The following is a 115,050-nucleotide window of genomic DNA, read 5'->3' on the forward strand; positions in this document are numbered from 1 at the left end:
AGGTTGGAGCTGCAGAGTGCCATTGAGCCCTATGGGAGACTTTTCTTGGGCCAGGTTGGAGCTGCAGAGTGCTATTGAGCCCTATGGGAGACTTTCCTTGGGCCAGGTTGGAGCTGCAGAGTGCCATTGAGTCCTATGGGAGACTTCCAAAATCATGCACTGAAGGATCAGAGTCAGAAAGGTTTTCCCGCCGTTTACGATCGTCGGATACGTAAATTTTGTATTTTCGGACATTACCACGATAATTTCGTACTTCCATTTACGAATTTCGTACTTTAAAAAGTGCGATACGATAAAACCGTAGTTGATACAATTTTTTTGTATCGTGCTTTTTAAAGGTACAGAAATCATACTTTGACAAATCTACCCCTTAGAATCTCTTTAAAAATTAAAATGCTAAATTGTAAGAATTTTTTTTGCAGGGACCTCTGTAGTTCTCTTACTACCCAGATGTAGCACAGGGCAGTTTTCTTAAGAGAACTACAGAGGTCCCTGCAAAAAAATTCTTACAATTTAGCATTTTAATATGACTCAACAGGCTGTGGCATAAAGAGTATCACTGTCACTATGAAAGCCATATGATTTGTCTCTTATTATTAACTAAGGAACATAAAGTATTGTTGACGTGTATGATAGTTTTCATTCATCCAGGTCATGATGTTATGGATTTTGTGACTGTATGCCATGTACACTATTGAAACAAGTCCTACTTGTCCTACAGAATTTAAAAAACAAAAAAACGGGTGTTTAAAGATGTTTTTATTTTAAAATATATTAAGTTTTTTCTTTGCAGCATTTATTTACAAGCTTGATTTTATTTACCATGCATATTTTATTTGCATTTATTATATGTATATTACGTATATGTCTACATATTTTGTGTTTTTATATGTATATTGCTTATCATGAGGGAAGTGTGTGAGTTTTTGTGTGTGCGCATTTTTTTTTATGTTTCGACCCCTGAAAAGGAAGAACTGTTTCTGGCACTACTTTTTTTTTTCTACTTTCTGAGAAATATGAACCTACATCTCCAGTAAGGATGAATGAGAAGCCTCTTCCTGCTGGAAGCAGTGATTGATGTGGTACCTTTTACAAGAAGTGACAGCTTGGTGTCATCTCAGATAACCCATCCTCTAGAAATGTGAGCAAATATACAATGGTGCTTCAAAGCCAACATTACTGAAAGTTATCCCACGCAATTTGCTAGGTGTTGAGTGTCTGAGTTTGTACTCTGAGCTTTATTTGCACCAGTTGACTCTGCTTTATTTTATGATACCAGTTAATGTGAGCTTCTGCAGCTTACCTTGTACAACCGCATTTGCAAACAACTTTGGACACCGTGTTAAATGCAACTAAAAACAGAATTGGAGTTATTTGTAAGTCATTTAAACCCTATATTTAAATGCAAATAGTACAACGACAACATATCAGTTGTTGAAATGTTATTTTCTCAAAAATAGATTATTTCTTGAATTAGATACCCACAAAACATATTTTTAGAAGTTGGGAGAGTGGCAACAAAAGGCTAGAAAAGTGTATCGCTAAAAAAATTGATCCCAGAGAGCCTGGGTCTGTCAGAAGTAACGATGGAGGAGAGTAAACCATCGTATGTATGTATGTATAACTTTATTTATAAAGCACCACAAGGGTACGCAGCGCTGTACAATCTTACAAAATACAAAATTACACACAGGGAGGACAAGTGTTATAATAAATAAATATATATAAATACACAGGGAATAAGTGCCATGTGGTATGAGACAGGTAGGTAGGAGGTCCCTGCCCCGTAGAGCTTACAATCTATGTAATACTGCCCTGGCAAATATTGCATCGGTTTAAGAATAATGTTCCTAAATGTACACTTGCAAAGCATTTGGGGATTTTATCATCTACAGTACATATTATTAAAAGATTCAGAGAATCCAGAAAAACCTCTGTATGCAAAGTACAAGGCCAAAAGTCAATATTTGATGGCTGTGATCTTCGGGCCTTCCGACAGCTCTGTATTAAAACTCAGGAATACTTCTGAAAACTATTGACTGGGTACACAATTTGTTGCTGTATCCACAAATGCAAGTTACAACTCTACCATGCAAAGAATATATTTAAACATGATCACCGTTGCCTTCACTGGGCCCAGTTTATTCAGGAGGGACTGAGGTAAATTGGGAAACTGTCCTGTGGTCTGACAAATCAAAATTTGAAATTATTTTTTTGGAAATCATGGGCGCTACATTCTCTGGGCCAAAGAGGAAAAGGGCCATCTGTCTTGTTATTAGCACACAGGTATTGGTGCACAAGGTATGGGTAGATTGCACATCTGGGAAGGCAGCATTAATGTTAAATAATATATACAGATTTTGGAGCAACATATGCTGCTATCCAGATGACAAAACAATTCCAAGTTGCATTCTGCACACATTACCTGCATGGTTCTGTAGTAAGAGTCCAGTTGCTAGCCTGTCTGCCTGCCATCCAGACCTGTCGCCCATTGAAAGCAAATAAAAGAGGGCAAAGGAGACCCTGAACTGTTAAGCATCTGAAATCCTATATAAGGCAAGAATGGGACAACATTTCACTTTTAAAACTGCAGTAAGTAGCCTCCTTTTTTCCCCAAATCATTACAGAGTGTCGTTAAAAGTAGAGGCGATGCAACAACATGGGAAACATGCCCTGTGCCCATTGTGTTGCTGGAATCCAATTCAATATGAGCAGGCAGGTAGTTGTCATTACACTGAAACACAGACGTTAACTCTCCCTACTCTTTTCTCTAGTGAGACTTAAACAATTTGAACACACCGAAACAGCGAACACAGATAACGTTTGACATGCACAATTCAATGTTTTAGTGCACCCCTGTCGGTTACAGTCCCTATGGTAATACCCACCCAAAATACCCTCCTCACTGCTTTGCAGTTAGAAGTACCCATATATAAGGGCTCTTATATTTCTTTTGTCTGTTCTAAAACTCTGATGGTGGGATGCTGATCATGCAAATTTCTGATATCATGCGAAGAGATTAGGCACATATGCCAAACCTCCACTCACTCATAACCTTCTTATGTAAGAAGAAAGTCGATTGGGGCTACTTGATTTTCCTGCACTAGAATGATCAAAGGGAGAAGACTAGTCATTCCAGTACAAGCAGAGTTCTGTCCCAGACAAATGTGTGTATCTCCAGTAACAATTTTGACAACATTGCTTTTGGTAGGTAACTGATTTTTCACACAGTTCTGTTAGTTTTTTATATTTTGTTAGACTAATAAGAATTTTCATTATAAATAGACAGTTATGTAAAAGCAATTTACTGGTGGGAGGTATTTTCACTTTTACTCGTTACTTTATAAAGCTCTGTGGTGGGATTCATTTTACACTTACTATGAGCAGTAGTAAACTTGTATGTGGTTTCCTGAAAAGAGATTTTCATCTTAGTTCTAAAATCTAAGAAGTCACTGAAGACAAGTAATTTACTATTTATGATGTTAGCTTAATAAAACTTTAGGATAAAGTATAGTAATGAGCAAAGGAATGATATCTGATTGATTGATTAGTTGCCATGTGTTATACACATAACAAAAAACTTACCAGTAATATAACATGAACTAATGTTTTATCTGATTATAGGTACATTTATTTTTGTAGTAAGACGGTAATACCGTGTGTGGCCCCACACATGCACTGCTCTGTTCTGGCCCTTAGAGACCCCTCGGACCTTAACTATACAGATACAGTTTATCACCTCTCTTAGTAGGTTCAGATTTATTGCATTCAGTACAATACAGGTATGTTACCTGTTACCCGGAATGCTCAGGACCTAGGGTTTTCCATATAAGGTATCTTCCTGTAATTTGGATCTCCATACCTGAGGTACTAAGAAGAGGTATTATTTTCTAAAAATCTGAATTATATGTTTAAAATGGAGTCTATGGGAGATGGCCTTTCCATAATATGGAACTTTTTGGATAACCGATTTCCAAATAACAGGTCCCATACTTGTATTAAATTGATTTAAAGGTGTCTATTATTAACACATTACAGAAAACAAAATATTCTTTTTATTAGGATGACTGGGGAAGGTGTTAGTTTGGTGTGAGAAATACGATTGATTGAACACTAGCTGGAAGTGAATTTATCTGGCATCAGAATCCGGTCTGGACTGGGAACAAACATAGGCCCTGACATTCCATATACACAGAGGCCCAAACAGCCCCCACAGCCCAATACATAGTGACTTTCAATGGGCAGCGCCGGATTTATTTTACGGGCACCCAGAGGCCGCCCCCTCCCTCATCAAGCTGAAGTTTTCTGCGCATCTTGTCCCAGTGCTCTGTATGGGAGCAAATTTTAAGTGTGGCCAGATGCCCCAAAATTCATGCTGCCCTAGGCCCAGGCCTTTGTGACCTTGCCACAAATCCAGGCCTGTCTATGGCATCTTACAGCAGCCCCTCTGGCATTTGCAGTACGCACAGATTGCCATATATATATATATTATTTATAAAAATAATTATTAATAATAATAATAATAATATTATATGACTTGCCCCTCTTACAAAGCAGACAAATAATCCACACCAATAACTGTATATTAAAATGAATATATTGAATAGCAAACCAATTGATTGTTACAATTAAAGGATTATTTAAATAATAACAAAACAATATATTTACATTAACAGATTAATAACAAAGTCTACATCATAATAGCTACCAACAAACACAGAACATGGTAGTCTGGTTGCTTTTCGCTAGCCAGTTGATCATGGCTTCCCTCTGATGCAGTTCCAAGATGCTTTCTCTGGATGCTCCTCCCAGGTGCTCCTTCCTTGACTACTGTCCAGTCCACATTTTATACACCTATTCAGCCACTGCCCCCACATACCAACTGATCAGATAGGGTTAATGAAAACGACACCTGGCCATTGTTCAGTAACTGTTGAGAAGGCTTCTCGCATACAGTTTTTATGGCTCCTGTAGCAAACATACTGTCCCACCACAATCCACAGAAAACCCTTTGATATGGAGATTTGGCTTCGGGTGTGACTTGTACAACTGGTCCAAGGGACCAATATTGCCAGCTACAATCTGCCTGTGTATGGCCACCTTAAGGGCTCTGGCACACGGGGAGATTAGTCGCCCGCGGCAAAACTCCCTGTTCGTGGGCGACTAATCTCCCCGAGTTGCCTACCCCTGCCATCCCACCGGCGAACATGTAAGTCGCCGGAGGGATGGCAGACGCGGCGGGGCGATTTCAGGAAATCGCACAAAATTTGCACAAAATCGCGCTGCCGCGTCTGCCATCCCGCCGGCGACTTACATGTTCGCCGGTGGGGTGGCAGGGGTAGGCAACTCGGGGAGATTAGTCGCCCGCGAACAGGGAGTTTTGCCGCGGGCGACTAATCTCCCCGTGTGCCAGAGCCCTAACACATAAATATGTGTAAAGCCACAAACACATATGTATATAATACAAATGATGGCATCCAAGATGAGCATTTTCTTACACAAGCTTACACACATGATTATTTGAGTAGGACCTCCTTACCTACTGTATTGATCAGTTTCTATATTGATTTTGTATATGCAGGTCTATTATCCAGGATGCATGGGACCTAATGTTATACAGTGCTGCACAGTATGTTACATTGTCTGAATAAAAGAATGTATAAAGTATTAAATGTTGTGGATTCATTGTATAGATTTATTATTAAACTGAAAAAACAGATTTGTATATTTTGGATCTATGGGGGATTTTTTAGTGCTAGTCAGCAGCACCACATAATGCCTAATGACCGTGTTCTGTAATAAATATACCCTCTGATTCCCCATCATTCTTCTGTGAAGATGAGGCATGTTGAAGGGAAAGGCCCTCCTGTCTGAGCACAGAATGTGTAGATGTAAGGGTGGCCAGCCTGAGATACGCAAATATACTGCTTACTAATATTGTGCCTAGATATATATCATTCTTTTTTTACTTTAAATACACCAGTAATCCTGTTCATGTCAAGGTATAAATATTATTATTATTATTATTAACATTTATTTATAAAGCATCAACATATTCCGCAGCGCTGTACAATAAGTAGGCATAGGATTCCACAGGTGTGTGATATCTGGAATGTTGGCAAAACTGTAACTTTTTGGAAAAGAAGTATTTTCACAATGTTGAGCGTTAAAGGGGAACTGCAGCCCTATTTGCAACTCAGCAGGTGGGATAGCGCTTGCAGCTGCCACTCCATTGAGCTGAAAGGTAATCACCTGGACACTGCAAGTGCACTTGCTGGTCAGGGGAATAATGCTCAGAAATGCTTAGTGCAACATTTCCAAGCAACAGGTCCAGACAAATGCCATTAAGCCCAGTGGAGAGGCAGTGGCAGTACATTTGCTACCAGTCTGCCGAGCTGGAAATGACATGGATGCAGTAGCCCTGTGTGCCATCGCCCTAAATATGTTGGAACATTGTTATGAAGCCTACGTCTAATGAACCATGGTGTTTACTGTTATGCAACTCTTTGTCTCTAAGTTAAATAAATATCTTTAAAAAAATGACTTCATAAGTGTAATTCACAAACAACAGAAGCATTCATGGTGACCCCAGCTCTGAAGCATTGCCCACTCTTTTATTTTTCTAGGTGTCGGCCTTAGATTGATGCATTGGACTCACAGTCCTGTAATGGACATTCACTCTATTTCTGTCGCCTTAAGTTAAATGGGTTGCTAACCATTAACTTTTAGTATGACATAGACATTGATATTCTGAGACAATTTGCAATTTGGGTGAAATTTCTATTTTATTGTTATATAGTTATTTAGCTTTTTGTTCCACAGATCTTCTGTTTGAAATTTTAACAGCTAATTCGTTGCTAGGGTCTTGTTAAACTTAGCAACCAGGCAGTGGTTTGAATGAGAGACTGGAATATAATTAAGGGACTGAATAGAAAGATAAGGAATAAAAACTAACAATAATTAAAAAAAAAAAAGGGAACTTCATAAAGCAACATTTTTTGCCTGCTAGTGTCAGAGACCCCCATTTGAAACCTGGAATGATGTAAAAGGGAAAAGCAAATAATTAAAAAACAATAAATAAATAATGAAGAGGAGTTGCTAGGAGTAGGACACACTGCATCATACTAAAAGTTATGTTAAAGGTGAACTGCCCCTTTAAAACAGCAGAAAGTGCATCTCCCAGTGTTAACCTGCTTGTCTGGTGAGGTAACCAAACAAGCGAACCTTTGCCCGATTTGGCCACCCATGTACAGAACCAAATTGGACTGATCCTATCATTGGCTTATGAGCCGACATGGGTAGATGCAGATCTCTCAGGAGAGGATCAATTTATTGTTCCAACACAGTCAGGGGGACCAACTGGAGGGGCCCCTTCATGGAGGGCAGAGTCTGGCAGAGCCGAGATGTGAGCGCTTTATCTCATTTAAATGCAGTAAAAAAAAAAAAAAGGCAGCTAAATTAGCATATGATGTTTTTGTTCTGCTCGGCTACAATCTGATCGGGGGAAAGCACGTACTGCCGAGAGCGTGCCTACACAAACCAACATTTTCATAGTCACCACAATTTGAAGTGAATGTAAAAAATAGCTCTACCATTTTGCCAAATGCCACTTAAATGTCAGTTCTTAGTAAAACAAGTTCTGCTCGTCCTCCCCAAAACACCTTACTGTGTGTTTTCCCTTCCGACATGAAATAGGAGACTTATTAGACTGTAGTAACCTGATGAATATAGTCAGCCAGACATTCTGAGCTACTGGAAATGGAAACATAGCAGACTTTTTTTTTTTTTACATAAAATTAAAAATATAGGCTGTTAAGAAATGGAAGCAACCCAAATATATTATATTGAACCTTTATCCACAGCAATGATCTGCCTGACAGAGTGGTGTGAAGGAAGTCTGTCAGAAAGCTGTGCTGGACTTACCTTCCCAGCTCAGTACAACCAGTGACTTGACTTGCGTTGCTGCAGTAGGACTGAAGGTTTACAACATCTAATAGGGTTGGGGTATGAGCCTGAATGAGCAGTGGATCTGTGATAGTACAGCTATGGGTATCCATTATCTGGAAACCAGTTACGCAGAAAGCTCCGAATTACAGGAAGGCCATCTCCTATAGACTCCATTTTCATAAAATTCACATTCCTCTGCTATATTTAAAACGGCACTAAACCCTTTCTGACTTTGACACTTCAGTACATGATGTGGGAAGCTTTCCAAAGGACTCAATGGCACTCTGTAGCTCCAACCTGCCCAAAAGAAAGTCACAATACTGAAGCTTGAATGAATTCTGAAACTTTTGTACTCGTTGCGACAAATATGATTTTATCGCACAAATTGTCACGCAAATTAACAAAAATATGCACAGTTCTAAAACGTACAAATTTTTCTTTAATCGTAACCAATCATACTTTGATAAATGGGCCCCTAAAGGTGGCCACACACGTGGCGATTTTAGAAAGATCGTACAATCTGCCACTAACCGTTCAGGACTGAAACGGCAGATAAGGAGGTAGAAACAATAGGATTTCTTCCTCCTTCTGCCGATTCAGCCCTGACAACAGATTTTGCTCAGGCGCCTTCTATGGCACCCGATCAAAATCTTTTAACCGGCCCGATCGGTGAGTCAACCGATATCGGCAGCTTCCTGCGATACCGGTCAACTCACCGACTTGCCATTAAACATTAAATAAACATTAAATAAACTGAGTAGATTTTTTTGTTACCAATATGGATTCATGCAATTTAGTTACCATCAACGGAGAAAAAGGAAATCAATTGAGAGTTATCTGTTTAAAATGGGAGATGGCCTTCCTATAATTTGGAGCCTTCTGGATATCTGCTATGGTGTGAAAGACATTTTCTCATATGTAAGGATTTTCTGTTTGTTTTCTTGAGACAATATAGTAAAGTCTTATTGTTTTGTGCGTCATTTTTATTTTGCAGAGTGGATAGAAATGAGGACAAGCAGATTAGTGCAAATGAGATGCAGCGGTGGATCATGGAGAAAACCGAAGAGCATTTTCAAGAGGCAGTGAATGAGAATAAGCTTCACTTCCGTGCTGTGGATCCAGATGGTGACGGTAGGGAAGGGAAACTGTGCTGACAAGTGTAGTACAATTCTCCTAGCACTAGTGCTTGCATGAAAGGCCTAAGGAATGACTACACCCACCAATGTGGTCTTCTGAGGAAATAGTGCAAACCATCTGCACTCACTCCCTATTAATGTGAATGGTTGGTTAATGCCCTGACGTGTGGGTGTTCACTTCCTCCCAAATCTGCCTTGCTGTGCCAATAAGCATCATTGGGGGGTTTTATCTCATTTGCTTTGCAATAGCTGATTTGAAGAGGGCCATTAATATTCAGTAAATTGGATGTTCCTAAATGATAGTTAGTGATGCCATCAATTATAATTTGTGCTTAGTGATGTAATTTGCCACAACTTTCTAAAACTTGTGTAGGTTCAGCTGAACCTAAGAAATGGTGAAATTCTACATTTGTTGTATTTTTAAATGGAGGATGGTTAAGATGGCCATACACTGACCTATCCTCCAAAGTCTGCTTATTGGCCAGAGGGCCAAACAGACACATACCATTCAGGTGGCCTTATATGTGTGTGGATCAGAACTGCAGGAAATAAAGCTGTGTCTATACTTCCTCATCTATCCATGCAGCCACCATGTACACCATTGTACTTCAGCATATGGTCTCCCAGAACTGGCATCTGACCTGCCATACTTACCCAAACTGTCAGGTACTGTTGTTGAAACTGCTGATCAGATCTGGGAATTCATTCATTTCCATGTTTTTCTTTTGTTTTACAAATTACAATATTCAAATGATTTTGCTTACAATGTTGGCATTGCTGTGCAGGGCATGTGTCGTGGGATGAATACAAGATAAAGTTTTTAGCCAGTAAGGGATTCAATGAGAAAGAGGTGGCAGAAAAACTGAAGAATAATGAGGATTTGAAGATTGACGAAGAGAGTAAGTTCCTTGCCTTCTCTCAGGGTATTCACTTATGGCTGTGACACAGGGTCCTCTGTCTTTACTTCTTTAACCAGCAATAACACATATGGTGTTTCAGTGGGCGCTTCCAAATAACTCACCACCTCTTTCAAAACCTCCTTTCCATGTTTTCAGATCATAGAATGTGATTTAAATCTCTTAGCTTCCTATCTCTGTCACTGTACTTGTTTCCCCTTTCACAAGAACTACAGAATTAGCAGTAACTCACGTACTCACCATTTATCTACAAATCATCGGTCTTCTTGAAAGATGAATGGATTGCTGATATTTAGAATGAATTTTAGTTTATTAAAGAAATTTGAAATTGTGTAACAATGATTCATTTCATTTCAATAGCACAAGAGGTACTGGATAACTTGAAGGATCGTTGGTTCCAAGCAGACAATCCCCCTGCAGACCAGCTCCTGAATGAAGAGGAGTTTCTGTCCTTCCTGCACCCTGAGCACAGTCAAGGCATGCTTAAATTTATGGTGAAGGAGATTATACGCGACCTAGGTGCCTGTTTTGTTTATTTTTTGATTTTTTTTATTTGAAGATGTTGCGATATTGACATAGCACTGTTTATTCACATTAAACAAGAGAAACATCAGGTCATTACTCCCATGTACTGTACAAAGGATTAAATTGTTTCTTCAGTATTCAGATATAAACTGCTGTTGTCATGCATTTGTTAAAATACATTTTGTCCATAATTTGTATTACTTCAGTAGAGCTAATGCTTTCCTTGTGCATGACTTCATGTTCCGTAGAGATAACTGAATTACACAAGGGAATGTAACACTCTGTTAGTTTTTGTTACCTGTTGGAGGGGAGTACAGATAATGAGTGCAGGATCTGGTTGGATTCCAAAAAAAAAAAGCCAACAAAAGGAATTCTGGGAATGAATTCCAAACTCTTAAAAAAAAATCCCATTTACATGGGTTTATCCTATAGGCTACAGCTCACCCACTGGGTTTGAAGCTGAAGCCAGCATAATAGCTGATCAGATTCCTGAATAAGAATATATCACAGATGTTCCGCCTACTATCTCGCAATCTTTGAATGCAGAATGAAAGAAAGCATATGCATGTCAAGAGGTTAATGTATACATGCCCTACAATAATTGGTCCCTTACAGGATGAGCATGACCATATTGTTATACTTTATAAAATTTAGATATCATAATTATTGATTCATCAAGAAACAGAAGCATATGTAGAAAAACAGGTAGAGGAGTATAAAGATAATATTCTTACCAAACAGTGTTGGGGGTTTCTGTTCCCTTCAGAAGTTACAACTAACACACAGGTTGAGTCATTCTTTGGCCAGGTTAAAGAAAATGAATTTGCTAATGTTATTGCAAGTATATTTATATGCATAAGTGGGTCACTGGCACCTAATGAGTTTTGCACACATGAAAGATTACATGGGTACATTTGGGTACATTCAACAGTAATATATTCATTGTTACTAAGTAACAATGATTATATTACTTCTCTCACTACTTCCTATAGAAAAAATATAGGGTGTTTTCTGGCCACCCCGTCTTTTTCTGCTGGTATAACCCTCCACCTACCCAAATACCTCCTTGCTTCACAAGAACGATAATAAGGTCAGCTTATGCCAAATGTTGTTAGGACTTTTGTCAAGAAGATATATATATATATATTTAACCATAACGTGTATTTTTAACCAAGCATGAACTTTACTTCAGCAACCAGTGACCTTTTTTTTTTTTTTTTTTTTAAATGTTTTCTTTTAGATCAGGATGGTGATAAGAAGCTGACTTTGTCTGAGTTTATCTCTCTTCCTGTGGGTACTGTTGAAAACCAGCAGGCTCAGGATATCGATGATGACTGGGTACGGGATAGGAAAAAGGAATATGAAGAAGTTATTGATGCTAACCATGATGGTATTGTCACAATGGAGGAGCTAGAGGTGAGGAGATTGGATCTGCGGGTGGAACGGGCAGATATTGTTTTATTTAGCCCATGATCAGGCAACTATTTTAAGTGTATGGATAACTTTTGAAACACAATTAGTGAAACATCAGTGGCAGATAATTGTACTTTCAAGGGAAATGATGTTAAGAAAGCCTGTTTCTTAAAGGACATGTAAACCCCACACACAAATTTAATCAGTGAACAGCCTCTTTGAAATCTTTCAATACCTGCTACACTGGTTGTCCAGAGGTTAATAGTAAGGCTGCAACATCCCCTTAATCACTTAGATTTCCTTCTCCTCCTGTAACCCACTTGACTCCCTCCCTCAGGAATTCGCTTTGACTTCTGGCTTGTGGGCATGCTCAGTTGTTAGATTACTAAACACACCCCCAGTCTAGCAGCCAGTGAAGAGATGGCATTGCTGGTTCCCATAGAAACTCAGCTCTAGCTGTCTGCTTCAGTTTTTTTCTCCTAACTTTCTCTCCCGAGCTCAGCTCAAAGCAGAACTTTTATCAAAGGCAGTTGTGCCTGTGTGAGCCTGTATTCTTGATGAAATGTATGCTGAATAAGGGTCTGTGTGTGTGTGTGTGTGTGTATGCTGTTTGCAGATTTAAATATATCTGAAATGGCCACCGGGTGAAAGCTGCTGTTTGCTTTAGGAAAATTTGATGGTGCTGGCAAGTGGAGGGGATATATGCAGTACAAATAATGCCATTTGGGTGGGGGAGACGTGTTCAACTGATATACATTGTAGGCAAATGTAGGCTTTACATGTCCTTTAAAGGAAAAAGAAAGTCAGTCACTTGGGGGTGCCAAAATGTTAGGCACCCCCAAGTGACTTTGACCACCTACCTTTTAACCCGGGCTGGTGCCCCTGTGAGGAGGGAACAGCACCAGCCCGGGGTAGCTGCCGGCGCTTACTTCTTCCTGATTCGCTGCGCGCGCATGCGCAGTACAGTGAAGAGCTGAACTTAAACATTAAAGTCGGCTTTTCACTCTACTGCGCATGCGCCCACCGCTGGCATTTCAGCAACGGAACCTGTCACTCTTAGTAATTGGAAATCTTATTTTATTGTGTTAGTTAAGCAAAATAAACTCTTACATATTTATAAATATTTATATAGTGTAAGTGTGTTTGCCTTCCATGAGCTAGAAATTGTTTGGGTGAAAAAAATAAACTTTTTGTTATTGCCTTAAGCATACAATGTAGAGCCAGAGAAAACACAGGAGGAAAACTGAGATGAAATGACCTTTCAAGCACTATTTTATGCATTGCCTGTATGAGAAGTGTTTGCTTTGTTAATATTTGTTTTATGTATATTGGAGTACTTTAGCTCATGCCAAACTAAAGACAGAGAGGAGCCTGCTTACAGAGTAACGTGTGAGTTTGTTCCAGCCTAGTACTGAAATAGTTACTGAACCAGACCAAACATTTATTACAAGAAGAAATAAAGTTCTGAAGTGTGTCTGATAGATGGCTACGTGAACCAGCTCCATCCTTCAGTTCGTGGAGCAGAAATCTTTAAAAAGAGTTGGGAACTCATGAAATCCATATAAATGAATTAGTAAAAATATGATTTTAAAAATATATCTTGTGCAGTAAGCACAAGAAGAGCCTTATGTGTTTCTTGCTGTAGGCAGAAGTGAAAGGCTTATGAGTTTTGTGATTTTCATGCTGTAGGCACAATTAATGTTATATATTCCCATTTTGTAATGCTGTTTTAGGGGAGGTTTTTTTTGTTTGTTTTTTAAAAAAAAAATTTGCCCAGTTTACCACATAGTTCATAATAAATTCTGTTCTGTTACACTGGAGTCAGTCATTATATATAAGAAGCCAGTAAATGTTTGTCTTCTGTTTTATCTATAGGAATACATGGATCCTATGAATGAATACAACGCTCTCAATGAAGCCAAGCAGATGATTGCAGTCGCTGATGAAAATCAGGATCATCATTTGAGTTTAGAAGAAATTCTGAAGTACAGCGAGTATTTCACAGGCAGCAAACTTATGGATTATGCCCGCAATGTTCATGAAGAATTCTGAGTCTCACGTCCAAAATTTCATCCATACGGCACCTCTCTACATAGTCTACAGCAGTGTCAGTTATTATGAACTGATCTCTCTTGCATTGGAATGAGAAGAGGCGCTTCTACCAGTTACTGCTGCTAATTTACCTGTGTATTCGTAGTGTGCGTTATTGTGTGGGGCTTCTGCCTTCCCCACCAAGAGCTACATTCATTGCAGGATATGTACAGAAATACTTGCTTTTATTCACTTATATACATATATATATTTTTACATCAACCATTAGTGTAATGACCCTGCTATTCAGTCATATCTATAAAGCAGGTCCTTGGTGCAAAAAGACTTAAGCCACAAAGCGCCGTGCATACAATAGGTGTTATTAGCAAGGTTATAGCTGCTTCTTAAGGGGGGAAGGGTTAAACATTGGCATTCTGGCCTCTTGGCATTTATATGCATCTGGGTTTCATGCTGTGGTTGGAGTCATGGTGTCATGCTATATTTTATAGAAGGCCAGTAGAAGATAATGGCATTCATTCATATCAACAAAAGCCGCCTTTAATTTGTGTATAAATCTTTCTTTGTGGTGAGGGGACAACAAAAAAGTTTCCAAGGGAAAAAATTTGTCTATTTCTTGTTTCCTCTTTTGCTTCCTGAATTCTGCAGCAGTGTTACTTTCCAGGCAGTGTACATTTGTTAGGCAGTCCCAGTTTGCATCACTTGGATTATACAGGGTAAACCCCTAAGGGATGTTCCACTACTGACTCTGACTCTCGAGGCTCTGAGCGACCGTATGTCTCTGCTGCAGGGATTCTCTAGCCTGTCTCCTTACTTATCAGAGGCACCACCCAGGCTTCATCTCTTTGAAACCTTACTACCAAAACTAGAATTTCACATACAGGTTTCTGCTATAAAGAGACCAGCTGGACTGCAGTACTTTGAATAGGCAGCTACTGCCATTTAGGGAAAGCACAGAGGCCACTCAGTCTGACAGTAGTGTGATACAATATCTGCCTATCAGGGATGTCCAGTGTCAGTGCAACAGGATAGGAACCCTCAGGAATAAGACTGAGAGCAGGTTGAAAAGATCAGAATAATATCCCCAAATGAACAAGCTGGGCATAAGCTTGGCAACAATTGTTTTTGCTGTTATTTTTTTATAATTGTTGTAATATATAATTTCTATGCATAAATATTATATGTAAGATTATGGATTAACTGGTATAACATGCTTAACTTAAATCCTTACCATGCTTTGTGTCTGGAATCTGCTTGTAAATAAACTTAAATTATACTGAAACTGCATGACTCTGAATTTGATTTTAGAATAGATCACAACTGGAAAACTTACATCAATAATTTTATCCACCATAAGGACAATGGTGCATTTGTAAGTACCGTAGTCTGAATGCCCAACCACAGTTTTTCTTAATTTTATTTTGATAGAGCTTGATTTTAGGAGTCTGCTGCTTGGAAATGTGGCAGTTCATGGACACCAGACGGTTGCTTGCTTTAGCACAGTCAAATGTGGCGATCAGAACGCCAAAAATCTCTATGCTATAATCAGAAGCTCTGTTTATTTGGCTGATGTTGAACACAGAAGTCTGTATGTTCCGTAAATATTCATACGAGGCTAAACTAGGGAATGCAGAAGGATAGACACCTTTATCAAAGCTGGTAAAGATGTCAGTTCATCAGAATAGGTTTGACTGCTTTCAACAGTGAACCATTCATTGTCAATGGGCTATTAATGCTTGGGGGCTGATTTACTTACCCACGAACGGGTCGAATGGAGTCCGATTGCGTTTTTTTCGTAATGATCGGTACTTTGCGATTTTTTCGTATGTTTTGCGATTTTTTCGGATTCTGTACGAATTTTTCGGATCCAATACGATTTTTGTGTAAAAACGCGAGTTTTCCTATCCATTACGAAAGTTGCGTAAAAAGTTGCGCATTTTGCGTAGCGTTAAAACTTACGCGAAAAGTTGCGCATTTTTCGCGTAAGTTTTAACGCTACGCAAAATGCGCAACTTTTTACGCAACTTTCGTAATGGATACGAAAAACTTGCGTTTTTACGCAAAAATCGTATTGGATCCGAAAAATTCGTACAGAATCCGAAAAAATCGCAAAACATACGAAAAAGTCGCAAAATATTCGTTTTCAAGTCGGAACTTTTCCAATTCGGGTCGGATTCGTGGGTTAGTAAATCAGCCCCTTAGTGTAGAGCAGTTTAATAGAAAACTCATTATCCATAAGGCTCTGAATTACAGAAAGACCATCTCCCAGAGAGTCCTTCAGATCGATTTCGCAACTTATCTGCCCGTGTAAGGGGACCATTGACGGGCCTACTCAAATATTGGCCAGGTGTTGATCGGGCAAGTTTGATGTTTTCCATTGGATCGGGGGCCACATTGGTTTATTGATGCAGCCCTCGCTCCAACGGCTCTTATACCTGGCATAATTCAATTGTTCCTTGATCGAATTTGTTTGATATTGCCCACCTTAGGTAGGCAAATTAGGAGAAAGATCTGCTCGTTAAGCGATAAAAGAGCAGATCTTAACATGTATGGCCACCTTAATTCTAACACTGTTCCCAGTGTTAGATCCCAAGCTCTATAATGAGCAAGCTACCCTGCATAAATACATTTAAGTTCTATTTAAGGCATGCCAGTCCTACATTGAGTGTAACTATAAAAACTGATTGTGCCTTGGAACACTATCTAGAAAGTGAAATGATTCAACCAAGAACACATTTGTGAGGTTTAGAAAATAACCCTGTAGCAGGCAGCGTTAGCTGGGTTTCTCTTTCAGGATTTGACCATACCTCCCCGAAACAATATGGTTTAATAAGCAGGCTTAGAGCTAATTCCTGTGGTGCCAGTGCGGCATGTGAGAATGGAAACTAGTAGCATGAAAATGGGAGGCTTTTCAGTTTCCATTTCTAGTTCTAAGGTTGATTCATTTGTCTGGCCACCTAGTCACTTCTGCTTCACTCAGCAATACAGACATGTTCATTATAGATCAAGGGAACAAACGGTTTATTAGAAGAATGAGTTCACTTCAGGAATTGTTTCGCTTATTGAAAAGCATGCTCCTGTACTTTTTTTTTTTTTTTTTTAAACTGCCCCGTTATGATAGCAGAGTGTAGCAGAGGTGCACCCATAAATGGATACTGACATGTTCGGAAAAATTCTACCTGGTGTTCCTAGAACCCAACGTCCTGGATATGACTTTTTTTATACATTCAAACATCCAGGCCTAATTTACTTTATCTAAAGAGGTAGTTAGGTTGATGTCCACATTCCCCCTAGCAACCCAAGTAGGTTGTGCTTTTAAGACTGGTTAGCCATAAAACTATGATCTGACTTCCACAGCAGCTAATGTGAACATAACTAAAAGGACAGCTAAACCCTACAAATGAATATGTCTAAAGTTTCAGCATCTCAATAGCAGCAATGATTCAGGACTTCAAACTTGTCACAGGAGCTTCCTATCTCGGAAAGTGTCCATGAAGCTAAGCTTAGGGGTCATCACAAATTATCAAGCAGAAAATGAGGTTTGTCTGTAATATAAGCAGATGCTACCGGGCTGATTACATTCTGATGCTAATTACACTGGTTTCAGAGCTGCACATGGGGAATCTTTGGGGGCACAGATCTTCCCTGCTAAAGGGCTCTGGTTGCCGATTTAAGCTGATGATTCTGCAGCTTATCTGTCCATGTCCATAGGTCTTTCCAACGGGCCTACCCGACTGGTATCTACCCAAATGTCAGGTTTGATTTTCCCATCAGATCGAGGACTGTATCTGCACATTGATGTGGTCCTCAATCTGACTCCTATATAATGGCAATTATGATCTGATGGTTGGCCCGAGGGCCGAACAATAGGATCAGCCCAATATTGCCTACTTCTTTTTTGAGATATAATATTTAATTTATGTGTTTTTGATTATTGTTGGTCTTGAACACCTTGTTCATGGCATTGCAGTGGGTAGTTTAGCTATCACTGCCTCACCTTGTGCCTCACTCAGACTCCAATAATTGTCAGTTTTCACATTTAATATTTTGCTTTCTTGTCTTCTGTTTTGCTCAATAATTATTTGCATTTACTAAATGTTGATAATAGGGAAATGCTTATGTCCTTGTCTTTCTTTGGGGAACTTCCATTTTTTTTCACCTTACTGGATATTCTGCTGTATTTTGCCCAATTTACGCTGGTATGTAGTTTTTGGGAAACATGTGGCTTTCCACCAACTTTGTGCTCCATTGGGGAAAATCACTTACTCTCTAACCAGTCTATTCACAACTTAATAAACAGTACAGGGTTTCTCTTTCCTTATTCAGTTCAGACATTGTAGTGAGTTTCGACAGTGCGAGTTCAGGCACATTGTTTGGTAAATATGAATAGAAGGAACAAAAAATTAGGTTTCCTCTTTTTTTATTTGACTTGGGTATAGGTATCACTTATTGTAACAAGCATGTGACTGCTTCTGCATGACTTCATATTTTAACTAAATATTTCCCCCTGTTCACTGAATTGGGGGTGTTGTGTGTTTTACCAGTCCCTCGGCCACTGTGTGACTCCCCATTTCAAAAAACATTGTAACTGTGTAATGAACCCTATTACTAGATGTCTACACAGACGAAACAGACGAACATTAGAAACAGTAAAGAAACAGAGAAACAGTATTATCTTCCTTTGCTCTGCACAGCGGAATGCTCTGATTCTAAGGGTTAATAGCTGCTTTTAGTTTAACCTGTACCTTGAAATTGGTCTCTGTGATTTCCTGCAGTTATTAGTCATGCAGCTATCAGCCTGCCAGGCAAAATCACTGGTGGAATTGTGGTGCTCAGTAGTCAGCGAAGTACTATCTGGCGACAAAACACCACGCAGGTTCTTTCCATGTATCAATAAGCTGTGGAAATAACACCGATTTTTCAAACCTATTTCCTCCAATAATAAAGAGCCACAGAATTTTTAACCTGAAATAACAAATTAGCGTTATAAAGCGCCAACATATTCCGCAGCACTGTACAATAAGTGGGTTTCAAACATTGGACATAAAGAGTAAGATATAAAGCAATCAATAACCGATACAGAGGGGATTGATTTACTAATATCTAGTAAGCTACTATTCCCTTCCATCATTAGCCATAAAGCTGGAATAGAATAAGGAGTTAATTCAACATTACGATATGGTAGTAGTTGCTTCTTCAGTAGTTGCTTCATACATGCACAATGGATTATAGGTATAACATTCATTAGTAGCTAGATAAAGAGATGAAAGGATTGTTTCCTGGAGACACAAAATCCTTGGACTTTGTGGACCTTGTGTGTTGAGGATAATATTTTGTTTAATGATGAATTGTAGCTTCTTTAGCTGTCACATACCATGTTTTTGTGTAGCCTTACAAACATGCCCTACCTGTGGCATTATGTAATATACTTTAATGCATAGTATGTAAAATATGTGTGGTTTTGCAACATAAGAAATAAATATAAGGATATAAGCTTGACTGGAGATTTTCTTTACAAAAGCCTGCCAAGTGTTTTAGGGATCTCACATAACTTATTGGATTTAGAAACCCAGCCTGTATCAGTTCACATTACATCCTAGAACAGTGCTGTTCAACTTACAGTACATATAGTATAGCTCTTTATTTCATACAACATGGCTGCAAAAGCTGCATTATATAGAAAAAAATCCTGTCATACAATGTGGTCTGTGGGGGACCTTCTTCTGAATGAGGGGTCATACTAACCCTTCGGACCTCAAGTTGGATGGTGTTGTCCTAGAAAATGCAGGTCCTTCTACAATATGTCATACGTTCACTATTGCTTGGATTGAATAACCTTTCATAAGCACAGCATAAGCACATTACATTATGTGAAGTTCAAGCTCAAATAAACTCTCAGTATAATATAGAGACTGATCCCCTGATGACGGGTCACAGGACCTGAAACGCGTAGGGAGCTGCCACACAGGTTTTCCCAAGCAGCAGGAACAAGTGGACCCACCTTCCTTCACTGTTTGCTGAGGATACAAAAGAAATTGAAATTCCTTTACCGAAAAAGACCAGGAGGACTGCAAAAGTTCAAAAATACTAGTGCTCGGTGGAGGAAAAGGGCTCACATATTGGCTACAATAGCAGGACTCAAGATGAACACTAATAAGTATGCTATGTAACCTGATTGAACAGACTGTTACCTGCACACTGGGAAAGGCTATCCAACTGATATGTTTTTATAGAATTACGCTGGAGAACAGTGTTTTATTAAATAAAAGACTTTTTAAATGTTTTTATAAACCATATTATAGGCGCTCGCCATTTGTTTTCTTTTAATATAGAGACTGATTCTGATACAGTCTTAAATCAGTATACTTTTTTTATTCTAAACAGTGCTGTCTCTACAACAATACTAAATATTAATTTTAAAGGAACAGTAACACCAAAAAAAATGTTTTAAAGTATTTAAAGGGGAACCAAAGCCTCTGCACATTTGTTTTACAAATACCACCCCTGCCTAGGCAAAGAGTCCCCCAAGAGAATAGCTAAATCCATTTTATACATATATACACAGAATGACAATAGCTCTTCACAGGCCCCATTTTTGTTGCTTGTCCTTTCGGTGCTTCTTTTTGCCCACATTTGCCTGTACTTCCTGACAGCCTCTGTGCATGCATGAGAATTAGTAGCATGGTATGAAATATATTAGTAAAGCCTAATCTTGAAACACGAGTACCGATAGTAATAGCGGCTTCTCAATTGGTCTCCATTATTTATTTGTTATTGAATATTAATTATGTGCCTTCTTTTTCAAACCCTTTCCAACTTTCAAATGGGGGTCACTGACCACAGCAGCCAAAAAGCAATTGCTCTGTGAGGCTGCAAATTTATTGTTACTGTTATTTATTTTCCTATTTCGGTCCTCTCCTATAAATATATTAGTCTTTCATTTAAACCATTCTCTGGGTACTAAGGAAATGTAAGCCCTAGCAACCAGATAACTGCTGATATAGCTGCTGAACAAAAAGTGAAATAGTTGAAAAAAAAAAAAACACATAAAAAATATGAAGACCAGTTGCAAATTGTCTCAGAATATTACACTCTACATGATTCTAAAAGTTTACTCGAACAACTTAATAAACAACTTGTTGTTAAAACAAGTGTATGTTATATGTCTGAAATATTTCCTGCCTTGGTTTTGCAGAAATACCTTTGTTGTTAGGGGTTGGGTCAACCACAACATTATGGAGCACATATTTTTAAAGAGTTTCTGATACCTCTCCCTGCAGGATACACTATGTCATTTACAGGTCTTGGGCTGTTTCTGATAATATCATCAAAGCAGTAAGCATAAAACCTTGTTACCAGTGGGTTAAACTAGTGACAAAATATATGGTTAATCACATAGTTATGGTGCAAATACAGGGGCCGGCACTGACTGCCGACAAAGTCGCTGCTGAATAAGTTGTCAGACTATTGGGCCATGTTTGGGGTAATCCCCCCTTCCCAATAAATCTCTTTGTTCAGACATTGATCTGTCAACATAAAAAAGCCACACAGTGAAGAGCCACCCTAAAGCCAATAGGCTTGGACAGCCCCCAACCCCATATTCTATTAAAAAAAGAAAATGAGTTAAGGCCGTAAACTCAATTTAATTACTCTTATTATGCAGAAAAAAGTGCTCAGCATTTTGATAAATTAACCAGCGTTCTTCAGGCACATCTCATAGTAACTAGCTTTTCACTTTCATGTTCTTTAATTTCAGGCTCCCTGTAATACCAGGGTACTGGTCACCCCATCTTTGATTGCTCACTCTGTACTTTATAAACAAGGAAAGAAAAAACTCCAGGGGCAGATTTATTATGCTGTGTAAAATCAGCACAATTTTATTTATATGTTTTGGATGGCAAACTCCTCCATTTATTTTACACAGCTTATGGTATTGTGTTTTATTTACAGTTGTTTTCGAGACCAACATAAAAAAAATACCCCATGTACCCTTCCTTGATTTATGTCATGATCTGCCAGTACTTTTTTTCTTTCTCGTGTCGTCAGTAGATATAAACAATAAAACCTTTTATGGGCTCCAGAATATACAGCTCATTATTTCTACAAATGACTCTATTTTTCTTTTAGGTGAATGGAGTAATGGAAAAAGTGCACGTATGAACCTACGCAACATACGTCTGCTTCCTGTGATTAAAATGGTGACATTCTTTCTTCTTTCCGTGCTTTAAACTGCTTTGTAAGCAGAGAAGAAACTTTGCAGAAAACCATCACAGCCTTCCCAGGTGTTGTGCTCTAGTTGGTGGCCTGTATAGAGAGTGTGCTGAGTACGCACACATCCGGATAGAAGCAACGTACAAGAAGTTCTGTAAAGGCTCTATGAGGAGCCTCTAATGGGTCTTTCCCTAACAGCCTTTGTCAGTACAGTGAGGCTTGTGGTGGCTCCTGTACTTTTATTGTCCAGTTCTACAAACTAGTGGCCAGGTTCTTCACTCCCCACAAGAATAGCTTGTGTTTTATTTCTAGATTATACTAATGAAAAGATACATTTTATATATTTTCTTTCAATGCAATTAAAGCAGAAAACAACAGAACCTGAAAAGGGGCCTTGCACAGTGGTATTCATTTGATGTTTAGAGGTGCTACCAAAACACATAAAGGCACGCCCTATCTGTAACCTCAGAATAAGCTGTGCTCTTCCCTCATTGGTAATGGATATAAAGGCTTATTTAGGAGGCAAATGAAAATGCAAGGTAGAAAGGAGCAAGGAGAAAGAAAGGTAAAAACTAAGTAAGCTTTATCAGAAGTCTATGTAAATACAGCGTTAAGCACTCACAGGAACACTGCACTGATTTCTCTGTCAAAATATTTCTTGTGTCTATAATTCATGTGCCAGAGACACGCAGTTCTCTGTTCTCTCCCTCTCCTGCTCCCCCCTCCCTCAAGAATACTAAGGACTCACTCCTCCCTCTTAGGAATTGGATCTGAGCCAATCAGCAGGAAGCTGACTCATAGTCTAACTAATTGAGTCTCGGTCTCGGTGCGGGAGTGAGGCATTATGGGAACTTTCTTTACACAGCTCAACGTTTTTTCTTCCTGTTTGGCTTCTGATCATCTGAACAGGTGAAATATGGGGAGACTTAAGGGCACTATTGAGAGAACTGAAGGTATTCCTGCAGCTTGAGATTAACTCTTTATTAGCCTTTCCTTCTCCTTTAATATTTTTTTAGTTTTTTTTTTTTGTACCCAAAATGTTATTCCCTAGAATTCCAGAGGAGTTGTGAGTAACCAGTGCCACAATCTGTGTTTAACTTGCTTACAACAAGTAACCTTATTTCCAGTAACATGTGTAGGTGCAACCAGCAAAGGAAGCGCTGGAAGTAACTCTTCCCCAAGACATTTGTTTATCCCAGAGTGAGTACTGACTCAATACTCAAGTACCTATATTATTAATAGCGACCTGAATGGATACAATTTTGCACTTTGTACTGCACCTCGCACTTCTAAATCAGCCCTTCAGTCCATACAATGCAGAGCAATAATGAGTTTGTGGGGTTTTATTTTATCAAAATCTAAAACTGTTTTTTCCATCTCTCCATCTTTCTCTGTGGGGAATATTTATAAAAAAAAAAAAGGGGGTGGTTCACTTTTAAGTCAAGTTTTAGTATGTTATAGAAATGCCAGTTTTTTTTTTTAACTTCAGGCGTTTATTGAGTACAGCATCACAATAACAATATGTACAGCACATAAATAGTAGCATTGTAGTATTAGTTACACATCAAAAGGTTCATATACAATTATTACATAACATAGTAAAGCACATTTTATTCTGGTTTGACTCATTTGGGTCCGAACTGTCTTATCCCTTACATGTTCCAGTGGGGTTAGGACTTAGGTAACCCAGTCTAGCCATTTATTCCATATCTTATGGTATTTCTTTGGGCTGCCCCTTTTACAATAGATAAGGTTTTCTAGATTGGATAGACGCGAGGCTCGGGGGAGTGGCCTGCTTCCATTTTCTTTTTTAGAAATGCCGGTTTTAAGCAACTTTTCAGTTTGTCTTCATTATTTATTTTTTTAGTATAGTTTTTTAATTATTTGCCTTCTTCTCCTGCTGCTTTCAAATGGGGGTCACTGACCCTGGCAGCCAAAAACTATTGCTCTGTGAGGCTACAGTTTTATTGTTATTTTTTATAAATATTTCTATTCAGGTCTTCTTCTGTTCATATATCAGTCTCTCATTAAAACCCCTCCTTGGTTACTAAGGTCATTTGGACCCTAGCATCCAGATAGCTGCTGAAACTCCAAACCGGAGAGCTGCTGAACAAAAACTGAAATAGTTAAACAGTTAATAAAAAAATAAAGACCAATTGCAAATTGTCTCAGAATATTACAATAACCCCTTTAAGAGTTTGTGAAAGTCCACCAGGGTGAGATTCTGCTGCTCTTTATTTATTCTTATCATATTTATATAGACATATTCATACAATGGTAAACTCTCATCCACTGATAAACACTTTCCTAAAGATCCCATAGAAATAAAGGCAATTTCACTCTCGCAGACAGTGGCAAGCTCTAATTTCACTTTTTTATAAATATGCCCCCCACCAACATATTTACATCCTCACTAGTGAACTTGACTTTTCTTGAATTTATAGTTATTGGATTTGCCAAATTCTGAAACCTCCACAAAAGATACAACCAGACTGAGATTGAACCATCATTTGCTTATTAAAATCAGTTGTGAACAAAAAAAAAATATATGAATTCATTTGACCAGAGTTTTAAAGTCACATGACTTTAAAGGGCATGTTTACCAATATTTAGAATAATTAGAAAAAATTCAAATGAATTCATTGTGATGTGCGGGGAAAAACATTATCACAATCCCAATTTATTTATATTTTTTCAATAGTTATAAAGCAGGTTGCTAAACACGGCTGCTGAAAATTGGGTTTAAACAAGAAAATCAACTTGTGTGAATGTTGCATATGCACTTCCCATTGCAGAATTTTAACAGGTTTTTAAGTCGTTCTGATTTTTAATTTTTTTTTATAAATCTTGATAAATAACAGTAGAAAACTGTGAAAATAGTCACAATTTTTTGCCGCAATTAATGCAAATTGTGGCAAAATGTATTAATATTAATAAATCTGCCCCTAAAGGTTTGGATTTGGCTGAACACTTTATCCAGCAAATTCATTTTCTTTTATAAATGGGTAAAATTTGATGTGAACGAACTAACAATTCTTAGGCATAGAAAACCCTTTTCCCCTTTTATTGGACAGAAGTTGAACCATGAAAAAAGTGTTAGATGGATGAAGAAAAGGCGCTATTAAAAGCTTATGAATAAAGCTTCACTTTCAAAGAAAATCAGACGTGTCTCAGGTTTTTTTGATTTTGCACTTAAAAACATTTCCTTTAGGTTTAAAAGCCACCGCAAAAAAGGAGAAAACACCGATTGGTTGGTGACAAGCTTCTCCCCTCCCCTGAGACATAAAATGGAACATTTGAGCATGGTGTAGCAGAAGTGGGTTCTTTCTCCTCCCAGATGAATCAAGGCACCAAGGCTATGGCTGAGCTCTGCCTTCTCGTGGCACTTTGGATTCTTCCCCTACTCACTACCAACCATGCTGTGTGCCCAAGTCACCAGAGCTCATACTTTACAGGAGCAGACAAAGAGATCTGCTGTGACTACTGTGCTGCAGGTAAGAATCTGGAGAGAATTCACACTGAAATATTGTGACATTTGCAGCTTCTGTGGCGTTAAGTTGTTCCTTATTTGCCTTTTTCACTTGCTTCCCCCCACAGCGGAGCTTTCTCTGGCAGATAGGTACACAGAATATAATACATCTGAAATGACTTCTTCAAGCAGCTCAAACTGCACAGAGCATGCCCCATATATTAACTGAGTTCATACCAACATTATTTTTATAACTACATAATAATGTAATTTCCTTAAATTTTAAATAAGATCTGACATAATATTCATTGTTTTAGCAAATTACTCTCAGTTGTTTCTCAACTGATGGTGCTAATAGGTGTCATACATGAACAGGGCTTTCCTACACACAATATATAATTTCACATTTGATTAATAACCCAAAGCTACATGTGCCTAAAGGGTTGTATTGGCTCTAATATATGACAAGGCTTGGTAGAACAGCTATAGAACAGCGCCACCACGTCATCTGGGGGAAAAAAAATCACTTTTAAATGACACTCCTGTAATAATACAGAGACGATGCAGCCCCTTTTATAGCACTGTCATAGTCATACATATAATATCTATATAATAGAGTAAATTGCTAGTGGTAGTAGAGGTGGAAATTGGTGAATAGAGGCCACTCTATACCCTCCAGCCTATGATGAACTGCAACTCCCTACCATTCATTGACATTCGAAGACTGTAGGGTTGCCCTATGACAGCCCTGTTTTATATAAATAATAGGGCCACATTCTGGCTTTTGGTGGTCCTGCCATTGTTGCACACCAGATAAAGAGGAGCCTATAAACACCAGACCACATGCAGCACTTTACTCATACCTGTCAGCTGGCTCAATTCTCATTGATACTGATCCATTTAGTACCTGGGGGATTCCGTGGTTATTACACTGATGCCCCTGTGAGATTCTAGGGTCCTTTTACAGTTTCTTTTTGGGCTTCATTACCCAGACTTAGACAGAACCTTATATTGAATGATATGAATGAGAATTATTTGGTGGTTGGTTACATCTCTATGCACAGTTATTAATGAATGCTACTACCTTTATATTACATATATATGTTAATTGATATTATACCCCATGTTAAGAGGCATACATACATCACTTTTGCATGTATGTATTGCAAACTGTAAACTTAATTTAAACATATCCAATAAGCATATACACGAAAGTCATATTCTGATTCAGTATCAGTGGCAAACAATTCAATTAATTAAGAGTAGCCATATCAGAACTGTAAAAAGTGCTAGAATTTGACCATCCCAAACTGGGACTGAGAGCATGGTTACTAAGCAGCCGTGCAGCAGGAACCTGTGGGGATTTCTGCCATGCATCAGCCATGCATAATATAAATTATATATTTATCTGGTATTCAATGAGTAGTTTATCATAAAACTGACATTTAGTACAAATGTCTTGAGCCTTTCAAAATACTTACAATGTTTGTTTTATAAATTTCAAGTGCTGTCTGGTTGCTAAGGCATAACTGCCAGTGTGGATAAATCAATAGAATCAATATGAGATGGTTTGAATATAATGACAAGCAAGTAAAATACATATAAATATAAAATAGCATTTTGTCTTGCAGGCTAAGAATATAAAACAATTGGCTGCAAATTATTACCAATAGTATACAAAATAAATAACAAAATATCCCAAATAAAAAGTTACTTAGACTAGTTCCATCTATAACATACTAATTTTAACTTAAAAGCACACATCCCCATTAAACTGATAAGCCAGCAAATAAATATGATTTGTGTTCAGGGTCATTATCAAAGCTTAGGGGAAGTAAACAGACCATCTTCCTCCTAATATACTATCTGACAGTGATGTTATGCAGTTAGGAATCAGTCACACATGTTTACTCCACTAAAAAAGCCCCATGGTCAGGAACTGCAACAGTGATGTAAGTGCTAGGGGTGGAGACTCAATGACTGTAGTGGTACCTGGGGGAGACGGAGCTTCGAAGGGATTGGCTTATGAAACGCATGTAGGCATCACGGGTCATGCCCCCAATCATGCACATGGGCTGAAGGGGCCAAGTTCTTAGTATGTAGATGTACAAATACCAGCACTGTTGGCTACTCAGAAATCTTTGTTGTGGTTCAGCAACAACCTCTATCTAACATATGACTGCAATAGTCATCAGAGCAATTTAATCTATTTAAAACACCTGCAAATTGTGTATTTCCCCTTTTCTGCCAGCTCCTATGAGAACATAACAGGTTTTTTTTCTGAAAGCGCTATTTTTCCTTTTGTAGGCGATAACTTCAAATATATAACATTCACAAACAGAAATAGAGAAACCGTTTACTTCCTGAAGCAGCTGAGACTGCACATGAAAGGGGAAGTTTGGCAAAGAGATGGGGAGCTACAATACATGAAATGGAACAGAGAACTTTCAGAGGAAAACGCACAGTAAACATGGGGCTCATTTATAAACACTGGGCAAATTTGCACCTGGGCAGTAACCCATAGCAACCGATCATTGATTAGCCGTTTTGGGCTAGCTGCAGGCAGAACAATGAAAGCAAACACATGACTGGTTGCCATGGGTTACTGCCCAGGTTCTAATTTGCCCAGTGTTTATAAATAAACCAGATACACTTAAGCCCCTGGTTTGAAAATCTATGTCTATTTGACTGGCTCTGCTTTCTATACAAAACTGTTGATGTGTTGCACTAAGTGAAGAGTGACTGCACCAGAGAGAATGTCAGTAATTATGTGCTTTCAGCTTCTAAACTGCCCTTTCTTAGATAATGCCATGATAAATCACCAAACCCCTCTCACCGAGAGACAAGGTGTTATACTTAATAATTATGTAACGTCACTATATGTGGAGTTAACTATAGAGGAACAACGGTACAAGCCTGGGTAAGGCTGCCACTTCATTTCAGAAACAGAGTTAGAATCTTCTTCAGGGTTGTTCGTATGGGAGTTGTAATTACTCACAAAAAACAAATATAGGAAACCTGTATGAATGGTGGAATAGATTTTAAGACCTTATTTCAAAAATTTTGAAAACCTGTGCATTGAAGTAACAACTCTATGATCATCTAGGCATCCTACTAGCTACACCACCGCTGGCTAGATGGTGCTACTTGTTGTTGGGTACAGGTGCATGGCTAATTCCTCTAATATATGGGTGTCTTCTTCAGGTTTTTAAGCATTTTAGGAACTGACCAGAAACAATTCTTAAAGTCGTTTGGGACAGATGTTGAAAACAAATATAGGAAGGTGACAGGGGGAGGTGAATCAATAAGAGTACAGAAACTGTATATAAAAGTCCCACAGATATTTCTATTTGGCGATCCATAGCCATATAAGTTTGTACTGTATTCATGGTTGGATAATACTAGTTAAAGGTTGTATGTGGGCTGACATTGATTGCCTACTCAGTCAGCAACTTATTGGTCTCTGTATGAGATGTAAACAGATATCAAGTTGGTACTGAAATAGAGACCAATGGGGGAAGGCTGGAAAAAAGGGATCTACACTGTGATCCAATCTGTTGCTAGAAGCATTGTAGCCACAAGTTAAAGAATGTTCCAGTACGAACCTGTCAGGTGTTTCTAAGACAAGAACAAGTCTAGCCACACTTTCCCATCACTAATAGAATAACTGTGTATGAGCAAACGCTGCCAGGAATGGGGTTTGTGAGACGTTCTACAACTGAAGGAAACTGTTGTGGTTCTTATAGCACCTGTAGAGCTGCACCCTTGATTAAAACCGAGACTTTCTGGGTGAAAATACCGCAGCCGCTTAGGATTCCCACCATGCTCAGTAGCAAAGAGTTTCAAAGCAACCAAAGCAGGAATAACACCTTAGGTCAAGATTTTCACAATTGTTAAAAAAGCTATTACTTTAATATACTATACCTAGTGAAGTAACAGAAACAGTCTATCAGTGGCCCAGTCACACACAAATACAATGTTATGTACAATGTGCACTTTTTGGGTTTAGATTTCCATGGTTTGTCACCCATATTGTGTTATCTTTCAGTGCACCAGTTAGCCCCCAATGCTCCCCATTTCTGTCAATTGCACAGTTTCATAAGGGGATGCCATTTAGTGCCCAGGAGCAGTAACTAAACAGCAAGTAGGATTTACTGGTCACCTGTGTAAAAGCATATATCTTATTGGTTGCTATGGGTTACTACTCCTGGGCAAACTTAGTGCCTTTTATTACATATGGAGGCTAGTGTCCGTAATGGCCTTAACATCCAATTAGATTGACCTCTATGTAGTTGCATACATGGGCACAAACCACTAGAACGATGCAATTGCTACAGGTCCAGACTGGCTGTATTCCCAGGGATCCCTAGCACTGATGTGTGAAATTCAGAGCAGGGTTAAGGGGCACATTAGTTGCAAGGAGTTTGTATTGGTGCAAGTACTTTTATAAATATTATCATTTTGCATCCATCCATCTAGTGTCACTAAATGAGCCCATGTTATGACAATGTAATATTTTATATTTCCTCTATTGAAAATGTCAGGTGTATAACAGTCTAGTCAATGTGAGTAATTGTTGTGTAGGCAATTGTTCTTTCATACACAGGAAAAATTCCAGTTTCCTCTTTCTGTACAAAGAGTCATCACTGCCTGCAGACTTTCTGTCGATGCTTATTGATGCAGTAGATACGTCATTTTCCCTGCACATGATCAGGATAATGTTAAACATGTCATTAGTTTTGTCTTTGCTAAAAGCAGGGTTTTTTTTCTCCTTTTCCAGGTGAGGAAATGAAAGCACGTTGTACCAGCAATAATCCTAAACCAACATGTGAACCATGCCCGGAAGGATTCTTTAACCAACCAAAAACAATTTACAAATGCAGGGTCTGCAATCCTTGTGATAAAAGTAAGAGATCCTCTGGTGGGGGTGGAGGTGGGGGGTGTAAAGGGCATAAGGGCTCAGCTCTGATTAGTTTTTGAGCGATTATCATCTATGAAGATACCAGCGGTGCTTTCCTTGCCTCCAGTGGAGAAAGATCATCAGCAATAAATATGAGTGGAAAACATTACTTATACCATAGCCTTAAAAGCAGAGACAGCATACCCACCTCACCTGTGCCAAGTAAAACAAACCTGCTTGAAGGCAACTACTCTGTGGCATTTTGTATTTCTTTCAGTGCCCCCCCCCCCCAAAAAAGGGAAAGAATTTAAAAAGAGGGTTCTCCTAGATAGGATTTGGATTTTCCTAGATAGGAAACCTGTTACCAGCTGGGATCATATGCATAAGTTATGTGTTCTTTCATGTTTGTGCATGATTAGAGGCATATTTATTATATCACTGGTGATGTTGCCTATAGCAACCAATGAGGTTGTTGCTTTTGTTTTCTAACTTGTAGGTGAATGTTCAAATGTAATTGCTGATTGGTTGCTATTGGCAACATTATTGGCGACGGAAAAAAATGGGCCTCTTTTTAAAATAATTATTTGGGAATTACAATTTTTATTTTTCAATTATTTTTAATTTTCAAATTTTAATCCAGTTTTTTTGGGGTTAATCACAAAATAATATATATGGACTAAAGTGCGGCATTATAACTGAAATGTAGATATATGTGATTGTGTGAATTGGTAGGCTGACCAGCCAAGTTCTAATGTGCTTTTAATGTGGTAGAGATACTCAGTACTAATAAATTGTGTTTTTGTGTTTTTCTATAATAAATATTCCCATAGTTTGTCATAGGTCATTGTTTACTAAACCAATAATGCTCTTGTTTTAGGTAGCATTGAGTTAAAACCTTGTGACAAATCCTCTGATGCTGTGTGCAAATGCCCAGCCGGAAGTGAACCGAAAAATGACAAGGAGACAGCATGTCTGTGCAATAAAGGGAATCACATAGTAGCAAATCGTAAGTTTATTTTTATAATACCTTTGCTTTTGTGTTATACATCCATACTGTCTCATACTGCAGTTCAGTGATAAAGTAGAACTACTAGAAGGAATTATTAAGGATCATACTTCCGTAAGCGAATCATTTTTATCATGGATGCATGCTTCTGGTTGGTGATCGCTGCCAAAGAGCAGAGGGTTGTAAGACAAGCAGCCTGTCATGGCAGTTACCAGCATGGTTTTATGTGCAATAGATCCTGCCAGTATAATCTAATTGCTTTCTATGAGGAGGTGAGATGAAACCTGGACTCTGGGATGGCAGTGGATGAGATCTACTTAGACTTTGCTAAAGCATTTAATGCAGTACCTCTCAACACTACTGGCAAGGCTTTCCACTAAACTTTCATATTGGAACATTGCTTCTATTCAGTCTTATGAGCATTAAAAAGGTTGGGCAGTTATGCCGGGGGTGCTGCTAAAGGGCAAATATATTGCTGAGGATGTTGCACTAATAAATACTGAAAACAATATATATTTGACATCTCCATCCAAACATATAGTGAATAGAGCGAATCCATTCAAATGTCCATGCTTAATACATTGTAAATGGTTTGACTAAGCCCATGCAGAGCTTTAACTTCTTTCCTTACACATTTCAGAATGTGTGCCCTGCCCACAAGGACACTTCTCACGTGAAGACAACAGCATCTGCCGCCCATGGACTAAGTAAGTGGCAAAAATAATTATTTATATAATAAACTGTTTCTGCTAAAAAAGGCGCGATCTTATTAAACATTAAATACATATTTATTAATTTGTAAATGTATTGAAATGTAAGATTATCTAAATCTTAATTTATTATCTTTATCTTACGTGCCTCATGACGTATAGTTACATAGTTACATAGTTACATAGGGTTGAAAAAAGACCATTGTCCATCAAGTTCAACCCATCCGAGTAAACCCAGCACACAACCTATACTAACCAATCTATACACTCACATACATAAACTATATATATACAACCAGTAATACTAACTGTAGATATTAGTATCACAATAGCCTTGGATATTCTGCTTGTTCAAAAACTCATCCAGGCCCCTCTTAAAGGCATTAACAGAGTCTGCCATTACCACATCACTAGGAAGGGCATTCCACAGCCTCACTGCCCTCACCGTGAAAAACCACCTACGCTGCTTCAAATGGAAGCTCTGTTCCTCTAATCTATAGGGGTGACCTCTGTTGTTCTGATTGTTTTTATGAGAAAAAAGAACATCCCCCAACTGCCTATAATCCCCTCTAATGTACTTGTACAGAGTAATCATGTCCCCTCGCAAGCGCCTCTTTTCCAGAGAAAACAACCCCAACCTCGACAGTCTAACCTCATAGCTTAAATCTTCCATCCCCTTTACCAGTTTAGTTGCACGTCTCTGCACTCTCTCCAGCTCATTAATATCCTTCTTGAGGACTGGAGCCCAAAACTGCACTGCATACTCAAGGTGAGGCCTTACCAGGGACCTATAAAGCGGCAAAAATATGTTCTCATCCCTTGAGTCAATGCCCTTTTTTATACAAGACAGCACTTTATTTGCTGTAGTAGCCACAGAATGACACTGCCTGGAATTAGACAACTTGTGATCTACAAAAACCCCTAGATCCTTCTCCATTAAGGATGCCCCCAACACACTACCATTCAGTAGATAGTTTGCGTTTATATTATTCCTACCAAAGTGCATAACTTTGCACTTGTCAACATTGAACCTCATTTTCCAGTTTGCTGCCCAGTTTTCCAATTTTGTCAAATCGCTCTGCAAAGCGGCAGCATCCTGCATGGAACTTATAGTTTTGCACAATTTAGTGTCATCAGCAAAAATAGAAACAGTACTCTCTATGCCCCCCTCCAGGTCATTAATAAACAAGTTAAAAAGCAAAGGACCAAGGACTGACCCCTGCGGTACTCCACTAACCACACTGGCCCAATTAGAAAATGTTCCATTTACCACCACTCTTTGTACTCTATCCTTCAGCCAGTTTTCTATCCAATTACAAATATTATGTTCTAGGCCAATATTCCTCAATTTGATCATTAACCTTCTGTGAGGTACTGTATCAAACGCTTTAGCAAAATCTAAGTAGATGACATCAACTGCCATTCCAGCATCAAGGTTCCTGCTCACCTCCTCATAAAAGGCAACTAAATTAGTCTGGCAAGATCTGTTACGCATAAAACCATGCTGGCACAAACTAATAGTATTGTGAACTGCAATGTATTCAACTATCCTATCCCTTATTACCCCTTCCAGAAGCTTTCCTACTACTGATATAGAACAGAATATCGTACCACAGTCAGCATGGAGTACATGTTCACTGGCCCATTATATGTTTTTTTATATTTTCTGCCATGCATTGGGTTAAGGAGCAATGGGGAGCATTCAGATGTTCCCCTATAAAACACATGGCTAATATAAGGACATCATCCATTATTTTCCATTATCTTTCAGTCTATAAGCAGAATGATCAGTGGTAACGCTTTGGGTATTGTGTAGGTATCTTTTAGTTCAAGGCCAGTATTCAGGTCTCCATTGCCCACTGCAATTTCATTATACCAGGTCATGCTTAGGAATGAGAAATCACTTTTCATTAGCCAATGGGTCTTAGACTATCCTAATAACCACAGAAGATCATAGGGCACCCTTTACCTTGTCTATGCAGAGGACTGTAAAATCTTATACTGGAATCCCTAAGGCTAGTGCCAACACAGGCCAAGACACAACCCATCTCCTGGCCTCCACTTGCTCAACTGTCTGCACTCATGCACAGATTTTGGTGTGAACATGCAGGCCCATGTGGCACTAGCCTAAGGGTAGATTATTGCATTCAGATGGGAAAAGGTCACTAGAAAGCCTAACTTAAAAAAATTCAGAGGCAATGGGCAATTTGAGAATCCCAGCAAACATTGTTGCATCCCATCTCTTCAGCATCCTTATCTTTATATCAACCTACAATTGCCAAACACTCGGGCGGATTTTTGTTCCTGCCTTTTTACCTAAAAAACAATATTTGCCAATATTCCCTGGGGATTTAATATTACGAATACATTTAAGGCAGACAACACCCTAGTACGTACATGTATACCTTCCTCTTCTTAGTAGATGATTATTTCCTTTGTATTCATCCAAATAAAAGCATCACAGACAGAATGTATTTGTTTTCTTCTGAATATGTTGCTGACTCACAATATCAACTAATAAAATTCTGGGGAATTCAGAATAATTAGATATTTCTCAGTTACTAAGTACATTCCTGAGTCACGATTGTTCCTGGCTGTTGGGAAAGTGTGTTGCTAGTTAACACTTTTATTAAAGCAGATGAATTTGTCAGTTTAAAATGTGTGCAACTGCTTTGATCAAACACCACCATGCTCAGTTCACACACATCTGAATCATTAATGTGGGGTCCAATGACACAGACAAGCTTTACACTGCAACAGAAATCTAAAACCATCTATTTACTTGTGCTGAGCAAATCTCTCCCAAATGCTATTACCATTGAAATCATCCCCCAAATGTCTGCAGGAACCTGTGACAAGTTGACAGTGGTTCTTTTGGGTCTGATTACCCCCCCCCCCCCCCCCCACACACACACACAGGCAGGTATACTCCTACAAATTGTGCCCGATGGCCCCAGCTTGTACATATGAATAATATGCAAGCTGCAGAGCATGCACCCTCTTGCCACCCTCCTACTATGAATAAAGTAATGCTTATATCAGGCAGTGCTGTGTTCTCTGGTGCATAAAGGGCCAGGTCTTTGGGTACCTGTTTTTTGCTCTCTACAACCTGTACAATGTTTAATAAATGACACCGAATGCCTTTATAAGCACAAAGAATGAAAATAAAGAAGAAGATTCTTTTTTGTAATTCCCATTTTCTCTGTGTATTTCCCTTTCTACTGATTAAAGCTGCAGTGCAACGGGTGAAGAACAGCAGGAACCTGGCTCCTCCACTGAAGATGTAAAGTGCTCAAGGCCCAAAATCTTGCCCAGCCAAGTGTTCCGCAGCAGCACGTCAACAAAAGCTCCTGTCTCTGGGAAAGCAACAACCAGTCACCCAAGGGCCACTGAAGGAAATATAGTTTTTAATAATGCAACAACTGTCAACAACAGCTCCACAAACTGGAGTAAGTGGAAGTTTACTGAATTACTTTACTGAAATGAAAGTATACAGGGTGAGGCTCAAAGGCATTCACCCAACACCGATTGGCTGCACTGGGGACTGGATCGATTGTCGAAATCTCCTGTCCATTCCCCAGTGCAGATGCTGACGGCCTTCATGGCCTGCCCACAAATCTTGGCCTGTTTGAGCACACATTGAATATGAACTCAATGGGGGTATTCTTTTTTTATGGGGGAAAAAGTTCACACACTTAAATAGTACCTTAATAGTACCTAATAAACATGCTCATTTACTAACTCAACTGCACAAGTGCAATGTGCAGAACAGCATGCATTTAGTACATTGTGCATTGATGCAGAGGGACCTTCATTGAGGAGATTTTAATCCCAGGGCTCCCTTTTTATATATATATATATATATATACTGCCTATATATATACTGCCTACGTTTCTGCACTAGTTAATCACCCTATATATATACTGCCTACGTTTCTGCACTAGTTAATCACCCACAATTGCTGGCACATGCTACTTAGTCGGGGCCTAAAATAATACTGGAACTCAGGTGTTAAAAAAGGTTGCATTGTGGGAAAAATAATACTGATTTACACCTGTTTTTACACACTGCACTTATTTTATTGAAAGAGTCCTTTAGATTTTGCAAAGTGCATCCAAATGCTTTAGGCACAGGACCTAATTTATTAATGCCCTTTGCAGAAGTGCTTGAGCAGAAAACATTGGCACCCAGGGCTATCACCCATGTTCTGGGCTAAAAATCTGCCATGAGGTGCAGAGTGCAGATTGGCCGGTAAGTTAAGGGGCAGCCTACAGGCCTCCCCACTGCAAAATGAATACAGTGCTGCTGAACATCGCAGTGCTTTTTTCAAGGAGAAAGGGCAGGTATTTGCTCCCAAGTGCTGACGGTGGGAAAGGGTGCAGAGTGCGCAAAACATGCTTTGTGCTTCCCTGCCCCACTGTCTGTAAATGAGCCATCCAATATCAGTGTTTACTGTGTGCCCAGGTTTCATGAGGCTTTAAAGTAATTCATGTGAAATTACATGAATAATTACTGATTATAACTGATGACATCACTCAGCAATGTTAATAAGGATATCATTATTTTATGTGGTTATACTGTATAGTACAGGCATGGCTCCTGTGCATTAGATACCGTGTGCATGTGTAAAATGATTCTAAATGCCCTATTAACTTATTTCTATGTCTCTTATTTATGACACAGAGTTCCTGTCTTTCATCCTCATTGCAGTAATCCTGCTTATGGTCTCCGCCACCATATTTTTAATAATGTTTGTACATATGTGTCAAAGAAAGGAAAAGAGAAATTTCCGCGGTAAGAATAAGTATTGCTAACTGCAGATATATATAAACAGATATAAAGCCATGCAGCATAATGTTCTTGTTTATTAATTACGTATAGAACAGAAAAGGGCGTATGACAAAGTGCTATCAGGTATAATGGATATGGGAATCTGAAGGCTGATGCAAATCTTTTTTATGACTAATTTATTGAAACAATATCTTTGTGATTAACAGGGATATTGCAGTGCCAGTGACTATATTTTAAACATTCTTCAACATCATATTGTCTCCAATACACCACTCACTACCCCACTTCATTCTCCCATCAACCTATTTTCCTCACACCATCCTTCTTCCATCCGCTTGTCATATTCACACCCCTTTTTTCACCCCCTGCCATGCTTTCATCCCTTTTTTATCCTACAGTTTTTCATTCTTAATATTCCTTTGTTCTTAACACATGTGTGGGAAAGTAGGATTTGACAGCAGAAATTTTTATTCAAAAATTTAAAAAAATCTGTGCTATAAATTAGGGCAGTGCTGTCCAACTTCTGTGGTACCGAGGGCCTATATGGTGGAGGGCTGATAAGGGAAGACAGTTTTGACCACTCCCCCTTTTTAAACTTTAAACCACACCCATGTTATCACAAGAGCTTTTAAGACCATACCCACATTAATGGTGGTAGCGCAGCAAAAACCCAAATGGTTGGTGTAGGAATATCACCTTTCATTTATATAACAAACTCTCAGAACAAACCCCTGCCAGGTTCACCTCCCACAGGCAGCATGGGGCAGGCAGAGTATGGCACACAATGACAGCATAGGGCAGGCAGAGTGTGGCACACAATGGATGCATAGGGCAGGCAGAGTGTGGCACACAATGGCAGCATAGGGCAGGCAGAGTGTGGCACACAATGGCAGCATAGGGCAGGCAGAGTGTGGCACACACCAGCAGGGTAGGGCAGGCAGAGTATGGCACACACAGGCAGGGTAGGGTAGGCAGAGTATGGCACACACAGGCAGTATAGGGCAGGCAGAGTTTGGCACACACAGACAGTATAGGGCAGGCAGAGTATGGCACACACCAGCAGGGTAGGGAAGGCAGAGTATAGCACACACAGGCAGGTCAGGGCAGGCGGAGTATGGCACCCACAGGCAGAATAGGGCAGGCAGAGTATGACCCACGCAGGCAGCATAGGGCAGGCTGAGTATGGCACACACAGGCAGCATAGGGCAGGCAAAGTGTGGCACACAATGGCAGCATAGGGCAGGCAGAGTATGGCACACACCAGCAGGGTAGGGCAGGCAGAGTATGGCACACAGGCAGGGTAGGGCAGGCAGGGTATGGCACACACAGGCAGCATAGGGCAGGCAGAGTATGATACACACAGATAGTATAGGGCAGGCAGAGTATGGCACACACCAGCAGGGTAGGGCAGGCAGAGTATGGCAGTCAGAGTATGGCACACACAGGCAACATAGGGCAGGCAGAATATGGCACACACAGGCAGCATAGGGCAGGCAGAGTATGACACACAAAGGCAGCATAGGGCAGGCAGAGTATGACACACACAGGCAGCATAGGGCAGGCAGAGTATGGCACATACAGGCAGCATAGGGCTGGCAGAGTATGGCACACACAGGCAGCATAGGGCAGGCAGAGTATGACACACACACAGGCAGCATAGGGCAGGCAGAGTATGGCACACACAGGCAGCATAGGACAGGCAGAGTAAGGCACACAGATAGGGCAGGCAGAGTATGGCACATACAGGCAGTACATACAGCGGTGCGTACCCTTGTGACGCTTTATAAATAAAGTTATACATACATACATACTGTACATACACAATGCTGGCACTGCTCATTGTTCTGAGGTGCAAACAGATGAACAATCTAGGGGTTACAGTCTGAGCCTGAGGGTGAGAAAAGTATGGATTAAAAGGTGTGAACAGTACAGGGTGTAGTGTAATAAGATGGCATAGACAGTCACTATTTAGTGAACTGGTGGAGGGATGTCTGGGTCTCTATGTACTAGAAAAGCCAGGGCCTATTTTGAATCCCAGTCTAGACCTATTTGACAATATGTACTTTATGAAAACTGGATTTACTAAGTAACATGAGAATAAACAGTATTTTTGCCCAAAAAATAAAATAAATACAGAGAAAAAGTAAAAACAGTATTGTCTAGAAACATTTTCTTTCTCTCCCAACAGGGTGCAGAATTCCAATACAAGAAGTGACAGAATTAAGCAAGCAAATGACAGTGTGAGAGCAGCTTGGGAAACCCGCCCAAGTGTTAAACACACACTATCAATATTTGCTGGCATCCAGCAATTACTTAATAGACCAAAAACCTAGAAACTGCTGTCTCCTTTGCAACATGCACCTATAGAGAAAAGAAGAATCATCTGAACAGACAAGCGAGTGCGTCTAGGTTTCATCATGGGCACAGCTTTTTCTGCTGTCTTTATTCATGGGATTGGAAAGAACTCATCCTTTTTTATAAGTGGGTGTTATTTCCGTTTACAGACAATCCAGATAAGTCTATACATTAATTACTGGGCACTCTCAGACCAGAGTAAGGCGCAGTGCTGGCACATTTCACATTTTATTGGAAGAACCATGGGCATTTGTTTCACAGATTACCATTTTATTGGCCCCTGCTTCCAACATGACTACAGGCTGTGACAATGATCACATTTAAAATGTATGTCAGTGCTCAGATATGTGGCATGTAATAAGCACTAAGGAGGAAAGATATATGTAATATGTTTATTATTCAAAGTGTGCTGTATTTACATGAAATTAGAGTGACTGGAGGTTGCCAGTCTAAGAGAATTAATTTTCTATTGTTTTATGGAAGTACGAAGGCACAGGTTACTGTGTGCATAGAACATTGCCTCTCTCTACATTTACATTTATATTTTGGAATGGGAGTGAACATGCTGCACAGCTCAGCTAAGGCATGCTACAGAGTAATCGGAAGATAGGATGATTTATATTTAATGTGGTTTACTGGCAACTAAAAGGAAAGCCTGTGCTCGTGCTAGTAGGTCCATATTTCCCACCTACCTCGTTGTAAATATGTATCTGCAGAGCTGATCTTTGCATAGAGTAAGTTACACCTTCATGCATTGGTGTTTAATTAAGAAAAAATAAAGGATGATAAACAATGCTCGCAAGGTTTGTATTTCCTTCCAGAATTGTGCCTATACACTGTTTATAAAATAGTGTAACTGTATTCTCTGGAGAAATGGATCTTCATTTAATCCAATTTCGTTTATTTTTTATGTTCATCTCAAAAAATTTCCGGGGTGAATAAAGGTCTTGTGATGGTTATACCAAAGAGATCCCTGGGAGGTTAAATTAAAAAAACAAAACCTAAAACTCTGGAGCCTGTTAAGGAGGTTTCACAGGACTCTTTATGTCAGAGCTGTTGTATGTTGTTATATAGACTTAGCTGGTCACTAAGGAAGGCGGCTTCAAACTCTTGTGATAAGCCCATGGCCATCCTGTTCCTACAAAGCCCATTAAAGAGGACTGTATGCTTTCTCTCCAACTTACAGACAGTCCCTTTTCTGCTGTATGCATAGGATGTAGACTCACAGCCGGAGCCCTGCTGTACTGCATGGCCAGCTGCACCTGCACATTAACCAAATTATTATCTCTACAAGGTCAGCTTTTTTCGTGGTGAAGAATTACAAAAGAACACAGTATATGCAGCTAGGGGTGTCACATGGCCAGTATTTCGCCAGCCCAGTCAGTAAAATACCAGCTAAGTATGGGGCCGGTATTATAAATTTACCAACAATGTACTTGTTTGTAAATTTGCAATAACTCTTCCTCTAGCCCTAGCCTGCCCGCCTCCAATCCTCTCTCCTGTGCATGCTGAGAATATTAAAATCTATCAAAGCCCTGATGCCACTGGAAATTATTGGTTGTGCAGGTAGCGATGGTTATTTTATTAGCCGTTTGCTTGCAGTTCTCTAGATTGAGTGCCATCCAATTTCTTTGGTACAGGGAGCAGGCATTTTTCTGGCCTACATGCTGGAGGGACAATAATGGAAGCCAGTTTTGGCCACTCCTTTTTTTAAACCACACCTGCTTTAGGCTAATGTCCCATGGAGAGATTAGTCGCTGCAATTTTTAAAAAGTGTGTGTTCCAGCGACTAGTCGCTTGTTTTGTCTCTATATAGAGAATATAAAATGCCAGTACCTAAACCAATACTACTTTAAATCGCTTATCACTGCAAATCACTATGAGACCCTTTTTCGAGCAATTTAACAAAGAAAGCATTGTCATTCAAAACTACTGGAATCGCTGAAAGTAAAAACCACTGAGTGGGAAATTGCTGCAATTTCCCCATTGCACTGAATGTAATTTCTAATTGTGGGTGAGGAACATGACACCTGGATTTGTGGGAAACAGAATCGATCTATTGTTGAAACCTCTAGTAATCACATGGATGTGGCCTTATACCACATCCATGTGGTCACAAGAGCTTTTAAGAGTATACCACATTAATGGTTGTAGCACACCAAAACAAAGTGGTGCTCACTGCAGGGATATCCCCCATCACTCATATGGGAAAGCCCTGCTCTGTCAGTGGGAGAGGAGTCTGGTGGGGTTTAACTGGTGTAACCATTTCAATTCACAGCCCAGTTACATGTTTCATCCCAGCAGGTCTCAGTAATACGAATTATACCACAATTTTTAGCACATACATAGGGGTCAAATGCACAGAGCTTGTCAGGTAAATCACTCACCAACCCACCCAAATGGGACTTGAACCCACAATTCCTGGTTTAGGAGGCCACTGGAACTACACAATTGAAACCCTCTATGAAGTATTTATACTATACAACTTACATTGTTAACATTAAATTACCCTTTCAACAAAAAACACTTGGAAATGTAACATTACCCATGTGCTCTGTTAGATTGCATTTATGAATCAAACAAACCCAGTCTGAAGCAATTTGAATTTGGTGTGGCATTATTCATAACATGCTGTATGCATTAAGAATCTGATTCAGGATGACAACATTGTTTAACTCCAATTTTGGTAAACAGTGCTTTTGTAAATTTCCCCCATACTTGCTTTGGCCATCATTTGCAGGTTATTTATGCAACACTTTGGGGCTAGCCAAACCACCAAAGTTTTAGTTTTTTCCTGATCATATCAAGTTATTGACTTTGCCTCCAGACTGTAACCTCTCCAGTCTATAGTTAATGCAGCTTCCAGGTTCATACAACTCAGCAAGTGCTCTGCCAGATCCTGAACTGGTTTCACTAATAGTCATAACTAATGACTATTACCATATATACTCGAGTATAAGCCGAGGTACCTAATTTTACCTAAGAAAACTGGAAAAACTTATTGACTCGAGTATAAGCCTAGGGTGGGAAATTATTTTACTATGGGGTTAGGTTAAATACATAAACAGCATGGAGTTGGAGAGAGAAAAGTTTGCCTCATAGTTTTCATTGTTTAACCTTTTATTATTTATTTTTTTTAACTGTCAGTTTGGGAAGGCTAAGGAAGCTGCCATACTGAGTATCAATCTGCACATCACTACCTCTCGTATAATACATATTCACTGCCAGTCTTACTGTCCACTACCATTTTCCTTTCACTTTATTAGGAAATGCTTGGCAGCCAGGGAACTAGCATTTAATTTGAAAATGCTCTAGAGAATAACAGATTGAAATTTGCAACATCACATAACAAGAAGACATTAACAAAGATTTGGGAAGCCCTGCCATTTGGGAAGTACTTGCCATAATACTGTGCATTCCCCTGTATGTGCTCCAGTCCTGCAGTGTTCACTTTTCTGCGTGCGCTCCCATCATTTAATCATGCGCTTCAATCATACGCTGTGTGTGCTCCCTTGGTATCAGTGCTATGTGTGCATGTGTGCTTCAATCCAATGCGTGTGTTTCAATCTAATAATGGTCCCTTTGTATGCAGCACGGAAGCAAGCAACCACGCATGTCCACGGGGGTGGGGGGGGGGGTGAGCGATATCGGGAGAAAATAGCACAAAAATACCGGCACAACAGGACTTTTTTTAAGCGGGATAAACCCTGCCGATTTTAATAGTAGCAAACCATGTATATCGGTTAGAATCCAGGGTAACATTATAATGATGGGCATAGGTAAAGTCGGTCCAGGGACCGCATCAACGAGCCAATGCGGTCCCTGATCCGACTATATTTTCTAACCTGCCTGATCGAGATTTGGATGATTTCAGGCCAGATAACGGTCGACAGGCCCGTTGGAAGTGTCCATACACAGGCCGCTTAGCTGCCAAATCGGTCCAAGGGACCAATATTGGCAGCTACTATCGGCCCGTATATGGGGACTTTTAGGCTCTATTGCGGACCAAGAGAAGCTTTGTTAGGAAAATGGCAAGATAAGTCTGTCACTCAAAGCAACAGAGTAAAAAGTTAATACAAAGCAGTTTTAGGTTGTGCATAAAGACCAAGCCATAGACTAATGAAACCCTATCTAACTTGAATCTTGTGCAGCCCTAGTGTTGCAAGTGATAAAACCCACCACAGGCCCTTATTATGCATACCCTTTAAAAAAAAAAAAAATAAAATCACTCAGGAGCAAGTCATGCCAAAGTTTTTTGTTCTTTATTCAGTAGAAAATTAAAATTGGATTAGACATTAAAATGAAAATCACTTTCAAAAAGGAAGAAGAGTTACTGTAAACAGATTGATCTTCAAGACCCTAGGAGTGGAAGGAGAAGAAAAAGTGAAAGACTTTAGTATAATGCAGACAACTACACGGAATATAGGTGAAATTACTACAGAGGTTGGTGCCTCATCCCCCATTCGGTCTGAATCAAAGCTCTTCATACACCATCCTAAAAAGGAGATTCTTCAGCTAAAGGCCTTGTGGAGTGCTGGGGTACACATGACTTCATGCCAATACAGATATTATTTGGCCTCTCAGCCACATCTCTGAATTCCACCCTGCTGTGCTCCGCCCTCTGATAGTAGGTATTTGTAAACATGGATAAGCTCCATACTGTTAACACATCTGCACAGTGACAATGTGTGACTGTAGCGGTATGGTAATTGCTACACTATTGGGATAAGAATGGTTTTTAAGCACAAGTAAACTTCAAGGCAAAGACTTTATAACAGACTTCAAATTGTTAAAGGGATACTGTCATTATTAAACTCTTCAAAACGCATTAGTTAGAGCATCTTCAGCAGAATGCTGTATTATGCTTTGTTAAAAAAAAATATAAGATTTTTCTATAATTAATTTTAAAATTTCTTCATTTCTCAGGTTGCCACAGCCCTGTGACCCGTGCTCTAAAACTTCAGCCCCACTTTACTGCTGCGCTGCAACCCCTCCCTTCTCCCCTCAGCAGCCGATCAGCATAACAATGGGAAGGTAACAAGATAGCAGCTCTGACACCTGTATTGCTAAATGTGGTAGACTTGGGAATAGCACTCAATAGAAGAAAAATACAAGTCCAGCTTGGGACTCGTCCAGTTACATGGGAGTAAGAGAAACAATGAAAAAAAAACAAAAAAACAAAAAAAAAAAACACATTTGTTGGTTTAAGAATAACATTTGAAATAGAGTGAATTATTTTCTATGTAAACAGTATAATTAACAAACATAATAACACATCAATGGCTAAACACTTGACAACTTCCGCTAAACCCAATAACATTCAATAACAGGAGCCTTACCATTTGCAGAAAACATTGCTCAGCAGTTAAACATTAGCATCTGAAAAACAGAAAACCGTTATTTACACTTTGAAGTAGTTGTGTATTACAGGCTGCTGGGAGTCGCAGTGCAGCTATCAGGGCTCTAGAGCAGTAGGAAGTTCCCAGCAGACTAAAGGTGGCCATACACGCACCGATATTATCGTACGAAACCTTGTTTCGTACGATAATCGGTGCGTGTATGGCATGTCGGCGAGTCGACCGATATCGCAGGAAGCTGCTGATATCGGACGACTCGCCGATCGGACCAGTTTGAAAATTTTGATCGGGCACCATAGAAGGCGCCTGACCAAAATTCTCCCTTCAGAGCTGAATCAGCAAAAGGAGGTAGAAATCCTATTGTTTCTACCTCCTTACCTGCCGATTCAGCCCTGAATGGTGTGTGGCGGATCTTACGATGTTTCGTGCGACCGATGGTCGTACGAAACATCGTCAGATCGCCACGTGTATGGCCACCTTAAGCTGGGGATGTGTGCAGTATTATACATGAGCATCAGACACTGGGAGATGCCCACACCTGTATCTGCAAAGGCAGCTCAAGGAAGAGCTCAACCTGGTGGTTTCTCTAGGTCTGGGAAAAGCTGGTTTGGTACAGACTGACAGCAACTAAAGCTGCAGAACCAAAAAGCCAGGCCCACGACCACAGTTACCAACGTATTGACTTATATCTGAAATTATAAGAGTACATTTTTACAGGAGGTTTGAAGTCTTACCATTCCATTGTAATGTCAGCTGGGTACCCTTGAATCTAAAAAGAAAAGAAAACATCTTGATTGAGAAGGCTTAGCAATGCAAGGAATTCAGCTTAGGAGCAGTTTATAATGTGACTAAGGAACTGTAGATGGCTGTGCCCTTTTATTGTAGACTACTGTTTATGGTAGTGTGCAGCCCTCACTGTACCTGGATTTGTACACCCCACAAAGCTACTTTAGACACACAACAATCTGCCCTATTGTGAGACTGTAGCCAGGGGCACTATGTACAATGATCTGTATGATCTCCCAGTACCTACACAGTCTTCCTTCTGGGTCTCTTTTCTACCCACATTTCAAAAACATACAGGCAGGCTACTAATAAAACTGACCTTGCAGCATGCAATAGGTTGCCAGTTCCGATAGAACAGGGACAGATAATCTCTAAAGTACTGCTGAACATGTAGGTGCTATATAAGGTTGAAGACAGAGCTACTAGTAGCAGCTACTTGTCATGGCTACTAAAATAGACAATGTTTATTTACTGATAATTGTCTCTACGTGTTTTAGCAGAGGCATTTCTCAGTACCGTCTATGGAAGGGTATTTTCTGGAGTTTAGTATCCTTGAAAAGTAGCTGCTACTAGTAGCCCGGTGTGTCTTCCCCCTAAGGGCTCTGGTACACGGGGAGATTAGTCGCCCGCGAGCAGGGAGTTTTGCCGCGGGTGACTAATCTCCCCGTGTACCAGAGCCCTAAGAGAAAATGACCGTATAATCGTAATAGCTGCCAACAAGTTAAAATTTGGTAAAAAAACTTCTCACTTTGACGGCTAAGCAGTTCATACAGGTTGGCTGAAGGGATAGAAAGCCATAGAACAGCACCCAAAGTCAACTTTAGCCTCCCAACCAATAGAAAGTAGCACATGCACACCTATGTTCAACTGACTTTCACAATAGTTGCTAGCTCACTGCCCACCCATGGGCTCAGAACAATGCACACAGCGGAACAGTCCCACATTTCCAACACGTCCCAGATCAATTTTCAACAACCAGCGACTGGCGCCTCCTATATAATCCCGACAACACATCTCATCTTGCGAGACTGGCATCACCAGACGACATAAGCGCAGTGATGCTATACATCACTGGGCAAGGAGCTTAAATACTTCCCATCACAAGGCCCAATATCCATACAGCACAAATCAACATGAGTCTACCAACTGATTTGACATTTACTGGAATTTTAGATACATCTTTTGGGAAGTATGACACTATAGGCTGTTTTTGCTGGCTCTGGTACATGAGGAGAAGACGCTGCAGTGGCTCTGCCTGTGGAACTTTGCCCACATGTGCCTGCTTAGATTACAAGTACCAGTCGTGTGACTGTCATTTATAAAGTGCTTTGCGTTTCATGCAGGTCACATAGCCTTTTTATTCACATTTGTCTGCACCAACAGCTTCTGCAAATTGTTTCCAGATATTCCTGCATCTTTCTGTTGTAGTTTAAGTTCTCCACTTTACAACAAGTCATCTATATTTTTTTTTTTTTATAGATCTAGCTGCAGACATGATGTTTATAGTTGCTGCTCTCAAAGACAAAATGGCACAACCACAACACAAACTGCCACCCACCACCCACATAGTGGTAGCCTCAGTAAGGCTGGAGCTGCACTAATATGCAAGCAACGGTAATACACAAAAAAGGTGTACTCAATGAGAAATGTTTGTGAGCGCTTCCAAACCTGAAAAGGCAGAGAGAATGTTTGGGAGGGGAGGCGGGTCCCATGACACTATGGGCGGGGCCACAGACAATTCTATTCCTGATTGAGCAGCTGGGCTGGCAACAAACCACAGAGGGAGTGTATAAGGCTGCTCTCTCCTCTGAAGGGGATCACTGACAGGCAGGCACTGGCAGCCTGTGATACAGCACAAGGAAACGCACTGCAGGCAATAAAATCACAGTGACAGTGAGTAGCTGACCAGAGGGAACAGTGCACACTACTAGAATGTCTGCTATTCAATAAAAAAATGTAAATTTGCCCTCAGTCCCTAACTTCTGCAGCTTCCTGCCCCTCCCTTTCCCTATCAGTGTAGTTTCCCTCAGTGAGTGACCTGGTTTCTGTACTGCCCCCTCCTCTGGTGCCTGTTACTGTCTGTAACACACGAGCCAAAGGCCAAAACCGGGGCCAATGGCCAAGCCCAAACCAGAGCCAGCAGCCAAGCAAGCTCAAGATGATATCCTGGGGCCAGGGACCATGCATGCCAAAGGCCATAACAAGGACCAGCAGACAAGCAAGCAAAAGGCTATAACCAGGACTAGGACCAACAGACAAGCCAAAGGACCAGCAGCTATGCAAGCCAAGGGCCATAGTAAAAAGGCAGCTGCCAAGGGCTGGGGCCAGCAGCCAAGTGAGCCAAAGACCAAAACCAAAGACAAGGATCAACAGACATACAAGCCAAAGGCCAGAAGGACCAGCAGCAACACAAGCCAGAGGCCATAGCTGGGGCCAGTGGCCACAACAAAGACAAAGGGCAACAGACACGCAAGCCAAAGGCCTAAACAAGAACCAGCAACCACACAAGCCAAGGGCCATAGCAAAAGCCAGCAGTCATGCAAAATGGTTGTGTAACAAACGTTTCAGTGTTTGCCCCTATCATGTTAGCCGACACATGAGTAAACACACCAGATAAGTGGACGTGACCCAGCAGCCAACACAATTAGGAGTAAAAATGTAAAAAAAAAAAAAAGGCAGATGGCACAATACTGCCACAGCAGTACAAATCCCCAGCCAAACCTGGAACCCCAAGCACTTGGTGTAATCAGTAGAGGACTCTGGCTCACCGTAAAACACTTTGGATATCAAACAGTAATAGCAAAAAGCATACAAGCACCTTACTAGGTAACATTGGCTTGTCAACAAAATGGAAACTCCAGTCAGAACCCTGGAGAAAGGCTGCTTATTAGCTGCAGACTCCCTACAAGCTCCCTAATTAGCTCATTAGTAATCAGGCTTCCCATCACACTGAGCATTTTAAACACAGTGGATACTTACCTGACTCAGGTTTTGCTATTACTAGCCCATATCCTTTTTTTTCAGATATCAGTCTTTTAAGGCTCAAAAAAACCATAAGAAAAAGGAATCATCCCTCTGTGTGCACACAGAAGTTAAAAATAAATAGACAAAACAAGAATTAAAACTATCACTTTCTAGACTCCCCCACTCACAAATGGGTGAGGGGGAGATCCTACCTCCTGTCCAGTAGAATAAAAACAATAACAGCAGTGAGGAGGAAGTCAAGTAGTCTTATAGGTAAGGACTAATTTTGATTGGCTTTGGTATAGGTCCTACCTCCTGGCTGGGAGGGGCAATACTGCCCAGGTGGCAATTCTCCCTGTGTACCACCAGCCTAATGCAGGGACTACAGAGAACCACAAGAAAAAAAAGCTTAAAATCACCAGCGAAACAAATGCAAAACAAACTAAAACAGCACTGAGCAAAGCCAAAGATATTCAGAAAGTAGGACACTGTACACAGAAACATTAGTTTATAATGCATAATGTACCCCCTACTTAATTTATAAAGATATTAGTAGTCACCTCTGAGTTATGTGGCCTTTATAAGAGCACTCAGTCTGCAGCCTTGTGCTTTTATATGGTCACATGACTCCTTGGTGACTTATAAGACCTTTATAAATTACAGTATGGGATGCTTTATCTACAATATATATACATTTTTTTAATAATCATCTTCTCCAAAGAGACTCAACAAAAATGATGCATAGTAACTTCTGGCAAGCATTGTTTCATCTCTAATTTTTTAAAGTGGTACAAAATGAGCATAGCTGTGTTACTTTGCAATTTATTTAAGAAAGGAACAGCAACCTTCTAAAGGCCTACCCCAGATGGGACTCAAACCCACAATCCCTGGCTTAGGAGGCCAGTGCCTTATCCATTAGGCCACTGGGGCAAGTTGACAGCAGTGTCTTGTGTAATGAATTGCTGTACATTTGCTTACAGTTTTACAGTACAGTGTGGTTGCTCAGCATTTCTTGCCTCCAGTATCTCATGTGCAGGTGAAATACTGTACATATAACTGGCGGAGCATGCTGCATTTGGACAGAGTCCATAGACAGTCACTTTTAATCAGGCTGTTTGTGCTTCTATTGGCTGAAATACCAGGGCCTATTGAATCTCAGTTCAGAGCTGAGATGGACCCATTACAAAATATCAAGTACAATATCTATATTGTATATATGTAGGTCTCTAAAAAATATATATATTGCATAAATAAGCTTGTGTAAAACCCTGCTTCATCTAAATAAACCATTTTCATAAAATATACTTTTTTAGTAGTATGTGCTATTGGGTAATCCTATATAGAAAATTGGCATTATAAGAATTAAGGGCTGCCCCCTGGGATCATAGGATTCCCAGGGCACACAAACAAGCCAAGGCACACATACATGCTGGGCCCCATCAGCCAATTAATGGTTTTGCTCCCACACTACTTCCTGTTACAGTTAGAGCTGCATTATTTCTGATCATGTGATCTCTGAGGGAGCACACAGCCCATCACTAAATGGTGGCTCAAGGGAAAGGGTGTAAAAGAGCAATATTAAAGCTGGCCATACACACTGATATTATCAGTGTGTGTATGGGGGATTGACCGATATTGCGAAAGCCTTGAATATCAGTCGTCTCGTCCATCAGGCGGGACAAAAGATTTTGACTGGGCGCCGTTGAAGGTGCCCAAGCAAAAGCTGCGTTAGGGCTCTGGCACACGAGGAGATTTGTCGCCTGCGTATTTCCCCCCGGCGCTTTGGCGACAAGTCGCCACGACAATACACACAAAGAGATTTTATGTGAGTTGAGCTCCAGGCGATCTGCTACCCATGGTACACTCAACAGTTAACCCCCCCTCATGTTTACTCAAGTCGCTCAGAAAAGGGTCTGTGTGCGATTTGAAACAGCAGGCGACTTGAAGTAGCCTCGTATGTTTTGACGCTGGTGATTTCCATTGATTTAGCATTGGCGTCTTGTCGCCAAATCGCTCTTTTTAAAATCGCCGGTGACAAATCTCCTCATGTGCCAGAGCCCTTAAGGGCTGAATCATCAGGTAGGGGTAGAATTCCTATTGTTTCAACCTCCATATCTGATGATTCAGCCCTGGACATCAGTGGAGGGTACGAACAATCTTTCCTACGACCAGTGGTTTTCCTTTAAGGGAATACCATCTCCCAGAGAGAGTATTTTAAGTAAATATTTCAAATTTTTTAAATGATTTCCTTTTTCTCTGTAAAATAGTACCTTGTGCTTAATGGTAACTAAGCTGTATGAATGCATATTGGGGGCAAAACCATCCTATTGGGTTTGCTTAATGTTTAAATGTTCTTTTGTATACTTAAAGTGCACCTATACACACATGCGCATAATGAGTGACTCTCCCCTCTCTTATTATGCACCTGATGTAGGAATGGCGGATACAACTCACCCTCCTATGTCACACACATGCGCATAATGAATGAGGTATGGCACTTGCTCATTATGTGCATGTGTGTTTCACAACATGGCCGCCTGCACTGGGAGCTCCATTGTGATGTGTGTAGCCTAGTGTGAGTCTTTTTTTTCTTTTTTTCAAGAAATACTATGTTTCCCCCAACCAGAATGTGGGCTCTATTAGCCAGCACCTCTGGTGGGGAAAACAATATGGGGGTGATAGGTGTCCATTAACGTATGTGCTCCAAAGTTAGCAACAAGGACCATAAACCACTCTGAATAATTATTATTTTAAAATGCATCCATAAAACTGCAAATGAGTTGTCAGGATGGCCGAGCGGTCTAAGGCGCTGCGTTCAGGTCGCAGTCTCCTCTGGAGGCGTGGGTTCGAATCCCACTTCTGACACAAGGTTTTTAATATGCTTAACAATAACAATACTGATTATGTCCGGTTGCTTTTAAATTAATAACTATAACATCATGATAGCAAGATCTGTGCCCTGTAAGTTAGTTATTCCTATACATTAGCATTAATGAAACCTTAAGCAATCTGTTAGCAGGACTGTAGGGTATGGAAGGGCAAAAATAAAAAATAGTCTGCCGAAACCCGGGATCGAACCAGGGACCTTTAGATCTTCAGTCTAACGCTCTCCCAACTGAGCTATTTCGGCTTCCTGGAAGCTTAGTTTACCCCACCAGTGACTTGTGAGTAACATGTTGCTCATCAGTCCTTTTGATGTTACTTCCAATGGCCCTAAAGTATGTGGATATTTTTTGAATTTGTGACTTGTAGGCATAAAGACCCTGTGCACTTCCAAACAGAGCCTCCTGTACTCTTCCAGTCTACATTGGGCTGCCAAATAACTAATCACAGCCTTTATTTGTCACCCCCTAGGAACTTTGTTCATGCTTGCTTTGCTCCCCAACATTGGCTTATATTGAAATGTTACTCATGGGTAAAAAAAAAGGATGGAGACCCCTGGGACATGTGGTTGTAAATGGTTACTTGGTGGTCACTTTTCTTAACCCTTAGTGATAACCAAGAGTCAACCAAACCGTTTTTTAACTATACCACCTTTGTCAACATTATGCCCGTTTCCACATCAGGTGAGTAGCATATCTTCTGGAAATCTTGGTATCCCAGCACAAACATTGGCACATGGTTTTTGTTGTGTGGCACCATTAAATAATTGCTCATCGTACCCCTTCCACCTGTACCATCACTCATAATACCCCACTAAGCTCTTTCATACCTAATCTTTGCCCCTCTAGTAGAAACATCTGGTAAAATCTTGAACCCTAAGATATTAGACCAGTGGGCACTATGCTAGCCTGTCCTGTCACTACAAGCAACTAATGGGTAGGGTGAAGCCATGTACCTTCCAAAACCTCCTAGAATGAATAAAGTGATAATGTTTTGTAAAATTTTTTCTTGTAGTGCAAGCTCCTCATCCTGTGGTAGCGTGGCCGAGCGGTCTAAGGCGCTGGATTTAGGCTCCAGTCTCTCTGGAGGCGTGGGTTCGAATCCCACCGCTGCCATTAATTGTTTTCCTTAAACTTGCTAGATTTTATGTGTGTTGTGTCCCACTAGGTGGCAGTCAATGTATTTTTAAACTATGAAAGATAGTTATGTTAGAGTATACCGACTGTCACAGCATTACACATCCCTTTATCATTTTCTATTATAAAGAAACATCACTTTATCATCTGGAAGTGTTAAAGTGATGATTTGGGATTGAATTTTGGGATTGAAATGGTAACATTAGATGTGGGAGACATTTTAAAATGGAAAGTTGTGCGGACTTGGACTTGGAGATAAAAATACCATGAAGTGTTATGGAGTGGGAGAAACACTGATTTGGAACTCATAATGTTCAAACCCTAAGACTAAAATTGGTAAGATAAGTAATGATTTATCAACATTCTGATTTTCTGGTTTTAGAGTTTTTTTTAAAACTACGAGTAAGCTCATTTCCATTTAACCACAAATGTCTTTTCATTTATTAAAAGATCTGAATTGAAAAAGCACAAAAGAATTGAACGAAAATGAAAAGAACACAAAAACTAAATTTTTTTGTGGCTTTTAAAATCTTCATAAAAATATAAATCTTCATGGATTTACAAACAGCAAAAAAATGAAAACGTCTAAAACCACAAATTCAAGAGTTAATTTTTCCACTGACTTCCACATGACCTTGACAAGTTTTAGATGGCAAAGTTTTGGATTAGTGTTTTTCGTGGTTTTGCATAATAAATGCCAAAAAATGTGTTTTTTTTCCAGTTATAGCATAAAAGAGAATGAATGGTGAAAAAAATATGAACATTAGTAAATGCACACAGAACTAATAACATAAAATAGAGCCGCAACGATGCCTGTAAATCAGTGCTGTCCAACTGGCGGCCCGCGACCCCCCTCTGTGTGGCCCCCCACCTGTCTGGCTGCTTTGATGTCTTACCTTTGTGTAAGATTTAAATAGTATCAGTACTGAGATTAACTGGCCCCCTGCATGGTTCCCACCTCAGATTCAGGCTGTAATCCCCTTGTATTGTTTAAACATGTAATCCCCTGTGTTTTTCACACCTTTTAGTTTCTGCATTGTTCATCCCCACCTCAGGCTCAGGCTGTAATCACCCACATTGTTCCCCTGTTCACACCTCAGACATTGTAGTAGTGCCTGGACTATGCTGCCTGTGTATATGGCACACACAGACAGCATAGGGTAGGCATAGTATGGCACATAGGCAGTATAGGGCAGGGAGGGTATGGCACACACAGGCAGCATAGGGCAGGGAGGGTATGGAACATACAGACAGCATAGGGCAGACATAGTATGGCACATAGGCAGCATAGGGCAGGCAGAGTATGGCACACACAGGCAGCATAGGGCAGGCAGAGTATGGCATACATAGGCAGCTAAGGGCAAGCAGAGTATGGCACACACAGGTAGGGTAGGGCAGGCAGAGTATGGCACACACAGGCAGCACTGTGCCTCCCTTATGCTGCCTATGTGTGCCATACTCGGCCTGCCCTATGCTGCCTGTGTGTGCCATACTCTGCCTGCCCTACCTGTGTGTGCCATACTCTGCCTGCCCTTAGCTGCCTATGTGTGCCATACTCTGCCTGCCCTATGCTGCCTGTGTGTGCCATACTCTGCCTGCCCTATGCTGCCTGTGAGAGGTGAACCTGGCAGGGGTTTGTTCTGGGAGTTTGTTAGTAGTTGGAAACAGCCATTAAATGGTCCCTAAGGTGTGTAATTATGTTGCTGGGGGTTGCTGTGCTATCCACAGGGGAGGAGGAGGCATATGGATTTAAAGGAGAAGGAAAGGCTAAGTCACTTGGGGGTGCTAAAATGTTAAGCACCCCCAAGTGATTTTAATCGCTTACCTCGTACCCCGGGCTGGTGCCCCTGTTACGAGAAAACCAGCCCAGGGTACCTGGAGCGATGCGCTTCCTCCTTCCGGCTTCGTTTTGCTGCGACTAACACAATAGGCGCATGCGCAGTAGAGTGGAAAGCCGACTTCTCTGTTAAAGTTCCGCCTCTCACTGTACTGCGCATATGCGCGCAAGCGATACAGGAAGGAGGAAGCGCTGCAGGTACCCCGGGCTGGTGCTGTTCCCTCCTAACAGGGGCACCAGCCTTGGGTAAAAGGTATGCGATTCAAGTCACTTGGGGGTGCCTAACATTTTGGCACCCCCAAGTGACTTTGCCTTTCCTTCTCCTTTAAGGGTGTGTCTTAATATGACATAATATAATTCTATCATATATGAATAACTGTTGATATCCCCGCAGTGAGGACCAAGCATTTGGTTTTTTGCTGCACTACCACCATTGTGATAAAATGGGTGTGGTTTGAAGTGGGTGTGGTTCAAAAAAGGGGAGTGGCCTAAACTGGCTTCCATTAGTGGCCCTCCACCATGTATGCTAGAGAAATTCCGTCCCTCGGCACCGTAGAAGTTGGACAGGACTGCTGTAGATTGTAAGCTCTTGCGAGCAGGGTCCTCTGATCCTATTGTTACTCTATATACCCTTATTTGTTAAACTTTTCAAGATCCCTGTTTGTTAAAAATTATTGTGAAGCACTGTGTAATTTGCTGGCACTATATAAAAGAATGATGATCATGCTTCCAAATACTCAATATATAAGGATAGCTGATAACAAACAGTTAAATAATTTGTGTTCAGAAAACACAAATGAAATGAGCGTACTAACTATTGTACTAGAGAGCTTGCATGCTCACAGCCGAAATAGCTCAGTTGGGAGAGCGTTAGACTGAAGATCTAAAGGTCCCTGGTTCGATCCCGGGTTTCGGCAGGTTATTTTTTCTGCCACCTTACAAAATTGTTAAAAAGGAAAATTTTTTGTTAAGAAGGGAATTGATACATGGAATACAACTAAGAAATAGGTATGTAATTCCCAAACCTAAGCAATGTTTTGAATTATTCTTATATATTATAAGTAAAAAAAGTATTGAATTATAAGTAAAAAATGAATTGTTATGCATTTAGATTCATTTTATTAGGGCACATTGTGTAACAGATTTTTCTCATCTAAGATAAAAACATTTACAGATCGAGTCTGACATGTGGCTGACGGGAGAATGAGAGCGGAGCAGCTGCTGCAGAACTGGTTCTGAAAAATACAGACACAAAAGAATGGGGGTTCAGCCAAAATTCTCTCCTTTACTGCCGGCTAAGAACTAAAACACATTAGCCAACTAAAATAATATTATCAGCTAAGTATATCAGTGGACTCCACTCTGGCTAGGGCCACCAGCTTGCTCCTATTTAATTCCAGCTAATAATACTGTGCCCAAGGAGTAATGGAGAACTGGGGAATTTCTTACTGTGGCACAAATAGTACAGTATGGCACACGCTAAATTTAGATATATCCATTTGGAGATACATATTAAACACATTAAACATCAGACTACAGTGTTTGAATGCACTCTGAAGAGCAAACAAAGTATGGAAAGCTCTTATCTTAAAAACCAGTTGTCAGAAGTGGGATTCGAACCCACGCCTCCAGAGGAGACTGCGACCTGAACGCAGCGCCTTAGACCGCTCGGCCATCCTGACACATCCTGTACAGATTTAAAGACACAAAGTGTTTACAGGGTAACGCTTTTGAAATAAAAAATAACAAAAGTGGTATAAAGGTGATACCTTTATTGGCTTACTAAGATAATCATAGCAAGCTTTCAGAACATTCTAGTTCCTTTTTCAAGCTGATTACAATGAAGCTGTGGTGCTCTCTGATATATATACAACATTCAGCTCATAGATCAAATAACCAGAAAAAAGGAATATCTGTGTGGAAGGTGTTAACAAAGTCATATGGAGGGGGCCTGCCCGGGACAAACAGATAAGGTACAAGATAATGTGGATCAAAGTGGCTTGATATAAATTAGGGTAAGTTACTGAAGTGTGAAGTAAATGGAATTCCATGTGATTAACTGGCCCAGTGTCTCTACAGATATTGGTATTTCTGGCTTGGTGCAGGCAGTTCTTAATCTATATAATTTGCCATAAATCCAAAACCCAGGTTCAGTCCCTTCTCCAGAGAGTTGAAAGTTTTCATTAATTAGTACTCCCAAACCTTCTTTTCATTCTCTGTTTTAAAGTTTCCCTTAAGGACCAAGATTGTTAAAATGGTTCCCTACTGGTGTGTCCAGTTTTTTATTTGTTATAGTAAAGCGGTGGTGTGTATTTCTCTTTCTCAGGCTTTGACCAGTCTCTCCTATATACAGTCCTCCTGTTGGGCATCTAGTGCACTGTATTAAGTACACCACGTTGGAAGAAGAACAGTTGTACTGGCCATGGATGCTGGGGAATCTGTATTTTGTCTGAATTACAGATGTGTGGGCAGGTTTTGCATTGTTTTTTGCCACAGGGATAAGTTCCATTTTTGTTGGTTTGTATCAAGGCACTTCTTGTTATTAGTCTTTTTAGGTTTGGGGGCTGCCTGAATGCCAGAAGTGGTGGGTCTGGGAATAGGCTCAGTTCCCCCAAGAAACATGTTTAGCTTATTAGTTACAATTGTATCTCAGTGCAGGTGTGGCTTGTTAAGATTACTGGGCTCTCTGCCAAAAGCTACTTTTTAATTAAATGTGAAAAACAATGTATCTAAGTGCAGCTGAACCTTGTTTAACTTTCCAGGCTCTCTGCCAAAAGCTACTTTTGATTAAATTTGTATCTTTTTGTATCTGTTTGTATCTGTATCTTGAGTGCAGGAGATCAAAGGGAAAAGAGGGACTTTTCAGTAAGAATCTGGGACTGCAGGTTGAGCTGTCAAAAGAGTGAGAATCAGGACAGGCATTAAAAGGAAGCTTCGGGCGACTTTGGGAAATCATAGCGATGCGTATGCCACCATTGGCAACTTACATTCTTGCCAGTGGATGGCATTGCGGGGAGATTAGTCGCCTGCGGAAACGAAGATTTGTTGCGGGGTGACTAATCTCCCTGTCTGACACTTCCCTAAGGGTGAAGACACATGGAGCTACTAGTGGTAGCTACATGTCGTGGCTACTAAAATAGACAATGCTGATAATTTACAGATAATTGTGGGTTTTAGCAGAGACAATTCTCAGTATTATCTATGGCAGGGCATTTAGTGTTTAGTAGCCGTGACAAGTAGCTGCTACTAGCTCCATGTGTCTTCACCCTAAACCTTAAGGGTAATCGGCACATAGAGGTGGTTTCTCTGCCCAATGACTGCTGGTACAGGCAGTTCTCAGCCTGAAAAGACTAGTATAATCACAGGCAGTGCTGTAACTATAGAGGGGCAGACCTCACATCCATAGGTGGCATAGGGAAGGGGGGGGGGGCTGAGAGGGGTTGTCACAGGTGAACACATGATATTTCACGTGCATCGCTCGCAATTTCATTGGGGGCAGAAAATTAAATTTTGCAGGGCACCTGCAATAAAGTTATTGTGAGTCCTTTTATGCCTGTACTAGCTGTGACACTCCATTTTCCATTAAAGCCAAAGAGAAGTGACACAGGCAGTTTCTGGTGTTTCTCCACCATTTGTACACACATGTGCTATTAGTATAAAGGGCTTGGCTGCAGATAGAAAGATGGCAAAGGAGGCTAATGCCACTTGGAGTAGATCTCAGAGGGTCTTTTTTGGCATACAGTAGTCAAATGAGTGAGGTTGGGGAGGAGGAATACAGGAGGGTTTATTTTGCCATCCAAAACTGAAATTTCATTGACCTTAATTAATCCTTATGTCTCAGTTCTCCAATGACAGTGCTTTAGAAGATGCCTACCACCCATCCCTGAGATTATAATCCTTTACATAAAGCAATGAGCAAGCTATTTAATGAGGATCTGTCTTATTGTCTACTCTGTTCTTGCACAAGTTTAAAAGTGACATATTTCCTGGCTGACCTCGGATATCTATGTGATTTGTAGCATAGCAGTCTGTGCCAAGGCATAAGGTGTGCTCAGAGGTGTAACTAGAATGTTTCTTGGAGCCCCAAAACATTGTATGATCTTATGTGACTTACATTATTCAACTTTGTTTAGGGCAAGTACAGAGGATAATTTCAAGCCTTTTGCTGTCTGAGTTTCGGAGTTTCAGAGGACAAAACGCTCATACTTATCCTCAGTTCTCAAAACAAATAACAGAAGGAAGGTATGGCTTAATGGAATGATGCAGTTAGCAGCCCATCTGTGTTAACTATGGTTAAGGTAGCCATCTACTGGCCTTCTCAATGTGGGCCAGTCAGTTGCAGGCTTTCACCCACACACCAGCATGGCCCCATTTAAATTGGCTGCACCCTTGCCAAGTCCAAAATGTATCCTGTACAGTTTGGCTACAGAATTGCACTGTGAGTCCAGTGCAAGAAATGTCTCCCCATTATTTGGCCACTGATCACCTACAAAGCAGTACTACAAAGCAGGAAGCTGTACTTCGAGTGATCTACTGGGTTTGCAAGGGATTGGTTTTGATCTTTTTTGACAGAGGGGTGCACATATTTGATCAAAACTGATTGAACTAGAAGTCCATATTGCATTGTGTGCAGCCAGTTCTAGTCCTGGCATGTCCTGGCATCCTTATTGCTGACAGAGTGGGAAATTGCAAAGAAGTTGAATAGCCAGGTAATAGAAGGAAGCCTGCCAGCAAAGCTCTTTGCATTCCGGATTTACTGGCAAATCACCCTGAAATCAAATGTGGAGCCAACAAAATCAGGGATTACAGTAACCTATTTACAATACCTATTGGGTAATTGAGTAAGGTGCTAACTTGTATTATGTATTATAATAAGTGCCCTCTAATCAAAGCCAATTAATGCCACCCTGAGAAGGCACAGGCTCTGGGAAACCCAGTCATCAGTAGTTGTAAGTTTATATGTCTATATTATAATATTTGCACCTGAAGAATGTTACAGTGTATCATGTCATTATGGGATTTAAATCCATCAGAACAGACAGTGCGTGCCCACTGGATGCATGTAGTCTATTCAGGTGGCACTTCCATGTGTGGACAGATATTTATATCCGATTTGTTTTTGTTGTTGATGCCAATGAATTTAGGTGAAATATTTTTCTCTTTATAAAGGTAGTTAAGTCATATATGATGGCAATGTTTATAGCATAGACTATAGTAGCAATACTATATTTCCTTACTTGTTACTTAAGCAGAAAAAAAACTCTAAAAGCAAACAGATGATGGTGATGATGAGTTATATAAATATTTCTTTAGAAATAAAAATGTGCACTCTAGGATCTTCAATATACAGGAAAATGGTATTTTTAATTAAATGGTTGGTCCTGTCTGAGATCAGAAGACACACAAACAATATCATATCAATATCACTGCACACCGGCACAATGGAAGCCAGTAATGACTACCGAAGTACAGGACTCCATTGCACCTAGAATTCTGTGGCTCATCTGCTTTCGGTGCGTGATGCCAACATCTTGCCAACAGGCCATTAATATAGAGGAGTTCTTTTAGTCCACACCATAACCCCCTCTGGCCCCCCATTTAGTTGCTCTCGGCAGAAGTGTTCCTTGCAAGGCAATGTCATTTGGACTACTTCAGGAAACCGAAGTGATGTTTATGTTTTCCCACCGGCAATTTCCATTATTGCTGGTGGGAAAGTATTTGCAGAAGATTAATTGTCCACGGTAGAGGAGATTTATCTTGGGTGACTAATCTCACACATCTCACAATTTCTATTATTTTGGTTTCAAAGGCAATGCAATGTGACAGGAGGAATATAAATACTTTTTAAGCACCTTTCTTCTCTTTTGACCCTTACATCTATTCCTTTCTTTCATTCATCTGTTCATCTCTTTACTTTATGCAAGAAACCCTATTACCAAGATATGAGCCAATGGCTAGGTGGGGCCTTTCTAGCCTTACTTATCTGATCATTAGGTTAGAAGCCGAAGAAGGAAGAGAACTCTAAATATGAATTATAATGTATTTCAATTTGAAGCAACAATAAAACAATAATTTTGTCATGTACAAACATGGGCTGGAATGCTTGTATGCTAGGGCTGATTATCAGTCCCAGCCCAGTCCAACCCTGAAAATGATTAATAATATATAGTTATTCTTATATATTGCACAATGCATCACATACAGAGTGTTTTTGGTTTGTGTCCCAGTGTGACATTCTCCTGTTTATATGGATTATAATCAGGAACTACTATTTGCAATGCAAAGTAAATGGCTTTGTGCCAGCCACCCACTAAAAACACAGCAGAGTGGGACTTACATGGCAAAAATCTGCCCCAGTGCAGTTGCCCATATCAAGCAATAACAGAATTCTTTTTCATTTTTTCTCTGAAATTGAGTGTACAATTTGTACAATTTCTGAGATTTATTTACAGAATCTCATTTCTCATGTACATTTTTTATCAATTACATATTAAATGTTGCCTTAAAAGTAGTGAATGTATATGTGACATAAAATATATGTGCTAAAATGGTGGGTGGCCAGTTACAAAGTGATTTCCGCTGAACTGGCCGACCATAGTCCAATGTTTAAGCAGACTATTTATGATCCATCTAGCTGCAGCTAGTCAGTCTTTTCAAAGAGAAAACTAGGGTGGTCACTGGTGGACCCAGAAGTTACTGGGAATCTGATGGGGAGATCGACATCTGGCACATTTTCAGCTAGATATTGGTCAAGTAGGCCTGTGGGAGGGCCCACACATGAGCAAATAAGCTGTTGGAATAGTCTGAAGGGCCCGAATCTGCCTGTGTTTGGCCACCTTACAACTGGCCTGTCAGTTGGATAACCATTGGGCTTTAAACTGCAAGACAACCAAAGAGTATTACACAGAGGATTAATACCTCTATTACTCTTCAGGGTAATTCAGGGGAGTTACTAAACATTCTTACTATTCCTTGCCCCAACCCCCTTACCAACCACACGCACACATAGTAAAACCAAGTTTACCAAAAGCAAATAAATATGCTTACATGTGTTTGGCCTGTGAAAGGAAACCCATATACTGGTGAGATGTTGCTTTTTAGTGTGGGCACAATCAAACCAAGGACACTGCAAGGAGGCAATGAAAAGCACTAGCAGATTATGCATGCCAGTGGCCAACAATCATAGTAGTTAGCACAAGCCTCATACCCATGTCCAACAGCATGCATATACACTTAAATTAAGTGCATACCAGCCTGTTTTTTATACAAAGGTTGCCAGATTTGTATACGATTTGGTAACCTTAACATAGCGATCTGGCTGACCAGGTTTCAATGAAACACAAGAAACAAGGAGTCAACTGGTACTGTACTGTACTGGTATCTACTGGCAGATTACAGCAATAGTTATATATGCCAATGTTATAAAACTGGGTAAAAGTAAGCAGAGTAGTGCGACAAAGATCTGTCAACTCTGTTATCTAGAGACCAGTTATCCAAAAAGCTCCATAATATGCAGTGCCATCCCCCATATGTTCCTATAAAACACACATAGAGACAATTATATACAATTAATGATCAGCATTGTCTATTTTAGTAGCAGTGACAAGTAGCTGTCACTAGTAGCTCTGTGTGTCTTCACCCTTGAATAACAAAGCTTTATTTACAGATCTTGTAAATAATAACAATGCATCAATCCATGTTGTTGGCAAAACAATCACATTCACTAAAAAAAATACATTGTGCTTATCACCTTAGCGTCAGTCTGAGTGTCAACGTATCAATGTGTTGTTTTGTTTGTTGTTTTGTGATTGCATATGCATACTGGTTTGATCACTGCAATATCAAAGCTTACTAATCCAATCATCAGAATTCAATTCTGAATTGAGAAAGCCAATTAGATGACTAGTGCACTGTCTTCAAGAAAAAAAACAGCAAGTCCAATTGATTTGACTTTCTACTACAGATATACAGTGACCCGGATGAATGAGAACCTTAAGGGCTCTGGCACACAGGGAGATTAGTCGCCCCAACAAATCTCCCTGTTCGCAGGCGACTAATCTCCCCGAAATGCCATCCCACCGGCGATTTACATTTTCACTGAAATTGCGCCGCTGCGTATCTCATCCCCCCGGTGATTTACATTTTCACTGAAATCACGCCGCCGCGTATGTCATCCCACCGGTGATTTACATTTTCACTGAAATCGCGCCGCCGCGTATGTCATCCCACCGGTGATTTACATTTTCACTGAAATCGCTCCGCCGCGTATGTCATCCCACCGGCGATTTATATTTTCACTGAAATCGCTCCGCCGCGTATGTCATCCCACCGGTGATTTACATTTTTGCCGGTGGGATGGCATTTTGGGGAGATTAGTCGCCCGGGAACAGGGAGATTTGTCGCGGGCGACTAATCTCCCCGTGTGCCAGAGCCCTAACAGACCAATCATCTGATGTTGCTGGAACTCAAATGCATGAAATTCATATTCTATCTATCATTTTTTAATGGGTTTACCAACTCTCGAAAAAATGTAAATAACTCAAGTTGAAAAACTACATACTGTACATTTTGCCTAGGACAACTCCCATTCTCAACTTCTTCATAAATTCACAAACTTTTAGACGTTGAAGTCTTACATTCAAGTTTTTTGGATTTTTTGTACATAATAAACCATAATTTAAATTTGGGAGTTTTTGCACAAAAAATTTTGAACTGTGGGAAAAAATTGAATTTGAGTGAGCTCCTTAGGGTAATTTCCTACAGAGACATGTGTCATCCACAAAAGACTAATCTCTGTGGGACACTTCGCCTTTAACTGCCTTATTGGGACTTGGGCTCAGCTCCTATGATTCAGTTTCCTTGGCAATGCATGTGCCCAAAAACCACTGACTCTTCAGGTTTTGTAATTTTATTGATACAGGGTCGGATGGGCTGCCGGGACACTGGGAAAAAACCTGGTGGGCCCTGGCGGTCCAGACCCGATCCCTGTCAGCACTCCCCCGGCTCCGGTGTCCCTCCCGATGCCTTTCACTTTCGTGTGCTCAGGGGAGGACATTGGGTGGTTGGTGACACCCCTGTGAGGGGTTAGGCAGTGCCAGGGGCCCCTGTCGATGTGTGGGGGATGCAGTCAGAGGGGGCACCTTGGGGGTATGGGGCCCCTGGAGTGGCAGCCCCGGTGGGCCTTGTACTCCCCCTGCCTGACCCTGGTTGATTTGGGAATAGGGCAGGTTTGAAAATTTCAGACATATCTAAACTTAATTATTATGTACTAAAATATTCTAGTAACAGTTAAATATTACAAATATCTAAAACATGAAAATGTACATTTCAGATTCACTCTAGATAAGCAATAAATGCTTTTTTGACACTAAACACACAAGCCAGGATAGGTTTCCAACAAGCCATGACTTTATCACGTTGATAAGACCTTCTTTAGGGAAACAAATATAAATACTATTCTAAAGTGTAAATATATATATATCAAATTGTCACGAGTAATGCATTTTTTTTTTTATGCATGTGTTCCTGACGAAGATCCCCCTTAATTTTTTATATACTGGAGTCCCCTGTTCCCCTGCTTTTGGTCTATAAAAATACAAGGATGTGCAGGTAACCCCCTTTAAGTCAGCACCCAGCTTTGATTTATTATATGATTTGTGCATATTGTGTGCCAAACCCACACATGTAGATTATTTGTATAATGGTTTAAACTTTCCCTAAACAACTGGGATACATTATTTTATCTGGTTAGAAGAAGAGCTAATTAAGCTAATCACAACCATTGTACCATTGTAAATACATCTGACAAGCATATTATTCATTGGGCTAGATTCAATTCAAAGAGAAACACTTTTCTTCTAATTCAATTCTCCTAATTCAATTCCACATTTTACCAGAGGCTTTTCACATGCCATGAGATACATTTTTCTAATTAAACTGAATGTGGCCCATAAAGAGAAAAGTCACACCCTGTTAGACAGAAGCAACATAAGCAAGGCACTCCTCCCATTGTTCAGCTGTATCACACACTGTATAAATAGACGGATCACTAAGGAAATGAACATTGGACACTTTCAAAGAGAAAGACATGGACAACCACTGTAAGTACAAACATTGCTTATGCCTACTGCATTTACACAGGGGTGTACAACCTATTGCTCTCTAAAGGTGGCCATGCACAGGCAGATTTCAGCTGCTAATTCGGGTCCTTCAGACCAGTTCATGCCCGTGTATGGGACCACCTACAAAAGGTTAGTTGTCAATCAGGGAGGTTTGATTTTCCCCTCGGATCGGGGACCACACTGGCTTGTTGTTGCTGGCCAACGGCCCATATACCCACTGTTTTAATTAGACTATTTGGCCCTAGGGCCAAACAATCTAATCAGTGGGCACATGGTGGCCAAAATAATTTTTTAATTATGTGAATAGTAAAAAAATGAAGCAAGAAGGGGTGGGAAACTTATTATCACGGGGGGGGGGGTAAGTTGGGTAAGTTGGTTTTTTTTTAGTGATATTTTCCTGACTTGTGAATGCACCCGCCAGTCCAAGTGATTGCTATTAAAATCAATGAGGAGCAACTCCAGGCATTTTGACTGATAAAGTACCTTGGGAGTCAGAACTATAATTCTCTTGAAGCCCTGTGCCCTAAATCCCAACAGCATTTTTCCTGACATTATCTGTTTTACTTTAAAAGTAGTATTGTGGGTGGTGTAGAAGTTGCCCCTTTAACCAATTAAATCAACATGTAACCATTTCATACTGACCTGATGAGAATATCTCATGAAGTTTTTTCAGAGGAAATTGCAAGCTTTCATGTATCAACTCATATTTTTCATCACACCAGAATTTGTCCATAAATCCTTTGTGATCAAAATCATCATCATGGTAATGTTTGTGCTTTTCTTCATCAGGCTTGCAATAACCTGTATCCATTGTAACTCGCTTAGGTAGTCAATCAGGTCTGTCACCAAAGCCTTCCTAGGAGAGCCTTATTAACTCAATGTTAAATGACCACATGAATTTATACAGAAATGCTACAATTGTTACATGTTTGATAAAAATCACATGCATTTTATTTGTATACATAATGTTTACATAACATTACATTTTAAATAAATACATATTTGATAATAATCACATGCGTTTTATTAGTGTACATCATGGGAGTATTTATTAACATAGGACACAAACATCACAGGTGATGCTGCCCATAGCAATCAATCAGCAATTAGATCAGTCACCTACAAGTTAGAAAGCAAGTGCAAAGATCTGATTGGTTATACAACTCTATAAGGGATTAGCTAAAATCCTTGATGCTGAATAAAAGTGTTAGTGTCGAGTTTGGTAAGAAAAAATGTGCTTTTAAAGCATTCAAGTTAGCTGGGACAGCAGAAACTTTCATCAGGTACAAGGAAGCAAATAAAGCAGCAAAAAAGCTATCAGGCAAGCTAAAATAGAGATGGATGGTACATTGTAATGAGAACCCATATAATTGAAAAACTTGAAATTTTATACAATGCGCATTATTTGCATTTTTTTCTGGTCAGTTTGTCCTGACTGTGGAAACAATATAGCAAAAATTGGCTTCCCTTCAGGCAAGCCTGCTGTTCTTACAGTGTCCTGCATATTTCATCACAAGTCTGTTAATCACAGAACCTGCAAGGCAATGTGAAAATTGTAGTGTTGGCTGGAGTCAAGCTAAGATAAGAAAAAGGCAATAGCAATTGGTTTGTGGAATGGCTAAACACTGCTCCACAACAAATAATTCAGGACCACCTTAAGAAAACTACTTCATACAACTACAAAGGTGTTTATACATTTTTAGTACAGTAAATAACAATGGGGCTTACTGGTATACACTATATTATATTGTTTTAAATGCAAAGAGATTTTTGAAAACAGTAGAAGTATACATTTACTATGGTAGCTGGTAAGGTGATAAGGGAAGGTTAGGGACAGGTGGGGCCTCTTTGTCTTGCCAAACTGAGATTCTATAGGGTGTGTGGTTGCTGGGTCAGTTCACACTATTTTATTTTGTTTAACGTGTAACCTTCTTTCCTCCCCAGTTATTCTGTGTCTTATATTATTACTCTCAATATGTGGGTCCAAAAGTGATTTGAGCGAACTGCAGGAATGCCTTGACGATCCTGAATATGAAGAGTTGCTGGATATTGCCAATAATGGATTGCACAGAAACAAGTCTCCTAAACGGAAACACATTGTGGTGGTTGGTGCAGGCATGGCTGGCCTTTCTGCAGCCAAAGTTCTACTTGAGGCTGGCCACAGAGTAAGTCCATCTAGCTGTGTAAAGTGGCAAAATACATAGTACCACTATAGCAATAGTATAGTTAGGAGATAAAGGTCATTCAAGCTCAGTTATGGTCTACCATGGGGAGATGTATAGCACAAAGAGATGAATGGACTATTACAGTATATATTTTAGGCAGCTTATTACTAGTAGACATAACCCAAGTAATAAGGAGATTTTGCCAAGAAGATTTCACACCCAAGGTCATAGTTAATTGATTTTGGGCAATGAAACATATGTGTCTCCACATTTCTGAAAATGGTTGCTCCCTTGGCAGATGCTACTGTTGTGGTCCTATTTTACAAATAGTTTTAGGTGCTAACCTGGGCCACCATCAGGGTGGTACATGGGGCACTGCAGTCAGTTTAATGAGTTAATAATGCCCTGTTGATGGGAGGACTTTGTTAACTTAGTGGTATGTGGCCCCATTATTTCTGATAACAGTCCTGGTGCTAAAAAGGTGTAAAACACATTTTTTCATGATACACACCAGCATGCAAAGATTACTCCTTCTTCGCAGCATGCAAGTGGCATGTCTGATTAAGCGATATTTAGCAAATGATAAGCTGGACATGTGCTGGCAGTCATACACTAAGCAATCCCATATGTTATCCAGCCAGTCATCCTGTGGACCTAACAGACAGAAGCAATATGGGGTCCATACTCTATGGCCACCTTTTAATTGTTCCACTCATTCATGCTGACAGCCCAAACTATCAGATCAGCGGGAACTTCTGTGATGAGGAGCTTGATTCCCTTGCTCATCTGCTGATGCACCATGCTCTGGCCAACATGGTGCATTAGCAGATGCACTTTTCAAACCTGTCTGGACTAAGATATCAGTCAGGATCATCAGGCGCCCATACATTTACTGAAAATCATACAAATCATTGCTTTGTACAGTGTTATTGTTTTCCTATTTGTGAATAGCAAAGGGATGTTTTTCCCAGCATATCTTTCGTTAACAGATGGTACATGGGCACTGCCTTAATATAGTTTGCACTGACTCTCCCCACAGCTCCATATGTGGAACAGCAAATGAGCAAATGCAAGTGCAACAAGTAGCTGCAGAGTATTAGCTGTAATATACCACTTAAAATACAGAATGACAACTTTGCAATCTGTGGTTTAACTAAATCTATAGGTACACTGGAATAAAACATACAATTTCCCTTCCTAAATATCAGGTGACGGTGCTGGAAGCAAGCAATCGTGTAGGCGGTCGGGTTTTGACATACAGAGACCCAGAGGGCTGGTTTGCTGAGCTTGGACCTATGCGTCTGCCCACTCTACACAGGTATTTATAATTTGGGGCTGGTTTTATTAACCATGGAAATAAACATGAATGAGGTTTTCCCTCTTGCTGGAAATCAGTGAACCAGATTCAGTGTAATAATTAAAAATAAGCTTACATTTAACTACTGGTCTTTCCCATTGTAGTTTCTTGTCAAGTCTGAGCCTGAATATGCTGAAAATGAGATTTTGTCTTAAAGTTAATTTTTTTATGGCTCATTTGGTGGAAAGAGCGGGGGGTGGGGGGATATATAATTCTGTATATTTATTACCTATTCCCTGAAATCCATGACTTGCACATGCAAGTTGGTATCTGTCACAATAAAACACTATAACTGTCCAGAGTTTAAAGTCACATGACATTAAAGGAAAATTATACCTTCAGAATGAATACTTATTTAACAGATAATTTAGAAAGTGAAAATTTACCCCCTGTTGTAAAATATAAGGATATTGTAAGTTACAGAGGAGTTCTGTGACCATATAGAAGCGCAAGGCTGAAGGCCTAAGTCATAGAACTCTGTTGTCACCTCTAATATCCTCATATTTTTACAACAGGAGATACATTATTTATTATAATACAGAAGTGCCCTTTTAAATCTTTTACCATGAGCCACCATTACATGATGGGCTGTGTGCTGCCTCAGAGATCACCGGATAGGAAGTAATGCAGCTCTAACTGGAAGAAGTGTGAGAAAACTTCTATACATTGTCTATTCTACGGCTGATGTGACCCAATCTGTGTGTGAGCATAGTGAATTGTACGAGCCAGGGGGCGGCCCTTAGAACTTAGAAAGTCAATTTTTTATTTAGGAGTTTATCCAGTGTCACATACTGCTAGAAAAGTATATTTTTATGAAAATGGTTTCTTTAGTGAGACAGTATTTTACCAATACTTTTTTTAAAAACAGGGTCCAGATATAGTTTCCATATAGGTTATTATAAGCAAAAAGAGACTGTGTGCTCATATATGTTTAGTGGCCGTTAGGGCATACTGGGACTGATGTGATGGTATTAACCTTTTATATTGTGTTTGTCCAGCCAGAGAGACCAAATGTTTTCAAATTTTGCAGGGCACCTTCTCCAATAGAGAAGGTCAATAACATAGAAGCATCCCTGGGGGATTTACACTGATAGGCGTATTAGTCATGTCAGAAAAATATTCTGCTATGGCACACCAGAACTATTGTTTTGTATTGCACACATATGGGCTGTTTTATGCTGTGTTCAAGGGTATAGTTTACACCTAAGGGTGTGGATTTAAATTTGGATCAATAATAAGAATTTGGACAAATCAGAATCCAACAAAAAGTGCTGGCATGCAGGTGAACTCTGAACCAAATCCTGGATGACATACTGTATTATCCATATATTGTCAATAATATGTACCAACAATGGGTTACTGTTTCTCCCAACAGAATTGTACGTGCATACATCCAAAAGCTTGGACTGCAACTAAACCCATTTATTAGTTCCAACCCTGACAATTTTTACATGTTTAATAACATAAGGAAAACTCAGAGGGATGTTAATAACAACCCAAATCAGTTTAATTTTGAGCTGTCGGAGTCAGAAGAAATGAAAAACATTAGCACACTGTATGGAGAATCAGTACAAAAGGTATGCCTTTTTTCTTTATGTTTCTATACATCTGTATTTATGACTTGAAGAGATTTTGACTCATGGCATCACCGCTAATGCCTTTGCAGGCTATATGCACGCAGGCACTTTTTCCATTTGTAATATGTGCTGCCACTGAGTTGGGGCCTAAACTCATTATGGGGGAGGGAGCATTGTAAAAACAGAAAAATACAAAATAAGTATTGAGCTTTCTCTAATAATATACCAGAGATGGAATGCCTAATTCTGATACATACCAAGTATGTATACCCAGTTGAAAGTCAGTCAGGTCCAGACTGGGATTTAAAATAGGCCCTGGTATTTAAAATGCATAGAAGTGCAGTTCTGCCCTTAAAGGAGAACTAAACCTTACTACGTACAACATGTGCCATCTTCTGTTCATCCCAATACTCTTTGGGTCTCTTCAGCAACATGGACTCTGCAGAAGCATGCAAAGAGTATCTAAATGCACAGAACATGGTGCCTGGGAACTCCACCGAGCTGCTTTGCTTTTTAGCTCTGGTTTTCAAATAGAGGCACTTCCTATGTAATAGACTGTGTGGGAAGGACAAGGTGAGGGGGGCTGACGGAGGGCATGATTCTTTTATATTAGCAATACCATTTCTTTAAATGGACGCAGCAATAAATTGTTGTTTACCTATAACCAGCAGCAATTAGCAAGCAGCATTTAGTGGTCTTATTGGGTGCTATTGGCTACTGTGGTTTTTACTGGGGTTGGGGATCGGTGTTAAGGAAAAGCCAAGCATAGTCTAAGGCCAAAGTAGCACCTGGCATACAGTCTGCCTCTCTTCGCTTGCACAAGCATTTTCAGGCTGATCTCCGCTACATGTACCTGCACTCGGGCCAAAGTTTTACCTAGCAGCTACATGGAGGTGCAGATAACAGTTGATCTGCTTCTCTCCTCCTGCCTACAAAACTCAGGCAGAGAGAAGCAGACTGTATGCCATGTTTGACTTTGATCTACTGGCACATGGGGCTGATCCACAATTATTTTTAAACTCACCACTGATATTTCAGAAACTTGCTTTCTCTCTCGCTTTCTAGTCAATTTAGACAGTGTTCTTCAACTTTTTTTACATGAACCCAAGTAAATATTTAGCTTATGTCAGAGGATACTGACTGCCTTGCATATACTAACATATGGAACTGTGTTTGGCCTCTTCTAGCTTCTTAATGAAATGAATGGAAAGGAATGCTCAGATATATTGGATGCCTTTGATAGAGCTTCCATGAAGGTAGGTAGTGCATCCTATTGGATCATGTCTTCCCTGTTGAAAAGTAATAAGACACAAAAATGAGGTGCATTATTTCATTAGTAAGAATACAGTAATACAAATGTGATCTTTTCCCACAGTCTTACCTGGTGGAAGAAGCAGCTCTTAGCAGGGGAGCAGTTCAAATGATTGGGAATTACATGAATATGAAGGGAGAGTTCTACATCTCTTTCCTGGAATCTGTGATTGGCGAGACCTATTTCGGCAACAGCAGGTAGAACGAGGAATAAAACTTACTGTTGCCTTGCTTCCGGGGTGGGAAAATCCTCAATTTATTCAGCTACAATGGCAGGGCCAGACATAGGGCTAGGCAGAAGGCAAGTTCCTAGGGTGCAGTGGTGGGGGGTGCTAGGTACGTACCTCTTCTATGTAGCTACTATGCTCTCCAACCAATTCGCCCACAGGCCAAACAAATGGAGAGTGTATGTAGTGCCACACACTGTATCACCAGCTTCATACTGTTCCAAACATTCATACAGAGCACACAAAAATATAGGAATTGCATAGCTTCTTCACAGATGGGGAAGTTTCTATCTTGAGACTGACCAATGTCATGGCCATGGCATCAGCCATCCAGCACACCCACACAGTGCATGTATGGCCAGCTTTAGAGTTTAGCAAAAGCCTGACAGCGAAAGTGTGCAGATTCTATGTTTTACTATCCTTTCTTCTGCACATTTACCCAGAAAAAATAAATCTAGCTTCCTAATGGGTGTGATGTGAATTTGACTCTTCCTTGTGTATTAGCGAGTTGCTTAAAGACAACTAATCTCTAGGGATGGGCCATCATGTAATGCTGGCTTCTCTACTCATTTCACAATACTGCAAATATTAACATATTCATTTTATTCCCACAAATGACACATTTACAACAATATGCTGATACAAAGATAGCTCATTTGCTTTTTTGGAGGAAAGTGACTCGAGGTTTAGGTATACCAAACATTTTTCATGTCGAAATGACTGCACCTTTAATAAAGCCTTAGGGGCTGATTTACTAATCCACGAATCCGAATCCGAATGAGAAAAATTCGGATTGGAAAACGAACATTTTGCGACTTTTTCGTATTTTTTGCGATTTTTTCATCACCGTTACGACTTTCCCGTAAATTGTCGCGATTTTTTCGTAAGCCATTACAAATTTCGAGAATTGTCACGACTTTTTCATTGCCATTATAACTTTCGAGAATTGTCGCAGCTTTTTCATTGCCATTCTGACTTTCGAGAATTGTCGCAACTTTTTCATTGCCATTACGACTTTCGCGAATTGTCGCAACTTTCGTATTGAGAGCTCGAAAAAGTCGCGACAATTCGCGAAAAAGTCGCAAAGTACCGATCATTACGAAAAAAACGCATTCGGACGCTTTTCGGACGTTCGTGGATTAGTAAATGTGCCTCTTAGTGTATGGGCATTATAAAATACAGTTGGACATAATTCATATTTTACATTTAGTGGATGTGAAATAAACAAAAGATTTTGTATTTCTTGTTATGGTTTTTAAGGTACATTACATTTTGCACCCCCTTATTAAAGCTCATTTAAAAACACAAGTACAAAAGAAATTTTGCTCTTAGAACTTGCATGTAACCTTCAATGCCTGCTCTGTTGGAGTCCCAGAATCCATCACTTAACAATGGAACAAGGTGAGGGAGGGGTTGCATTACACTGTGTGCCAAAGGGGGGCTGGCAAATAGTTCTTAGGTGAATCCAGGGTTCATTTATATGTGTGGTATCAGGTATAACTAAGTAAAACAAAAATACATTTTTATATTTATATAGATAGCGTTTATGTATCTTTTCCACTTATTTTTCCTTTAAAGTTATTTGTAATTGCAATAGCAAGCAGTATCTGTCCCTTGCTATTCTTTACACTGGTGATTCTGACTACTAAAACAATATACCAGATGCTAACTGATATCTTACCTGTGAAGAAGCATGCAAAGCCATAGTAAGAAATAGAATCATGGCTGGAGGAGAGCTGATTTCTATGTTGTTTTCAGAACCAGGAGTGCAGAAAGAGACAGAGATGCCCTGCTTTCCATAGAAATTACATTTACACATAACTAGAAAACCACTGAAAATTTGTAATGAATGCACATTGGAAAGTTGCTTAGATTTTTTCCCCCTTTCTGTTTCTGCAGGCTTGAGGAGATCACAGGAGGTTTTGACCAGTTGCCGTTGGCATTGTACAAGAGTATTAAAGAAGTTGTCTACTTAAATTCTACAGTGGAAAAGGTAATTAAGAGGCAGCGATCTGTTATTGTGCAGTACCGCAAAAATAAGTTGTCTGGACTTGCAAGCCTTGAGGCCGACTATATTATCATCACCTCAACTGCAAAAGCCACCATGCGCATTCAGTTTCTGCCCCCTCTAAGCCCCAAAAAGAGCAATGCACTCAGTTCTGTTCATTACACGAGTGCTACAAAGATTATATTAGCTTGCAATGAAAGATTCTGGGAGGAGGACGGGATATTTGGAGGAAGATCTTCTACTGATCGTCCAATCCGTTATGTCTTTTACCCAAGCCACAATTTCACTAGTGGGAAGGGCATCCTGCTGGCTTCCTACACACTGGGAGATGACTCCATGTTCTTCGCAGCCCTCAGTGATGAGCAATGTGCTGATGTGGTTTTTAATGATTTAGCTGCCCTCCACAAAAAGCCAAAAGAAGAACTCCAAAGGGCCTGCCCAAAGATTGTGGTGAAGAAGTGGTCCCTGGATCCTTACTCTATGGGGGCTTTTGTCCATTTCACCCCTTACCAGTTTGGTGATATTTATGAACATTTAGCAATGCCTGAAGGAAGAATATATTTTGCAGGTGAATCCACATCTTTTCCTCATGGCTGGATTGACACAGCAATAAAAAGTGGTTTGAAAGCAGCAAGAGATATCCACAGGGAGGCCACAATGTGGTATCATAAATAGTGTTATGGTGTATGGCAGAGGTTTTAAGATGTTTTGGCCTAAAGGTCCTCCTTTATGCCACCCCCCTCTTAGCTAACAGCAAAGTTAAAAATATGCCATTAACTGAAAAAGACATTCACTTAGGGATATAAGCATTCACCCTTGTGATTCACCCTAAATGGCTTCCATGCTGCCTTCCCTTTTTCCACTGTAGTTCTACACCACTGGTGTAAGGTTCTCTTTCACAATATTTTGAGGCACGGTTATCCGTGTAAGCACCAAGTATTCAGGACTGATTATCTGTTCCGAATAATTTCAAATCCACTGGTTTTATGATCACATTGGCCATTGCTCATTGGCCAAATAGAGTCAAATTGATTGCACGTAATCTCAAAGTGATCATGTCATTCAGCCTTTTGCTGAGATACTCTCATTGGCCTATGATCTGTCAGGTCAGCCAAAGGGCCAGATTTGCCCAAACTGAGTCATTTTAAAGTCTTTTTCAAGCTGGGGTTTAAAGTATGATTTGCAATGAGATTGAATCCAACAACCCAGCTGAGACTCAAACCCAAAATGGCTCAAGTGGTAAATATATAGATATATAATACACAAAAGCCATGAATATCCTGTAAATGATATCCTTATAAACCGTGCTTAGTGATGTCATCAGTTATAATTGGTTCTTAGAGATGTCATTTCTGTCACATGACTCACTAAAACTTTTGTATTATAATAAATAAAGTACCCCCTGTTGAAAAGTAAGAAGTCACCTTAGAGTTCCATGACCTGTATAAAAGCACAGGGTACTTTATTTACTCTATATATATATAACATGTTCATGGGCAAGAGTGAAATGATATGGAAATAGAACCAAAGGAATTCTACCTCTGTCTGATGATTCAGCACTAAATGCTTGCAGTGTTCAGGCAGCTTCAAAGGTGCCCAATCAAAATTTTCCCTCCGATCCAATCAACAAGATGACTGATATCCAATGCCTTTGCCGATATCGGTTGCCTTGTATCTCACCATACAAGCACCTTTTATTGTACAAGTATACGTTTCCTACAATAATATTGGTGCATGTATAACAACCTATAGGCAGCCCTGACACAGGCCGTAAGGATTTATAATTTAGGTGTTAGATTCTGAATTATTCTGAACCCACGCCTAAATCTGTAGTCTCAAATAGGTTGTATGAATTTGGAATTATAAAGAAACTGTGGGCTTTATGGGAAAGCAAAGTATTTCTTGTGTTTTTCTCAACCTGTATGAATTATTCTTTTTTTACTCCTGAAAGTGTACAGTTTATATGGCAAGCCCAATCACTTGGATACTTTAGAAGAATGTTTACTAGTTTTGACTAGTTTCTGCCATGCTATGTCATACCCCCCAACTGTCCCGCTTTAAGCGGGACAGTCCCGCTTTCTATAGCGCATCCCGCTGTCCCGGATAGTTCCCTGAATGTCCAGCATTTTCGTAATAGATTACGTATGTATGTATGGGGGGTACTGTCTCCCCTGTGTGGGGGGGGGGGGCAAAACTGGTAGATAGTTATAACTCACTTATATTTATTAAACCATTTGTCCTCCCTGTGTGTAATTCTGTATATTGTAAGATTGTACAGCACTGCGTACCCTTGTGGCGCTTTATAAATAAAGTTATACATACATACATACATAACTGACTCTCTATATTTGTATTTTATATGTAGGAGTTGTTATTTTGTTTTCCTTAGGTAGTACAGTATGAGGGTTTAGCACATTTGCATCTGATCCCGCGCTGCGCGCGTCAAATCTTTTTGTCCCTCTTTTTGTTTTTCAAATGTTGGGAGGTATGCTATGTCTGTTCAACATCTAGGGGAAGCTTTATTCATACAGAACATTTGTATATGTTTGTATATTTCTTTGATGGATGATTGAGTCAAATCATATTAAAGGATGAGCCTTTCTATACTGATAGCAAATATGATATGATATAATAAAAAATATATAACGCTCCATATCAGATGAATAAAGATAGAAAATGTACCTCCCTTCTCTCTAGTTTATTAGAGCATGGTAACAGCGCATAACCGCGGGTTTATCACAATACTTCATGGAGCATTAATAGCCATAATAAAGCAATGAGTGAACACGCAGAACTAAGAAAATGGCAGCGCCAGCAGCATGTGAAGTTCCACCTCACTCAGAAGCAGATAATACAGTCTGTTACAGCAGTATACAGCAATTACAGCACCCCTGCGCCCCTGCACCTTGGTCTCTCCCGCCGTATATACCCTACCCGCGAATTTATACAAGCCTTATACCGGTGCGCAGTTGTTTGCGAAAGCGTCACACGTGGCTGTTATTTCTAAAGTGGAGCTCGTATCTCTTGTAAAAAAACAAAACCCTAATGAAACAGTAATTGTTAGGGAGGAATTTCGGCGTGTAGGTGCCAGCGCCTGGCCCTTTAATGGTGAAGAAAAGGTGCCGAACACCCCAGATGGGACTCGAACCCACAATCCCTGGCTTAGGAGGCCAGTGCCTTATCCATTAGGCCACTGGGGCACTTGTGTTCAGCCTTTGTCATTGACGTTAATGTATAAAATAGAAGCTTCTTTAGCTGCCAGAGATGTGGGTGGGAGAGTAGGCGCTTGGTGCAGGCAGAATGGGCGGCAGAGCCGGTAGCGGAAGGAACGCTTTGCGCTCTGCGAGTTGCGCACCTGCTGGTGAGAAAGAAACATGGCGCCGGGGCGGAGAGTGGCCGCGCTATCTTATTTACAGCCACATTCCCTGTGAGTAACAAGGGGTTACTATAGTAGGACATGCCCCATAGTGCTGCTACAGCAAGGCAAGCAGGATAAACACAAGAATTATTAGAACAGAAAAATCACAATTTTTTTATGAATTATAGAAATTATGGATCCACGCAACCCGTAGCTAGTTGTCAGGATGGCCGAGCGGTCTAAGGCGCTGCGTTCAGGTCGCAGTCTCCTCTGGAGGCGTGGGTTCGAATCCCACTTCTGACACAACTCTTTTCTCATTAACTCGTTTGTTTAACTTTTTTGTCTTACTGGAGCTTGCAGTTATTTTCTACAAAATCTACTAGGACATTGGCATTTCTCAAAATATATATTTATCTTGCACTGAAGCCTGCCTGCTGGTTATTTGGGAATAAGTAAAATGGAGAAAACATGATAATGTGTAAGACTGATTAATTCGCTCCCACAAACTGTCAGACTTTCTCCCAATCTCTCTGCCTTCAAGAGATCTCTAAAAACACATTTATTTAGAGAAGCTTACCCTAATCTAGTTTAGCAATACCCTGTGCCCCACCTCTCACAACTCTGGTCATGCCCATTCCCACACCTTGTGTCTCAACCCTTTCTCCTTGTAGATTGTAAGCTCTTTTGGGCAGGGCCCTCTTCACCTCTTGTATCGGTTATTGATTGCTTTATATTTTACTCTGTATATCCAATGTATGTAACCCACTTATTGTACAGCGCTGCGGAATATGTTGGAGCTTTATAAATAAATGTTAATAATAATAATTAATCAATCAAGCTGTCTATCTATCCTATAGCAAATAAAGGGTAGTTAAAGGCCAGCTAAAATAGATTGCAATATATGGACAAACAATCCCTGTACTTAATCATATCATTAGCCTGCCAGTTACTGCGGACTTTGACAAGGAGTAAATTGGACACAGTTACACAAAGACCCTCTCTCTCAGATGTGCCCTCTACAGTGTTGTGTGGAGGAAGAGTGCGGTGTTGTTGAATTACACCTCTCAGTACTGCACAGTCCAGATTGTAGTATACCAGAGGTACTTGAACAAGCAACAAATGTTTATTTGCATACAAGTAAGCGGTATTCGTGTAGTACAATGTTGCTATAGCGATAGAATGTTTGCAGCAATATTCATTAGCATATGCTAATCAGCACACAGTAAAGGTCCCCATACACGGGCCGATAGAAGCTGCCGATATGGGTCCCCTGGACCGACTCAGCAGCTTATCGGCCCGTGTAGGGGCAGAAACGATCGGACTGGCCGACCGATATCTGGCCTGAAATTGGCCAGATATCGGTCGGCCAGGTTAGAAAATCCTGTCGGATCGGGGACCGCATCGGCTCGTTGATGCGGTCCCCGAACCGACTGCCCCATTGCCCAGGGCCAAACGATCGAATTCACCGACATTCCTCCCCGATATCGCCACCCGTAGGTGGGGATATCGGGTGAAGATCCGCTTGCTTGGCGACTTGGCGCCAAGCAAGCGGATCTGCCCGTGTATGGCCACCTTAAGATCTGATTGTCCCATTCACCCATCCTCCACCCTAGACAATTAATAAATCCTTAATCTGAATGGGGTAACTGGGCACCTATGTTTGATCTTCAGTCTTGCTGTGCCACAATTATATATATAGGGCTCGTGTTAAGCTGGCCACACACATGGCGATTCTCGATCTTTCGCACAAAAGATCATTCCAAACCTCCACTGACGGTCGGGGCTGAATAGTCAGATATGGAGGTAAAAACAGATTTTGCTCAGGTGCCATCAAAACCTGCCCAATCGGCGAGTCGACCGATATCCACAGCCTTCTGCGATATCTTTTGCCGAGTTGCCATACACGCACAGAATATTGTACGAAACAAGAGTTTGTACGATATTATTGGTGCCTGTATGGCCAGCTTTAACCACATGGGCACTGCAGAGAGCTGCTGGCTACACCTGCTGCAGTCACTCATTCCATTTATAACTACATATTTTATTAAGAGACTAAGGGAGAACCTGAATCAGACCAGTGTGTGTACAATGTGGGAATAAACTAATAATAGCAGAGGACTGCCATAACTGCTTTATTTAACAGCCACCCCTACACAAACCCAGATGGTATAATGTCCCCATTAAGGAAAATCCCAAAGGCCTCTGGACTGGAATGGGAATTACAGTATCAAAGGATCTAAACAACTTTCAAGACCCCGCCCATCAGACAGACGCTATTTAGTGGGCTGGTAGGGGTACGTCTGGGCCTCTGTGTAAATTGCCAGGGACTGTTTTGAATCCCAGTCAATACTGACCCCCACCATAAACAGAAACAAAGTTGTACTTGTCTCTTCTCCGGGACTAGAACAAGTTAATTGATTAGTGATGAGTGAAATATTAACCATGTTTTTCTGCGAAAAGATGTCCATAGACTCCAGTTGCCACTACAAAAAAGTAATGGGGCAAAATAAGTCATGTGGTAGCTTTGAAAACACTGCCATTGACTTCCGTGCATTTTGCTAATTTTTCGAAGAAGCAAACTGGGACAGATTTATTCATCACTATCATTGATACCTGTGCTATTCTCATTAATAAAAGGCCCTCACCTTTCTGTGACAAATACCATATTGTTTAAGGGGAAGTTAACCATATCCAAGTTGGGATTTCTTTCATGTGTTCCTCAAATATCCTCTCTCTCTCTCGCTCTCTCTCTCTCTCTCTCAAGAAAATAAATGATTATTTATGAGATGTTGCTGGTATGAAAGACTGTGGAAGATGTCTCAGCCAACCTGAATGACACTGTGTATCATGTTGCAGTATAGCCGTACAAAGCAGAATTTTAAGCTAAAAGAAACCTTTCTAGGGAAGAAACATGAAGCCATACTGTCTTTTATGGACCGTCCCACATAATGACCGGACCCCAACCCTTGTCAGCTTTTGTTAGGGAGAGCCTGACCACCAGGGCATAGAAAAATGCCCTACAAGCCGGTCACTACAGAAGCACTGGGCTGAATATCTTTAAAGGGATTCTGTAATAATTTTTATGGTGTACTTTTTATTTCTAAATTGCACTGTTTACATAGCAAATAATTCACTACCATTTAAAATGTTATTCTTAGCTGTGTAGGCGCCATTTCAGTGCATTGTGCCTGAGTCTGAGCTTTCAGAAGGAGCCAGCGCTACACATTGGAACTGCTTTCAGGTAACCTATTGTTTCTCCTACTCCCATGTAACTGGAAGAGTCCCAAGCCGGACTTGGATTTCTTTATATTGAGTGCTATTCTGATATCTACTGGGAGCTGCTATCTTGCTACCTTCCCATTGTTCTGCTGATCGGCTGCTGGGGGGGAGGAGGTGATTTCACTCCAACTTGCAGCTCAGCAGAAAAGTGTGATTAAGGTTTATCAGAGCACAAGTCACATGGATGTGGCACCCTGGGAAATGAAGAATATGGCTAGCCCCATGTGAAATTTCAAAATTAAATATAAAAAAATATGTTTGTGTTTTTGAAAAACAAATTTCAATGCAGGATTGTGCTGGGGAAGCTCTATTAACTGATGTTAACTGATTAGGGCTCTGGCACACGGGGAGATTAGTCGCCCGCGACAAATCTACCTGTTCGCGGGCGACTAATCTCCCTGAGTTGCCTTCATCCGCCATCCCACCGGCAAACATGTAAGTTGCCGGCGGGATGGCACACACAGACCGGGTATTAATCCGGGTATTAATCAGAAAGGCAGCACAGAGACCAAAGTTAACCCTGAAGGAGTTGCAGAGTTCCACAGCAGAGACTGGAGTATCTGTCCATAGGACCACAATAAGCTGTACACTCCATAGAGTTGAGCTTTATGGAAGAGTGGCCAAAAAAGGCCATTAAAAATAAGAAGCCACATTCTGAGTTTGCCAAAAGGCATGTGAGCGATGTATTATCCATCGCAGGGGAAAAGGCAGGCAAGAACACCAGTGTGTAAGAGCATAGTTGCTAATTACTGTTTGGCAATAAAACCAAAATGCTTCATTAAAAGAAACTGCACTTGGAAGAAAAGTCATGGTTGGTACTGAATACATGTGATACCAGCCAAACAGCAATGGCATAATTGACAATTTAGTGTATTAGAGCTACTAATCACTGTGGATTCAAGAAATCACCGTGTGTGAGAAATGTGAGTGTGCCATGGGCATTGCCACAGTAAATATATACACTGGTCTGGATTTGCAAATGGGACCTCCAGGGAGAAGGCAACAAACCTAGTAGAAGTAGATGTAAAGGTAGGAAAAGAAAAAGCAAGAACTGAAGAAGCTGCTAGAAAAAGTTTTAGGTGGACTGAAATACTTTTTACAAAAATTGTGCAAAAAACAGGCCCAATCTGCCTTGAATGAGCACCTAGGATAATTTTTGGACATCTGTCTGACATATATTGTTCCTAACCTCTTAACCTTAGTGAACCCAAATTAGGTAACAAAATCATCTTAATGCCCAAAAATGGGTTTAATATGCCTTCTTTTTTAAAAAAATATTAGCAGTTGTTTTTATACATTTTTATTATGATGAAATTGGAACAGAAGCGCCACCTGCTGGCAGGCCTGACTGTGCAGAGAAAATCTCAGGAGTAAAGCCTTCTCATCTTGTCAACTCAGACAACTCTTTGCAATTTTATAAGCAGAACAACAGCCTATTTTCCTGTTTTACTTCTGAAATTATCTCCAGACTGTTAAGGTGGCCATACAGGGGCAGATTTTAGCTGCTGATTCGGGTTCGTTAGACCAATTTGGCAGCTTATATGCCTATGTATGGGCGCCCCCGACAGAGATCTGGCCTGAAAATTGGGCAGATCTGATCAGGCAGGTTTGATTTTCTTTGGATGGGGGGCCACATTGGCTCGTTGGAGCAGTCCTTGGTCTCACAGCACCTATGCCCATGGTTTTAATTTGATCGCTTGGCCCTAGGGCCAAATGATCAAATTAGCCCGATATCGCCCACCTTAGGTCTGTGACCTCGCAAACAATCAGATCTTATATTGATCTCCAACTTGTTTCTTATTTTTTTATATTTCAATTTCATTATAATACGAGTATCTTGAAATCTAGAAACAAAATGTAAATTGCTCAGAATCCTAAGCTAACTGGTTAACATCTCCTTTTACAACCACCCCATAGCATTTACCATAACTCCAAACAATGGCAATGATGGCACAAATCAGCATACCACATTACAACTTATAATGGTGAAACTGTACTTTAAATGGGCAAGTGTTTTTAATGCAGTTGGGGGGGGGGGGGGTTCCAAAATGTTAGGCCTGGTCATTACTTGGGGCCTCAGGCTGGTGCTCCTGTTAACTGATAAACACACTGGCCCAGGATATTACTGTAAGAACACCTCATCACAATATTTTCCTGTTCTTTGTAGCAGAAGTGCAGTAGAATTAAAAGCTGGCTTTTCCTTTCCGAGGTCAGCTTTTCACTCTACTGCACATGCGCACCCAGACCCGGCTGTAGAGAGGACCCCGGAAAAGAAGATGGCGACATGAGGCAGCTGCAGTAGTATCCTGAGCCTCTGCAGTTTTCAGTGAATAGGAGAGCCGGCCCCAATGTTTATGCCTTTCTTTCTTTTTTACACTTACATACCCTTCATATATTCTATATATATATGTCATGTTGCTTCCTTTGGAGATATCTTAGTTACTATTCAGTGGCTTTAGAAAGCAGCATTTCTAACTTGAAATCTGAGAGAAATGTTTGTTTGTTTTTTATAAAAGGGAAAGGCCCCCAATAGTAAGGCTTGCATTTATTTTCTATGTTAGCCAGACATATGGGCATAGGTTAGTCTGAACCATCAGCCTTTCAGATCTGCATTTGAAAAGGAGTTGCTGTACTTCTTGCTCTGATAGAAATGTCATCTGTGACTCAAAAATTGTCTAATACTGAAAGTTTCCCACACATTGTTAAATCAGTATATATTGGAATGCTGCCACGGAGTCAATGCAAACTGAACTATGCAGCAATCAGAAACAGGAGTGCCAATGTTTTATAGGTGTAACTTCTATTGGATACACTTCTATTGGTTTCACAATCCATCAATGTTCATTATAATGCACCTTAATATCCAGTTTGGCACTTTATTCCACACACTCCATACATAATATATACATGTCATACACATCTGTGAGCTTTAGTAAATCCGGGTATTGTTCATCAGTACAGCTTGTACCATCTGTATTGATTACTCCCATGATTACAAGCCTAATTATTCAGGATTTCAAAGTAATACTGGGATCTTTTGTAACAGTTCCATGCATGTAGGAGGCAGCAGAGCAGTTATCATGCAGACATAATTCTCAGTCCTAGATTTGAGGATTGCAATAAGATACTGGGCCCTACAGCAAAAGCCTTTTAGGGCAAACCTAAATTTTAGGAATAAAACATTATTGATGAAGCTGCCTATTAGTGGGTTGCTCAGCATTCACAGGGCTGCTTCCTCTATAGCAGGGGACCCTAATCTTTTTATATGCATTAGCAACATTCAAATGGGACAAAGTGTTAGGGAGCAACACAAGCATGAAAAAATATCCAGGGTGCCAATGTGCTATGATTGGCTATTTGATAGCTCCTATGTAGACTGGCAGCCTACAGAAGGTTCAGTTTGGCAGTACACTGGGTTTTTATGCAACCAAAACTTGCCCCAGCCAGGATTTCAAAAATAAGCACCTGCTTTGAGGCCACTGGGAGAAACACTCAAGGGGTTGGTGAGCAACATGTTGGTCTCGTGCCACTCGTTGGGGATCACTGCTTTGTAGCTACACTTGTTTGTGATACACCATCTGACTATACTTTGTTACTTAAAGTACTCTTCCTGTTGTGTGATTGGCTTGTGCCTCTGTAGTTCAATTGGTTAATGCAGCTTCAAATCAAAGTGAAATGTATTCAATACCCTCAGCAATAGGACATTTTTCTGAAACATGTGCAAATATCTTACATTAGTAATCATAATTAACAAGTGTTTTATAATGTGGGAAGCAGCATCACAGTAACCCTCCACCCCTAAAACCAAGACTCATTTTTTCTCAGAATTTATCTTTCCACTCTCTACAGGGTCTATTTTATGGATTTGTTTGTGTTGAATGAGACTTGTGTTATAACTGAAGCTTTTGCCACACTCTACACAGATATATGGCTTCTCCCCTGTGTGTGTTCGGTGGTGCCTGACTAGGTTGGAACTGTTTGTAAAGCTTTTGTCACAGTAACAGCAGACGTATGGTTTCTCCCCAGTGTGAATGCGTTGGTGCTTCATGTAAGTAGCATACTGAATAAAGCCCTTTTCACATATGGCGCATTTGTACGGCGTCTCGCCTGTGTGTATTTTCTGGTGGACTTTTAAATTCCAGTTGTCACGAAAGCTTTTGCCACATTCATTACACTGATATGGTCGGACATAAGTGTGCGTTTTCATGTGAACGTTAAGAATACCTATAGTTTTGAACGTCTTCTCACATACGGTACATCTGTACGGTTTGTCTATTTCCTGAATGGTTCGGAATCCGGGCACAGACTTCACTGACTGAAAACTGCTAAGAATGTCATTGCTTTTTGATGTCTGCAAACTTGACGTGTTGGTACTGCAAAACGTCTCTTTTTCAGCAAGTCTTGGGATACCTTTGGTGTATTCTGAGCATTTATAGTTATTAAAATACAGGTAATTTGGAGGGTACAGGCTGCCGGCATTTGCCCTCTTAAGCACGATGGAGAGGAGGCTTTCTTCCCCTTTTGTATTACTTTCTGGTCTATTGACTGTAGGAACCTTTTGTTGTCCAAAGGGCAACTTGTCCTCATTAGAATTTTCCTTGTTTGAGAAATGCTCCAAGTAGGTTTTCTGCATTGCCGGTTTGACAGAAGCTATTGCACCATTCTCCTCTTTTCGGATTGAATCATCAACTCCTGCAGGATGAAACCACATGTAATTATATCCCACACAATATCTGTCCATTTTCAACAATACAAAAAAAAATGATTACATTGTATTTTAGTTTGTTTTAGTTTAATTTCTTCTGTACAGCAGGGTTTAATCACAAAGTGGGGCGTGTACCAAGTATATGGGGGTGAGGTCGGGTGCAGTGAAAAGGCCATTGCTCAGGCTGTTGTAAATATCCCATTAAGCACTGCAAACAAAGAAACAAAAGGTTCTAACCACCCGGATTAACAGAGACCAAAGACAAACACAGTTTTGAATGATAATTAGAATGGGAAATACACCAAAATTCAAAGAGTTAAAATGCAATTAGTGATATGTGGGCTGGGGCAAAACCTGCATGTTGGGTGGGTTTGACCCAAGCATTTACACCCGCCCTCCCCACCCGCAACCTTACTATGCTCTGCGTTAACCTCCAATAGCCTCTATTTATAGGCATGTGCCTGCCTGCCCCCTTCATGACATCAGAAATGGAGTGGGGCGGTAAAAGACCCTATTTTAGTATATTGTTTTAAATGCAAAAACACAGTTACAGTTACATTTGATTACCCTCCCAAAGATACTGACACATTAATAAAGCTAGCGTCCTTATAATGAATTAATTGCTAACTGATCGAAGAAAGCAGTTTGTCCCATCCTGGCAGCACTGGCCCATATAAAGCATAAGGAGGTGCAAGCCATCTTTTTTATATTTTATTAAAGTAAGTTTAACAATTACAACAGCACTTTGTGCAGCAGTTTGGAACACAACACAGGGCCCCGCTGTCTCACATGGCGTCCTGCCCCCCTGCGCACCGTATTCTGTGGATAGGAGGATGCAATTCCTGTTGATGCTCAAAGAGCAGATCAGGGTGAACTGGTGTTTCTCTGCCAAAAAAACGTCACTTGTGGCATTAACCACCGACAAGGATACTAAGGCCATAAACTACCGATGAGTGCTCCAGCAGGATAAAATGATCACGCCTTTTTGACACCTTCAGTAATTTAAAAGAATGGAAGTACCTCCTTGTGTAATCCAGTAATGGCTGCTTCATGGCATGACTTTATTAGCAATACCCTTTCCTTCCTTATAAGTAAAATATATATAATACATTCTCTTCCAGTGTTATAACTTCAAGGAATTCTTTGCATGGTTCATCTTAATTTAAATAATAAATGCCTGATTCTGAGGCCCCTTAAAATGTATTTCAACCTGGTTTTGCTTGGTTATATCCGTAACTTACCAACACAAGAATTTTGTACGTCTTGAGATTCTGAAGACTCATCCACGTGTTTTATCCAGAGAGATAAATTTGGATTGAAAATCAGCTGATTTACTGGAAAAAAATATGAGAATTCAAGCTCAACAAACAAAAAGCTGCATTAAATAAAACAAAAGTACCAGTATATGCTATGTTCAGTTTATTACATAACCGTTTTCAAAAGCAAATGTGACTATAGAAACACCAACAAGGGATACTTTATTCTCAAGAAGTCATAAATGTTTTGGTCCTGATATGAACATGTTGCATTGTAACACCCAATGTAAATGCTTGGTAACAAGCCATGAAGCCAATAAACACCAAAAGAGGTGGCACAAACAAATACAATAACATATGTTGTATGATGGGTATCAGACAGGATCTGTGACAACAGACAAACTGCTTTTTTATAAAGATAGGTAGGATCTGAGCCATAAAGCATGAAAGACCTGCTGTATACTTTAGGTTGTAGGTGCAGATGAAAATGTACTCAATTGTACCTGCAGGAAATTGAGGGTTCAAACAATGCCATGCCTAGGACCCAATTTATTGGGTATGCACTGAATTCTACAGGCAAGGCCACTAGTATGTTGCCCTTACTGTAAACACTGGATGTACCTTTACAAATTCATACTTCATTAAAAAATTAAACAATTAAAATGTAATATAATACATACTGTCTTCTGCTTTGGGATTAGCACTTTCTTCATCATCACCTTTCACGTCATCACTGTCAAACTTATTATCATCGTCATCAATATTTTCCTGGTCACTGTTATACTCTTCTTCTTTTACAGAAATGCCAGTATTTTCCAAAAGGCAGCCTTATATAAAGACAAATATTTGCTTTGTTGTTTTAGCTGATTTAAACATTGACAAGTTTCTCCAACAAATATTTGTTTGAATAGTGAACTGAACATTAATATTTGAAAGCTATTGAACTAAATAATAAACAATTTTGTAAAATAGTTGTTTTTTTTTTGCTCAGGGTCCCACGTAAACCAGGTTCCCACATATATGTTTCCCCCCCTCAAGTAATTTGGGTTTCTGTATATGCTGACAGCATATACAATATATATTATTATATATCATCTACTCTCTACTGAAGCTCTGCCTTGGTAAATATAAACACTCTGCTTTCTTAGGATAATTAATCTTTAATAGACATGGCTTTCCCATTTGCCCTCCATATTTTGTTTTATCAGTATGGGGTCATTGGTCAACCTGTTTTTCTGTTCTAGGTATAACTACACCACAGAACGATTAACCGGATAGCTCACTGGGGACTGCACGAATTAATGATAAGATCAAAAGGCCCAGCTGTGGCCATGTTTCTGTTTAATATCAGAATGGAAGAAGTGCAATATTTATGTGATGTGAATTCAGTGAACCAGGTATACCTGCTTGAGAGGCTACATTCCACGATGACATGCTGACTGGTGGTAATCTCACCGCATCTATTAAAGAGCATAATGCCCATTTTGGTTAATTCTGTTAGGCATGGGTGGGTTCACCAGTGTTGCACGTATCTGGCCTAGGCTGGAGGCCTAAAATAACATTTTCAAAACTAAAGTAAATCCAATCTTCACCCGATATCCCCACCTACGGGTGGGCGATATCGGTGAACCTGTAGGCGAATTTGATCATTTGGCCCTGGGGCCAAACGACTGAATTCTAACGGCGGCAATGGGGCAGTCGGTTCGGGGACCGCATCAACGAGCCGATGCAGTCCCCGATCCGACTGAACTTTCTAACCTGGCCGACTGATATCTGGCCAATTTCAGGCCAGATATCGGTCGGCCAGGCCCCTCGTTTCTGCCCCTACAATCGGCCCGTGTATGGGGACCTTTATTATGGTACATGTTTTCCTTTTGTGTATGATAACAATATCCCTTTGCTGGATTCTCACCAAAGCCAGGTGGGACTTCCTTCAAGTTTGGCAACTGGGTGGCCTCTGATACAGGTTCTTCTGATACTATATAAAAAAAGAACATATTTATTTGTTACATAGCTTGAATAAGAGTACATACAAACAGTTTTAGTCAAATGCAGCTGCTGGTTGAGCCTCTTAAGCAAAAGATTTAACCACTATTTATATATAGAGCAGGACTTGTAAGCTGCACCTATTGCTGTTTAAACTTAAACAACTAAACAGTTAAACCATATTTATGATTGTAAACACAGGCACCCATAACATTCAGTTCTTTTGAGATCAAAATCCACCAATAAAAAAAGGTGGATCTAAAAAAAACATACACAGCTTCTACTATAGCACTTACATTTACTCAACAGGTGTCAAAAAAATTTCAAAATTATTTACAAAATTAATTGTCCTCTATGCCAGTACAGGTGCCCACGTCCATGCCACCCCCACCACCCCTCGCAGGGTCCCCCACCCGACATCCTCCCCCAAGCGCATAAAGGGCATGAGCGGTCGGGCAGGGGGAGCGCCGCAAGGGTCTGGTCCCTGTCCGACCCTGCATCTTACCCAGTCATTTAAAGTTTCCTTCTTCTTTAAAGCATGCTCCTCCTTCTTATATGGAAAACCCCAGAACCCATGCATTTTGAATAATCATCATCATTATTTATTTATATATAGTGCCAGCAAGTTATGCAGTATACTATATTAACTTATACTGTACAGGGTCTTAGAATAATGTAACTAATATGGGTTGAAGAGAACTCATAGCTGTGTGATGTACATATATAAACACACATGCGGCTAACCAACCAGAAGGAAAACAGTATTTTGTCCCCTAGGTGAATTACAAAATTCTTTACTCTTTCCCTACCAAATACTTTGTTCTAATCCACTTGATTGTTTGAGAGTTTTTATACAACTAATGAAACCATCTAGTCTTATAACTCAGAAATGAGTAACTTGGACATTAGATTACTGACAGTAAAAAAAACCTCTGTGTATACAAACTTTATTAGGCATTTATGATAAGGCACCTATTGACATTAACACTGCAGCAATACTCATAAAGCTCATACTTACTAGGGTAATTTGTTGTTTCACTTTCATCTTCAGAGCAACTAGGAACATCATCATACTTAATCCTGAATAAGATGTCAGGACTGAGAACCGAAGAACCTGGTGTGAACAAAATATGAAATCAGTCTTTTTTTAATGTATTGAGCAGCAGAAATTATTAAGCAGTCTTGTTGCAACTGAGCATGACAACATAAATGCAAAAAACTCTGTTTTTGTAGGTGTGTTTGCCCCAGGCACACAAAACTCTGTGGTAATGTTCTTTCATATGTTCCATGTAAAAGCTAATGTTTAACTATGGCTAATCACCTATCATAAATTGATTATTGCTGAATTCTTGCAGGTGCCTGTACTGTACTGCTCAAATCTTTTGTATTCTTCAAAGTTAATAAAATTGACATTTAAAAAAAAAAAAGAATCTGTGTTGATGATAGATTTTCATTAACTGGTTTCGATTATTTCTCTGCATATTTAACCCTACACATAAAGTTGTTCTATACTTACAATTCTTTTCATTCCAAATTCCTTTAGGGCTCTGGCACACAGGGAGATTAGTCGCCCGCGACAAATCTCCCTGTTCGCGGGCGACTAATCTCCCCGAGTTGCCATCCGAGAGCCATCAGTTGCCATCCCACCTGCGAACATGTAAGTCGCCGGTGGGATGGCACACGCGGCGGCGCGATTTCGGCAAATCGCTGAAAATGTCTCGTGAGGCGCAGCGTGTACCATCCCACCGGCGACTTACATGTTCGCCGGTGGGATGGTAGTTCGGGGAGATTAGTCGCCCGTGACAAGGGAGATTTGTCGCGGGCGACTAATGTGCCAGAGCCCTTAGCAGGGTCCAAATCAAAACATTGTACTATGCAAAGAGTTGATCTTTAAGGGTGAAGAGTTGATCTTTAAGGGTGAAGACACACAGAGCAACTGTAGCAGCTACTTGTTGTGGCTACCAAAATAGACAATGCTGATCATTTACTGATAATTGTCTCTATGTGTGTTTTATAAGAGACAATTCTCAGTATTGTTAATGACAAGTTATGTATTTTCTGGGAGTATAGTAGCCGTGAAAAAGTAGCTGCTACTAGTAGCTTAGTGCTTTTTTGCTGTGCTACCACCATTAATGTGGGTATAGGCAAGTTCTTGTGATGGTTTGAAGTGGGTGCAGTTTAAAAAAGGGGAGTGTCCGAAACTGACTTTCATTATCAGCCCTCCACCAAGTAGGCCAGAAAATTTCTGGCCCTCGGTACCACAGAAGTTGGACAGCACTGAATAAGTAAAAATAATAGTGTGCATTGTGCACTGCTATACCAAGGATTCTCAATTATCCAAAAGTCTTTCATTATGAGTGCTACAAGGATCATCATCAGGTTTGATCCGGCACAGGATATCAGGACTCAAAATGGAGGAGCCTGGTGTGAAAAATGGAATACATATCAGAATAAGCTTAAAAATGAGGCTAGGAACACACAAGTAACTTCTACTCAGCATGAAACCACAGCATGGAAGATACTTATACTGACTCTAATGGGTCATAGAGCCCAGACTCACCTATTATTTTTACAAGTGTTTTACCCAAGAGAAACAAAGGGGAAATTTAATAACAGGAGCAACCTTTGTGCCAGTTTTAGTAACTAAAGTTACTTGATGTTTGGCAAACATTGCAGGATGGTTGATTTACACTTTACTCCTACAGCAAATGTATCACAGAAAGTGCAAAAATTAGAAATTTGACAAACTTTCTACTAATCGGAAATTTACCACAACATCAACATCAGTTGTGAGGACAACAAATGTTGGCATATCAACTATGAACGTTCTGGTCTTTTTTCCAGGTGTAATTCCAAAATTTAAAAAAATATGCTAACTTATCAAGAGTGCCACCATTCATTAATTTCATTAGTTTCCTCAGATTCAGGCAGGGAATTTTCTATTATAAAGATACAGCAGCTACTTTATCATCTTATTATCTGCCATATTCTCCATGCTAATATCCCACATTCATCATGACTTTATGGTATTAATATGACATTCATTTGCAAGTATTACCCTTAAAATTGTATGGTAAAACTTTGTGCTGGCTGTTGATACAGCACTATTCCATTTTAACAGATTATGGTCACAAAGGTGTAACTGGTTTTTCAGAAAATACATTGATGTGAATTTTGATGAAGTTACACAAGGTACAAAAATTGCACTTGGGTAAATATTTCACAATGGCAGAGCTGTGTGTGAAACGTTTGAAACTACTCACAGCTAATTACAATTACATCCTACATGCACTTTAGCAGTGTTACAGGAAAATTTAAAACAAGGTGCTTACTGGTGGAGGGAAAACAAGAAGTTTTCCTTTCTTCTTCCAGGCTACTAATATATGGATCTTGATCTTTTCTAATTCGGCAAAGAACATCAGGATGAGCAATAGTATAACCTGTAACGAAGATGTTCATCACACGTTAGATATGTCTATTACCATTGCAGTTTATAATTCACCAGCACTTTAACAAAGACTTACTAATATGACTATTATTTTGACATTATTGGACCTTTCAACATGTATATTGCATTATTGGCTTTTTAGAATACTTGTTAGAATGAGATGTAATTGGTCAGAAGACAGCGACTTTTGTCACAGATCATCCAAATTAAAGATGATGTTTAAAGAAAGAAGATACTCTGGTGCGGTTGTAAATAAAGGTTTTAAACATGATCTAAAAACTGACAGAAATCACCTTTTAATTCCTAAACAGAGACAATCTAAGAATAAGACATCAATTTGTCGACACTTTATATCTATGTATATTAATATATGGAATGAGGTTAAGTATATACTACAATGTATCTGGCATATTTTACTTACTGACCCCAATTCTCCCCAAAAGAGTGTAGATGACTGAAATGGAATAAGAACTTGGGGGATATTTTATGCCATAGTCATTTTCTAGGATCTAAAAAGTCAAAAATAGCTGCCTGCCCGCCTAGATGGGTTGAGAGCTAGCCATCCCTGCAATACCTATAAATGATGTCCCTTTTTGAGAGGACCTTTGATATTAAAGGCTTCTATACTTGTAAGGCAAAAGGAGTTATTTATTGTTTGGAATGTCTGTGTAAAAAAAGGGATGATAAGAGAAATCAGGAGATTCATTCTTGAGCATGTGAACAGCATCATTAATGCTCCAAAATGGCCAACTGATGATGCCCGATGGGATAAGATTCCCACAGTTGCAAAACATTTTTTAATGTAAACACAATGCTACTCCTAATGGCTTGAAAGCATATGTGATAAATTGAGTGAAATAGGGGATAAGAGGTGGTGATCTAACTAAAGCACTACTACAGAAAGAAACAAAATGGATTCTAAGGTTGAATACTGACACACCTCAGGGAAAATGAAGAGCTGAAACAGTTTTTATAGGTACATGATGTATTTTTAAACGTTTATCTTTTTTTGTTACCAGACAGGATCAAGCATATTAATATCCTGGATACATCACATTATAGGGATATTGGACTTTTGGGGTATTACACTAATTTTCTATAAAGCACTTATTGATGCACGTCTCCTAATGTTGAGACAACACATCTGACTTTTCACAGACAGTTGGTCTGTTATGATAACTTTTCAAGCCCATTCACCTTTTTTGTTATTTATGCTTACTTCTACAGTGGACTGATATACCTTTAACATTTTGCCTATTATTGTCCATTCATTGTAGATATGCTTATTAATCCAAGATTATGGATGCAGCATCAATACAGCCAATTAGGTTTCAAGATCTTGCCCATTATGTCAGGTGTTAGTGATACATGTTCACAATTTATCAACTCTGAGATATATATCCTATTAGTCATCATGAATCGAATAATCTCTGTAATGTATCGCGTCAGCGATAATCATTGAAATACTATATGCACTTGTCTGTGGTGTGACCCACGTAGGCTTCTGTAGTTGTAATGTGATAAGCCTTTTAAACAGAGGCTGCGTAAAGATGTATTTACCCCGGTAGAAGTGTCATTGTAACATAAAACGCTATCTGATTCTGGGCACCTGGCTTTGCTCACTCAAGCGCATAACATTCATTTGTGTCCGGACACTTAAAGTGATACTGACACTAAAAAACTTCTCGTTAAAATATGAATGTACATTAAAAGTGGCCTACAGGTCATGTTGTTTGTTTTTCGCTGATGAGACTGCTTTTGTAAGCAATTGTTACTTGAGGTTCATAAACCGGATTGTTTTGCCAACCGGACTGTCCCTATAGCTTCTTATGATAATGGACTCCTGCTGCACAATTCCTCATAGAGAAACATGGGGTTTCAGATGGGTTATGTAAAAGCATTTGCAAATACATTTATGGCAAAATTATAAATAGCATGCAAAGACACTGTTATGATAGATGTAAATAAAAGCTTAATTTCTGGTGTCAGTATCTCTTTAAGGTTACGTAGAAGGTTATTCCTTTCACGCACCTTACTTTAGTAATATCTTGCTCAATTAGAGCTTTTTATGATATTACAATATAGATAATTCTAATTATATCACGTTGGTATAGTTGCCACCCGAATTGTTTAATATTTTCTGCTTTCTGTAAATGGCTGTCACTTATTCCATGTATTATACATATTAATATCCCTCCTGACTTATACTGAATCTGTATACACTGTAACAATATTTAGGTTGATACATTTACAGCTGTTATATTTATGGTTACTTTACTGATATTTTGTTACCTTTTGGATTATACTGGAGATGCAAACATAGTTACTTTTAAGTAAGTTACGTTATTCAATACTGTGCAATATGGAACATTAGGGTAGTGGTAGAAGCGATGGTGCTGAGTTCTAATATTTTAAGTGTTTTCAACTATGTTTTTGTCTGTTTGAAGGCTTTTTGTAATTAATGAAATTGTGCCTGTTTATTAAGCCTAGGTGTGGCTCTCTACATAAGAAGTATTTTACAATTTTCATGTGTCAAACAATTGTATCATAAAAGGGGCCTACGAATACCCATTGGGAGTCGACCATCTCAATGGGGGAAATGCAGTCCTTGTGAAAAAGGATTTTCTAACCTGCCTGATAAATAAAGGACTGATTTTGCCCATATTGGTTGGCAGGCTGTTTGGAAGGCCCCATTCATGAATCAATAAGCTGCTGACTTGGTCTGAAAGGGCTGACCTTAAGTTGGCCAGGACTGATCTACTCTGCCACCAGCATTCATGTAAAAAGAGGTTTGAATTCGAAACTGTGCCAGAGACAAATTTGGGAATGGCAGACAGACTTAAGTAAAGTGATTATGGAAATCTATAATACAGTCACTAGTACAGTCTATAGGAAAATGTGGAAAAATCCAATGGTCCCCTTCAGATATTTCATCCAAACATGCAGTAACAAGTTAAGAGGATACCTCCATCCACACTACACTGTGTCTATGTACTGGGTATTTGTGCATCCTTTTTCACTAGAAGTAGGTGTATCTAACCAATTGAACCAGCACTGTATTTCCAATATTAAAGTGAAGTGCCTTTCTCCTGTAGGAACTGAATTAGATCCAACTGAATTCAGAAACATGCAGTTATTTAATGCAAATATACCTAGCGAGATTAGAGTAGTGTGAATTTCCCTCATCACATTACTGTACAGCTCTTTTTGCCATAACTCTAAATTTCTCCATTCTTCTTCAGAAAAGTAGACAGCAACTTCATTAAACCCGATAGATGTCTAAAATGAGACGATAAAAAGTATTATTTAAGATTTATGGATCTTAAGATCACATATTAAAATAATGGTCTAGTTGTGCCTTGAAATAAACTTTAGTATTCAGCAATCAGTACTCTGTCCAGTACTCTGCAAGTCATGTTATGGTGAATTTAGACACCATATAATCTGTCTGGTGCAGCAGCTCTGTGAATACATGATTAGGAGTATGTGTTTCCTTTTCAATATACGAATACTAATAAAACTAGCCACACAGTCGCAGGGTTAATTAAATGGATAAGCATATAGTAATAAACAATAAGGGCTTCAATTAAAATAGACAATTCGTACCGAACGAATTAGTGAGGTCCGGGTGTGAATACCCCGGACCTGGCGCAGTGCTTGATGTTCTCAGAGGCCCAAAAGATTAAACAAATAACATTAAGTCAGAAAACGCTCACCAGAATCCAAGATTGGTCCCGGGTGCTCAGGGCCCCGAACCTGTAGCTGGAGGGAAAATCTGCATGCAAGACAAAGGAGCTCCAAAACACATCCGGACAGAGTTGCTTAAAACAGGCTTTTATTGATCCATCTAAAAAATGCCTGACGCGTTTTGTGCACTTGCGCACTTACTCATAGGCATGAGTAAGTGCGCAAGTGCACGAAACGCGTCAGGCATTTTTTAGATGGATCAATAAAAGCCTGTTTTTAGCAACTCTGTCCGGAGGTGTTTTGGAGCTCCTTTGTCTTGCATGTGTTTCCTTTTGACACCATATAATCTGTCTGATGCACCAGATCTGTAAATAAAAGTAGGAGTATATGTTTTCTTTTGAAGTCCCACCTATGACAACTAGACTTCGTCTGGAATGCATTCTCTGACCCAATGACCAGTGAAAATTTGTGATTAAGTGTTATAGGAACCTAATTGCCATTATTTAATCCCCATTCAGGCCTCTTTTGGCAAAAGGAAAAGGGCCATGCCTAATTGGAACCTGAGGCTTGTGACAAGACCACAGCAAAAGCTTACTATTACCTCATATCTTCAGACTAAAACATTTTAAAGGACAACTATACCCCTGGGTGGAAAAAGCCCCCTTAACTATCATTGTCTAGACCCCCCTCACCGCATATTGTTTAAGTTTACACTCCATATAAGTTATGTTTACACTGTCCATTTTGCTAACTGGTAGCTAAAAATGCAAAGAAGCGCAGCCGCGTAACTTTGACGACATCTTCTTACTAACAGAAGACTCTTCAGGTCTCACTACCGGCACCTTACCTGCTTGCATATGCGCAGCTGAAGCAGATTTCCTGCTAACTCCAACTGCGCATGCGCAAGCAAGTTCGTATCGGTGGAGAGACCCGTCTTCAGTCAGTAAGAAGCTGTCAGTGAGGTATGCAGCATTTTTAGCTAGCGGTTAGCGATAGGGACAGAGAGCAAACTTAAACAATATGCGATAAGGGAGAGGTGAGGGGGGGGGTCTAGGCAATGATAGTTAAGGGGGCTTTTTGCACCCAGGGGTATAGTTCTCCTTTAAGATTCTCCATCCGCTTTACTACTCACCTTAGCATCTAACCTAATTCAGGAATGGGGACAAGCAGAATTGTCCTATATGTCATGAACCTACAGTCCCATTTATTCACATCATTTGGTCAAGCCCTAACACTCAGACTTTTTGGAGGAAAATTGTATGCAAGCTCCTTGCCAACCTTAGTTTCAGAATAATTGATAATATTATACCTCATAATAATCAGAGAGCTATGTCCTGAACTTTCTTATTTTATGCAGAAAATGTGTACCATGACTCCAACTCTTTAGGAATAAAGAGAAGCAGTGCAACAGCCCAACCCATAACTGAACTCACATTTATCTGTACTCTATGTGAGGGTAATGTCTCTTCATATTTGACCTAACACCAAATGAACTGTGCAATGCAATAAGGTTACGTATTCCATGGTGGCGCAAAGGCAGCCATACCGCCTGATTTCCTTTGCTCTCCAACCAATAGGCGTACAGACTAAACAGAGAGTGTAGCAGACACCACATTATTGCCAGCTTAAAGCTGACCATACACATACCAACATAACTATGTTTCGTACAATTTTCAGGCTATGCGTGGGCTCAGAATTATCTTACCCATAATTTCTGTACCATTGCTTAGTCAATTGGACAGATTAGAAATTTTGGTCAGATCATGATAAAATTTGCACATGTATTCTGTTTATGAGGATATCCTTGGGGAACCTACAATGCATTTTTATGAAGTCATTTTCGTATGACTGGTATCTGCCAACTACTTTATGTTCAGGACTTCCTCTGATTTGTTATTTTTAGGGCTTTATCCTACAATTTCATGTAGATAATGTGCCACTACTGAAAGTTCTACTGATAGACTGTAAAGGCGGTGGGAAAGCAAAGGCAGATTTTTTTTTCTAAGCTTTAAATTATCATGAAGTCATTTATCCCCTTTAGTGGCAAGAGCAAAAGTGAACTATTAAGAAAAGGACTGCAAAGTTTGAAGGATATTAAATGGTGATGTAATCAGTAAGCCATCGACATTTTCAATTGCTTGAAAGGCGATTCCTGTTTGAAAGCAGTGAGAATGGCATGACAGGAGCTTTACTAGCACTTGTCAAGTGGCTGACACAGAGGCCAGCGTAGAGTAGTGATAGAAAATCACAATAAAATGAGAACACTAGTAAATTTTAAAAACAAATCATATTTACCAACCGTTGTCTCGATCATCACAGGGGAGGGACTCCTCTTTATTGATGCAGTACAAGTCTTAATTTCTCCTTTGATCTAAAATAACCCAACAACAATAACCTGAGATAATAGGTTTAATCAAACAAAGCAAAAATTCTTTGAATTTACATAGTTAGGGTATGGACCCACGGAACGGTGGAGAAGTCAACACTGGCTTCCATTATTGGCCTTCCACCATGTAGGCAAGAAAAATTCCATCCCACAGAAGTTGGACAGCACTGACCTATATTATTCAAAATACAATACCTACAATATTTTCAGAAATTACTACCACACACTTTACAGCCAGTGTTGTTATATTCAGAATACCACACTACCTTATTTCTTTTTGAGATTTCTCTTTTATGCATAGTTGGTGCCATGTCTTAGTTGCTAGATGTTTTATGGGGTTTCTTTTTCCTTTAAAATAAAAATGAGAAAATTATATACTTACGACAGTATACCCAACGACAGTTAAGCTAGACATAAAAGGGTAGATTTAAGCTGCTGATTCAGCCCATTCAGACCATGTGTGGTGATGTTGTCCTCTCCAAACAGCCTGTAATGGTGTTTATCAGTTCAGCCTGATATGGCCCCACACATATGTGTCCATATCACCAAATATCCACTCATTTGGTGACCAGTGTTAAGGGCTCTGGCACACGGGGAGATTAGTCGCCCGCGACAAATCTCCCTGTTCGTGGGCGACTAATCTCCCCGAGTTGCCATCAGTTGCCATCCCAACGGCGACAATGTAAGTCGCCGGTGGGATGGCACGCGCGGCAGCGCGATTTCGGCAAATCGCCGAAAAAGCCTCGCGAGGCAACTTCGGCGATTTGCCGAAATCGCCTGCGCAGCGTGTGCCATCCCACCGGCGACTTACATTGTCGCCGGTGGGATGGCAACTCGGGGAGATTAGTCGCCCGCGAACAGGGATATTTGTCGCGGGCAACTGATCTCCCCGTGTGCCAGAGCCCTAAATGTAGCTCTATTTAATTCACTTGTACATTGTTTTCAAAATGTTTGTTGTAATAAAAAGGCAGTCGTTTCAATCAATGCTCTAAAGAGATCAAAAACTGTTTTGTGCAATGAAAGAAAATGTAGTTCTAAGCAACTTTCCAATATATATTCATTAAAAACATTAGATGGATTTAAACTTACTTGTAAACGCAAGTGAAAATAGTATTTGTGTACCCCTTCTTCTGACTGTTGAAAGCATTTTGTAATCAAGTTTTGGCCTGGCTTCTTTTTTTTACCTTTTACTGAAAAGATATTTTAGGGGATACAGAAAGCAAGAAGGGGAGGGGGGTTAAAATTACCATCAATGTAGAACTAGTACATAGTAATTCTTATCTTAGATTTATGCAATTCTGGAGTCCTGAGTATAAGTAACCTTGTTGGTAGATTACTACTTGGAGAAACAACAGTAATTAATAACAGGGGAGAGAATGTTAACAGTGAAAAAGAAAAGATGTTGGTAGACCTTGATACTTTTACCCATTCGTGAACAGCTGTGGTAGAGCTTTGTATGCCTTTACAAAGTTTCTAGGTATGTAGTCCATGGTAACCATATTTTTGGAAGGTTTTATTTTTTCCTTTGGTCATAGCTGCTATTTCTTTGAATTGTTTTATTTCTGACATTTGCTTATACCATTCTATAACTGTAGGTGGGTTTGGTGATTTCCATTTCTTGAGAACTAGAGATTTGTAGCATTAATATGGTTAGTTTGTTCGATGCAACTTGGTCTTTAGTGGTATCATAGTGTAGTGTAACCAGTGCGGGGAAATCAGGTTTCTTTTGGAATGGTATGACTTTGTGAATTTTGTTAAATATCTCCTTCAAGTACTTTTTTTTTATCCCTGTGCAGCCAAACCATATATGCATTAGAGTCCCCTCTTTGGCCTGGCTTCTTTTACAATGTTTCAGGAGTCAGCAGTGCTGTGAATATACACAGCCAGATACTGCTGCCAGTAGCAATACCCTTTACAAATAACTTCACAAACCACTGATATTGTGTAATCAATGTATAATGGAAAGTTGCCTGAGTAGTTGGCTAAAGAATTGCACAAGAATCAAAGCTACTAGGGGCCCTTTAGTCACATACCGACACTAGCCAGTAGCCCCCAATGCCTGCACTATAGCCTGGAGCTCTGGCAGCTGTCTGACCTTAGCCAGTGTGTGTGAGAAGAGGAGTGACTTCGCTGCCCTGACATTGAGCCACAACCACATAGCAAGAAGGCTACTCAGGGAAGGTTTGGTAGGGGGTGGGGGCTCCTTCCCCTTTCAGTTGCTTCATCCCAAAGGCGTCAGCAATAGAGGGTTGTGGTAGTTGTAGTTGAACAACAGCAGATAGGCAATACCGCGCCACTCATGTCACTCAAGACCGAAAATGATAAGCCCCACAGTGCGCACTGGGCATAGGCCGAAAAGTGCCCCCTACCCCCGCAGCATTGAGATTATTAAGGGATACAACTCACCCACACACTGCTTTGGGCGCTGCCAGGGCGACAGTGACCCCTTCACAGCTGACTGCTTAGGATAACTAGTGCGCCAGTTCAACTGGGATTGAAGCCGAAAGCTTTGAACTGACAGGACTACACTGGAACAAAAAAAACCCGAAATCCATAGAACCACAAATCCCGACAAGCCCCGCGCGTCTGGCTTCCAGAACAACAGCAACTTTATTGGCATTAAGTTTATAAACCGCATAGAAAAGCTCAGCGCCACCTTGCGGTGCTTTATAGGATTGATTCGAAAATAAATTGTCCTTTGCTCGTTTATTCGCGTTATTCCTTGCTAGCGTTCTTATTTAATAGCCCACAGTGGCGCAGTAGTTCTGCACTGTATTCAGAGGGCAGAAGGCAATGCATGAGGAGATTTGGGATAATTGCGTAAAGACGCAATGAAAGCTGTCAGACATGCCTTAAGCATAAACCGCTGATCTCTTGAGGGGAAGAGAAGAACCAGTGCCTCATTTGTTATTCTACCCAGTAACGCAAAGAATGGATTCACAGCCGGCTCACTGCGGTAACCAAGAAGCTTGTTTTCGGCGCAGGCGCGGAAGAAGCGGCGAAGTTAAGGTAATCGCGTTCGCTGCAAAGGATTCTGGGTAAGCCGATCTCTTGTCAAGGGCAGGTTCATTCATTAAGGTGTGCGGGAGATAATTGCCTTTATTATCCCTCATGCAGAAGAGACAAGTGGCACTGACTGGTGTATTAGATAGGTTTGCGGGATGAAATTATTCAGCGTCATGAGAACTTCCCCCAAATAAGGTAAGTGAGGGAATCTCAGCCAACCAATAGGAGGCGCCCCTCCATGCTCTGGAAACATAAGAGGCTCTATTACAGGCACAACGTAGTCTTTCGGGTTCTGTACGTGTAAACACTTTGTGCAGCGTGTAGTTCTGCAACATCTTCAGCAACAATGCTTGATGATCTGGAGGTTATTGGCTAGAGGAGACAGTATTTCTATGTACAGTTGCTCTCAGTAGAATGCATGTTGCATTTAGGTAGTGTAAGAGAAGAATTAACTACAGTTGTTAAAGAATTACATCTTTTTGCTGAAACCTTGGCAGCCATGGGCTGACACTACTGACCCTGATCTTGAACTGAGCATCATTTTAGGAGTCACTCATTTCATTTCATTCATCGCAGATGTCATCCCATTTTTGCCATCCAGTCATACAGCACTCAGGTCCTATGGTCGCATTATAATGAGTAGCCTACAGAAAAGCACAAATACAGTCCTCACTCCATGGCACTTTTCACACTTGTCCCATGGATATCTTGCAAATTTTAGGCGAGATATCTCTTGGGCAATTACAGGCCAATAAGCTGCTGACTTTGTTTCAAGGGACTGGGTGACTTTTATTAGCCAGCGAAAGGCCATTTTATATATGTATTATTTATTTCTCCCCATCCACCATTTATTTATCATCTGACTCCGTCATCCCTTCTCCCACTGTTGCTGTGACCATGATGTTGCATCTGGGTGTTGGACAAAGAACTTGTAGGCTGTTTATACATTGTTGTTTCAGACTATCCGTTCATTGCCGCAGTCCCTAGACCAATATCCAGACTGCTACAATCATAGCAAGGATCCAGGGAAGCTGGAGTGTGACAGTGGTAAGTAAAGGGAAGCTGGGGGACAAAAGGGTTTTGTTGTTATCTCTTTGCAGTATGAGACCCACCCTCTCATATGCAGAATAATGTTCCTTTCTTACCAATACTCTTCCTATGTATGTTCTCTCTTAAAGGACATGTAAAGCCTACATTTGCCTAGAATGTATATCAGTTGGGCACGCCTCCCCCACCCAAATGGCATAATTTGTACTGCATATATCCCCCTCCGTTTGCCAGAACCATCACATTTTCCAAAACCAAATAGCAGCTTTCACTCGGTGCCCATTTTTCCTCTGATACATAATTGGATTCACACACAGACCCTTATTCAGTATACATATCATTAAGAATACAGGCTCACACAGGCACAACTGTCTTTGATAAAAGTTCTGCTTTGTATGAGCTGAGCTCAGGAGAGTTGGTTGGAAGAAAAAAATTGAAGCAGACAGCTAGAGCTGAGTTTTTATGGGAACCAGCAATGCCATCTCTTCACTGGCTGCTAGACTGGGGGTGTGTTCAGTAACCTGAGCTTAGAACAACTGAGCATGCCCACAAGCCAGAAGTCAAAGCAAATTCCTGAGGGCAGGGTCCGAGAAGGAAATCTAAGTGATTAAAGGAACAGTAACACCAAAAAATGAAAGTGTATAAACGTAACTAAAATATAATGTGCTGCTGCCCTGCACTGGTAAAAGTTGTGTGTTTACTTCAGAAAGTCTACTATAATTTATATAAATAAGCTGCTATGTAGCCATGGGGGCAGCCATTCAAAGGAGAAAAGGCACAGGCACATAGCAGATAACAGATAAAACACTATTGTATTCTACAGAGATTATCTGTTATCTGCTATGTAACCTGTGCCTTTTCTCCTTTTTTCCAGCTTGAATGGCTGCCCCCATGGCTACACAGCAGCTTATTATATAAATTATAGTAGTGTTACTGTAGCAAACACACCAGTTTTACCGGTGCAGGGCAATAATGCATTATATTTTTATTACTTTAAAGCTCTTTAATTTTTTGGTGTTACTGTTCCTTTAAGGGGATGTTGCAGCCTTACTATTAACCTCTGGACAACCAGTGTGGCAGGTATTGAAAGATTTCAAAGAGGCTGTTCACTGATTACATTTTTGTGTGTAGGGTTTACATATCCTTTATGGTGGCCATACACTGTAGGATCTGCTCACTTGACAGGCGGGCAGAGTAAAAAAAGCCAAATGATCAAATTAAAATCTCTTCATTTAAGTTATCCCCTCTCTTAAAATGTGCATTTTGAAAAGCATGATGAAGTAACACGTGTGTTCATCTACCTGTAGGCTCCACTCAGGGTGGAGGTGGTTTTCCCTGTGTGCCAGTTACTCGTTCTCCAGACTTAACTTTGGTGGTCAAATTAACTTTTTGGAAAGCCATGGCTGGAATTTCTATGCAGGTATCTTTTGTAGTTTTCAATAACAATTTGAAATAAACTTGTAGCTTTAATTCATACAATAGTAGTTCTGCTTGCAAGGAAACACATTCAAATTCAGGGGCCTTTTTAGTAAAGCAACAGGAAAAAATGTTCAGCCACAGCTTGACCAACAAAAACATTAAGGCCAGTGCTACACGTGGTGGGTTTTTGGCTTTCGGGTGAGAATTTCCTCTTAACAGCTTTCTGATGTGCCTGCACTGGAACCACTGCATTGGCCTGGGTGCTAACACATGTTGTGGATTTAAGTGCCATAATGCATACTTGAGTATTTTTGTACCGGCCTGATGCAGTGATATCTCAGACCCCCAACAGAATGACTTGTATTAGCTATCAAATCCCATAGGAGGCTATGGGCAATGATTTCTTTGTTTTGTTTTGATGTTTATTTGATTAGTAATGTATTGATATTAATTGTGCTGAACCTCACGCACACCTTCCTAAATGATCATTTTGAAATAGTTTGATAAACCGTAGCAAAACTTCAGGATCTTTATGTCCCCATCACATTTGTTCCCTCACAATAAATATACAAACAACAACAATAAATATAAAAATGCAGTCCTGAATTTGATTACATATTATACAATGTGCTTTGCTGCTGATGATAGAGTTGTACAGCTATGCTTATTTCTGCATGGGAATGTCCAATTTAAATAATAATTAAAGTCTTCTTTCAGACTTTTGTGACATTTGATGATGTTGCTGCATACTTTTCGGAAGATGACTGGCAATGTCTAGAAGAATGGCAGAAGGAACTTTACCAAAACGCTGTACAAGAAATTCATGGAGTTCTGCTTGCCATGGGTAATTGCTATATTGATATATATATTGCATGGCAGTATGGATATTATTATGTTTTTCCGATGTAATAAAAACAAAATGTTTAATAATAATTGTAACGGATCGCTTAGTGACCAGCTTTGTTACTTTACAGAAGAACTCTTACCTCTGCTCACTGTTAAAGATCTAAAACCATGTTCTGCTGTCAATTATTGCACAAAAAATGCTTATCTATAAGATGTACTTTATCCTGTTATCATCCAAGGCAAGCTGTGCCAATAATGAGCTCCTGATGCTTCTGCCTGCCCCACCAAGGAGGGAAATAGCAGAGTATCTTCATTCTAAAGATTATATAGCATCCAAGGGGAAGCTCATATGGTAGCTAAAGGGCAATTAGTCTGTCTTGCCACAGAAAAGCATTCTCTGGAGGGACTTGCTTCAGGAGGCATCAGGACCTGGGTTCTTTCAGTAATTTGGATACCTTACCTTAAGGCTACTAAAAAATCTTTTAAACGTTAATCAAACCCAGTAGGATTGTTTTGCCTTCTTAGTCAGGATCAAATATATATTTTGGTGAAAATTTGCCAAACTGCCTGAACAAATCTAGACATGCATGGCCATCCTTAGGATACTCTTATACCAGGGGTGGGCAAACTACGGCCCGCGGGCCACATCCGGCCCCTTTGCCTTTTTAATCCGGCCCGCCGCCGACGCCAAGTCTCATCACGCGAGACTTGGTGTCATTGGCGTGCCGGAATTAAAGAGAGAAGGGGGCCCGCCCTGGCCCGGTCCGAGCCAAAAAGTTTGCCCACCCCTGTCCTATACTATCATAACCATCTGTCCTGCTCACTTGTGCATGTATGGTATATGGGAAAGTAGTAAGGCCTAGCATTTGGATCCACAATTAGAAATATACTCTGTTTTAAGTAGGGTTTATCCCCTTTTTTACTCCCTTTATGTAGCACAGTACAATGGCATACCGTATACCCTGCATATTACTTTAGACTAGGACCTGCCAAGCACTGCATCTGTTGAGGGATTTATCACAAACAGTTAGTGAAGAGCACCTACTAGGGGATTCATGACTTAAACTTACTGTTCTGCTCAGTTCAGTGGTGAGTGGTTCAGCCAAAGCTAGCAAGGTAGCAATATGACAGCTGTCCCTTATATATGTTTGGAGATCAGTATTCTTTGTACACAGCAAGTTATTTTTAACCACCCTGGTGTTGTATATGTATGTGTATGTATAATATATATATATATATATATATATATATACACATACATACAACCTTTCAATTTGTTCTTTTTAACAGGGTATACTATCAGCAACCCTGAAGTTCTGGTTAGGATCCAAAATTTAGAAACATCTCATTTCAGTGAAAATCCAGATTTAACTAAAAGTAAAAACTGTTGCAATTTCACTCATGGTGAGTAATTGTTCTAACGATTAACTGATGTGCATGATGGTAGTACCTATAGAGTGCATCCCATCTGACTATTTGTTTTGATGTATGGTGGGCAGTGGGAGAACTATAATGCTAGTTCTTTATCTCCCTGTACATAAAATGTAGGGGTCTGTTAATAAAATAAACTTTTATGTACATATGTCATATACAGTAAAAGACGTTTCAGTTGTTTTACTTGTTTCACACATTCTTCAGAGGTGACCTTGAGCTGATCTTTATTTATATAGCAAGCTTTAGAGGCACTCCCTGTTATCATTGCCCTTCCCTCCCACAAAGCCTCAGAGAATAAGGAAGATAAAAAAACATTTCTAAAAATTTTTAAAAGCTAACATAAGTGACTGTATAGAAACTTCTGAAACTGACAAGTGATGATAAAGCCATGTATAGCAGAGAGCAGAAAGCAGAATCTATTTTATATGGTGCTTCATGAGTGCAGATTCTGTTATTTTAAGTCCATGTACTTTCCATCTCCAGGTTTTCCTTCACATCATCCAGACATTCTGTTAAGAGTTAAACAGCAGGCACAAACTCTGTTAAGTGATCAGCTTGAACTACAAGAAAAAAGCTGTAGAACATCCTCAGTAGGTATGTAAAATATTAAAGGGACATTTTCCTTATAAATAATGTTTGTAGTTGTGCTTTAAAATAGGATGTAACATCAATGGCGTAACGTGACTTGACTCGCGTATTATCGACTACCAGCACAACCAGCTGCACTTAAAACATATAACTTGTTAAAAATTTATAAATTTTTATAGATAACTATATATATTAACTATAAACTGTAAATGTTTGAATAATTTATATTTGTAATGTTTGGATCCTTTAAAAGCAGTTTTATATATATTTTGGGATTAAGTCTACATTTGTTGGTGCACCATTTTCTTAGGCCCAAAACAATAAGGTCAAAACAGTAACCCTGCTGTAGAGTAACCAATGCAGAAAAGAAACACTCACGCATTGGCGCTCACTTAAAAGTGAAATGTATGTGAATGTGTATATATAAGGCAATAGCATTCATTTCAGAACTTGTTTGTAAATGTCCTTTATAATACATATTGGGCTATAAATTGTTTTTTAAAAGCGACTAAATAAAAAAAATGGTGATAGTCTTAATTTGTCATGTATCTTTAGTAGGAAACTGTGATGTATCTGTGTATCAGATTTAATAGAGGGCTATCACTTTTATTACCTTTTAATCTTTATATTTTTATATTGATAAAGATGAAAACAACAGTCCTTTAGCCTCTACCCATAAAGAAAGCACAGGCTCTTCCAAGTTAGGTAAGGAAAACTGTTCATATGCTGTACGCTGTACTGTGTGCATTCTGGTGGTCTCATTCTTTAAACTGCAGGTATGTGACCTATTTCTAGATAATGGGTTTCCAGACATGGGATCCCATACTTGTATTACTTACGTAAATATAAGTGCTTGCAAATCAAACTGCATTCAGCATCAACAAAGTATTATATTATTATTTATTATTATAATGATACATTTGTAATCTCTACGGATTCTGTACCAATTCCCAGCCACTGTCCTTCTCCTGCTGCCCCTCCATCCCCAACAGCTATCCATACATAGTCACTCAATCTATGCCCGGATCTTCAGCAGCTATGTTGTAGCCCTGCCTCCTTTTACAGCATAATCCCACCTCTCCCAGTCATGTCTTCTTTTACATCATAGTCCCACCCCATCACCCAGTCCCTATTCCGTCATGTTTGTTTTTTCCCCTTCCAAAGGTGACAACCTTAAGTCCATTGCATTCACAGTTATATTTTTCTTCAGCAGGAGACAGGTTAGCAGGAGATTATTTGGAGGATGATAACAATGAAGATCAGCTGCCAGAAAAGGTCAAGGAAAACATTCTTTGCTGGGAAGACATCTTTGAAAAAAATGAACCAAAATCTATTCCAAAGGAGGGACCAAACGAAAGTGAAAGAGATGAGGGACTGGCTTGTACAAATCCAGTTAAAATGGACCAGAAACCATCAGTCCCAAAGGAAAGACTATATATTTGTTCTGTATGTGGAAAAAGCTTTGGTGGCAATTCCTTGCTTGTCAGGCACATGAGAATCCACACAGGGGAGAAGCCATTTGCTTGTAACCACTGTGACAAAAGTTTTAATGATAAATCTTATCTTCTCCGCCACCTAAGAACTCATACAGGAGAAAAGCCCTATTCCTGCTCAGTGTGCCTAAAATGTTTTAGTCAAAATTCCAGTGTCATTGCACACATGAGAATCCACACAGGGGAAAGGCCATTTCAGTGCCCAGAGTGTGAGAAACGTTTTAGCGATAAATCCTACTTTGTGCGGCACATGAGAACTCACAGCGGAGAAAAACCCTACAAGTGTAGTCATTGTGAAAAATGCTTCAGCCAGACCTCAAGCCTCACTTCCCATATGAGGATCCACACAGGAGAAAAACCATATAAATGTTCTGATTGTGGTAAATGTTTTAGTCAAAATTCAAGTCTTGCTCTACATAAACGATTACACAAACCAGAGTAGGTCAGTGGTTGTCCCACATATTCAATTCATGCCCCCCCACCCCCCACCCAAAGCTGTATTGACAATATTTCCAAGAATATCTAGGGTGCAAATAAGTGTTCATCCCAGATTTTACCCTAAGTCACCTCCAGAGTTGGCCCTCAGACACTGCTCTGGAGCCCCCCTTAGAAAGAGTTTATGAACACACTCTCTAAGTGTTGCACAATTAAAGTACCACTAAAGGCTAAAATTGAGATTTTCAAACTGGGGTGATGGGGCTTTGGATGGGTGCCACATGTAAATGGCAATTGGAGTAACATTTGGGGTGAATGCAAGTTTCTTGGTATTCTTTTAGGGTATTTCTCTGTTCAGAGTATTAGCAAGCTTGGGGCATAGTGTCTGGAGGGGTTTCTTTAATTGTCACATTCCATATTCTGCAGCCAAATATAAATAATAATAATGAAGGTATTTATGTTACCCTGATCTATTCTGCTTTCATTTCATTAAAAGTGAAGAGACAATCTAAAATTTAAGTACACTTTTTATAATTACAACACAAGACAACTTCATGCAATGTTTGTAATTCAGATTTTAACAGGTAACACATGGTAAAATAAACAGACTGTCCAGATTGTAGACAACAGCATCTTAAGTTTGTTTTTATTTATGTAAATTGAGAAAACTAAATATTGCTCAATATGAACACTTACCAAGACTAGTTTAATATTCATTATCCCACATAAATTGATCAATCCATAACAGCCTTTAGTGAACCTGGAGCGAAGTCCTCCAATATTTGCCAAGGTCTGAAAGTGAGTGAAAGATGTCCTGGCACTTAAGATGCAGTGGCAACCACTGTAAATTGCAGTAGTTATTATTCTGCCTTAAGGTGCCCATACACGTGAAGGCCGCCAAGCGAGCGGATCCTCAACCGATATCCCCACCTACGGGTGGGCGATATCGGGGAACGTATAAGCTAATTCAATTGTTTGGCCCTGGGGCCAAACGATCTAATTATATTGGCAGCCATGGGGCAGTCGGTTTGGGGGACCGCATCAACGAGCCGATGCGGTCCCCAATCCGACTAAATCTTTTAACCTGTTCGATCGATATTTGGCCAATTTGAGGCCAGATATCGGTCGGGCATGCCCCTTGTTCCTGCCCATACACTGGCCGATAAGCTGCCGAATCGGTCCAAGGGAGCGATATCGGCAGCTACAATCGGACCTTTACAGTCCAAGTAGGTGTGTGACTTAAAGCTGTACAGGGCACAGACCGCCTTCCTCTTGTCTTTTAACACTATGGGGCCCATTTATCAAAATTTGAGTTTGCTTTTTATTATGATTTGAGAAAAACCACAAACGTGAAAATATTCTTAAGAACCATTAATACTCTGTATTTCTTAAAGAAAAGCCTGTGAGAAGTCGCCACGTAAAAGCTATCAAGGTTCGTTAGATGTCAATGCGAATTGCCTCTAACAACATTATTTATTTATTTTCCCAGTTTATTCAAACATTATTTTGTAGCCTCATTGAAAATAGTAGAACAATGTGATTCTTGTCAGCGAGCAATTGTGCGAGAATATTCTGTCATGTGTTTTCTTAGATAAGCTAGCATTCAAGAAGAAAAGCTGCACAAGTCTTTGTTGTTGGTATTTTTTTCGTGCACTCAAATTTTGAGAAATCTATCCCTGCTGGTAATTTCCTGAAATGTTGGTGGGTCAGAGAAAAGGTACGAAAATCAGTGGCCATGACAGTGTATTTTTTAATAAACAATACAGCAGTTTCATACCTTCCTATGATTGAAGGGTTTAAGTGGGTTAAAAATATTGCTGCGGAATCTAAAAGGCTAAGGGAAGGCAAATGTACTATGGGTTTAAAAATTTTAGATACCTCCCCCAGCATATTAAATCATTAAGTATTTTCCTGTGGGCCACTGATCTTCACCGCGGTCTCACTAATACCCAAGGACCACCTGGATAGGCATGCGCAGTATACTTCAGAATATGTTACTATATTGTGTGTGGGTATACCCAAGCTATAAAAAGCATTGTTGCCAGTAGAAGATGGAGGAGCGTTGCTTTCTTAAAAATAATTATAACAGGAATCTATCTTGTGGGAAAAACCAAATTACCAATACAATTTTTTTTTCCAGCTATAAGGCACAACATTTATGTAAAGCCCCCGTTATCCAGGAAAAAACATGATATAAGCATTCTGGATATTGGATTCCATACTGGGAACGCTCTAGAAGTTTCCATAAGATGGACAATGTGTAGAACTGGGCATGCACACAGGGCAGTGATCAGGGGCATAACCAATACACAGCACAGAAACACTCATTTCCCAATGTGGTGGGTTTTCTGCTTAAAGGGGTCCTCCACATAAAACAGTTTTAGCTCAGTGAAAGAAAACACAGTTCTAAGCAACCTTCAAATATACATTCATAAAAATGCTATTGGTAAGTTCTTTGTAGATGTAATTGCAGTTTAAAGCAGTATCTGGCTAGCTGTTAACATTCTCTGCACTACTCGTTCTGACTCCTGAACAATAAGTTGGCCATACACCGACCAATTGTAGCTGCTGATATAGGTCCCTTGGACCGATCGGGCAGGTTAAAAAATTCAGTCAGATCGGGGACTGCGTCGGCTGGTTGATGCAGCCCCCGAACTGACTGTGCCCATTACAGTCATTATAATTCGATCTTTTGGCCCCAGGGCCAAACGATTGAATTAGCTTAAATTTGCCCGATATCGCCCACCTGTAGTTGGGGATATCGGGAGAAGATCCGCTCACTTTGCTACCTCGATCTTTACATGTATGGCCACCTTCAAGGCTGACTGAAGAACCTGAAGGAGACCTGAGTCATGTTATATATGAAGAAAAAAATTAATCCATATATCTGATTAGAATTAATCCGTAAAGCTGATTAGAATTACATTCCCTTTCATTATGCAAAAAAAAAAAAAAAAGTGTTTTTTTTTGGGTGGCCATCCCCTTTAAATGTGCCAATATGGCATCTAGTCAGTAGAAGCATTTCCAGGCTGGTGAATTTTTTTCCATAAAGCTGCACTGCACCAAGAGTAAACAGTTGAGATTTTTAAAGCAATTGACATAGCATGGGTGTATTATAGAAGTGCACAGCTTTATGTCAGTTTTACTGCAAGTCATAGTTTTATTTTTAGCAGGAGAAGATCTCTTAGTTCTTAGTCTGGAGAACACTACTGAGGCAAGAAATAGGGCAACTCTAGCTCATCTTCAAATACTGCAGTAGTACCATACCATATCATACCACCCATTCATATGCAGAATTACAATTATATAGAAATATATAGAAAATGACTGTTCTGTGCATAGAATGCTATCATACTGTCTATATTGGAATGTGGCCTAACATCTTAATTTCTTATCAAAATTAGGTGGAGGTGTGGAAACTCCTGCTTTGTCTTGAGACATTTTCATTTATCTACCATTTACTTCCTGAAAATGTAAAACACCTTCCCAGCCCTTTGAAAAAACATCTTTAATCTAACTTCAAAATAAGTATCTTAACTGTTGTGGCAACCATAACGGAAGATTTTGTGGAATACAACATGCTGTGGTACTTTCCAGTTATTTGGTCTTTCTCCAGATTGCACCATTTACCCAAATGGGATGAATATAATGTAACATTTGTCTATAACACTATCTGCAAAAAAGTATCTGGACACTCCATCTATAAAGATATCCTTAGTTGCAACACTCTGTGCTGAGTGCCCAACCTCACTAATGACCTTATGGCAGAAAGGAAGCAAATCCAACCAACAATATCCAATACGTAGTGGAAAGCCTTGCAGCAGAGGCTGTAATGGAATATAAGGAAGGAACAACTTCATAACAATACACATATTAGGGGCATATTTATAATAGTGTGTAATCCAACATCACTGGTGATGTTTCCCATAGAAACCAATCTGGTCTTTGCTTTTGTTTTCTAACTTGTAGGTGACCAGTTAAATTTAAATTGCTTGCTATGGCCAACACAACAGGTGATGTTGTCTTACACACTAATAAATATGACCCTTAGCTTGGGAATCAGATAGCAAACAAACATGTATAAGACAGCCAAGAATCCTAAACTATTATGTCAGGGATTATTCAATGCTGCTTAAGTGATAAGCTGTGTGAATGAATGGTCTGCATATAGAGATACCGACACCAGAAATGAAACCCTTTTTACATCTATCAAGGGCGGCCATATTTGTGCAGCAGGAGGCCGTTAGCATTAGAAACTATAACTGACATGACTCATCATTTACTTCTCAGATACCAAGAGGTGAGCATCTTTTATAAATCACTCCTGATTTATAAATCCTCCTGCTCAGGATTTTAATGTTACTGAGGGATTTAAGTATGTTTTCAATGTTAGTTCAGGCAATGAATGTTGTTTTTAAGTTTACATTTCAGTCGGGAAAAGTGAAGTTAGAGACTGAAATTTGAGTAAGTTGGGAGATGCAAACCTAGAGACTTGTAGTTTTTGACATACTGTATATCAAAAACACAAGATATGTATAATTCTTTAAAATCATCGTTTGAAGTTACTTCAGCTTAATATAAGGAGGACTGATGAGTGTTTTGTCTCTTAAACCAAGTATATAACCTTGGGTGCCATAGGCCTAATAATATTGCTATAGTGTATATAATAATAAAGGCTATTTTGTAAATGATGCTACTATAATTTTGCAGATTCTTAAAGCATTTACTATCAGTATCATAATGCAAAATTACTACATACCATCAAGATCTGTTACAAGCACTACATGTCCTGCTCTCCAGGAGCCAGAGTGCACCATATGTATGGAAAGGATAGAGAATATAGCTCACCCAGATAACTGCATACATACATTCTGCTACCAGTGCATACTGAAGTGGGCAGAAACCAGTGCAGTGTGTCCCTTATGCAGAGAGCCCTTTCTGACTGTGCAGAAAGGGGCCACAGAGGATCCTTGTTCTGCTGTTGGGTCTGTACTTAGTGAAGAGGAGCTGAGTGATGACAGCCCAGGCTGTTCCTATGTTACAGAGGAGAAAACCTCAACCTCAAGTTCAAGCACAGAATCACCCTCTAGTGTGAGTTCAGATGAGGAGCTATCAAATCCTTCAGATATATCTGACACTGAATCTGACTTCAGTCCATCTGATTTTTTGTCACATGTAGGCTCCCAGTATAGAGGTGGGTGCAGTGATGCACTTACAACTGGTACTCAACACCACCCTGCTAACATATCAAGTGGAAAGAGAACTAAGACGACTCGCCATCTGGCCAATCAATTTAGGGAAAATTCTAATGGTGAGCCTTGTAATGCCAAGAGAAAACACAAAGACCTTTATGAAGAGTTAACCCCACAGACATCGCTAATGTCAAATTCTGAAGAGCCTCTTAAGCAAAAGACCAAGTGGGAATCTTGCCCTGTACCCAGTGGGCAAATGACTCAAGTTGATCATCCTCTCTGTGAGAGGCTTGGTCAAAAAAGGAAACATAAATCCAACCACAATAAAAAACAAGATCATACCCAAGCAAATCGCAAAGCCCCAGAGAGAAGCCCACCCCGTAGGCGCCCAAGATCAGATGATGGGGATGATTCATCTGATGAGCCAGAGAGGTAGAGCAGAAAGGCTCCTACACCAAAACTCTGGACTTTTATCTGCATTCTGCTAGTCATCCTTTTTGTTATCTTTAAACTTCAGATTTGCAGAACTTTAAAGCAAAATCCTTTTAAATATTTTTTTCAGCATTTTCTTGCATGCTAGTTATTCTTTGCTGTTTACATATTAAATATTATTGTAACTTCACATCACCAAGCATGTGTTTCTTTCCCTTTGTCTTGTTTTTGTTGGTTTGAAACATGTTGATTGATCAGTCTCTCTGCATAAACAATATTTTTCCAAAAAAGTGGAGGATTTTTTGCTACATACTGGTTTTATAGTGAGGACTGAGGACCAGCGATGAATGCCATTTTTCACCAGGCATGGATTTGAGGTAAAGTCTATGTTTCGCCATTAGTGAAGTTTTCACAAAACAACAGCAAAATTTTGCAGTCTAAAAAAACAAAAACAAACAAACAACACTACGCACATTGACTCCAATGTATTTTGAATGAAAAAAATTAAGCAAAAAAAAAAAACATCCACTCATTTCAACGGATTTTGCACAAAAAATGCCCACTGATTCAAATATATTTTGTGATAAAAAAGTCCCACTAACTTCCATGCGCATTTTGCACTGAAAAAAATGCCCATTGTCTTCAAGGCGATTTTTCTTAGCACTACCTAAGACTACATGAGGCCCTTGATTTCATTCCATACTGCTAAATTAGATGTAAATATGTAGAAAATGTTTATGAAACCACCACACTTTTCTCTACTTTAGTTATAATTCACCCCTCATCAGAGGTATGACCTCCCTCTTTAAAATGTTCAGACATAAGTAGTTTAGTATTGCCCATAATTATAAGAGATTAGTGCAAGATAACTGATTTGACAACTTGGGCGGTCTCACATATACAGGTGAGGCTACAGAGACATGCCAACAGCAAAATCTGAAACACAGATATTACATTGCTCCAGTTGCACAGACAATCCAGTGAGGCCCAAAACATTTCCCTAATGTCACACATGGGGGCACATTCATTAAAGCATGAATATCAGATTGTTAAAAGCACGATTGGAAAAATTTTGTAGTAACCACAATAATTTCTGATGTGTGTAAATTGTGTGAAAATTTGTGTTGTGGTTTTACGAAACTATGGTGGTTGCAGTCCGAAAGTTACAAAATGTTTTTATCCGAATGACTGTAAACGGCGCAAAAACATTTCTGACTTTGAAACCTCAATGCATGATTTTGGAAACCTTCCATATGACTCAATGGCACTCTGCAGCTTCAACTTGGCCCAAAGATAGTCACCATACAGAAGCTTGAATGAATTACAAAATGTTCGTAGTCATTCAGAAAAATACAATTTTTTGGGGCAAATTTACGCAAAACGCGAAAAAGTTGTGAAAAGTTCTAAACTTCAGAAAAAAAATAAAAATTTTTCGCAATCGTGGTCATTGTGCTTTAATGAATGGGCCCCATAGTGTTTCTTCAATGGTAGAAAACTACCAATTGAAAATGGCAGTGACAGTTTTCCATGAATGCTATTGACCACAATATGAACTGTTAGGATGTGGAAATGTGAGAGTGGTTCCCATCCAAATATGTTTACTAGTTCATATGTGGGCAGAAAACTGTTCACAGTGCACAAGCAGAAAAACCACCACGTGTGACAATCTTTGTTGATGTATTAAACTTTGTTACTTTATCTCAAAATCCTGTGAGTGCTGTTTTTTACCGCTGGTACAGTAAAAGTACAGTACAGTATACAGTACAGCACCTCTAATACAGGTGGGGAGAGTAGTGCTAGAAAGGGAAGGCAGGTTAGCTGGATAGAGTAATTTTTGTGGTTGTATTACTTTTTTTCCCCTTTAACTGCAATTAGGCCTTTGGTGGTAAAAGAC

General features: G+C 39.9%; 5 protein-coding genes, 1 long non-coding RNA gene and 8 other non-coding genes across 21 annotated transcripts in view; 8 read left to right on the plus strand and 6 right to left on the minus strand.

Annotated features, from left to right (window-relative positions):
* sdf4 (stromal cell derived factor 4) overlaps positions 1–15,269 on the plus strand; it is a 23,003-nt gene extending 7,734 nt beyond the window's left edge. For all 3 annotated transcript variants that reach the window (XM_012966669.3, XM_018095410.2, NM_001030411.1), the window contains 5 exons: positions 8,942–9,078; positions 9,869–9,982; positions 10,361–10,519; positions 11,766–11,941; positions 13,814–15,269. In XM_012966669.3, coding sequence (XP_012822123.1) covers positions 8,942–9,078; positions 9,869–9,982; positions 10,361–10,519; positions 11,766–11,941; positions 13,814–13,990 — 763 coding nt within the window. In that variant the 3' untranslated portion in view covers positions 13,991–15,269. The remainder of the gene's footprint in view (positions 1–8,941; positions 9,079–9,868; positions 9,983–10,360; positions 10,520–11,765; positions 11,942–13,813) is intronic.
* A 10,262-nt stretch (positions 15,270–25,531) lies between these two features.
* Positions 25,532–40,225, plus strand: tnfrsf4 (TNF receptor superfamily member 4). Its single transcript, XM_031905881.1, has 7 exons — positions 25,532–25,692; positions 30,448–30,573; positions 31,445–31,573; positions 32,214–32,280; positions 35,515–35,732; positions 36,968–37,078; positions 39,264–40,225. Exons 1-7 carry the CDS (start codon positions 25,536–25,538, stop codon positions 39,317–39,319), a joined length of 864 nt encoding a protein of 287 aa, XP_031761741.1. The 5' UTR covers positions 25,532–25,535; the 3' UTR covers positions 39,320–40,225.
* A 3,445-nt stretch (positions 40,226–43,670) lies between these two features.
* LOC105947805 lies at positions 43,671–48,777 on the minus strand. The gene is made up of 5 exons (XR_001171277.3): positions 48,750–48,777; positions 48,553–48,648; positions 45,522–45,556; positions 44,770–44,809; positions 43,671–43,789 (listed from the first exon to the last, which is right to left on the minus strand). It is a non-coding gene; the product is annotated as an uncharacterized LOC105947805 (long non-coding RNA).
* Positions 48,778–49,394: 617 nt separating this feature from the next.
* Positions 49,395–49,467, minus strand: trnar-ccu. The gene has a single exon. It is a non-coding gene; the product is annotated as a tRNA-Arg (tRNA).
* A 1,852-nt stretch (positions 49,468–51,319) lies between these two features.
* On the plus strand, positions 51,320–51,402 carry trnal-cag. Its single transcript has one exon. It is a non-coding gene; the product is annotated as a tRNA-Leu (tRNA).
* Positions 51,403–51,594: 192 nt separating this feature from the next.
* Positions 51,595–51,667, minus strand: trnaf-gaa. Its single transcript has one exon. It is a non-coding gene; the product is annotated as a tRNA-Phe (tRNA).
* A 786-nt stretch (positions 51,668–52,453) lies between these two features.
* On the plus strand, positions 52,454–52,535 carry trnal-uag. Its single transcript has one exon. It is a non-coding gene; the product is annotated as a tRNA-Leu (tRNA).
* A 2,702-nt stretch (positions 52,536–55,237) lies between these two features.
* On the plus strand, positions 55,238–55,310 carry trnaf-gaa. The gene has a single exon. It is a non-coding gene; the product is annotated as a tRNA-Phe (tRNA).
* A 682-nt stretch (positions 55,311–55,992) lies between these two features.
* On the minus strand, positions 55,993–56,075 carry trnal-cag. Its single transcript has one exon. It is a non-coding gene; the product is annotated as a tRNA-Leu (tRNA).
* Positions 56,076–64,407: 8,332 nt separating this feature from the next.
* Positions 64,408–75,244, plus strand: LOC100496394 (L-amino-acid oxidase). The gene is made up of 7 exons (XM_002938605.5): positions 64,408–64,493; positions 66,459–66,679; positions 67,888–67,997; positions 69,412–69,613; positions 70,801–70,869; positions 70,989–71,122; positions 73,051–75,244. Exons 1-7 carry the CDS (start codon positions 64,481–64,483, stop codon positions 73,832–73,834), a joined length of 1,533 nt encoding a protein of 510 aa, XP_002938651.1. The 5' UTR covers positions 64,408–64,480; the 3' UTR covers positions 73,835–75,244.
* Positions 75,245–76,286: 1,042 nt separating this feature from the next.
* On the minus strand, positions 76,287–76,359 carry trnar-ccu. Its single transcript has one exon. It is a non-coding gene; the product is annotated as a tRNA-Arg (tRNA).
* Positions 76,360–76,737: 378 nt separating this feature from the next.
* On the plus strand, positions 76,738–76,820 carry trnal-cag. The gene has a single exon. It is a non-coding gene; the product is annotated as a tRNA-Leu (tRNA).
* Positions 76,821–82,579: 5,759 nt separating this feature from the next.
* znf177 (zinc finger protein 177) lies at positions 82,580–99,833 on the minus strand. 3 transcript variants are annotated; one of them, XM_004916176.4, is made up of 11 exons: positions 99,671–99,833; positions 98,354–98,454; positions 97,531–97,612; positions 97,178–97,249; positions 94,344–94,470; positions 91,076–91,183; positions 88,762–88,857; positions 87,670–87,735; positions 86,438–86,584; positions 85,743–85,835; positions 82,653–84,488 (listed from the first exon to the last, which is right to left on the minus strand). In XM_004916176.4, exons 3-11 carry the CDS (start codon positions 97,573–97,575, stop codon positions 83,608–83,610), a joined length of 1,635 nt encoding a protein of 544 aa, XP_004916233.1. In that variant the 5' UTR covers positions 97,576–97,612; positions 98,354–98,454; positions 99,671–99,833; the 3' UTR covers positions 82,653–83,607. The 3 variants fall into 3 exon arrangements, with proteins under 3 accessions (XP_017951437.1, XP_004916233.1, XP_002938650.2); XM_002938604.5 differs by lacking the exon at positions 98,354–98,454; XM_018095948.2 differs by lacking the exons at positions 97,531–97,612; positions 98,354–98,454; positions 99,671–99,833 and having other exon boundaries at positions 82,580–84,488; positions 97,174–97,251.
* A 106-nt stretch (positions 99,834–99,939) lies between these two features.
* Positions 99,940–108,159, plus strand: LOC100496074 (zinc finger protein 570). 4 transcript variants are annotated; one of them, XM_031906246.1, is made up of 8 exons: positions 99,940–100,465; positions 101,230–101,317; positions 102,625–102,737; positions 103,454–103,580; positions 104,873–104,986; positions 105,500–105,610; positions 106,250–106,309; positions 106,818–108,159. In XM_031906246.1, exons 3-8 carry the CDS (start codon positions 102,717–102,719, stop codon positions 107,537–107,539), a joined length of 1,155 nt encoding a protein of 384 aa, XP_031762106.1. In that variant the 5' UTR covers positions 99,940–100,465; positions 101,230–101,317; positions 102,625–102,716; the 3' UTR covers positions 107,540–108,159. The 4 variants fall into 4 exon arrangements, with proteins under 4 accessions (XP_031762106.1, XP_002938649.3, XP_031762105.1 ...); XM_002938603.4 differs by having other exon boundaries at positions 99,943–100,465; positions 106,815–108,159; XM_031906245.1 differs by having other exon boundaries at positions 99,943–101,317; positions 106,815–108,159.
* The last annotated feature ends 6,891 nt before the right edge of the window (positions 108,160–115,050 follow it).

The sequence above is a fragment of the Xenopus tropicalis genome, chromosome 7 (assembly GCF_000004195.4).
Source record: "Xenopus tropicalis strain Nigerian chromosome 7, UCB_Xtro_10.0, whole genome shotgun sequence".
Taxonomy (NCBI): Eukaryota; Metazoa; Chordata; class Amphibia; order Anura; family Pipidae; genus Xenopus; species Xenopus tropicalis.

Bases quoted from the DNA above. Each gene is read 5' to 3' on its own strand.
- tnfrsf4 (XM_031905881.1), top strand. From the start codon at position 25,536: ATGAATCAAGGCACCAAGGCTATGGCTGAGCTCTGCCTTCTCGTGGCA. The intron at 31,574-32,213 runs GTAAGTTTATTT...TACACATTTCAG, and splicing joins GAATCACATAGTAGCAAATC to AATGTGTGCCCTGCCCACAA. The intron at 37,079-39,263 runs GTAAGAATAAGT...CTCTCCCAACAG, and splicing joins GGAAAAGAGAAATTTCCGCG to GGTGCAGAATTCCAATACAA.
- LOC100496394 (XM_002938605.5), top strand. The intron at 69,614-70,800 runs GTATGCCTTTTT...GGCCTCTTCTAG, and splicing joins ATGGAGAATCAGTACAAAAG to CTTCTTAATGAAATGAATGG. The intron at 71,123-73,050 runs GTAGAACGAGGA...CTGTTTCTGCAG, and splicing joins ACCTATTTCGGCAACAGCAG to GCTTGAGGAGATCACAGGAG.
- znf177 (XM_002938604.5), bottom strand. From the start codon at position 97,575: ATGGCACCAACTATGCATAAAAGAGAAATCTCAAAAAGAAATAAG. The intron at 97,250-97,530 runs GTAGTGTGGTAT...GGGTTATTTTAG, and splicing joins AAATCTCAAAAAGAAATAAG to ATCAAAGGAGAAATTAAGAC. The intron at 86,585-87,669 runs GTGAGAATCCAG...TCTTTATATAAG, and splicing joins GGAAGTCCCACCTGGCTTTG to GCTGCCTTTTGGAAAATACT.
- LOC100496074 (XM_031906245.1), top strand. From the start codon at position 102,717: ATGGCTGGAATTTCTATGCAG. The intron at 105,611-106,249 runs GTATGTAAAATA...ATATTGATAAAG, and splicing joins CTGTAGAACATCCTCAGTAG to ATGAAAACAACAGTCCTTTA. The intron at 106,310-106,814 runs GTAAGGAAAACT...ATTTTTCTTCAG, and splicing joins CACAGGCTCTTCCAAGTTAG to CAGGAGACAGGTTAGCAGGA.